The following is a 144,179-nucleotide window of genomic DNA, read 5'->3' on the forward strand; positions in this document are numbered from 1 at the left end:
GAATTGACGTGGCCTTTGGCTCAAAGTCGCTGTCCTGGGAAAGAAACTCATTCGTCTAGTTCCCTTTCAACTGGTGCTGCTAAAATCTGGCACCCCCAATTCAAGGCCCGAGATCGTGAAGTAAACATTCGCGATTCAGCTCTGGACAACCCAGTGGTCGCGGCGTCCTTGTTCTTCAGCTCTCACCTTCCACGAGACCAAGCTTACGGCAATTCTGGCTCGTTCGCATCTCACAGAGCAGCCATTTATACTGGCTGGGAAAAGGTGTGTTACTTTCTGTTTTTCTTCTTTCCCTTATAATCTATTGCTTAACAAGTATTTGACTTCAGCTGAGCCTGGACATCGGCTATGTGGTGCGCGGCCTGACTAATACCTTGGAATCTCTAGACGTCGTGAAGAAGGAGATTAATGGTCCTGATGGTTGGAAAGCCAGATTTGCCAAGCTGGAGAAGGATCGGGATGATCTTCGAATCATTGCTGTGAAAGCACAAAAAGCTCTGCAGCAAGCAGAAGATTAGCACCGCGACTATGTTGTCGGGGTCGCCTCTAAACTGGAGAGCCAGAAGGAGATGGATAAACTCGCGGCTCAGGGTGCTGTGGATAAGGCTATGAAGGAAGCTGCTGACAGATTCCGAATCCTGGCTGAGAAGAAGATAGCCCGCGAACTTAAATAACAACTTGAAGAGCTAACTGCGGCTGGGCGTCTACTCCCCATCGGGCCCTCAGTTCCTTCTACTCAAATTGCCTCACCATCCCTTGTTGTTCCAGAGGCCGCGATGCCAAAGTCACCCCAAGCTACTCCCAGCGCGGTCACCTCCCCAATTGAGGTGGATGACGATCTTACAACCGCTGTGGAAGTTGCTGAGGTTTCCTCCCAGAAGGACGCGGCCGAAGTCCAAGAATGAAGCACAAAAAATTGTATTTTTGTTCATCTGAAATTCACATACTCTAAGTATTTGCACTTTTTGGGTCTGTATATACTTTAGCCTGTGTTTCTGGGTATGCCCGGCAGGTCATTAAGCAAACTTCATCGATGGTCCAAGAGCCATTTCATTTTAAATTGCCTCTCAGTTGTTGCTCAAACTCTCTCTTTTTCATAATGTTAGACTCAACTTCCTTATGTTGTTAGAATTAACGCAATTTTATTTGTCAACTGTGAAGCCTAGTGGGGCAACTCAGATTGCCCGCAAGTTGATTTGGACCTGTAATTAACCAAAGGCTCAGCCCCCCTCCGCTGTCTTTGGGCGGCCGTGAAGCATGGTGGGGGGCAGCTCAGTTTGCCCCCAGTTTGATTCTGACATATAGTCCGCGAAAGGCTCTTCCCCCCCCCCGCTGTCTTTGGATGGTCAGGAAGCCCAATTAGAGCAGCTCGGTTTTGCCTCGGTTTGATTCGGACATATAGTCCGCCGGGGGCTCTCCCCTCTCTCTCGAACGGCTGTGAAGCCTTCTTGGGGGCAGCTCAATTTGCCCCCAGTTTGATCCGGACGTATAGTCCGCGGCGGCTCTTCCCCACTATTTTTGGATGGTTGTGAAGCCTTGTGGGAGCAGCTCAGTTTGCCCCCAATTTGATTCGGACGTATAGTCCGGGCGGCTCATCCCCCTTTCTTTGGACGATCAGGAGCCCCTGGTAGGGGCAGCCTTCGGTTTGCCCCCCGCTTTGATTCGGACGATAGTGCAGCGGGCTCTTCCCCGCTATCTTTGGGCGGTTGTAAAGCCTGGTGAGAGCAACTCAGTTTGCCCCCAGTTTGATTCGGACATATAGTCCACGAAGGGGCTCATTCCCCCCCCCCCCCCCCGTTGTCTTCGGACGGCTGTGAAGCCTTTTGGGAGCAGCTCGGTTGCCCCAGATATTGTTTATCACATGCTAATGCTTATATGACTATTGGAAGGAATGCACTCTTTATTTACATAACATGTAACATAAGACAATTTCTCGGCTCATATAACTCTTAATTAAAATCACTTTTCTTTCTCTCGACTGCATAATTAAACAAAGACTCATACATTGAATTTTTTCAACATTCTAATGTTCCATGGCTTCTCGATTTTTTCCCCAGCTGAAGTATGCAACCGATAAGTTCCAGAAGTGCCTTTTTCCATCACCACGTACGGTCCCGCCCAGTTGGGCCCCAGTTTCCCTTCATTTTCCTTCTTGGTGGCTGGGGTAACTCACCGCAGTACCCACTCCCCAACTTTGAAGGATCTCGGCTTTACTCGTTTGTCATATTGCCGCTGTAACTTTCGATGATATTCCTCCAACCGTATGCGGGCTATTTCTGGTTTTTCTTCTATCAGATTCAACTCTCTGGCTAAAATATTCTCATTCAACCCCAACTCCACTGCTCTTGTTCTGGTTGTTAACACTATCATTTCCACTGGTATGACTGCCTCCACCCCGTAGGCCATTGCGAACGGTGATTCATTAGTGGATGTTCGCGGTGTTGTGCGGTAAGCCCATAACACATGATTCAGTTCATCGGCTCATGCACCTTTACGCTCTTCTAGCTTTCTTTTTATATTATCCATTATAATTTTGTTTGATGCCTCTGCTTGCCCATTTCCTTCTGGATTGTAGGGGGCTGAGAACCCTTGCTTCGCCTTGAACGCCTTAAGGAACTTTTGTACTTCCCCGTAAATTGGGTTCCATTATCCGCGATGATCGTATGTGGCAACCCAAACCTACATATGATATTCTCCCACATAAACTTTTTCACATTTTCCTCTTTGACTTGTTGTAATGCCACTCCCTCCACCCACTTGGTAAAATAATCTGTAGCGGCCAACATAAACCTCATTTTGCTGCTCGCCATGAGCAGTGGTCCAACTATATCCAGTGCCCACATGACGAATGGCCAAGGGCTGAAAACATTATGTAACGGCTCTGCTGGTGAATATATGAGCGGTGCAAATCTCTGGCACTTTTCATATCTCTTGGCATACTCTGTGGCGTCCCTCTTCATATGAGACCAAAAGTACCCCTGTGATATCAATTTGTGTGTTGTTGTATGCCCCATCAAGTGACTTCCGCAGTCATCTTCGTGTACCTCAGCCAACACTTCTTGAATCTGTTGCGGCCCTACGCACTTTAACATTGGTCCGCTGAAGTTTCTCCTGTACAAATTCCCATTTAGTAATGTGTACCTTTGACTCACCTGTTCCATCTTTCATCTTTCCTGTTTGTTTTCTATCTCTACCCCCATCAGGAAAGTCTTTATGGGTGTCATCCATCCTAGATCATGCTCGGTGGTGAGCCAAATGCTTTCCTCCTCTGTGGTACTTGGTTTGCTCACCACTCTCACTTCAATAGACCGTCCCTCTGTTCCAGGAAGCATTGCCGCCACATAAGCCAGTGCGTCGGCATGCCTGTTCTCTCCGCGGCCTAGGTGGGTAAACCTGATTTTATCAAATTTGCTTGCTTTTTTCTGCAGAATTTCCAGGTATTTTGCCATCCTTGGACATCGGGCTATAAATCCCCCATTCACCTGGCAAATTACCAAGTTAGAATCCGAATAAACAGACAATTCACGCACCCCCAGATCTGTTGCCAAATCCAATCCTGCTATCACTACTTCATACTCAGATTTATTATTATAAGCCGTAAACCCCAGTTTCATTGACAGCTCTAGCCGATTGTTCTCAGGTGTCACCAGAACGACACCAATTCCATTCCCGGTGTCTATAGCAGATCCATCCGTGAACACTCTCCACCCATTCCGCTGATCCTAAGGATCCAAAGGATTGCGATTCGGTTCCCCTTCCTATTCCATGACCATGTCTTCTCCCCAAGTTGGGTCCTCAGCTGGAAATTCTGCCAAAAACTCCGCCATGGCTTTTGCCTTTTCTGCCGTTCTGATCTAGTACTGAATTTCATAACAACTGAGCATCACCGCCCATTTTAGCATTTTGCCTGACTTTTCTGCCTTCAACGCTTATTTTAGTGGCAGATTCTTTATCACCACTACTGAATGGGCTTTGAAATAAGGCTTCAACTTTAAGGCAGAAAATATCAAAGCTAAAGCGTATTTTTCAATTCTGTTATACCGGGTTTCCACGTCTAACATGGTTTTGCTCTGTAAATATACTGGTCTCTCTACTTTTTCCACCACTCGTACAAGGACGGAGCTTATCGCGTACTCTGAGACACCCAAATATAAATATAACTTCTCCCCCTATTCCGGCTGTGACAATAAAGGTGCTTCTCCCAAATAACCCTTCAACAACTGAAAAACTTCCTCGCACTCCACCGTCCATTGGAAATCCGGAGTCTTCCTCAATAAATGATACAGTGGCCGGCATTTGTCTGATGATTTGCAAATAAATCTATTCAATGTCGCGACTTTTCCCGCCAGTCGTTGCACCTCTTTCACATTCTGGGGGGACGGCATTTCTATCAGTGATCTAATCTGGTAGGGATTCGCCTCAATTCCGCAATGCATGACTATGTACCCCAAGTATTTCCCTGAAGATACTCCAAACGTACATTTCTCGAGGTTGAGTTTGAGCTTATGCTTCCGCAGTATAAGGAAAGTTTCTTGAAAACCCTCTAAATGTTCTTCTTCTAACGTACTTTTTTCCACCATGTCATCAATATATATCTCCATGCTCTTTCGAATTTTGCCCTCTAACATCTTTTCTCCTAACTGCTGAAAGGTGGCCCCAGCATTCTTTAAACCAAATGGCATTCTCGTATAGCAGTAGGTACCCCCTTCCACCACGAAGGTTGTCTTTTCTTGATCTGGGCCAAACATCGCGACTTGATTGTATCCCATTGATGCGTCCATGAATGAGAATATTTTGAACCCTGCTGTGCTATCTACTAGCTCATCCACTCGAGGCATAGGATAGCAATCCTTAGGGCATTCTTTGTTTACCTCTGTAAAGTCAACACACATCCTAACTTTTCCATTCTTCTTGGGAACCGTGACTACATTGGATAACCATTCTGTAAACTCTACGTCCCTAATTATTCCGGCCCCTTTTAACCTTATAACTTATTCGTGGATCCCCTCAGCGTATTTAGGTCTCATGCTTCTCATTTTCTGCCTTACTGGCTTCGCATCTTCATTCATATACGGCGATGACAGTCAAACTCTAGGTCTAACCCTGTTATATCCTCTATCACCCATGCAAATATATCCTTATTCTCTGTCAAAAACTGTATCAGCTTCCCTTTCCACTCATCTGGCAGTTCAGACCCCACCGATGTAAATTTCTCCTCATTCCCGACCCCCAGGTTCACTATCTCAATCTCATCTAAAGTTTTAGGACCGGGCAGAGGCTCATACACTGCTTTCCTGGCCGCATCATGTAATTGTTATGCCGCTCCTTCTTCACTAGTCGCCCCCTCCTCTTTCGTTCCTTGGACCATATTTTTCACAGTCACCTGATGGATATTTTGCGAGGCCACCTGATCCCCTTTAATTTCATACATCCCCCCATTGGTGGGGAAGCGAACCACCTGGTAATATGTCGATGGAATTGCCTTCATTTTATGGATCTATCGTCTCCCTAGGATTGCATTATACTGGGAATTGGTGTCTACCACCATGAATCTTGTGAACACAGTCGCCGGACCCGCTGTCACAGGTAATACCAATTCCCCCATGGGCTCTGTCATATTGCCATTGAAACCAAACAAATTTGTTTGAGGGACTTCCAACTGGTCTCTGTCGATGTTCATTTCCTCCATGGCCCCTTTGAATAACAAGTCCACTGAATTTCCGCAGTCTATCAACACCCTCTTGACCAGATAGTTTCCCATTGTTATAATGATTACCAATGCATCCTCATGTGGTGATATAACTGACTCTAGATCCTTGGGAGAGAACACTATGACTTCCTCTCCCGTCGCGGTTCCACTGACTAACCGCGGTATGCTCACCACCTTGTTGACCTGCTGCAAACTTGCCGTCTTTCTAATCTTGTCTCGGTGTGCATTTCTCCCTAAAGTTTCCCCACTAAAAATGACATTGATAGTCCCTAAGATTCTAGCTGGTGCCAACACTTTCTCGGTGTGACGAACCTCAGTGACAAATTCCCTCAGCATCCCCTTCTCAATCATCCTTTCCACCAACCACTTCAAGGCATAGCACTCATTAGTAGCGTGGTTCCTAATCTAATGATATGCGCAAAATAGTTTCCCTTCTATCTCACCGGGAGTATTCCGTGGACCCTCATAGTATTGCCGCCCCTTAATTAGCGACAAGATCTCCTCTAACGATCTGTTAAGCGGGGTTGGCTCTATCTCGCGATATGGCTTCCTTTCTCGGATATCCCTCCTACCACGATCCCCAGTCCTCTCTAGTCCTCTATTCTCTCCTCTGTATGATACCTTTTCTTTGTCCTCTCTTTTGTTCTTATCCTTTGGGTCATCTCGGTCCACGGCCTGCACTGCTTTCCCCGATCTCTTCTATTCCTTTACAGTCCTCTGCTTTATGTCCTCATATCGTATGTATTTTTCTACCTTTGGGTACAGAGCGTGCAGAGTGGTGATTTCTATCTTGGACACCGACTCATGAACTCTAGTTCCCTGCCTCAAGCCGTGCTGAAAGGCTATAACCGCGGTATGCTCATCTAAATTTTCCACCATCAGCGTCTCTTCCTTGAATCTACACAAAAACTCCCTTAATGACTCCGCTGACCTCTGCTTGATATTGAATAGGGCCGCGATATCTACCACTCTCCTTTTCTAATGTATGAAGTGATCGACAAAGGCGCGCTTTAGCTCTTCAAATCCATTGATGCTCCTCGAGGCTAACTTGTAATACCAGTCTGAGGCTCCACCCTTAAGACTGGCTGGGAACATCATGCATCGGAGTCCATCGTACTTACTTTCCTGCCATAATGGCATCTGTTGTCGGAAGTGATGTAGATGATCTGTCGGGTCTCCTTTTCCATCATACCTTTCAAACCTTGGTTGGTTGAACCTCTTAGGCACTTTTGAATTCCATATCGAATCCGCCAGCGGATTCTTATTGAGACTTGCAACCTCTTTCTGCGCGGCACTTTGGTTAGCTCTCTCTGCTACGCAATTCACTTCCCTATCTTTCTCAATCATCGCCTGTACTACCTCCAGCGTGATGCCCACCGTTGGTTCTGCTCCCATGGGCGGATATCCCTCATTCTCCCCTTCCACTTCACTACCTTATTGATCCCCCCACTCAGTTTCCCCCTGTGTGGTCTCTCTTTCTTTTCTTAACTCATCGTTCTCGTTCCTCAGCCTCACTATTTCCTCTTGAAGAAGTCTGGTGGCGTCTGCCACCACGTCCGATATCTCTTCTTCCCCTACTCCCTCCACCTCTACACTCACTGCTTCCTCTATCGCCTCTCGCACTGCTTCTTTCCTAGGTCTTCCTACTCCTTTTTTTACTATGGTGGCCATTTTGCTAACTCAAGTCCCCACAGATGGCGCCAAATATATACTCAAAAATTACAACCTATGAACTCACTTGTATTAGGGTATTCTTTTTCCCTCTCTCTCAATCTTTTTTCATCCCTTCTTTCTCCTCTTCTTTTTCTTTATATACTCTCTTTTTTCTCTAACCTCTCTCTCGATCTTGTTCGTTCATCTTTTCCCATCTCGCCCTCTACCTCTCCACTTGTCGCTAACCGTATATGGCAGTTCTCGGCAGTTAGGTTACCGCGGACCTGATCCGCTGCATCATGTCTCCTCTTCCCTATTCAGCATACATCCCCCTTGCCACATATAACATCTTATGTCATGAATACGTCCACTACATTAGACTAACCTTTGGAGATGCTCTTATAAACTTCATACGACCTTTGGGATAGATGTGTATGTTTAAGAGCCACCTGGTTCTATGTTTTGTCATTTCGGGGCAAAGTTCACTGCAATTTCTGGCACGGTCTAAAAGTTTTGGCCAAGTTAATTTCAAGTTGCCTTGAAGAAACGTTCATTTGTTGGTGGTGGGTAAATAACCACAACGTGTAGAAATAGGATGAAGCCTAAAGAAATGAAAGTTCAATGGTCACAAACAAGTAAGCGTCTCAACCTTTAAATCAGGTTACAAGCAAGTGAAGCAACTCAACCTTTAAGTCATGTTACAAGTAACTCAACCTTTAAATCAGACCATGTTGTTTCAACACTCAGGAAGTCACGAGTAACAGATTTGTTGGCAGGTACAACGGCAAAAACAATGGCCCCATTGACAGCTACCTTGCCCCAGCCTACCATGTTCTATCCATAGTACAAAATATCAGGATATGGGTATTTATCGATATTCAATTTCTGGATATGTATCGTGGATATATCCCTCTTTTTGGGGATATTTGACATTGTTTCACATGTAAATATCGTATATATATCTAAAATATCGACAAATATCGTAGATATTGTGGATATTTCTTGATATATCATGATACATTATTTATATTTATTTAAAATATAATAGTAAATATTAAATAAAATTGTTATATGTACAAAATATCGCTAAATATCTCAAAATATTGTAAAATATCTCCAAATATCACAAATATCGCAAATATCGTCAAAATATCACCGATATTTGCAGTTGTATATATCTCTTAACATATCGTGATATTTATATATCTTTTTCTGAAATCTAGATAAATATCCCCAAATATCGCAATATATCGGGATATTTTGTACTATGGTTCTACCAGTACAGACGCAACCTGCAACTCAAAGTGCACATAATTCATTTTATCAGTCCAGAACTCGATATTACCCCCTTGCTTACAAACCACATAATAAGCCCAAGAGAAAATTAAACATAAAAATCCATGTTTCTTCGGCACTTCCAGGGCCTCACCATCCAGTAAGATGGAGTGGTACTCACCTACACATTCACCATCCAACGCTGCCCCAAACCTCCAACTTTTAAGTAACAGTTCCAGGAAGTAGTCTATCAACATCAAATAGAAGCTGACACAAAGTACCAACTCCTAAAATGGTGGCAAAACAGCAATCAATCCCTACAACAGCCGGGATACCACATTGTAGACACTTCTTAATGTTGATTTGGACTACAAAAATGCGTACCAATTGGTAAAATAACCAAAGCACGGAACAACGTGGAGAAAAAAAAAGAAAGATAATTTACAGAGATGACATGCGCATCCAGACATCCAGTAGACCAGGAAAAATGAGTATCATTTAACACTAGTGTGGAACAGGCATACCAAATGTGAATGCCACTAAGTCAGTCAGTTACTAAAGCTCAAACAACAATAAGTACAAAAGGGTAAATAGCTCTATACGAATAATCAAGTGACAGTCGATGTATCAAAACGAAACAAGCTTCCCTGTACAAAGAAATCTGTGAGAATTCTCGAGTATCCTCAGAACAATTCTTCTGAGCAACCCAAGTGTATTAAACACATAACAGAATAATGTAGGGCCATTCAAGGAACAACTAAATTGAATTCTTAAAAACCATCTCAAAAAATAAATAAATAATAATAACAACGACGACAAGAAGAAGAGAAATGCAAGATATATAAAGGCTTAAGTTTCATTCTGGTTCACAAACTTAAACAACATCTGTGCAAATGATAGATTAGTATAAAAAGAACATATACACAATCATTCTTCTGGTATAACTCTCTTAAAAGTAAGAAGATAAATCTTGGCACTATAACTTGGATATTTTAGTCAAAAAACAAAGGCAAGGTAAGAATAAGAAGGTATTATAACTTTTAAAATAGTCGTGGACATTGTTGTAGCCAAAATAGGTATCAAATGTTTTCCCAAAAGATAGATACCAAATACAGTGGGCCTAACTACATACTTCCTACAAATTGTTGTGTAAAAACTGTCTTCTGCATATTCATAAATTACAAAATAGTTTGGGCCCATTTTCTGTGAGATAACCTAATGTCTGCAGTCTGCACAGCTTGCATACTATAACTTACCTGCATAACTAACATGCTGAGAGACAATTGACAAACATCGGAGATAAAATAGCTTCCAGTTTACATATTTACACTGAGCTCTTATGTAGAAGCAAAAAACATGCCGATAATCCGAAGTCATTCACAGGCTGGTTTGGTATCAAAGCTGCTCAAGCAAATTGCAAAGGCTTGGAAGGCTGAGAGTGGGTAACAATAATCCATAGTGAAGATATCTTTCCCTATTTTTCCGAACTGTAGTATTACTTTCTCCTGTTCTTCCTGTGAAACATTGTGGGAAGGCTCGACAGCTGCCACTAGCTGGAAATTCTTAACAGAAGCAACTGTAACACGTCCTCGGAAATTTAAGCACCAACATTGTAGCTGCTCATGCCATCGAGGTGCTTTGTTCTTCAAGATAAGTGGTTCATTTGCACCTCGTACTGGTAGTAGTGGTTCTGATAGCTTTTTAGAGCTGAAATCAACATGTTGATCCTTGGAGATCGGTGTTGGCAAGAGACAAAATTGTTCTTCAAGAGACTGAGGGAACAGAGTTGGTGTGGGTGCAGTGCCCCCTTCCAGAATAGAAGAAATGGGTATGGAATACATGGTGCATTGCATTCTCCTAGGTCCTCTGGCACGCAAAACATTTAGTTCATATCCTATGGTGCCTATATTGTAATTACCAGCTGGGACTCTCGGAGAAACTTGCTTGGAGTGAATTCTTCGATGTGTACGGCTACTTGAAGGGACATCAACCTCATATGGAGGTTGGTTGTCATACACAGTAAACTTGGTCCCCAGAAAATTAGACCTGGAAGAAGTGAACAAATTCATTTCAGTTTAGGAAAACATTTACAAGTAGAGAACTCCAGTATTAGGACAAGGTAACCAAAATGAGAAGAAACTAAAACTTGCCTCAGTTTCCCAAGATATGTATTACTAACTCGAGAGAAATCATCAGCAACCAATGATATCACAAATTCTGTGCGTGTTGTTTTTCTAATCTTTTTAGCTGCTAACAACAATTTCCCATTCTCCCCCAACAGTGCTGTAATTTTATTAACAAGACAAAAAAAAATTAATATTACTCTATGAATATATCGGCCAAAGTTAATTATACGCTTATGCCCCTACAAAGCAGATAAACTACTACAAAGGTGGAGAGATACTCTAGTCAGATATTTTTTTCTTATTTATTTTTCGATAAGTATTCTAGTCAGATCTTGAGCCTAACAAATAAACATAAACCAGGTCGCACACAGTTCTACTTGTGAGTGTATTGCAAGGAAAGAAGAACAATTTAATGTTGTTCATAGTGAATCCATTTTAAATTGCTAAGTATTTTATTCCATACTAATTGATTGATCAGCATTTCAACAAACACTACGAAAGATAAATTAGTGAAACTTTAAAAAAGAAAAAACAATTAGAAAAGAAGAAATTTACCAGGGGTCAGACCAAGATACAGTCGATATGTATTAGTCCCTCTTTCCCTTCTGATAAAACAGTGTATAGGGGAATCGCGCGGTCCAGGCTGTTTAACAGGAAACAAAACCATTGTATTAAACAAAAGAAATTCACAAACCTCGAATGAACTAAAAACTGAAAAAATAAAAACAAACGCCATTACCTGCTTCAACGAAATAGGGAATGTAAGCCTTCCACATTCCTCAGGAGTCTTCACAACCTCCTTAGTAATATCCCTCCATGATTTACAAACAGAAGCACAAGCAACAACATGACGCCTCGCAGGCCAACATGTCTGGCTGGCTTCCAGTCTCTTAATCACATCAAGTAATAACTCCGGTGGTAAATTAGCCCATCGACTTTGTTGAACCGATCCATTTCTAAATCGCGGCCCAACCGGCGTGATTTCTGACCTACTCCTACCATGCTTATTCCCATTTCCATCTTTCTTCTCTCTAAACTCCCTAAAAATATTCTTCAACGACATTTCTAAATCACCTTAAATAACACCCTTCCAAACCAGAAACTCATATATATTATACAATACAAAATGAAAATGCTTGGAAATGCAGAAGATAAACCGGTTTTACATACTAGATCTGGTAACAAGACCCAACAAGCGAAATGATACAAATGCTGGGATTATATACAAATGGTGGGGTAAGCATGAAAAGCAAGAGATTATATATCAAAAAAACAAATGTGAAAAAACTCAGAAAAAAAGGGGGAAACAAGGCCAATGTAAGACCATGCCCCTCCACTTTACTTTCTTGTTATTCTGATTTTTTTTTTTTTTTAAATCTTTCTATAAACCCATTACTAGCAAATCCCCACCACCCATAACCATTGTTGTTCACTTGTTGGATTTTATAAACACACTTTTGTTTATGTTTTTTTTCTCTCTCTCTCTTCACGTTGTTTTGAATATTAAGGCCTCTTTTATTCTTGTTTTTAAGACCATCTGTTAGACTTTTAGAAAGTGATTAAATTTAGTTTTAGTTATGCTTTTTATCCATTTCTAGGCAAGATTTTAGTAATAGACTAGATTTTGGACCCCGGCATACGACCGGGATCTATTAAATATTTTGTGTGTTGAAAAGGTTTTCACAAAATGTTTTACACAAATTTTTGAATCAGAATATATTTTTATTGAAAAGAAATAAGTTAATGGCAAATGATTATGGTGCATGAATACTTGGAAACTAAGGGATCAAATTGAGATAGCCTTTGCCATGGTTTATGATATTAATCCATAATTTTCAAATATAATTATCTTAAACTCGATCTAAATTTTGTATAATAGTTTTTTAGATTTATGGTGATTTAGCGGCAAATTTTCGAATCGAGAATATATTTTTATTGAAAATAAACCCGAAATACATTAATGAGCAGCGATAATGGTGCATAAGTACTTGGAAACTAAGAGATCAAATTGATATAGCCTCTTCACTTTGTGGTTTAGAATATTAATTCGTAATTTTCAAATATAATTATCTTAAACTCGATCTAGCTTGTATAATAGTTTTTTAAGATTTATGGTGATTTAGCGGCAAATTTTCGAATCACAATATATTTTTATTAAAAATAAACCGAAATACGTTAATAGGCAGTGATTATGGTGCATAAGTATTTGGAAACTAAGGGATCAAATTGAGATAGCCTCTTCACTTTGTGATTTAGGATATTAATCCGTAATTTTCAAATGGAATTATCTTAAACTCGATCTAGCTTGTATAATAGTTTTATTAGATTTATTGTGATTTAGCAGTAAATCATCACCGCTCAGCTTACGTACTAATGTGTACAAATCACTAAAACAGATTGATTGTTTCCATATCCTCAAATAATACACTACTCCCACTTGAACAGATTTGTCATATGAACGTGTTCTACGAACGGGTGCCGTTATATTAAATTATTCTAAAAAATATTAGCAACTATGCATAGCTATGAGATATAAAAATTATATTAATTACTCATTTAAATTTCTTGCACCACTATGCATAGCTCTATAAAAAGGAAGCATCAAACCTTGATAAAATTTACCGACTTCTTTTTATTGTTAGGTTTAACAATTGAAGTTTGATTGAAGTTTTGTAAGAATGTTAAATGTGGCGAAGATAATATTGAAGTTACTTAAATAGCAAAACATTCCCAATCACAATAAAAAAAATTATGATAAACACTACTTAAAATGTAAAACTATATTTGTCGAGACATTTATTGTCACACCCCGAATTTCGACAGAATTCGAAAAAACATTATTTGTTCCCGACTATTCGATCTCCGAGGTGTGACGCACTCTCAACTTCCAAAAACCCCTAAACAGTTTAAAATATGCGGATAATTAAAAACCAATAAAAATTTCTATTATACAAATGTCATCTTCATTACAAAACTTCACAAATAAGATTAAGTTACAAATCTCTTTCCAATAACTCTTTATTTAAAATTACAAATGAAATATACAAAAAACATTGTCTAGACCGAAAAATCTATATCACCTCGAGGAAAACAAAACAGATCCTCGAGATCTGTGGCGCTAAACGCAAAACCACAAGCAACAACTTCTTCTTCATCACTAAACCTCATCAAGACTTATCAACTATGTTCATTTAATGAACACACCCGATAAGCAAACATGCAAATCGGTCAAGATTATAAACAATCTTTGGTGTGAGTAGCCCTAAAATACAACATATAATATATATATATATATATATATACACAAACCATATCTGCAGCTTAGTTCCCATCATCGAGTAACTTTAACTTTCAACGACTAATATAACATCCTTAAGAATAATAATTAAGGCGGTAGTTCCTCCAATCGAGGCTTTTTAACTTCACACTAACCACACAACAAACTATACACATAATGAATAAGGCATGTAGTTCCTCCATCGAGGCTCCTTAGATTCTAACTAAACAAATAACCAAACAAACGTGATTATATCGTGCATTCTCATTTCATGCTCAATCACAGAGTGGGTTGTCTGTCGCCAAGTAATTAGTTTGACCCACCCTTCGCAAAACCATATATGATCATCTATCTACGATACATCATTAACAAACATATTACCATAATTATATTAATTAAGGTTTTCTTTGCGTGTCCCTAAAATCACGTCGTATCTATGTCTTACCTAGTTTCCCTAGCTACCACAATCGCCCACCCAACGAACATGTACATCCACATGCCTCCCTTACATAATGAACCACTCCGCGTAACCACCACCGAAAAGGGATGCCGCGACACCGTAAAATCTCACACGGAAGCAATTATGTAAGTCGCCACTATTCGCATAAAAATATTATGCGATCATCGCTCTATTTTTGCGAACGGAATAATCAAGCCACTATTCGGGTCGCCAGGGGAGGGCCATTCAAATTTTAATCTGAAACGCCGGAAGGTCCCGAAGGCCATTCAGATTAACTGAAACGCCAGAAGGGCTAATCACATGAGTTGTGGTAGTCAGGTTCTAGGATTTTCGTTACGTAATTTATTCAGGTGTCATACCTTAATGACTCATAAACATTTCTACTATATCACGCGTGTCAATTACCTTATTGCACTAAGCCATAATATCTAGAAACATCTCAATTATATCTCATAGTCACTTTCATTCTTTCACGCGTCAATATATTATTGCACTACACCACACTCCCGTGGCAAAAGATTCACCAATACTATATTAGCATCTCACATATAAAATAATGGAGTGTATATACATTTCTCCAAGATATTGCATTAATATAAATATCCCAAAGATATTATATCATGTCACAATGCTTCAACGTGATCACATACATTTTATTATAACGTATTAGGAATATAATATCTCCTAATATCTCAATATCGCCACGCGTCAAAATACACAACATCATCACAAATCTTTCTTAGATAATGACCACCAAATTATACAAGCTTCCACAGCATTTTATTACTATATGTGTCCATATAATATACAACATAAAACGTAGCACAATTAAACAGTCCACAGTCCACAATCAAAGCCCAATATGTATATGCTTTACACACTACTCACGTCAAATCTAAATTTGGTAATGACCAACCAAGTTATACCATATCGACAATATTTTATTACTATAAATATCCATATAAACAAACATATGAAAAACTGGAAAAAATCTAAATTTGGTAATGACCAACCAAGTTATACCATATCGACAATATTTTATTACTATATATATCCATATAAACAAACATATGAAAAACTGGAAAAATCAACATTCACAGTCAACAGTCAAAGTCAACGGTCAACGGTCAACGGTCAAAGGTCACCACATCATGGTCAAGGTCAAACTCAACATGTCATGGTCAAAGTCAAAGTCAACATGCCATGGTCAAAGGTCAAAGTCAACCGTCAAAGTCAACGGTCGATGGTCAAAGTCAAACTGTCCTGGTCAAAGTCAACATGTCATGGTCAAAGTCAAACTGTCCTAGTCAAAGTCAAAGTATCGTTTCCATGTTCGACAGGTTCATGGTCACAGCCATGGTTCATGGCTAAGGGCAAAGGTGCATGGCTCATGGGCTCATGGCCAAGGTCATGGTCAAAGTCAAAGGTCGATGGTCAAAGGTCAACAGTGCATGGCTCATGGGCTCATGGCTAAGGTCATGGTTCGGACCCAACTGGCCAAGCCCAAACCTTAGAACCCGAAGGTCTAAAACCAATTATTTATTCCACCTGACCCAATTGGGATCAATGTTAAGTCCTATGGACTGGCCCCAAACAATATTAGAAACTGGCCCAAAAACGTTAAGTGGTTCGGTCCAAAAATACAAATGAAACGGGCCCATAGACTAATATTAGAACTGGTCCCAAAACTTAAGTTAAACTGGGCCCGAACTAAACAACCAAAATTGGGCCCAAACTAAAACAAAAGAAATACAAAATGGCCCAAAGGACTTAAACCAAATTGGTCCAACTTAGTTGAACTGGTCCGGCCCAAGCCCCAGGCCCAAATCGGTGAACAGTGTCATCTCCTTCCTCAAGTTTCTCTCCTCCACCACCAGCACCAAACCGACCACCCCACCTTCTACACGACCCCCCAATTAACCTAAGCGGTTTTACTCCAAATGAAAAACCCAATCACATTAACAAAAGCAAAACCCCCATTCACTAACTCGATAACCCATCCCCAAAACTAGATCTAAAACCTTACCGCCGCCATTAATGGCTTCCATCACCATTCAATAGCCCCCATCCACATTCCAACATCAACCAAACATCAACCACCCATCAAATCAAACAAACACAGTTCAAACGATTTTCAAAACGCAAAAAAACTAATCCCAGTAATGGCAGTAACGCCATTAACGCCTCCCTCAAGGCTTCACTGCCCCCACTCGACCTTCCACCGCCACCAAATCATCCCCAATCATCAATCACTCCCATAACCACATACAACAGTTTAACATAAAAAAAAACATAGTTTATACAATATGAACAGGACGATTCCGTTCCCTTGGGCTGGGCGACGCCATTGACGCCCATTCCGAAGCTTGAATAACTTTTAAGCTCGAGTTTCCAAAACCGAGTTTACACGAAACACAAACCGACATCTTGCTGTGGGGCTTGCGCCGCCATTAACAGCTCTGTCGAGCTTTCGACAGTTTTAAGTTCAGAGTTCAACAGTTTAACAGTTAAATTCAAATCCGGAATTTAATAAAATTTAATAACACAAATAGCACGAATTCCAATACCGCAGGATAATGAACAGTATAAAAACGAAACAGTATACGCCGATGTATGTAAACTACAAATCCGGTGAAATAGCCAAATAGCTACTCACCTGTATGAACAGCTCGACGAATCCTCCTAGCCCGATTCGTCGCGCTCCACCCTCCAGCAAACAAACTTCTCTCTCTGCCTCCATTTTTATTATTTTTATTATCTCTGAACCCTATTTTCTAGAACAATGTGTTTATATACTTGGGTCCGAAACCCAAGCCCAACACCGACTCGGGCCCAAAAACCAGGCCCACGTATCCCGAGTCCAATCCGACGAATTTTGGAAATAAATAATTTAATTGAATTAATAAATAGAAAAAAATACGTATTTAAAAATACGGGCGTTACATTTATTCCCCTTACATATAATACAAACATGTTTTAGGGTTATTAGTTCAATGCATTTGCATCAAGTTTTCGATTTTCCATTAATTATTCTTTGAGGTTAGTTTAATGTAGTACGTTGCATCTAGTTTCCAAATTCTCATTAATTATTCTTTGAGGTTAGCTCAATGCAGTTGCATCAAGTTTTCGAATTCCCGTTAATTATTATATTTGAGGTTAGTTCAGGTCTGATTGCATCCACTTTATGATTTCCGTTAGTTATTCATTAAGGTTAATTCAGTAAAGTTGCATCCAATTTTCGATGTTTCGTTAATTAGTATTTGAGATTAGTTCATTGCATTTGCATCCAGGTTCCAATCTCCCATTAATTACTCTTTGAGATTAGTTCAATACATCTGCATCCAGTTTCTGATTTCCCGTTAATTGTTTTTCTAAGTTAGTTCGATAGTTTACAATTTCTATATAGTTTGTATACATGTAAGAGTCTGTTTTTATAAACTCACTTTCGTTTTGGGTTCCTAATTACTCATGTGAGAAGGCTAAAAAAGCAGACATTTATGCTTTGAGGTCAGCGCGATGTAGTTACATCCGACTCCTGATTTCCAGTTAACTATTTTTTAGGCTATTTCAATGCATTTGCATCCAATTTCTGATTTCCTATTAATTAATCTCTGATTTTAGTTTAATGTAGTTGCATCCAGTTTTTAGTTTTCCGTTAATTATTCTTTGAGGTTAGTTCAATGCAGTTGCATCCAATTTTCGATTTTATGTTAATTGTTCTTTGAAGTTAGTTCAATGCATTTGCATCAAGTTTTCGATTTCCCATTAATTATTTTTTAAGGTTAGTTCAATACAGTTACATCAAATTTATAATTTCCCATTAATTATTCATTTAGATTAGTTCAATGCAGTTTCATCCATTTTTCAATGTTTAATTAATTAGTCTTTGATATTAGTTCATTACATTTGGATTCAGTTTTCGATTTTCCGTTAATAACTCTTTAAGGTTAGTTCAATGCATCTGCATTTAGTTTCTGATTATTTATGTTTTGAGGTTAGTTCGATGCAATTATATCCGGTTTCTGATTTCCCGTTAATTATTCTTTGAGATTATTTCAATGTATTTGCATTTTGTTTCCGATTTCCCACTAATTATTCTATGAGGTTAGTTCAATACAGTTGCATTCGGTTTTTGATTTTCTGTTAATTATTTTTTGAGTTTAGTTCAATGCATTTGTATCCAGTTTCCGATTTTCCATTAATTATTATATGAGGTTTGTTTGATGTATTTGCATACCGTTTTTTATTTCCCGTTAATTATTTTTCAGGGATTTTCATCCAACTTCTAATTTCTCGTTAATTATTATCTGACGTCAGTTTAATGCAATTGCACCCAGTTTCCGATTTTTAGTTAATTACTTTTTAAGTTTAGTTTATTGCATTTGCATAAAGTTTCTGATTTTCCGTTAATTACTCTTTGAGCTCTATTATGTATTTAAATCCAGTTTCCGATTTCCTTTTAATTATCCAATTTGGTGTGTAATACCAACTTCTACTGATTCATCTGTAGTGTCCTTACAAACATGACATAAAAAGTAAATTATGCTTGATTTACTATGTGGGATCATCGAAGATTATCCAATTCCTGATTTTATATTAATTATTATTTAAATTATGCATGACTCACTATGTGGAATATTCAAAGATTATCTATGAACGGGTGTTGTTATATTAATTATTCTGAAAAATATTTGCAAATATGCATAACTATTATATATTAATATTATATTAATCACTCAACCAAATTTCTTATAACGTGAAAACCTCACTCTCCATTAAAAAAAAATAACTCGCATTTGATAAAATCCTTCAACTTCATTTTGTTGTTTAATAATAGAAGTTTGATTGAAGTTTTGTGAGATTGCCTAATAAGGTGAAGTTTATATATATTGAAGCTACTTGAGTAGCAAGGAGTTCCCAATTATACGGAAAGAGATAAGATAAACATCATTTTAAATGCAAAACTATACTTATCGAGATATTACCACAATATAACCCAACTATGTTTTGAGGTTAGTTCAATGTATTTGCATATAGTTTCTGATTTTTCATTATTTATATTTTGAAGTTAGTTCAATACAGTTGCATCCAATTTCCAATTCCCGTTATTTATTTTTTGAGATCAGTTCAATGTAGTTGTATCCAGTTTCTGATTTCTCGTTAATTATTCTTTTCGATTAGTTCAATACATTTGCATCTAATTTCCAATTTCCTGTTAATTGTTCTTTGAGGTCGAGCTCAATGCATTTGCATCCAGTTTCTGATTTTCCATTAATTATTTTGTGAGATTAGTTTAATACATTTTCATCCAGTTTATGATTTCTCGTTTATTATTTGATAAAATTGCATTTGCATCTAGTTTCCGATTTTCGATTTCCCGTTAATTAATTTTTAAGATTAGTTCCACGCATTTGCATCATGTTTCTAATTTATAATTAATTTTTCTTCGAGGTTAGTTCAATGCAGTTGCATCCAGTTTCCGATTTTCCGTAATTTAATCTTTGAGGGTTAGCTCAATACATTTGCATCCAGTTTTCGATTTTCTGACAATTATTTTTTTATGTTAGTTTGATGTATTTGTATCAAAGTTTTGATTTTATGTTAATTATTATTTGAGGTTAGTTTAATGCAGTTGTATTCATATTCCAATTTTCTATTAATTACTTTTTAAGATTAATTTAATATTTGCATTTGCATCTAGTTTCTGATTTTCTATTAAATATTATTTGAGGTTATAGTTTGATGCATTTGCATCCAGCTTTCGGTTCCCCATTAATTGTTTTTTTACGTTAGTTTCATTCAGTATTATATATTTTTTAAAATATTTGTCATTATTGCTTTACTGTTATTTTTTTGAAAAATTTTCTATTATATATTTTGTGATGTTATTTTTTGTATAATTATTTTTAACTATGTTTTGAGGCCGTGTTAAGGATATATTCGAAATAAGTCGGTGCTTTATTAAAATTGTATGATTTGTAATAGGGAATTAGTTTCTACAAATCACATATTTTTAGCAATTTTTTTTATTTGATAAAATATATAAGAATTGGAACACTAAAAATATTTGATTCGTAATAGGAAATTACCTTTTATAAATCACCGATTTTTTAGCAATTTTGTTTATCTGTTCAAATATATAAGAAGTAGAAATACACTAACTCTCCAAATATAAGAATTAGAAATACACTTAAACTCTCCAAAGAGGTTTTATGTACGTGGGATTGTAGGCTAGAAAAGATTATCTTTCATATTAGAGTTTCACATAAGAAAAGAAAAAAAAAAAAAAACTCTCATATTAGAGTGCCACATAGGAGAGAGAAAATAATCTATTAGAGGTCTCTGTTTTAGTTTATAGATAGTAGATTACTATTCAGAAATTGTTGGGTATCAATCGGGTATTGTGGTTTGTGGGTACCCATTACCTAAACCCTTAACCGTATCATATTTAAGGTTGTAGAGTGTGGAGAAAACAAAGCCTTCGTGAAATATATTGATATCTATGGAAATCTTAGAGTTAGAGATGAGTTGTCCAAAGTCCGAACATGAAGTCGAGTTGGATACTTAGGGAACGTATGGTTTTTGTGCCCTGGGAAAGTTTTCTAATTTTATTTTTTGGACATCCAAGAAGATTGTTGATAGGTATAGGTTTTTTTTGTTATAGGAATAAGGAAGTTAAAAACAACTGAATGTGTTGATTTAACTCCTGCGTTTAGGTTGTGTAATGAATATTTATTATGTAAATTATCAAAAACTATGCCCATATTTAAAAGTGTAGACAGAAAACATATAAATAATATAATACTGTTTTCAATGCCTTCAAAAATCAAGTTTAAGTTGCCCTTACTTATTTACGGCTTCCATATACATTCTTTTTTCTTTTGTATTAAAATCAAACTAATATCAATTCGAAGCATTATTATTGAACGTCTAAATTGAACAAAAGCTAGTGTTGTTAGTTGATGATAAAAAATCACCAAATCATTTGTGTTAGAAAACGCACGACTTGTTGTTGTCTCAAGCTCAACTTGAGAAAAGTCGAGAAGTTTATATTTGGAATACAAACTTTTAGTTTTCTCCAATATTTGAACTTTTGAAGCGATGAAAAAGAACGAGGAGTTGTTGATGCTATTTTCTCCAATATTTAAAGCTTTTTTGACACAAACCTAGTAATTAATCATACTATGCAAATTATGACTGTAAAATAAATCCCTTTTTTGTTATGGGCGTTGATCAAGCAAATTAAACATGGATACTAGTTGTCGTTTGAACTCTATCTAAATTTTGAACATATTAATTAGAACATTGGGTCATATATTATTAGCGGCAATCTCAAGGTTGAACTCTCATGCTTAATATGTTTCTACTCGTGAAATATGTGTTTCTTCTCATGCTTGATATACTTCTTAATTATATTTCTACTCATCAAATAATTACATCTGTTGAAAATCACATTAAAATGTCATCCTATAAAACTTGTCATTAATTCTAGAGGCTCGTGTCTAAGGTTGTCAATAAATCAGTTTGGGTCAGATTTTGGAAAATTCATTACCGAACCGATAAGATAATATGGTATTTGAGAGACTGAAACCGACCCGATCTAATAAAATATTTTACAAACCGAAACTAAACCGTCTTGAACTGAAAATTATGAAATCAATCCTATCAAACCCTAAATTACATCAATTATAAAGCCTATAGAAAATTAATCATGAATATTACTAAAATGACATCTTAATGGTTTTAGTTCATATCGGTTCAGTAGATGGCAAACTCAAAACCAAATCAATATCTTATCGAAACTCAAAACCAAATCAATATCTTATCGAAACTCAAAATCAGGACGGTTATCGGGTTTTCAAATACCATTAACAACCCTAGTAGTGTCTAGGGTAGGGAATCTGGTCAGGTTGACCCGAATTCGACTTGAACCAGATACTATATCCTATATATACACAAGTTTTTGTATTCGGGGTCAGATACGGTTACATCCTATCGGGTGGGAAATAATAAAGTATCCGGTCGGGTTTAGATCGGAATCAATTGATATATTTTAAGAAATTTGGATTCAAATTCTGTGAAAAAATTCAGGTATGACCATATCAGACCGAACCCGACCCATTCGCTTCCCTCGTGTCACTTCCTTGAAGTTTGAAATATACAGTATTACGATATCTGGCGGCACTAGCACTGCGTGCACGAAACTAGTGAAAACAATACTGCAATGTATGTATTCTTTTTTTTCGATAATCCCACAATGTATGTATTCATATTTCGAGCAAAAAAAAATGTATGTATTCAGATTGATTAAGAAGTTAAAGATTAAGTAATGTTTAAAACTTTAGATGTTTAAAATTTGAAACCCAAATATCGAGGATCATAGAAAACCTCTTGAAGTTGTACTACACTACTTTTCACTAAGAGCATTTGCAATGCAGGTGATAGAGGGGGGTTTGTGAAAACTATCACCTAGTTGGGTCCAAAAGCGCTGTGCAATGCAGGGTGATAAACTCGGTGATAGTTTTTCCCAGTTCAAAACAAGGTGAAACCTTCCACCGATGTTTTTCAGACGACTTATTAACGTCGGACGGGATGTTGGATTCCGCCTCGTGTGTTTTTTTTTTTAAAATGGGTTTTTTTTTTCGGACGGATGTTAGATTCCGCCTCGCATGATTTTTCCGACTTTTTTTTTTTTTTTTAATTTTCGGACGGGATGTTTCATTCCGTCCGGAGTGTTTTTTCAATTTTTACGTCCAGACGGAATCCAACATCCCGTCCGAGATATTTTTTATCACCTTTGCATTGCACAGCTTCACCTTGTTTTTCACCGGGTTAGTGAAAAAAGGGTGAATAAGTGATGAGGTGGCGGTGATAGAGGGGGGGGAAATTATCACCTGCATTGCAAATGCTATAACGAACAGTTTGTGTCCTCTATAACTGTTCATGCTGTGACTGAGTTATGAGCTCATCCCAAAGACCAAAGTCATCAATGGGGAATGTTTCAAAGTGATGGATTCAAAATTCAAAGCATATTTCATATTTTAAATCGAAATTATCGAAAAAAATATTTTAAATCACACCAAAATCTATCTCATATCTCGTTGCTCGAAGCAAATTCACGTGAGGAATGAGGGGACCATAAGCAACCACGTATGGATGGTAATTTTGTCCATGTGAAACAGATTTTTTGAGTGCAAAGCTACCTTGATTTGAGAATTAGTTTTGTGGTCCAAAACTAAGCCCAATAATTTACACTACCTGTGGGCCGAGCAAAGCTGCATGATTTCTGCTTATATGGATTGAAACCCTGGGGAGTGGGGACCCATGCGTAAACCCAAAAGAAGTTGTTCTCTCAGGAAAGTAAGGCCGTTTACAATTCAGGTGCCTCTGGTCACTGTTCTAAAAATCGGTCTAGCGGTCTGTAGGCACTAAGCGGTGCTCAACCGACTCGCCTAGGTCCAAATCATTTAAGAAATTGGTTGGCCGATTAGGCGGGTCTAGGCGGATCGATTAGGTGGCCTCTAGGCGGTCTAGTTAAGTTTGTTTGTTTGTTTTTTTTGTTTTTTTTTTGAATAATTAAATATCGAAAATTAAAGACCCGTATAGTCTTAAGATTTGAATGAGTTTAAAAAACTAAAGTATAATGTAAATTATATGCCACTATAAGAAATAGTATGTTTTTATATGAAGTCAACGTCATCGAGCTAGACGTAAGAAGAGTATTCTGCGTGGGTCGGAGAGTTCAAATTCTCGGGAAAACGAAGGTGAACTTGTACCGGAAAATAATTTCAATTTTCCACAAAGATTGAGTATTGTTGATTATCTGGCATTGACTCCCGATCCAAACAAGCATGTTTCATGTTTTTATAACACTGACGGAGTAAGTATGAGTTTATGAACGTTGTTCAATTGATTTTTATTTAAAATCGTGTTTATATTTTCTTGTATACTAACTGTTTGATTAAATTCCTCAACATGTAGAAAATGAGTTCGACGAAATGGAAATGCGCAATGCCGAGCATTAAAGACTTCTGGAGTCACCTAGTGGAAAGAGGGGACGATATGGCGCATGTAATAGCTCAAATTTTGGGAACACCTTTTGGTCCACTGATATCATGTTCAAGCTTTCGGACTGATCGTTCACTGATATTTGCATTGGTGGAACGATGGTGGCACACTACACACACTTTTCAGCTTCCATGTGGTGAGATTGTGATTGGTATCACACCACTTGACTTTACAATGCTGACGAGATTAAGTGTGGGCGAGAAAAAGCCAGTTTTGTTTTATTCAAGTATCGAAGATGATTTTGAAAGGTTGAGGACTCTACTACCTTCGTTGTTTGATTTTGAAGGTAGACTTGTTCTAGAGAATAGGCAGATATATTTTGAACATGCCTATCAGAGAAATATTCATGCATCGATTAGATTATGAATATTGTATAAAACATGAAGTTGACGCCCTATATATACTTCGACCCAAACTCTGCGGAGGGGGATGAGTTTATCAGGATTTTTTTGTTATATTTTTTGGGTCAAGTGGGTTTTACAACAGGAAAATATGGGATTCGGGCTGGTTGGTTAGCATATTTGGTAGACCTTGATAACTTGGATGATTTTGACTGGGGAGGTGGTTTCATGGCACATCTATATATAGGGCTTGATTTGTTTGTACAAACAAATGAAATGGGGAAGCAATGCAACATAATTACTTGGATACTACAGGTAATTCAATAGGATTTAACTTTTAAGATATAAGATTTTATTTTGTTAGTTAAATATTATATAATTTAAATTAGATACACTTTCATTTGATTATTTCAGTACTGGTGGTATGAGTATTTGGCTTGCTTAAATCCTATACTGAAAACTGATTGGGATAAGGACTTATGACCTCGCCCACAGGGATGGGCTGTATTCGGTCATGCTAGATTAAGGGATGAGGTCCATAATGATCTTCAAGCTGCTAGGATCCAAATAGAGACGAAAAGTGTGAGACCTATTGTTTGGAGTCCGTGGCAAGGTTCTCAATTTGAGAATATGCATATCTATCAGCATAATACTCTAATGTAGTTAAAAAGAATCATATTGCAAGCCTCTGATATACGTGATTGGTTCTTTAGAGATAGGGTGACTATGCAGACCATTGGATATAGATATATTCTTGCTCCCCCACCCACATATATGCGCGCTATGGATGTACCAGGGAATTTGATTGAACGGTATCGCGTTGAGAGTGCATGGGCTAGTTTTACAGATTATGTTGATGTGAACTCCACTATTGATTATGACACTTATTGGCGGAAAGTTTCTAGGGGAAGCCTATATGCGGGTCCACTTTATAGAGGTGCAAACATAGATATCGCAACTAGTCAGAGTTTTAGACTAGACGTCGAATTCCTAGAATCTGCAAGTTCCACAAGAACATCTGGAGTCTATCATGGTTATCATACACCTCCACCTAGTGATCCATATGACCCATGTTCATACCGCGTTGTTAGTTCTCAGGGAATGGAGAGCACATTTCACTTGGAGCGTTTGGAGCTTGTACCTGACTTACAACAATTTAAACACACTATGTATATTTAACTTAGATACAATATTAACACAATGCAGGAAACAGTACGTGCTCGCTTATCAGATGAAATGCAAGTCAATCAGGGGTTTTGAGCTAATTTAATTGAGCACACTCAACAGTATTATGACTATTTAGATGAATAACGAACTCAAAGAGCAAACGCTAAGCATAGGATGGCTGAGATGACAAATGAATTGGCAGCCTTGGTAATTTTATTATATGTTTTACATTTTCAATTATTTTTTTATATATCAAATTTTAGATTTTAATTGCATTGTGTTGATGTTTCAGAGAATAGCTACCGATATCATGTATCAAAACAGTGCTCCTAAGAGAGGGCGAAATCGGAGAGGGAGTGGCCAAAGCAGTCAGGGCAGTGCTCTATAGTGCTATATTGCACTATTTTGTAATAATTTAGTGATGTCATTGTTGTTGTTGTTGTTGGTTGTTGTTTTTTAGGGTTTGAACAAGTTTTTGAGAATATTAATAGGTTTAGGTATATGAATTATGTTGATTAAACAAAAGAGGCTATGTCCAATTTTTTTATGCATTAAATTAATTATTACATTGCGTTAATTTAAAGTCAAGACATTTGGGGCCTAGTGAATCTATACATTGCGTTAATTATTGCATTGCTTTAATTATTACAGCAAGTTTGGAATCTATACATGCTTTTTGTTATGTAGACAAAGAAATTCTCATGTGAACAATCAAACCCATGTGAACGTGACTAATATGCCCATGAGCCTCAAAGCCAAAACTGCATTGCATAATAAAATAAAAATACACCAAAATAAAGGGATCAATTTATACGTTATACGTTGACATTATTCCCAATGGATCAATTTATATCCGTTGGCATTATTCTCAGATGATCAATTTATATCCGTTGACATTATTCCCAAGGGGGGATCAATTTATATCCGTTGACATTATTTCCAATGGGGATCAATTTATATCTGTTGGCATTTATTCCCAATGGATATATTTCTATCCGTTGGTATTTATTCATAACAGATATATTTCTATCCGTTGGGTCTTTGCCTATATATTCAAAGTCATTTTCATTCCTTACTTCAGCTTCTCATTTTCATTATCTAATCTTTCTCGACTTCAATTTCTATCTCAACTTCAACTACCAATATGGGCGGATCAAATATTGTCTACATTTCTACACCTAAGATTTGTCAGTGGTGTAAGGAAGTTGCTCATTACGTTACTTCATGTCCATACATTAACATCAAATGTCCAAAACCTGAATGCAACGGCATGTGATAGTGGTCATAGCTAGCAATGATGATGGAACATTGTAAGACAAACTGCTAAAGTGTGATATTGATGATTGTCCCTCAAATATCAATATCTATCATTTAAAAAAGGTTGACATACCTATATGTCATTTTTGCAAGGAAGCAATAGATTTATGCCCTAGGTGTGGCTTGTGCGATCAATGCAATCCTTCAATGTGTGGTGGATAAACAAGTCATACCTCTTAGAATTTAAGTGTAGGACATGTAATATTTGTACGTTGTTTAATTCTATAGTGTATTGTTTTTAATTGTTTTGTGTTTTTAATTCCGTAGAATTTTATAAGATGTTTTGTGTTTTTATTCAAATTAAGTTGTAATGTTTTGTAATGTTTTTCATTTCTAGTTGAGTTGATTTGTTTTGTTTTTAATTTCAACTTATAAACAAATACATTTTTTTCAAGAAAATATACTTTCATTAAAACAAAATACAAATTTATTTAAAGAAAAACATATACGTAAACGATAAAAATAGATTACAACAATTATAAAACTTAAATAAATTAATACACTAAAACATAATCTAATACCACTCAAGTAATGTCCAAAAATATCCAAACAATGTTCATGAACAAATTCAACTCCTTTAATTTATAGAAACATATCGTTTTGCCGCAGTTTTTCGCTCTTCATCGCTATTGAAAACACCAACAATCCTAAGTGCACGCTGCAAGGTAAGATATTTCTTACAATTTTTGCAAATCTTCTCAAATCGTTCTAATAAGACTTTATTGGTTCTACCTCCACGATTGTCGTTCTGTCTGAATATTTCATAAGTTCTATCCCAAATAACTCGCCTAGGTCCATAATTTGACAACGCAATATTATGTTCTATTCCTTCAAGTGCAACATATGTGCTCGACATAATAATTTATCTTCAGCAGGGATGAATTCCAAATTACGTCTTGGACGATGATGGTGCTCCATATTCTGTGAATTGGCGAGAGAAAGATTAGTGAATTGGTGATCCATTTAATGAAATAAGAAAGATGAGAGAAAGATGAGTGAATTGGTGAAAAAGAAGTGAGGTAGTGAAACAATAGTTATAGGCTACAAGGCCAACGGACCTAAACATATCCGTTTAGGCCCAACGGTAGAAAAACCCAACGGTACAAAATCAAGCCGTTTTTATTTTTTATTAAAAAAAAAAGAAAAAAATTCTAGACGACAAAACTTGTCCCATGCGGCTCATTTATATTTTTTTCACGAATTTGGTTTGGAATTTGACAATTATTAGAATACAAATCGTGTTTTGGCAGCACGTTGGGGGTCGAAATTGCCAAAATCATTTCCATCTGTCACATTAGAAATAGGATATAACAACGCTTTGATGATGCTCTGAGGACTGAGATAACCATGATAAGTTCATATAGTTAACAATACATGAACAAGAAAACAACAATATATAGTTTCATGTAAAAAGCTAAGGACTTCAAATTGTTGTCCAAGCTATTATTCAGTTCCTTTGGTAGTTTCATGGACTGAAATCGCCATGAAGTTTAAGGTGCGTTTGTTTACTCATTTAGCTAAGGAAAGGAAAGGAAAGCTATAGAATAGTCACTTTGGAATAGAATGAAATGAAAACTAAATTTTGGTATTGTATGTTTGGTAAAATGGAGAAAAGAAAAAAAAACCAATGGATGGAATAAACCATATTTGTTATGCAAATATTAAAGAAAGGAAATGAAAATGGAAATGAAATGTGTTTATTCATGTCTTTCTTTTTCTCTTTCTTATTTTCTTTTCCATTTCATGTTTGTTATCCAAAAACTAAATAAAGGAAAAGAAAACGATTTTCTTTTCCATAGCAAACAAAAACACCAAACTCTAAAACAAACGCAGCCTTAAAATATTGGGGGATTTAGTGCACTAAATTTGTAGTGAAACGAAAGATAATGTCACAAATACACAAACTCTTTACCCTTTGCTAGTTACTAAACCAATGTTTTGAGAACCGATTTTTCGTTCAAAATGGTCTAGGGACTCAGGCCATGGCTTGTCTTAAAAAAGATTGGCGGTTTGAGATATGTTGTTCGTCAAAACTCAAAATGGTCCAGCCATTTTTACTTCGAGTTTTAGTCAATCTTTGTCTGATATTCTATGTTCTTTCTGCTTTGATATAATTCATACGACTTATATTCCCCCTATAGAAAACTACTCAGTACTTAGTAATCACTAATCAATAAATTTACGTCGTGCATATTCCAAACTCCCGTTTTTGTTGATGAAAAAAAATATTCCATATACTATTCCGTTATTCCCTTCCCACAACAAAGAAACAAAGACAAAATTCATTATTCTCAAAGAATATTTCACATGAGATGCCTTAATACAACTCCTTAAACCTAAGCTGTATATGAGCAACCCTCAGCAACACTTTCCACTTGGGGTAGTTAGTTTGTTAGTCCGTGAGCGTAGCGAACTTTTGAGGTCGCTTTTCTTAAATCACCCAAAAAACCACTTGCTACGTGTCACTCTCTCCTGTGTCTGTCCGTACCCCCAAATAATCCTTCGTTTGTGTCTGACCGTACCCCCCCTATTTTCTCATTTTCTTTTGTCTTCGCCTCCAATCTCCCAATCTCTCCTCCATCATGACTGTTCTCACAATCTATCTTGAAAAAACGCCCATAATTCAAGTGGGTTTTCCTTCAAACCGAACCAATTGAAATCTTTTAAATCACACATACTATATTTTGTTAAGATATTTCTTGCTCTCAGATTATTATATTTCTCTCTCTCGGATTCGCCACTTCAAAGTACAAATACAATAGATTCATTTCATCGAAATGAAGCATTGGAAGATTTCAAAAACATTGGTTCTGATTGATTATGATAGAAGAGTGATTATTTCATGTCGTAGGTCATCACTTGCGTTTTTAGGTGAAACTTTACTTTGGGGTTTTGTAATTGTTATTGTTTTAGAGCTTTAGTGAAATTAGGGTATTGGGTTTTGGTCTTGGTGGTGGTGGTTATGGAAGTGGGGTTTTGTTTTTGGAGGGATGTGAGTCTTCTTTGGAAGAGAAGTGGTGGTTGAGAAAAGGAGGTTTAAGGAGAGGGAAGGGAAGAAGACCCGACCTTTGTATCTGTTTGTTTTGCAGGCAGCTTCTTAAATCTTGGTGAACACAGGTAAGTCGGCACACTTGATATACAGCTATCCTTTATTCCGCTTGAGTAGTTATAACTTTAATTTGTGGTCAGATTATATATCCATGGTTTTTCCGGATCAAAAAACGAATGTGGCTTTTATGCACCGAAAGTGCTACACATTTCTCTCTCTCTCTACAAGTGAAGTCGTCTTCAAAAGTTTGAAACTTAAGGGGTTGGATACCCCAAACTGAATCACAATTTCACCTTGGTTTAGCTAAAATCGGACATTAAGATTGAGGCATTGATCGTATGTTTAATAAAAAAATCTTAAAATAGGGATTGGTTGTGTCACCTTTGCTTGCTTAGTCAATGATGTCTAGTGGATTTTGATGACATTGGGCTAGTTTTAAGAGGAGTTTACCATCATTCAAACACATTGGTCTTGTTGGTTGGTTCGATTCGATCAATATTGGTCTCGAACTCAAGTTTCTTAAAGAAACCGGATTTGGCTCAAAATAGTTTGGAGATTTTATTTTATTTTGTTGTTGATTGAGGTGGTATAATCTCGGATAAAGATCAAATTGCATGGGAACAAAGCTCCCTATTACTTCTCTTCTTTTTAGGGCATAAAATTGTCGTTACTCACTTTTGTGTTCACCGCAAATCTGATAATGCCTATTATGTAGTTTGAAAATTCCTCTTTTATTACGCTAATAGTCACTAGGGTATATGGAAATACTTTCCTTTAATCTCTGTGTGTTACTTCCCACTATTACTTTTCAAAATATTATATGGATAAAAATTACAAAGTGTATATCTTCACGGAATCGATGGTCTTTGCGTCGGGATCCTCATAAAACGATTTCAGTTCACCAACAATAGTTTCATTGTTGCTACACCTACGAGGATATTTGTTTTTGATAATATGTCTCAATTCGTTGGAGTTGATTTGCAGAAAAGGGGTAACACCGGTTGGCTACAAAATTGTCGGTTTCACAGGGGTGATCAAGGATTTTATGATCTGACCGGTGACTTTTTAAAGGTTGGTATCTCTTATCAATCTTCAAACGTTGTGGACTTCTGGTTTATCATCTAGGACAACATTAAGGTTTCAGACCTACTTTCTACATCATCTTCCTCACACGAGAGACGGTTAGATGATGTAGGAGGTAGGAGTGCCTAAAATTGGATGATGTTTTTGTTTGAGAATCTTCGATCACGAAACCTTTCAAGGTTATATTTGCCACAATTTTTATAACGTCACTCTCATATTTGTTCTTGACTCTATTTGACAATGTTGTTAATGTTTGAGCGATGGTAGTGGGTGTGTATCCATATATGGAAGTAAGTTCGATGATGAAAATTTCATTCACGAAGCATCTTGGTCTGGCTTGTTATCGATGGTAAGAGTTGTTGCTCAAATTAAACTTCAAGTATCTCGGTGTATATTTTTTTTTTTTCGTCGGTCTATTGTAAACTATTTTAGTTTCTGTTCAAGTTAGTCTAACTTATACTTCCAAACTTAATGCATCCTTTTGTTGTTCATTTGTTTGGTTGCGGGCAAATAGCGGACCGAACACCAATGGATGCCGTACTATTTCGTTATTGTTATTTGTTACTTTGATCTAATCTAAGTCTACATGTTCAATTTGAGACTTGTTTTTTCCCCTCAAGTCCGGTCCAAATTATCCCTTAGTATTTAAGGTGTAAAACTGGATTTCGCACATTAAGAGGCTAATATTCTACATTATGTGAAAAAGCAAGAGTTGTGAAACTTTGATTGCAAATATCGGTGAGTAAATCCATAGCCCAGTTCTTGAGTACTACTGAGTTTTCAGATTGCACATGGCTTTAAAGTAGAGAATTGTTTAAGTGAGTTTCTTGAGATATTGCATATGCTCAAGCATTTGAACTTGAGCCTTCAACTTAAACCAAGCCTTTATTCTAGGTGAAAATACGTTAGGCAAGCGGTAGTTGCTTGAATTTGGTCTTTGCTTGGACAAATACCCTCGATCCCCAAAAAGAGAAGAAGGAAAACGAACTGATAACCTATTTAAGGCCAAAATGCAATATTCACAATGTTCCAATGTTTGAGTACAAAGTCATACCAGTTTTTGTAAACTGCACATGACTTTTGAACATAGACACAGATTGGCTATTTATTACAACAGAGGTTTCCTCAAATTTTTCTTTGTTTTACTTGGGATGTTTCTAATCTTTTAGATGAAATAGTTCAAGAGTCTCTTATTCAGTCTACGATCTCTTTTGCACTGCAGTTCTTCATAACGTGCTCAAAATTTGATTGGCTCGACAATAAGCATGTCGTCTTTGGGGTAAGTTCATTTTTTTTAGTGGAAACCACCTTTTGATTTATCAGTCCTTGTTGTGAAAACTGTTGATAACGTTTCCTCCTAACTGTGTTTGTTTCTTCTCTTATTTTATCAGAGGGTGCTTGGAGATGGTCTTTTGGTTGTGAGGAAGATTGAGAATGTAGCTACCGGACCTAACAACCGTCCTAAACTTTCCTCGTTTATTCTTTGAATCGCGGGAAATGTAGAAACTTCGTATTTTTGAGCTAGAAGTGTACAACTTTGAGGATGATATCTGAGGGCATTTTTTTTTCCGTGTCATTTGTATTGGATCGTTATTAACCCTAACGTTATCGATTACTGAGTTTTATTATTTGGCAATGATGACCTTGAATCCTCCATTACCTTCTGCCAGAGCATTTTGTCTGTCACATTAAACAAGAAAACAACATATTAAACTATTAAAGTCTTGTAGATATTTACTTCTGCCAAACAAATGTATCAGTGTAACAAATCTTAACCGTCCTATAAAGAAAAACGATATAAAGATGAAGTTGTTATGGAAATAATCAAGTGAGCTGTAGCGATCGTTTTTGAGTTGGGTTTGGAAAGTTGGGCAAAATGTTGTTTATCTTCTGTGTGTACCTACCCCCTCTCTCTCTCTTCTTCTCTTCACAACTCCACACTCTCTCTCTCCCAACTTTTCCCCAGCCGACCTCTCCTCCACCCACTATTTCCCGTTCATGCTTTGCTCCCCCTCACTTGCTGATTTGATTATTTTCTTCTCTCAAATTGCCGGCAAAACCCATCTCTCCCTCTCTCTCCTTTCTCACCAATACCTATCTCTTCTCCACTCCTACGCCGCTCACGCTCCACTGCAATGAATGGGTGTGAACATACAGACGCTTATCATACAACGTCATTATCCTACAGTGCTGTAATACTAGTGGTGTAACCAGAAGCATAGATAGATAGATTGTTTGTTAATAATACATGGCTCAACATATGCTAGATGGAGATATACGGTGCTATGTAGGGCAGGATCAGATCATTCCCCACTTTGTGTATACACAGTAATGGTCCCTATACACACAAATAGTCTCTTCCATTTAACAAATTTTGGTTGCCACATACAACTTCCACTAAAGTGTTTTAGACTTTGAGATAATGGTCTACTTTTTCACATTTACCGCATACGTAGTTATTGATAGATAGAAGAATCATATTATATATTTCTGTGTACGTGCAAAAGTGTTACACATGTTAATACACGACTAATGGTTCAAGTACGCAATAAAATAACCGTAGCAAAAAGATTCAATTAATATTGTTACACAATATAGTTACACTTGATAAACTAGACAATGATATAGTCTATTTTCCTTAGTTTATCTGTCTAATTATCAAAAAATTAATTAAGTCGTGAAAATTAAAAAAAAAAAAAAAAAAAAAACAATAATAAAATAGTCAAATAAATAATATGCTACTACGCTCACGCCCCACTGCAATGCAGTATACTAGTTTAAGTGGTCGTTAGAAAGAGTTGGCAGAAATCCACAGAAACAAATGGCGATAGTTTCGATACCTTCCTCATTTCCAACCATTACCCATTCTTCCTTCCATCTACCAAAACGCAAACGGTAACTATTTCTCTTCTTTATATTCCATTTCTCTTCTTGGGGCACCAATCAAATTATATTTATTATTATTTTTTTGGTGTACAGATTTAGTGGAATGGCATTTGCAAACTTAAGTTCAGAAACTAGCTTAGGCGTTAAAGTCACGGAAGGAAATGGGAAATTACCCAAGGTGGTTTTGAGCTCTGTTGATGGAAGGTAATTATTAACTTATTGATCTTTGGGTATTTTCATGCTTATATATGTGGGGAGGCTGATTATATATGGCTATTTTTTTATTTATTTAAAAAAAAAAAAAAAAAGATCTTTGGTGTTGAGTTTTGACATTTGTCCTTATATTGCATTGAACTAAGTGTTTGGGAATTGTATATGGGGAAAAGTGGAAAACAGTTGTTTTGCGCTATACTTATCGTCCATTAAATCCCAAATTGAAGAAATGCAATTAACCCAACTAAAGTCTTGGACTGAGGGATGGGTCAATGTATTTTGTGTCACAAACTCACAATGCAGTGAAATGAATCTCACCTAAGGTGGTGAGGGTTTGTATCAAGTCACACCTTTTTCAATAAATATCTAATACTACCCTGCTTGCCTAGCAAATACAGTGAGTGCTCTGAGTTGACATACGAAAACTTACTCACATTATTTTCCTTTTTATGTTGAATGATCAGGGATATCTAAAATGAACTATGCAAGTGCAGATATAGCGTAGAACTTGAAATCTATCATCTTTAAAGATCAAAATGGTTCAAATTTCAGTGAGGCGGAGATCTACCTGTTTGGCGGCTGTGTTACATTGTGGAAAGTTGCAAATGGAAAGGACCTGCTTTTTGTTCGTCCAGATGCAGTATTTGACGGGAAGAAACCCATCAGGTTAACCACTTCCATTAGTTCACACTGTTCTTCTCCTTGTCCTGTCTTTTCTGAGTTTGTTTTATTTACATGGTTTTGTTTCGGGGACACTTGTAGCTGTATGATGTTAAATCTAACCTCAGTAGGCTTTTCATTTATTTGTTATTTGTCTCACTTGTCACTTGTGAAACTAAATGACTTTGAAAATTTGTTAATATTGGACGGTGTAGATATTTTCCTCATCCTACTTAAGTATCATGATTGTTTTGAATCTTGGCTCTATGTTTATTATATATCTTTTTATGTTTTAATCAGATGATCTTCTTGTCAAAAATTTCTATAAGCTCCACTTATCATACTAACTATATCTGAATGATAATTAGCGGTGGCATCCCACATTGTTTCCCACAGTTTGGACCTGGTGCAATACAGCAGGTACAGTTTATTTTCTTGTTTTACCCATCTCCATATCTTCTTTTAATGTGTCACCCACTGGTTACAAAACGAAGCAAGGGTCTTCAAAGATTTATTTCTGGATTAGGAAAGAATTTCCAATAACTAATATAGGGTTAGATGAATAAGGGTCTCTACATCAGTTGACCTCAGGGGCGGAACCAGGATTTGGGTGAGGGGAGGCTGCTACTTTAGGTAATGTTTTTGGAAGGAAGAAATCAATCTCACATAGCAAAAATAGCATAAAATAGTATTATGTATTTATGTTAACTGTAGTAGTATATACAATATTTTTTATTATTATAGAAAGTCAGGGGGGGACTATAGCCCCTGTTAGCCCTGCCCTAGGTCCGCCCTGTTTGCCGCACCCCCCCCCCCCCGGTCCTTATTCTAATGAGGCTTACAAAATTTCCATTTGTATAAAAGCTCTGTTGCTATTAATTTGTGTTGTGTATGTGCGTAAGCAATATTAGCAACAGAAGTCTATTTCCAATTTCATTTCCCATTTTTTTATCGATTCCTTAGAGATGCATATTTCTTTTGCCAGCACGGATTTGCAAGAAATATGAACTGGTCCATTGCAGATTCTGAAAGTGTAGAAGGAAATCCTATTATAACTCTCGAGCTGAAGGATGATCCCTACAGTCGTTCTATGTGGGACTTCAGCTTCAAAGCTTTATACAAGGTCAATACCTTTCTACTACTTCAATTTATTATCCAATGTGGCTTTTAAACTTATATTCACACCTGACCCAAAACTGTGTTCTCACTTCTTTATACGCTTTTCAGGTTATACTGAATGCTAACAGCCTTTCAACAGTGCTGACAGTAACAAATACTGATAACCGGTCCTTCTCTTTTAGTTCGGCCTTGCATACTTACTTTTAGTGTAAGGATCCAATTCTCTTATTTGCATTTCCAAATTGTTTTATTCTAGATGGCCCAATCGGGATTAAACATGTACTCATTTAATGTAGGATGAGCAATTTTCATCTAGCTGACTCAAACTTCTGGAAAAATGCTTTGTTATTGTGGGTTAGGTGTGTGCATAAGAACCAAGAGAAATGAGGATGTTATCTTCTGAATCATTTTTATTCTATTGTACGTCTTATTTATATACAATGCAGAGATTTCTGTATCACGTGCAGCATATGTGCGTCATGGTTTACCCATGTTGTACTGTCAAACCATGTCTCAAGGAGTCGAGGTCATACCCTGGTATTTTATCCAGATGCCATAACAACTGGAGTGTCGTGTGGCATATCGTTTTTGGATAACTATAGTGTCATATGGAGCCCATTTTTGCTACAAAGTTTACTTCCGTCGCGATCAGTCTCCAAGATATGTGCTACCAAACAAAAGTGTTAAATGAAATTGTACTTCAAAATTCTATCTCGATGCTTCCTAGAGTTAATCATCCCCAAATTAGTTCCTATTATTTTTATTGTTTTTTTGGGATTTTTAGGAATTGAGTTTAATTAGCGTTTTAGAGTGTTTTAGGCTATTTATATTTTTGGGGTTATTTTAATTACGAGTTTTATATTTCTACTTTGATTAGAATTGTTTTTAGAATATGTTTCTATTATCAAAATAGTAGAAAGTTATATTGTAGGCATTTGGCGATAATTAGAGTGGAAGATTAATAAAATTTTATGAGTTTAGAAAAAGGTTTTCTCAGTTGAATTCTTGTGTGTGAGAGTTCGTGTTCTTCTCGAGGAACAAGGTTGTCGAACCCAAAAATCGAATTAGGCTTTGGAATTCGGTTTCAAAGTCATACCTTGGTCATACGTGATCATCACATCTTTTGTTTGCTTGTACATGTGTTTGCACTTGATTAGGACGGAAGCAAACATTGTAGCGAAAATGGACTCGTGTCATATGCAGTTAGGTTCTCCCCATGGATTTACAAAATTACTTCTTTCTACCATGCAGGCATCTATTACAGGGGTATCAGTGAAAGGTTTGAACGGTTGCAAAACTCTGAACAAGGATCCTGACCCAAAGAATCCATTGGAGAGTATTGAGAACAGGTCTGTTCTGATCTTTGTATCAAGATTGGTCAATGTAATTACGTTTTCCCAGTCTCAGATTAAGCGTCATGCTTAACAGGTCTATTTCTCTGCTTTCCAACAAAAAATTTGGTGTGATAGAAAATTCTAACTGTACTGGTTTATAATATCCACATCTATCTGTTATCTGAATTTTATATTGCGTGGCTGTTTCAACCAAGTGTTCAACTCCTTTTTTCTTAATGTAGACGCCGCGTACACACACAAGCACACTACAGGTGCTGCAGATAAAGCTGTGTCATAAGTCGTAACATCTCTAATCTGTATTTGGGTTCAGGGATGCGATCTCTTTTCCTGGATTTGTGGATTGTGTTTACCTGGATGCCCCCAATGATATACAACTTGAAAATGGGTTGGGTGACGTGATATCCATCAGGAATCAGAAGTATGTAATCGAAGCCCACCAATAGTTATAATTACTTTCTCCTGTGACAAACATCTTCTGTATCAGTGATGCTCAAGAGTAATCTTCTTGCCTCTGCAGTTGGTCTGATGCTGTCTTGTGGAACCCTAATAAGACAATGGAACAATGCTGTAGAGACTTTGTCTGTGTCGAAAACGCACAGGTACTAACTAATATCTCTTTTACTTTATAACTCAATTAGCACAATTCTTTGGTCTCTCTTTCATCAGTCAGATTATTCATGTGGACATGGCGGTTGACAATCTTTTCACAATTTCACTGACCATATCTAAGTTTTATATATACCTATCTGTCTTGACTATTATTTAATATTTATTGGCAATATCTACATTAGTTTCCTGAAAAAGAGCTTGCACACATGATGAGATCATAATTGCTGTTCTGACCAATTGCTCTTAATAATGACAGATATGAAAGGGACGAACATTTTGATCTTCACAAAATCACTCAAACTAAACTAAATGCTTCATATATTCATAATACAGTTTTCCGGGAACTTATAAAGCTCTTATTTTTATTTTTTATTTTTTTTTCGGTCATACCTCAGATTCGAGAAGTTCAGCTAGAACCTAAGCAAACATGGACAGCTGAGCAGCATCTCAGCATTAGTTGAAGTTGAGTAAACATGAACCTTCTTGACTTTGTAGAATTTGCATCTCCTTTCATTCTTTTCCTTTTCTTTCCCAAAATTTTGTAATTAGAAATAGCTACTACTTTGCCTTGAGACCGAGGAAGGGATAACAAGAGTTGGAAATATATTATTCCTTGTTTGTGTATGTAATGAATTTATTGATGTCATTAGTATTTAACAGTGCTAGATGCCTAGATGTGACGATTAAGGCGGTGGGATGGATCTTTAATCGTTTCACCAATAATCTCCACATGAACATTTTCCATCTTTAAAAAGATGGAACCTAGTCCTATCACGAACAACAATTTCACAAGAATAAATCTCGGAGATGAGCTTTGTTGCGGTGTGGCAGTCTTCACATACTCGAAGATTCTTAACAACTCGGATTTTTGTCCCAGGTTCAGAATTAATAAGCCCAAATGCAATAGCCAGCTTCTCACTGTGCCGATGAATTGCAGTTTCTTTCTCTTCTTCTTCTAGATCAAGTAACAAGTTTCCAGTCATGGGGATATATCCTACTTGTCTCAGTCTCACCATAATCCTATCCCACATGAGATTAATCTCTTTCATCTGTTGGTGAGACCAGTCACAAACATAAAATTCATGCACAACTCCACTTAATTCTATTGAACTGCATCCTGGAAATTTTGTGACGCCCCTGTCCTTCATCATCTTCCTTACTTTGACAGCTTGGTCCCATTCCCCGGTTGCAGCAAAAGTGGTTGCCAACTGAATGTACCTGCCCGCATGATTGGGGTCTGCTTCAATCAGAGTTTTTCCAAGTCGCTTTCCCAGGTCAAAGTTTCGATGGATGGAGCAGGCACTGAGCAGTGCCCCCAAAATGGTAGCATTTGGATTCATGGGCATGGTCTTAATTAGCTCTTCTGCTTCAGTGAGACACCCAGCTCGGCCCAGAATATTAACCATGCAACCATAATGCTCTATTGATGAAGTTAAACTGTAACTTCTCTGCATGCTCTCGAAGAGGAATTTTCCCTCCTCGAGCAGTCCTGCATGACTACATGCTGTCAGAGCACTAGTGAAAGTGATCTGATTCGGTTTGACTCCAGCCTTCTGCATGTCTCTGAATAACTCAAGGGCTTCTCTTCCACACCCATGAATTGCAAAACCAGTTATCATGGCTGTCCATGTATGAACACCTTTGTTTTTGATAGTCCTAAAAACTTTCAAAGCATCTACAATGTCACCGCATTTAGCATACATATCGACAAGATTGCAACCAAGAGCTTCATCAATCTGCATTTGGTTTTTATCTATATAAGCATGAATCCATTTGCCTTGGTCCAATGCCCCGAGGTTTGCACAAGCTGAAAGAATGCTCGCCAGTACAGTGCTGTCAGGTATGACACCTGCAATCTGCATTTTCTGAAATATGTGAATGGCATCTTTGAATGAACCACTTGTAACACAGCCAGCAATGACAGAGGTCCAGGAGATGACGTTCTTGACTGGCGTCTGATTAAAAAGTCTGCAGGCTGCCTCTATCTCCTTATTTTTCACATATGCATCGACCATTGAATTCCAAGAGACAATGTCTCGTTCCGCGATTCTGTCGAATAGGCAACGAGCAGAGACAAGCTTACCAGATTTAGCATATGCATGAAGCAAAGAATTGGCAGAATAAACATCTGAGCTGAAGCCAGTCTTTACAATGTGGGAATGAATTTGTTCGGTTTCCTCCAACCTTGCTAATTTAGCACAGGCCTTGAGCAAGAACGGGAAAGTGTATTCAGTATGTTGAATTGAATTATGGAGCATTTGGTTGTAGAGAAGAATGGCTCCTTCAGGATTCTTGTCATTGGAGTAGCCTTTTATCATGATGTTCCACATGAAGGTGTTGGGTGACTGGATTGTGTGGAAAACACGCCGAGCATAGAGTAAGTCGCCTGAAGTGGATAATGCGCATAAATTAACAGTCTGCTGGCTGAGATGGTATCTAGAACTAGTCCTGTTTTGATCATATGGGTGTGAATTTGCTTCAGTTCTTTCATGTTTGAGCATCTCTCTAGTAAAGAGAGGGTGTGCTTTAGTTCGAATAGGATTTGGGTTACAGGAGTATGTGAACAGTGTTCCATTGAGCTATTGGAGTGATGCGCAGCTTGAAAGATGGTACAAACCATTTGAAGTGTGAACTGAAAATTCCACACTTGAAAATATCTTTTCCCCCTTTCAATTTGGATAAGGCTTTTGGTTGTTTATTCACAGAAACACCCTTAGTGAACCAAGCTCTCTTCAAACTTTTCTTCGCACTTGAACCTGTTTTATCAACAAAAGCTGTTGAACGTGGCTTACCTTCTCTGTGTTGCTTTAGTAGCACCATCTCTTTGGACCTACTCACTTACAGTTACGGATTTAAAGAAAATATTCCAGGCCAGTTTAATGAACTGCCTTTCAGTTTCCCTGTTTAGGTTTCTTGTATGTGCTGGTTCCTTTCATGGCTGTCTGAGAATTTCAACTTTGGGACTGCAGAAAAAACTGCATGTGTGTACAAGCAATGATTGTGAGAGATTACCTGGAAATAAAAGAGCCTGAACCCGTGAATCCAGTAGAACATGCTCATATGAATAAAGGGACAGGGTTGATCAACTAATTAAGAATCCAGTAATGGGAAGCTCAAGTGTGGTTTCAGCGCAGCTAAAATGATTAAACATACATGCTCTCAAATACTCTAATCAGATTGGATAATTCACTTCAACATGCAATTAGACATTTTTCTGATGTAGAACTCACAAAACAGTGCTGGTGGTGGTTGGATGCAAGGCAATTTTAATTGCAATAGTATGTCTTTTTTTGACCATTTCTTGATTTGTGCGTGTCATCCTTGCGCAGGGACAAAAGATAAATTGTAAAAACGTTTTGTTGGGTGAAGGAGTTCAGATGTGAATTGTCTTCAGAAATCAGGCTGTGGTGGACAACCCTGTTCCTCTACCTATTACAGAATCGTCACAGCTCTAAACTCGAACCCAGGTCTCTACGGTGAGAGCTGAGTTCCTAATCCAACTAGGCTAGCTGTTTTTTGTGCAATAGTATGTCCTTGATAATGCAGACTTTACAAAGCATTGCATGAATGCGCAAAAAGTGTATTGAAAAATTTAGCAAAATATAACAATGTTTGAGTTGGAGAACTCGGTCAATATTCATATTTCATGCAGATTCAAATCAATAGGAAGAGTTTTACTGTGTAAACACATAGGTAAAAAAATCATACTACTCTTTCTACAATGTAATTTTTCACGTATATAAATTAATCACGACAGAATAAAAGAGAAAACTTCATTTGCTGTGTAAATCTCTTCATCGCATGTACTCAATCCTGACGCCATCAACTGTAGTGTTGATGCAAGTCCCACCTCTTGGCACCAATGTCACCCATATTCTTTCATCTTCATCTGCCTCAAGGTCTTCCAACAACTCAGAGATTCCCAACTTGAGATTAGTCTTCCTTTTTGTTACTACATTTTTGTTCATTACAATTCTCACCCCACGACGCACGTTCACAAATGTCCCAGCAAACTCCCTAGACTCAGGGCCAATTGTAGTCTCATCGACAGCATTCACAAAGACGTCGAACTTAACATACATGTCCTTCTTTATCTCAATCCCATAAACAACCAGTATTTCTTCTTCTTCAGCCTTCTCTTTCTTTGTTCTATCACTTCTATGTGTCTTAGGCCTAGGGACCTGGCCCTGATAGTAGTATCAAGGGTAACACCCTCAGGCCCAAAATTTGGCGATAAATTTTTTTTAGACAGCTGCAGCTCATTTTGACTGTCTCTCATTTTCAATATATGACGCGCGATCTTGGGTGGAACTGAAGGCATAGGCCGTGCATTGAGCCAGGGGTTATCGATGGGCTCGTAGGTATATCTAAGCTTGGTCATGTCAAGAACATCCTTAATTTTGATTCTAACATTTTGCGACTTTTCATCATAGAAATAGAAATATGAGTCTAGCCAATCTGGGTCATTGATCTCAGCCTTGTTTCCTCTGAGTCCCGTCCAAACATCCCAAAGGCGGTCAATATTCGCATGATGAGCGTAGAACACAGGATCTTTGGCAGCTGAATAGAATGCACCAAGGTTCTCTCTTTTGGGATTTTGAGTGTTACCAACCCAAGTATGCAGCGCATTATGGGGTGCTAACTCTATTGTTCCTGGCCCATCACAAAAGCCCTCCTCACCAGCCTTATATGGACAACCCATAAAGAGTTCAGTCTTCTTTGCTCCTGATACCATTTGGTGATACATGAACGCAATATTGGCTTCAATCTGATCCTCCGGACCCAATCCTCTTTCGACATAATCAAAATTTATGTCAGCCACTTGAGGTGGAAGGTGAGCACTTTCCCGTTGGCTATCATAAAATGATCCATTTAAATACATATCCGGGATAAGCATGCCCTTAGGATCATCGTAGGGGAGGTACTTCATAATCGATAAGGCCCTACTGTACTTGGCAATGTACTCCTTGTCCACTTTTTGAGCTGGCCTACGAATGCAAACCAGTGATGTATTATCTGGGAACTGGAAATCGATAAATGGCTCATCTGACTCACGTTTTGGTGGGCAACAGTAGATAGGCCTGCCCTCATCGGTAAGAGACCCATGACATGTACTTAGATTTGGACTCAACAGAACATGGCCAGGCTTGTTATTCGGTTCTGTGGTTACCTCATTACTGCTAGAAGGCCAGCTACTAGTTACAATGCTTATGATCATGTTGTTAACCTCCCTGTACACATTGAAAATGAAAAGTTGAATAACTAGTTATTAGTTGGAACTTGAAACTTGGAAGGCGTCAACAACATACATACGATGGTTCACAAATATTTGTGGTCAAAACTTGGGGCCGTCCAGGAACCTAGAAGTTTGGTTTTTATTTAAACTGAATTTCATATAATACGAGTGATTGATCAGCTAGTAAAAACATCACTAGCTGGGCAACCAATCTGCGTAGTGCAGAATGCATGCAGACTTCTTATAATCAACACTTAGGCACATTCGATCATAGAACACGCAAAATTGCAAATAAATAAAAAAGAAAAGAAAACAATGACAATGATAATTAATAATAATAATAATAGTAATATTAATAATGGTAATAATGTTAATAATAATAAAAATATAACTACAACAATGAGAGATAGTGATAGATAATAAAATATATATATTAATTATAATAACCATGCATCTTGTTTCACTTAATTAACTAAAACATCTGATTTTATGTTCTCCCCATCTGTGAGAGACCCATGGCATGTACTTAGATTTGGACTCAACTGAACATGGCCAGGCTTGTTATTCTGTTCTGTGGTTACCTCATTACTGCTAGAGGGCCAGCTACTAGTTGCAATGTTTATGATCATGCTGCTCACCTCCCTATACATATTGACAATGAAAAGTTGAATAAGTGTTACCGATTAATTAGATTTATATCTACAATTAGTTATTATTTGGTAGGTGCAAAAAAACATATATAAATAATTATATATTCCCGAAGGTTCACAAATATTAGTAGTCAAAAGTCAAAACTTCGGACCAGGAACATAAAAGTTTGGTTTCTTAATGTTCCACTGAATTGAATTTCATAATACGAGTGATGAGCTAGTAAAAACATCACTAGCTTAGGTAGGCAGCCAATCAATCTGCAGAGTGCAGACTTCTTATATTCAAATAACAACAGTGATAATAATAATAATAATAATAATAATAATAATAACTATGCATCTTGTTTCACACTTAACTAAAACATCTGATTTTATGTTCTCCCCAAGTCCCTCGCTTTAGCTAATTAAGGACATAATGTATTTAAGTATTTTCGAGATGATCTTGCTTTTCTTTTTCTTCCTGTCGGCTGTCATGGTATAAGCCTACAAGGCTTTGAGTAATGCCACTTTGTAATAATAATTAATACTTTAGCTATATGTAAGAAATAAAGTTAAAAAAAGAAAAAAGAAAATAAAATCATTTATAAAATTTGCTTCGATCAACTAGCTAATTAGCTAAGCATTAGGTGTAATGTGTACTTGTGCGGTTGTGCCATACATATATAGTTCTCTAACATGAATGGTGCAAACATATGTGGGTATATACAAGTGGTCGGCATAAGGGAGGCGGAAAGGATATTTTTTTTATGGACTGGGAATCCTTTCTCCAAGAAGTTGGTGACCGTTTCATGGAGTGGTGTATGTAAACCACATGAATGAGGGTTGTGTCTGAGAAGGATGAGAGATATAAATGTTAGAAAAATGGATTTGCACAAATCTATTGAGATATGAATGTGTAATTTGTCTTCCAAGTTACTCCACTCGAGATGAAATGGGTTTATCTTGAAACAGTACGTAAAGTGAGAAAAATCTTTTCGAAAAGGTGCACTGGTTTGAAACATTGCATTATGCCGAAAATGTGTAACCTTTCGAAATGTGCACTGGTTTGAAACAGTGCATCATGCCGAAAAGGTGTGACCTTTCCAAAATAGACACTGGTTCGAAATAGTACTTTATGCCGAAATGATGTGTCTTTTCGAAATATGTGACTTTTCAAAGAGTTGTTTACTTTTTTCCAAGAGTCACTATGTTGTTTCGAAAAGGCACCACTCACCTATAAATAGTTGATGAATTTGGAGAGAGGCACACTAGATCACACAGAGTTCTGATTTTTCTCTTCTCCCTTTGTTCTTAGTCAAATACTGCATTGTGTTCGCTGATTCTATAGAATTAAAGTGCTAGCTTTCTATAGAAGGAAATCCGTTCTATCTTGGGAGACAGTTTTCCGTCAACCTTCAAGCACCTTGAGGGAGAAAATCTGTCTTAAGGACATAGTGATCATCACTAGGCTTGGATTTAATCATTGGTAAATTAAGTTCATTCATTGAACTAAAAAGTTTGTTTGTTTGTTGAAATTAAAAGTTTGTTCATGATATATTTGTTATATTAATTTGATTTCTTGTTTACTTAACAATAAGTATATTTTTAGAATAAAATAAATTTTATACAAATTTAAGACAAATTTCTTTAATTTTGAATTAATTTTGGTTATGTGTATTGTTAATGCTCTAACAATCTTAAAGCAGGTTTCGTTCACGTTTCATTGATAAGCGGTTGTCAAAAGAGATTGATACGTGGGAGAAATGTTTATTGCAGACTGGCTTTTGCGAAGGTTGATGGTAAAGTACTTGATACAAACTAAATAAACCAACAGAAAATATATGAAGAGGTGCAACGGTTCACATATAGATAAAGGTGCACCTTTAAGAAGAAGATGAAGAATAGACGCCTGGACATGCCTTTGTTAAGTAATTTTATTGCTTGGACAGTTGTACATGACAAATGTCTTGGTATTAGATATCCACCCAAAAGGTTCAATATTTTTTAAAAAGAAAGGAACGTATGGGTCAGGTGCATACAGGTCACTCTAAATGTCAAAAACATGTTTCCAATGGGGTGTAAATCCCAGGTGATAAACTAATTAATAGAGGGGATAGGCAATTCCCCATCCGACTATTAGTTAATAAACATCTCGGGCGTCACTTGAAGTAACGTCCCAACTAAAAAGAAATTCGGATGACACTTAAACTCACGTCTGTTTTATTTTTATTTTGAGAATTGTAATGTTTGCGACGGGCAAAGACCGTCATTTATTGGTTGGGTTAGTTTTAAGTAAACTATGTACGTTACTCAAAGTGACGTGCCCGTTTTATTTCTTTTTTAGTTAAACCACATACGACGGACTTTGACCGTCGTTTTTTCTCAGTTTTTTAATTTTACAAACTCTTAAGTTTTGTTGTATTGGATACCATTTTGGGTGTGAAAATTATTAGTGTGTAAGAGGGGTCATAAAATCCTAGTGGCACCTATGTGACACTTATATGGAGGTGTATATATACACTCTCTATTGGAGATGCCCTAACTAAGATTGATGTACAAAATTATTTTCTTTAACAAACATGTGTTGGTTATTTGAACAGTCGCAATCGTTCATTGGTAAAAAGAGATGTGAAACCACCGTTTCACTAACATTATATTTGCATGCACTTAGCCAACATGTACAGATGCAAGTTTATGTGAGTTATATATGTCCGTCCGGCCGGCCTGTATGTAATGTGTGTCTTTGTGGCAACATTAAAGAGACATCTAGTGAAGGGCGATTAAAACTCTTTGTCCAAGCCAAGAGACAAGTGGCGGGTTTGGATGTGCAACTGAGACTTGGGTTGACATCTGCTTAGTGTGGGTTTTATCCACTTGGACTTGAAGTTTGACTGAAACAAGCATTGAAATCAATTTGAAACAGAGTGGGCTGCCGCTATTCTTCAAGTGTATTAAGTATACAACACGTGAATGGTTTTCAAGTTATGAAGTGCTAACTATTTTGGTGGCGAAACCAGTAAATTGGTTCGTATAGGAAACAAAACATTCATTAGAGGCTACATTTCAAGAATATTGTTTCAAATGGTCTTTGTCTCTTACTGAGAACGGTAAATTCGTTTCATCTCATGGTTTGATAACCACTAAAGGACATCAGAAAGGTACTTTCGACGCCCACTCAGGTACTCATTATACCGGAGGTGTTCCATTCTTTCTCTCTCAAACGGAAGCAACTTCACATAATAGTTTGTGAGTGTATCTTCTTTACTGAACATAATTTGTTTTTGTTTTCTTTTTTCATTTTAAGGAATAACAAAGTGTGTTTCTATTTCAGAATAGAAATGACAACACCACCAGGTTCTCCTATTCATGATGTTCCTATTTCATTTGCTAGATCTACTAGTTTGTTGAATGGTATGAACATTTTGGTCCCCGATGACGATCTTATGTTCGTAGAGGTGGAACTCAACAACTACGGGTGTCTACTAGTAATGGTGGATACTAGTTCAATTCATACATTAATCTTGTTGGCGTTATCCCTCACATGAGGAGAAAAGGTGTTATGCTTGCGTGCATAAGCCAGAGCACGACCCGCGCTTAGAATAGGCTTGCCCAAGGCGCGACCCGCGCTCATACCTTGGTCGACCTCTGGTACCTTTAGTGTGACCCGCGCTCGACTTGGTCTTGCCCGAGGTGCGCCCCGTGCCCATGCCTATTTTTCGGAGAATTCTATTTTTGTGGACCGCGAGTTTGCAATAAGGGTTGGGGTTTTTGGCAAAACCTAACACTCAGAAGAGACACGAGAAGCAGCACAAAAGTCAGAGAAAACCCAATCTTGAAAGCTATCAAGATTGAGAGATAGCATTTACAGAGATACAACCCTGTAAAGAGATAAGAGTGATCTAGTAAGGTGAGAGACTGAAAGGAGAGATTGTAATCTTCCTTCCCACTTTATAAAAGGACTAGCTCTTGTAGAAGTAGACACCATTGGCCGAACCATAGTATATCTTTATGTTGTGGTTTGCTTTTACTGCTTTACATTATTATCTGTTGTTAATAGTTGTTTAGCGAGTTGGGCATGTTAGTATTGGTTGTAGTTGATATTTAGAATTTGTCTGGAGTTGAATTATGTTCAAATACAAGTTATATGTGTAGTGGGGGAATCGATTGGTATTGGTATAAACCCCAACAAGTGGTATCAGAGCCTTGGTTAGATTAGCCTAGGGTGTTATCCAAATTTTGGTGGGAAGGTGTTTGACAAAACTCCTGAGAGGAGATTTAAGTTTAAATAACTTGTAGAGATGGACCATTCCATGAACACTCGCATGACGAGTCTAAATAGGAAGAACTATACCATTTGGAAAGCCAAGATGGAAGACTTGCTTTATTGCAATGACTTGGCACAACCCATTGAGAATGGAGGAGAAAAACCGGAAGCGGTTGCTGCGGCTGAGTGGAGCAAACTTGACAGAAAAACAATTGGGTACATTCGAAAGTGGATTGAGGACAATGTCTTTCACCATGTATCCCAAGAGACTACAACTTTTAGCTTGTGAAAGAAACTCGAAGACCTTTATGAGAGGAAGTTGGGAGGAAACAAAGTGCTGGTCGTTAAGAAGTTTGCCTACATGAAGTACCAAGAAGGTTCTTCAATGTCTGAGCATCTTAACAAATTATAGAATACCATCAATCAGATGCATTTGATGAAGATTAATTTGGGAGACGAAGTTGAGGCTTTGTTTCTATTAGGCTCTTTACCCGAAAGTTGGGAGACATTAGCAGTCTCTCTACATGGAGCAGCCAAGGATGGAATCGTTACCATGGAGATGGCTACCGCGTCTTTGTTGAATGAGGAGACTAGAAGGAGTTCAAAAGGTAGCTCCTCTCGTTCAGAGATCCTTATTACAGATAAACGGGGGAGAGGTAGATACATAAAACCATCTCGTTCTAGAGGTGATGACAGAAGTAAATCTAGGTGAAGCTAGAACTTTTAAGGCAGAGAGACAATGTTACTATTGTGCCACCAAGGGCCACTTTAGATATAAGTGCAGAACACTGAAGAGGGATAAGAAGAATAACTGTGTACATGAAGACATGGTGCAGAGGAACGGAAACACAGGCAGAGATACTACCGCACTAGTCGACGACCTAGTGGGAATTGTGTCAGATTGTGGTGTGTGCAGTCTTAGTACCTCATGTCAGGATACAGAATGGGTGATGGATACAGGAGCATCCTATCACGTCACACCGCACAGGGAATTCTTCACTACCTACAGCTATGGTGAATATGGTGAAGTGAAGATGGGTAACAGTGGCGTTTCAAAGATTATAGGCATTGGTGATGTTCATGTAGAAACCAATGTCGGTTACACCTTGACACTCAAGGATCTCAGACATGTCCCTGACATTTGGCTAAGTCTAATTTCGGCTGGGAAGTTAGATGACGATGACTTTGTAAACTCGTTCGGTAACGGGGTATGAAAACTGAGTAGAGGTTCCATTATAGCAGCCAGAGGGAAGAAAACTTGCTCTCTTTACAAAACACAAGCTAGTTTGTGTAAAGTAGAAGTGAATGTGGCAGAAGAAGAAACTTCTCCGAACTGTGGCACAAGAGACTGTGTCATATGGGCATAAAAGGGATGGAAGTTCTTGCTGATAGGGTTATATACTAAAAGCATTACTTTTGTATTAACTATAATTCTTCATTTTCTGAATAAGAATCATATAGGCAGATGTTATGCATATTATATATGTTATTAGTTATATGCATGTATTTAATACTTTATGTTGTAGATGATATGGTGTGAACACATAGAAGATCATATCATCAGTACCTTATAAAATATAAGTAATCGTTCACAACCTAGATGGATTTGGACAAACCATTAGGACGGTTGTAGTATAATCTGGTATTAGTCTATCTTGACTATAGAATTACACTAGACACTTTATGTGTATTGAACAGGACTAAGTGAGATTGTTTCTCTTTATACTGACTGTATAAGAGAACAAATGCCTCTGTTATTACGGATGCTTGTCCTCTTAATCCAAATATAATAAAGGGCACTTACATGCATTGTGCATTACTTTAAATCATCAATGAGTGAGATTCATTTATGAATCAACAAACTCGATGAATTGGATAATGACATTGTATGTAAGGTGTGCTGTTGATAATAGAAGGAATCCGTGACCCGCAGGAAGTCGGGTTGATGATGTCCCCTTGAGGAGCTCAAAAAGATTGTCATGTAAATCCTGCAGGTGGATTTATTCCGACATAACAATGAGGTTGAGTGGTACTACTTAAGGACATAAAAAGTTGATTAATGTAGTTGTCAGTAACTTGACTTAATCAACGGACATTCGATATCTTAAACACGGGGAGATCAACGAGCATATAATATGGAGCCCATAAACGGCCCGACCGTAATTTGGGATTAGAGGCGGTAGTCTGCAACAATGGCCTTTAGTGGAATAAGCCATTTGTTGACGGACTTGGTCATTTGTTGTTACGGCTAACATGGGAAGCCCAAGCCCGTCAGGAGGCCCAACCCTAATTTCTCCTCATGGTCCCTGTTGTAGCCAATAAAGAGAATACTCTCTCTCTGGTCGAAATTCACTATTCACTGTATTAGAAAAAGAGGCAAGGAAAGATAGATCCAAAATTGGATCTAGCTTTGTCAGAAAGAAGGGGATTAGTAGATCGTTGTCCACACAACGTCCAATCTATTCTAAAGAAATACAATAGAAGATCAAGGGGTTGATTTCGAATTTGATAAAGCTTTGATTCTCAGAGATTATATTTTAGCCGATTCTAAAAGGTATGTTTTCTATCCAAAATCGTGAGAACCCCATTGATTCCGCTGTGCGTGGGTTCTCGCGGTTTGTAGAAATATTCGTTCTGAAAATAACGGTTCCTACACTTGCTAAGCAAAAGGCCTTGCCAGACATCAAAGGTATACATTTAAATATATGTACTCACTATTTGGTAGGAAAGCAATACAGGGTGTCTTTCCAAAGATTCATGTCTCACAGAAAGGACAATGTCCTTGAACTAGTGCACACAGACTTATGTGGTCCTATAAAAGTGAAGTCCCATGGGGGAGCTTCATACTTCGTGACCTTCATTGATGATGTGTCAAGAAAGATATGGGCTTATAGTCTGAAGACCAAGGATGAAGTACTTGACATGTTTGAGAAATTCCACAGCATGGTGGAAAGAGAGACTGGGAAGTTGTTGAAGTGTATTCGCTCAGGTAATGGGGGTGAGGACATTGGGCCATTTGAAGAGTATTGCCAGAGTCATGGGATTTGTCATGAGCAGACCATTCCCAAGACACCACAACAGAATGGAATAGCAGAGAGAATGAATCGTACCATTGTAGAGAGGATGAGATGCATGCTATCTCACTCTAAGCTACCTAGAACCTACTGGGTAGAAGCAATGCGTACAGCCGTGCATGTGAGCAACCTATCATCATCAAAGCCTCTGAATAGTGATTATCCAGAGAGAGTATGGTCAGGCAGAGATGTTGATTATGGATACTTGAGGGTATTTAGGTGCAGGGCATTTGTGCATATTCCGAAGGATGAGAGATGCAAGCTTGATGACAAAGCCAAGTAGTGCATTTTTCTGGGTTATGGAGATGAAAAGTTTGGTTACAAACTCTATGATCCGATTAACAAGAAGGTAATCCGAAGTCGAGATGTTGTGTTCCTGGAAGACTAAACCATAGCAGACTTTTGAGGAGGGTGAGAGTTACGGCTTTCACCAATGATCTTGTTGATTCGAACCGAAGTTCCTAATGTGGAACGTGCATAAGGCATTGAGAATGCTGAGAACCATGAGTTTGAAGCTCATAATGAGAATCCTATTGCTCATGATGGGATAGAACCTATTAGTATAGAAGATACAGATGAAGTGCATGAACCACCACCAGAGCAAGTAGAAGTGCATCCTCCTGAGGCACCAACAAATGGGGCAAAGAGGTCAAACAGAGAGAGACTATCTTCAACTAGGTATCCACCACATACGTATGTTCTACTATCAGATGGTGGAGAACTTATGTACTATCAAGAGGCACTTGAAGGTACAGACAAAGAAAAGTGGTTGAAGGCCATGCATGACGAGATGGATTCTTTGCATAAGAATCACACTTATGAGTTAGTTGAGAAACCGCAAGGATGAAAAATTCTCAAGAATAAGTGGATATACAAAGTCAAGCATGAGGAGAACAATCCTCACCCAAGGCACAAAGCTTGCCTTGTTGTAAAGGGATTCGGTCAAAGGAAAGGGATTGACTTTGATGAGATTTTCTCTCCTGTAGTGAAGATGACTTCTATCCGAGTGGTATTGGATATGACCACAAGTATGAACCTAGAGGTTGAGCAGCTAGATATTAAGATAGCCTTTCTTCATGGAGACCTTGAAGAAGATGTCTACATGGACCAGCCAGAGGGGTTTGAGGTCAAAGGCAAGGATCATCTAGTATGCAAGCTGATTAAAAGCTTGTATGGGTTGAAGCAAGCACCGAGATAGTGGTACATAAATTTTGATTCCTCTATGGCGAAGCAAGGATACAAGAAGTCTGCTTCCGATCATTGTGTGTTTGTTCAGAGATTTCTAGATAGGGATTTCATAGTGCTCTTGCTGTATGTGGATGATATGTTGAAAGTTGGCCCAAACATCAACAAGATATCCAAGCTGAAGAAAGACTTGAGTAAGTCCTTTGATATGAAGGATTTGGGTCAAGCAAAGCAGATACTTAGGATGCGGATCACTTATGACAGAAAGAGTGGGAAGTTATGGCTTTCCCAAGAAAGGTACATTGAGAAGGTGTTGAAGAGATTCAACATGGATAAAGTGAAGCTAGTCAATTGTCCACTTGGTGGCCAGTTCCGCATGACCAAAGAGATGTGTCAAAAGGGTGAGCATGAGCAGAGTCAGATGGAAAAGATTCATTATGCATCCGCAGTGGGCAGCTTGATGTATGTAATGGTGTGCACAAGACTGGATATTGCTTTCACTATTGGTGTTGTAAGCCGATTTCTGTCAAATCCGGGGAAGGATCATTGGGAAGGTGTTAAGTGGATATTGAGATATCTCAAGGGCACTTCCAAATCGTGTTTGTGTTTTGGTAGAAGTAAGTCCTTACTTGAAGGTTACACTGATGCAGACATGGCAGGTGATGTTGACTCGATGAAGTCCACCTTCGGTTATCTGGTTACTTTTGCAGGGGGAACAGTTTCTTGACAATCAAAGTTGCAAAAGCATGTTGCCCTCTCCACTACAGAAGCCGAGTATATTGCAGCCATTGAGTGTTGCAAAGAGATGCTATGGATGAAGAGGTTCTTCGACGAACTAGGGCTAAAGTAGAAAACAGGTTTGTAGTTACATGTGATAGTCGAAATATTATCCATTTGAGCAAGAATCCGAGTTTTCATTCTAGATCCAAGCACATACACGTGCGTTATCATTGGATTAGAGAAGTACTCAAAGACAAACATTTGTGTATCGAGAAAATCCATACCTACAAGAATGTGTCGGATATGATGACCAAAGTTTTAGCGAAAGGTAAGTTTGATGTTTGCTATGCTACCGCCAGAATAGTAGCAGACTCCTCCTGTTGATTTCGAAAATTGCATGGAGATATCCCGCCCTCACTGTTCGGGAGGGGGAGATTGTTGGCGTTATCCCTCACATGAGGAGAAAAGGTATTATGCTTGCGTGCATAAGCCAGAGCACGACCCGCGCTCAGAATAGGCTTGCCCAAGGCGAAACCCACACTCATGCCTTGGTCGACCTCCAGTACCTTCAGCGCGACCTGCATTCTACTTGGTCTTGCCCGAGGCGCGCCCGGCACACATTACAGGCCTATTTTTCAGAGAATTCTATTTTTGTGGACTGCGAGTTTGCAATAAAGGTTGGGGTTTTTGGCAAAACCTAACACTCAGAAGAGACACGAGAAGCAGCACAAAGTCAAAGAAAACCCAATCTTGAAAGCTATCAAGATTGAGAGATAACCTTTATAGAGATACAACCCTGTAAAGAGATAAGAGTGATCTAGTAAGGTGAGAGACTGAAAGGAGAGATTGTAATCTTTCTTTCCACTTTATAAAAGGACTAGCTCTTGTGGAAGTAGGCACCATTGGCCGAACCACGGTATATCTTTGTGTTGTGGTTTGCTTTTACTGCTTTACATTATTATCTGTTGTTAATAGTTGTTTAGTGAGTTGGGCATGTTAGTATTGGTTGTAGTTGATATTTAGAATTTGTCTGGAGTTGAATTGTGTTCAAATACAAGTTATCTGTGTAGTGGGGGAATCAATTGGTATTGGTATAAACCCCAACAAATCTCTGAGTATGTATCCGAGGTTATTGGATTGAAACTCGTAGAATGTAAAGGCTCTATGAGAGGCTTGAACCAAGAAGCCGAACAGGTGAGAGGACTCGCTTCGGAAGTTGACATTAATATGAACAACTGGCAATGAAAAGTGGACATGATGGTAGCTCGCTTAGACCATTTTCAAGTCATTCTTGGAATAGACTTCTTGAAAGCAAACAAGGTGGTGGTAATGCCACACTTGGTGGGGGGGATTATGATCCAAGATTCCGAGAATCCTTGTTTCATTCCGGATGTTAGGAATGGCGGGTGCTAAAAGGGTTCTAAAAGTATTTTATTATTTGTAAGATATATGTATTTTACTATTACGCCAAAGAGTGCCAATAAAGAAAATTGTTTAAGATATTATTTTGTAAGCATACTTGTAAGCAAAATTGAGGTCTTAGAAGTGTTTTCAACACTATATGAATGATATGTGACATTCTTTAACAAGACGCCTAACTTGAAAAATATATATATCTAAATGGTTTTCCAATTTATTGTCTTTGTCATGAGAAATTGGAAAAATGTGGGGGATTATGTATCTCCTTGAATTAATCAATTAAAAAAATTGAAAATTTGATGAAACATTACTCAAAAGACATCAAATGTGGTGTTTTACTCTAGGAGAGGTGCATAAATTTCAAGGATAATCCTCAAACGTTCAAGGAGGCAATGTCATCTCTAGAAGCTACTTATTGGAAAGAAGCAATGAATAGTGAGATTGAATTCATAATGCAAAATCATACATGGAAATTGGTGAATTTACCACCAGGTTCCAAGACTTTGGGATATAAGTGGATATTCACAAAGAAATTTAAGACTGATAGACCAATCGACAAGTGTAAAGCTAGACTTCTGGTAAAAGGCTTTAGACAAAAGGAATGATTGGATTATTTGACACTTACTTTCCAGTTACAAGAATAACTTCCATAAGGATGATAATATCAATAGCATCAATACATGGATTTGAGATATATCAAATGGATGTAAATACGACATTTTTGAATGGTGAGTTAGATGAAGAAATATACATGGAACAACCCGAAGGGTTTATTGCTCCTGGACAAGAAAGGAAAGTTTGCAAGCTTGTTAAATCCTTATATGGATTAAAGCAAGCACCTAAGCAATGGCATGAGAAATTTGACAATACAATGTTGTCAAACGGTTTCAAAATAAATAAGTGTGACAAGTTTGTCTATGTCAAAAGCACTTAAAAGGGATGTGTCATTGTTTGTCTCTATGTAGACGATATGCTAATTTTGGGTAATAATATGGATGCCATAAAATCTACCAAATAAATGCTGTCTAGTAAGTTTGACATGAAAGATTTAGGTGTCGCTGATGTTATCCTAGAAATTAAGATTCTAGGACAAAGGATGGACTTGTTCTATCACAATCTCATTACATTGAGACGATTCTTGAAAAGTTCAAGAAATATAACATCACACCAAAAAGGTCACCAATTGACGTAAATCTTCATTTAGCCAAAAATACTAGAGATATCATATCTCAACTAGAGTACTCTCGTATACTTGGTAGTTTAATGTATGTTATGAACTGTACAAGGCCTGACATAACATACTCTATGAGCAAGCTAAGTTAATATACGAGTAATCTTGGTAGAGATCATTGGACTGCCATACTAAGAGTTTTGGGATACTTAAAGTATACTTAGAATTTTGGTCTGCATTATACAAGATATCTAGCCATTCCAGAAGGGTACTGTGATGCTAATTGGATATCTGACACTAAAGACTCAAAGTCCACAAGTGGATATGTCTTTACACTTGGAGGTGTAGCTGTTTCTTGGAAATTCTCAAAACAAACGTGCATAACGAGGTCCACTATGGAATCAGAATTCATAGCATTGGATAAGGCTGAAGAAGAAGTAGAGTGGCTTCGAAATTTCTTAGAGGATATTCCAAACTGGGCTAAACCTGTGCCAGCAGTGTGTATACATTGTGACAGCCAATCTGCTATTGGTAGAGCACAGAGTATCATATATAATGGGAAGTCTCGACACATACGTCGTAGACATAACACCGTTAGACAATTGCTCTCAAATAGAGTTATCTCAATCGACTATATAAGGTCAAAAGATAACATTGCGGCTCCGCTTACAAAAGGTTTAATAAGAGAGCAAGTGGAAAGATTATCAAGGGGAATGGGCTTAAAGCCTTTGAGATAATCAACCAAGAGTCCTCATAATGGAAAAACCAACCTAGTTGATTGGATATCCCAAGATCTAGGTTCAAAGGGCCAACTGAATTATGTTTGTGACTCAGTTAGCACTGGAGAGTAATAATATACTATAACCCATTCCTAAATAAGATAGTGCATATCTGCAGCGAGACCCAGGATAAGTCAAGCTTTTAATGATTTACTATATCTTCGAAAATTATGTTATCAAAGTGGAGTATTGTAAGATACTCTTTATAGAAATCACCTATGTGAGTGTGAAGTGGGGCCGCTTCTATGAGTATTTTAAAACAAATGTCTCAAAATCACTCTTTGAAACAAAGAAGTGTTCAAGGCCGAAACGAACACAAGCGTGAGAACCAACAGTATTCGAGAAGGTATTGTGTGAAGATGATTATCTAGGTTTATACAAACGGCTGATAGTTTGAGGACATCAATTGAAGTCTACTGATCGTCCAATTAAATTCGATCGTCTTTCACTAAGGCAAGTTTAAGGCCTCCCATGCTACTTGACATGATACGGTATCTTTTTATTTGTAAAAGAACATAAATCCAATGTTTATGATGAAAGAAACCAAATTTTCATTCATGTGGGGGATTGTTAGAAAAATAGATTTGCACAAATCTATTGAGATATGAATGAGTAATTTGTCTCCCAAATTACCCCACTTGAGATGAAATGGGTTTCTCTTTAAACAGTATATAAAGTGAGAATTAAAACCTTTTCGAAAGGGTGCACTGGTTCGAAACAGTGCATTATGCCGAAAAAGTGTGACCTTTCGAAATATGCACTGGTTTGAAACAGTGCATCATGCCAAAAAAGTGTGACCTTTCAAAATAGGCATTGGTTCGAAACAGTGTTTTATGCCGAAATGGTGTGTCATTTCGAAACATGTGATTTTTTAAAGAGTTGCTTATTTTTTCCCAAGAGTCACTACATTGTTTCGAAGAGGCACCACTCACCTATAAATAGTGGATGAATTTGGAGAGAAAGACACACCATATCACACAGAGTTCTGATATTTCTCTTCTTCTTCTGTTCTTAGTCAAATACTATCCCTATATATGTTGTGTTCGCTGATTCTATAGAATTGAAGTGCTAGCTTTCTATAGAAGGAAATCCCTTCTATTTTGGGAGACAATTTTCTATTAACCTTCAAGCACTTTGAGGGGAAAAATCTGTCTTAAGGACATAGTGATCATCACTAGGCTGGGATTTAATCATTGGTAAATTAAGTTAATTCGTTGAACTAAAAAGTTTGTTTGTTTGTTGAAATTAAAGGTTTGTTCATGATATATTTGTTATATCAATTTGATTTCTTTTTACTTAACAATAAGTATATTTTTGGAATAAGTTTCATACAGTAAATGTTTACTGTGGCGCTCTCAATGAAGTTGGCTTGGCATATACTTACCATAAAGGATGACTTTGCACTCTTGAATAAGTACCTCACAAGAGAAGGTGATCCTATCTCTTACTATTCTAAGTCTTCCATCTGGCCAGGGCTCAAGAAAGCTTTAAAGGAAGTAAGAGCGAGAACCTGATGGATTACTAGGGATTACAATTTACAAAGACATAGATCTGTACTTGTGGAGAGAAAATTGGATTGGTACTCACTCAATCCAGCTGGAAGGACTACAGTTGAAGGCAAAGCAGCTAAAAGGATGTCGGGCAAAACTGAGTTTCATAATCAGTACGTATTCAGTAATGGCACTTGGCTGATTGTTACAAGATGTGATAGAAGAAGCAGGGGTATCCCAACTACCCAGATGCTATGCTGGTAGAGATCGAAGACAACAGAGTGTGGAAGCCGGATTCGAAAAGAAAGTTCTCAGTAAGATCTCCGCATGAGGAGCTGAGGGATAAATGACAGTCTGGTGGCACAAGGTGATTTGGAATAGCTAATATATTAATCCTAAGGTGGCTGCTATTGCCTGGAAAATATGCCTTCACTGTGTTGCCACTGACAAAGGACTGAAAGGAGAGTCTTCAAGATTGCTTTCAACTGTTACTTGGGCTGTGAGACAGTGGAGACATTAATCACATCCTCTGGGGGTGCAAACACATACACATGCATGGTGTTTAACCAGTTAGCTTTGCATCAGATCATTTGTAAGTGTTTCATATGGTGTTTAACTGCTGGCCGGTACACTTTCGAAAAATGTTAAATCAAATTTTATAACGAATAAATAGGTAACCTCAAACAAAATTAATTTGGTAATGCATGCAAAGTACTAAAGAATTCAGATGAAATAAAAACTTACTTCATGAGTGAATATTGAGATTCATTTTCATTTCTGTCCCTAGGATGAAGATTTGCAGACATCCCAACCAAGATGAAGATCCATATACCAGAAAAGGCCCATTTCTTTGGATCCATAGTTAAACTCTCCACAACCTCTGATATCAACTCCACACACAGAGGCACAATTTATAAACTTCCAAATGCTTGAATGCCACGGGTGTCTTTAAGTTGGGTGAACTAGTGTTACTCCTACTAGATGAGTCAATTAGGATTCCCCCGACTAGATGGGAAATTAGGTCTCTTCCTAAATACACACAAAAAAAAATTCGGTCAACCTAATTTGACTTTTTTTGTGTGTGTATTTAGGAGGGAGACCTTAATTTCCCATCTAGTGGGGGAAAATCCTAATTGGCTCATCTAGCGGGGGGTAATATTGGCTAACCCTTTTAAGTTTTGAGGAAACGCTGTTCTTTATTATTTATTGGGGCAGTACACTCCACAGCATAGTATAAAATATCATAATATGGGTGTTTATCTATACTCAATTTTTTGATATGCATTGTGGATATATTTCTATCTTTGGAGATATTTTACATTGTTTGATATGTAAATATTGTAGATATATCTAAAATATCAATAAATATCGTGGATATTGTGAATATTTTTTGATATATTATGATATATCATTTATATTTATTTGAAATATAATGATAAATATTAAATAAAATTATTATTTAAACAAAATATTGTCAAATATCTCCAAATATTGCAATATATCCTAAAATATAAAAAATATAAAAAATATTGTTAACATATCGCCAATATTTATAGTTGTATATATTTCTAAACTTTTTGTGATATTTATATATTTTTTATTGAAATTTCGATATTTATCATGATATTTTGTACTATACTTCGCATGACAAAACTCTTCTGTTCAATTATAACCAACTTTTTACGTACACTTATAAAAGTCAAGCATTTTAATGGCGCCTCTTCACTCCAAACACAAAAGTTTGGTAGTAGGTCGACATTCCCACGTTTTTTCCCATTTGCCCTTTTCTCAAAATTATGAAGCCTCCCTATCTTATGTTATAGAATTTGACTATTCTGTAATGTTGATGGTCTGATGGATGCTTGAATTTCATAGCACGTGGGATTGATTAAGACTCACGAGCATATTACATATTACTGGTGTGTCCATCTTTTCGAAGATGTTACATTTATTGCCTACGTAGCGAAGCCTAAGAGCTCATCTGGATTTATACAAAAATATGCTTAGGCTTATAAATTTGATCAAGCGAGACAGGATTGTTTGAGAAACCATAATTGGGTGCAATAATTCTATACTGACACAGAGAATTTAACACAGTGACGTGGCACTGTAATATCAATGTTGGAGTAATACTACACTGACATAGGAAAAATGACACAGTCAAGACACAGTGACGTGGCATGTTGCAACGTCAATGTTGCAGTGGTGAAAATAATAGCCAAAAATCTTTGTTCTCTCACTCAATATACTTATTCTCTTTACATTATCATCTTTCCATTTTTATTTTGTCATTCTCATCTTTTTTTCATAACAAACTATCTATTCGATTGATTTTTCATAGTGCGATATTGATGTTACAGTGATTTTCATGGTATAACATTGACGTTGCAGTAGTTTTCATGGTGCAGCATTGATATTACAGTGATATTTCTCGATGCAACATTGATATTGTAGTGATAGTTTTTATATTGCAACATTGACAATAATTCTATACTGACACAGAGAATTTGACACAGTTAACCGACACAGTGATGTGGCACTGCAACATCAATGTTGCAATATAAAAAACTACCACTACAACATCAATGTTACATCGAGAAATATCACTGCAACATCAATATTGCACTATGAAAACCACTGCAATGTCAATGTTGCATCATGAAAATCACTGCAACATCAATGTTGGACTATGAAAAATCAATAGAATTGATGGTTTGCTATGAAAAAAAGATGAGAATGACAAAATAAGAATGGAAAGATGATAATGGAAAGAGAATAAGTGTTTTGAGTGAGAGAAAAAAGATTTTCGGCTATTATTTTCACCACTGTAACATTGACGTTGCAACATCCTACATCACTGTGTCTTGACTGTGTCATTTTTCTTGTGTCAGTGTAGTATTACTTAATTGGGTATTTAGATCTCATTTTTCCAACAAATTATTTTTTCTTAAAAAATATATTTTTTGAAAAACTATTTATTCTAAAAACAGTCTTTGAATAAACATGTTTGGTTGTGATTTTTTTTAAAAACTGTTTTTAACAAACCAACAGATTTCACATGATATTTCTCGAAATATTTTGACATATTGTGGGCATTTAGTACTAATACATCCAGATAGTGAATTTGTCTTGAGCGCCCAAAGTGACCCCCCCCCCCCCCCAAATAGTTTTTTGGTCTAAAAAACAAGTTTTACCTCATTATTATAAAACCCGTTTTTTTGGACCAATAAATGCCTTTTTTGGGAAAAAACTATTTTTTAGAAAAATAGAGACCAAACGCATTTGTTTTTTTTAAAAACGATTTTTCACTAATAAACATTTATTAACAATAAATAAATATTATCCAAACACCTAAGTGATTATTTGCGTTGGCAATTTAGCATATACACACAAGTGTGTATCTCTAGAGAAATCTACAATAATCACCGAAGTAGTGTTACTGTTTTATAATGTCATCAAAATTTTCCATTCATTCAAATTGAAATACATTCCATTTGCGTGAAACAATTGCTGCCACCAAATTGTGGATTTTAGAAGCTGTGATAAAATTGCGCAAGATTCAAATGAACTTTCTCCGTGGTGTATTGTGTACGTACGTGTCATAATTTCTTATCGCTCATTCGATTAGTACAGGTTTACGTGGTTAACTATATGTACGTAAACAGGCCAGTACGACAATTTGTGTGGGTGAGCCAACGGCTGTTCCATTCACGGACCTCCTCATTTTACTCGTGTTGAAGTGCTGTTCTTTTCATTATTTATCTTATATGCGACAAGATATCACAGAGTATAACGTTTATGGTCCAGATCAACTCTAAAGGGGTATTATATATATATATATATATATATATATATATATATATATATATATATATATATATTTTTTTTTTTTCATGCAAGTATAGATATATTATAAATAAATAAAAGAATATTACAACAAAGGTGATAGTTTTTCATCTAAAAGCCAAGTCATATAAAAAATGCTAAACTAAAAAATACACTGGCCCATGCCAGGTCTTGTAGATCGCCAGAGTGAGGCTCCTGGGATTAAACTTAGACTCCTTTTGTTGCTGTCTGATCCATCTCAGAGATCTCGAATGCATCAAAGAAGGGAGCTCAATGCAGTTCCCTATGTCAGGACCAGCCTCCAAAGTTCACATTGCCCGCCCACCTGTTTTATCCGCCCACCTGTTATATAAAACATAACAACCAAACTAGCAAAATCGGTAGTATGTCCTATAAGGGCCCTCTAAATTTTTGATATAACAGGGTCTGGACGAGCTCCACCGTCCCTCACCTTGGTTAAGAGATGAATCCATCTTGGCAGTTGCATCGGCCCCAAAGTTCGCTTCTTAGAAGGTAGCGTCATTCTCCAGCTGGTAAGTTGCTACGTCGCTCTCTGAGAACCCAAGGTGCTTTGTCCGTGCTCAGGGCCAGGATCGCTGCTAGAGAATCGCTTTCTAACCATAGTTGTTGCCATCCATTTACCATTGCCGTTTCCACTGCCATGACAAGCGCATAACATTCGGCGTGGAAATTAGTGGTAATCCCAAGCCCGAAGGCCCTGACCCCGACTACTTGATTTATATGGTCTCTGTAGATGACCCCAACTCCTCCAATCCCTGAGTTTCCAAAAGAGAAGCCATTCGTATTTGCTTTGACAACGCCATCGTCGGGTGGAATCCATTTGACTTCTTGTATCATACTCCTCCTTGCTCTTCCGTGGAGATTAAAAGAGTGCATCACTTCCAAGTCATCAACAATATTATACATGTACCCAGTGGCTATCTTACCCGAGGCTTTGGCACCTTTAGTAACTTCGTTCTTTATGTGGGCACTGTTCAATCTTACTTCCTCAAAGTAAATTATATTCCTCGTCTTCTAGATTTGGGCCAAAAGGTGGACATCAGCTGCATTCTAGAGTTCTTGTCTGATAGGACTGAGCATCTTGGGGGCAGCCATGACGCCTTGATGACTAAGGCTTGGGCGTAGCTTGTGCACTCCATAGAGCCATGACCATAGCTCTTTTGTGACTTCGCATTCCCAAAGCATATGGCCAACCGATTCTTCTTCCTTTTTGCAGAGCCTGCATTGGGAAACCATGTGAACTCCTCGTTTCCTTACCCAGTCATCAGTTGGCACCGCATTTTGAATAAGCTTCCAGGCGAAACAAGCAGTTCTAGGGTGCACATACTTATTCCAAACCCATCTGTGCCAGCCCACCACTTGCCTTTTTTTTTCTAATGGAGTCAAATGCAGTTTTGACAGTGAAATGGCCATCTGTAGCAGTTTTCCAGATTCTAACGTCATCGGCATCTCCAGTAGGCGGTGACAAGTTGTTAAGATCTGTTCCCTCTCAAGCGAAGACTTGGTGCACTTGGTTTGGAATGTTCCACTGCCCCTCGGTAATAATGTCAGAGACCTTAGCTTTGAGGACCCTCCAGTGAACCCCCTAGACTTTATTTGCTAAAACAACTCCAGCCCAGTCATCTTGCCACAGTCTAAGATCTTTGCCTTGGCCCACTAACCAGCCCAGGTTAGGAGCCAACTCCTCCAGAGCCCATCTGATACTTGGCCATATAGAAGATTTTTTGTAGTAAGTAATCAGTTCACCTGAGGCCGTGGTGAGCTTTGCGCGCATATACAAGCTCCATTCAGTAGGTCCTACAAGGAAAGCCCAAGCAAGCTTCATGAGTAGGGCCAAGTTCATCTCTCTAAAGTTTTGAAGGCCAACCCTCCTTCCTCCAGAGGCTTACACACCTTATCCCATTTAAGGGTATTACCTTTCCACATAGTAGGATTCCCCGACCACACAAAGTTTCGTATGGCAGCTTCACAGTCCTTGATACACTTTGACGACCACTTGTACACATACATGTTATACACTGGCAAACTGTTAAGAATTGATTGGGCAATGACCACCCTTCCTTGAAAAGAGAGCATTTTACTTGCCCAGCCACTTGCTCTTCTCTTCACTTTATCCACCAAAAGCTGAATACTTTTTCGTGTAACTCTTCCTTTAAAAAGCGGGGTGCCCAGATATTTCTCAGGGAGAGACCCTTCAGAGATACAAAAAAGATCTATCACTTTGGCTTTCTTATCACTATCCATTGCACCTAGGAACAACTTGCTGTTAGAAGAGTTGAATATCTGACCCGCAGACTGCTCGTAGACTTGTCGCAGAAGTTTAAGTAGCCTAAAACCCCGTATACCTCCATTTGCAAAGATGAAGACATCATCCGCAAACAAAATGTGAGTGGGGCTAGGGCACTTTCTCGCTGCCGTCATATGCTTTATCTTGCCCGAGAGAAATAGCCAATTCAATCCTCTGCTAAGCATATCTTCTGCTATGTCGAACAGAATAGGGGATAGAGGATCCCCTTGCCTGAGCCCTCTGCCAGCCCCAAAGAATCCACATGGACCACCATTGATCATAACAGAGATGCTTGCGCTTTTGAGAAGAGTAGAAATCCAGGAGCACCATTGGTTGTAGAAGCCAAATCGTCTAAGCACTTCAAGCAAAAACTCCCAACTGATGGTATCAAAAGCTTGAGTGATGTCAAGTTTGATGCCCACATTCCCACCTTTAGTCTTCTTGTCCAATTCATTCACCATTTCTGATGCCAGAGCAATGCCCACTGTTCCTGATCTGCCTTGAATAAAAGCCAGCTGCTTTCCGCTAATGATCTTGCTCACAATGGATTTAATTCTCAAAGAAAGAATCTTGGTGATAATATTGAACAAGAAATTACTAAGGCATATCGGTCTAAAATGGTTCACCTCTACCCCATTTGTATTTTTTGGCACAAAGATGAGAAAACTAAAGTTCATGCCTCTGGGAAGGACATTATCCCTAAAGAAGGATATAACCGCTGAGCTAACATTTTGTCTAATCATACTCTAGAAGGTGTGATAGAAAATGCCTTGGAAGCCGTCGGGCCCCGTGGCACTATTTGCATCCATAGAGAACACCGCCTCTCTGACCTCATCTCTGGGTGGCATAGCTGACAGCCTAGCATTATCCTCCATAGTAACCAGGTTCGGGATCAGATTCATCATAGTTATGTCCATCTCCACTGGCTGCTTCTTGTATTTCTCTTGATATTCCTCAACAATAAAACCCTTTATTTGATCCTATTGCTTGAGCAAGACACCTTCTCTGTTCTTTATCTCAATGATTTGTGTTCTTAACTGTCGTATTCTGATAGTGGCATGGAAGTAGGCGGAATTTCTTTCACCATGTAGAGCATTTGATACTCTAGACTTTTCCTTGGCCATGGTAGTCATTACATTTGTGACATCGTCAATCTCAGCTTCCTTATCAAATTCTATTTGTTGTAAGGTGGAATCTGACGGGTCAGCCTCCTGGTCCAGTAGAATCTGATCCATCTCTTCTTCTAGGCACTTTAGATGCTGTGCTTGATTGCCAAAAACTTTAAAACTCCAACTTTTCAGCTTTTGCTTGAGCCTTTTAAGTTTTTTGACGACTTTCTTGATAGGGACATCAAAAAGTGGCTCCTCCCAACTTGCAACCACTACCTCCCTAAGAGTGTCATTAGAAATCTAGGCCTTTCTGAATCAGAAAGGGATGTTATGAGGCTTAGGGATGCGTGTGTTCCAGCCCACTATTGGGCTATGGTCCTAGGACTTACGTTTAAGAATTTTGCTCCTCCATCCCACACTACCTTGCATCCAAGCCTGGTTAACCAACATTCTATCTATCTTCTGAAGTATCCGTTTGCTACCCCATCTCTTATTACACCAAGAGAATCTGAACCCTGAGGTGGTGGAATCAATGAGAGCATTCAAGTGGATAAAAAGGTTGAAGTTATCCATTGCCGAGATACACGGAGTGCCACCCCCTTTCCTTTCTGCAAAAGATGTAACTATATTGAAGTCCCCTATAACTGCCCAAGCTTGTCCACTTTGACCCAACATGGTTAGTTCCTGCCATAGCTGACGACGAACACCATAAAAACAGTTTGCATGCACAAAACTCATTAGATAGTTCTCCACTTGAATTGTAATCTGCTGCTCCAATAAACTAACAAGGGTGGGGGACATGCCCTCCCTCCAAAATAACCAAATGTTGCCAACCCTGTTTGGGGTGTTATTATGTAGAAAAGTCGCACTGAAGCTATGTTTACTCAAAACTGGCGGAAGCATGTTCGGCGGCTTGATAAGAGGTTCTGCTATACAAAGAAATCCAGGGTTGTGAGTTAGGACAAGCTCCTCAACATGAGTCCAAGGTTCCTGTCGCTTGACTCCCCTCGCATTTCAGTACAGTGTATTCATTTGTGATTGGCAGAAGAGGCCTTCGCTCTGGTACTCGGTGCAGGCAGGTTCTGCGCTTTCCACTTAGGCTTATATCCCTTCTTGGAACTGGCTTGGGCCTCATCTCGCTCCACCTGATCTGCCCAATTGCCTTGTAGCAATGATCCAGCCTCCTCAAGGACTCTGACCCTATTTGGAGAGGCCGAAACATAAGCTTCTTTACCTGGAGTCGATCTGTCATGTGAAGCTAGAGCAGTAGTTGCCTTGGCCTTTGCTCCTTCTAGGTCCGCCAACACCAAAGGAGCTGACCCACCCACTGTCACTGCCCGTGTTTCTCCAACCAAGAGAGGCTCATCTCAGGCATGTGATTGAAGCTCTTCCCTCCCTTTCCCTATCTCTATTTCCTTCTCGTGCCGGTCTATACCTTCATTGGCCATGAAGGAGGTCTGAGCATCATGCATTTCAGGTTCCACCACAACCTCAGCAAGCTCTATCACAGGTTCCACAACAGCCTCAACAGGCTCTACCACAACACCCCCACCTAGCCCTATTGATAAGAGCCCAAAACTGTAGTTTTAACCCTGTAACAGTCATACTTTTAGACCAATTATGTGAGTAATAATTAAGAGTTAACACTGATTACGTGTTTTTCTCAGATTTCGGGTTTTCAAAGTCCATTATGTGCGAAAATGTGCCACTTTAGCGAGATAAAGGAGCAAAAGTCGGTTACTAAGTAGTTCCGTGATTAAAGGCCAAGATTCAAGAAGACAAAGCCTTCCTAAAGCCCGGTCAAAAGCTGAAAAAGTCGATCGGGCCGAAATAAGACACAAGTCGTGAGAACTTCCGAGAGGTCAGATCTTTGGACTCAGACCTCGGAATGGGGCCTACCTTATGTCAAAACGACCGGCTCGGAAAGAGATTTCCAATGGTCCAAGCCTTGACCCAATCAGAGGAGCAAAAGTGGACGAAAAGTCTGTGGAAGCCAACTACAGCTGAAGAGGCCTTTTTGGACTGAAAGAATTGGGTTTTGGGCCAGAGAATCAGGCCCAAAACATGGCTCCAAGCCCATGCACGATTTTTGGATCTGAAAGTATAAAAACCAAAGTTTAGCTCTTTGTTAATGGTAGCTAGTTAGACCTAAAATAATATAGATAATTCTATATCTATTTTCATTAATTAAATTAAGCTTTAGTTCCATTTTCAATTCTTGTTTTAGATTAAGTCTTTGAATCATTGTTCTTGATTGATTAGATAAATAAAATAGTTGTTTTAGCAATTTCGAATTGTGTTATTTCAATCTATTAGATCTAGTTTTAATTATTGTTGGTTACCATCTCTTAGTTGTTAATTAGAATTTAATCATTGTTTAGTTTAGATTAGTAAATTTGAATCTTGATAATATGTGTAGTTTAGATTCATATGGGAATGATTGAATGATTCAAGGCTAAAACCTCCATTAGAGGGTTGATGAAGCCTTGATGAAAACTTGGTGGGTATAGTGTAGAAGCATTGTAGAATCTATTCCAATCTAGAAGGTCGTGATTAAGCCATGAGAATGGGTGGGCGACCTCACATGCTAGTTAGTTACTTTCGGTAGAAATGCCATGAACACTAGGGATTAGAACTTCGAATTTCTTGCCATAAGAACGTAAGAATCGAGATACAAGAATCTATACTAGGTTATTAAGTTGGATTCGAGGTGGATTCAATTCCCTAATCCTTTATCTAGATTCAAAACAATCATATTTCCATAGCATTAAGTAGTTAAATTCAAGTAATCAAATTCAATAAGTATCGTAGTATATCACTTTCGTAAAAGCTCTCATTGACTTAAGACCGAGTAATTAGATTAGAAAACAATTCCATGCTAGAGCACTAGGAGTGGAACAATTAGTTACTCCACTCTATTTCGATAGACTTGAGAGTAGGAAACTTTGATAATTAACATAGCATCATAAATAGTTTAGTTTACTTACGTTTTGATTTCATCGTTCATTTAAGTAGGTAAGCTATTCATTTTATGTTTATCAAATGGCGCGCCATCTTAGTTGCACTTTAGCATTGTTTTATAGTAGAATTAGTCATTTTAAGTCCCATTAAACCCACCCACCCTTGTTTGATTCATCTTTGTGGTTATTAGTTTCAGCGTTGAAAAATTTCGAATGAGAATTACACGCGGGCGATCGGCGCTGCCTATAGTCACGGACTTCGAAAGCGTGACCATACCTCATACAGAGCGACCAGCCCTCATACCAAAGCGACCACCAGCTCACTTACTGGACAAGGAGGCGGACCACGCCACTATGCAAAAGCGACCGCCTATCTATGCAAAAATTTGCGGATTTCTACGGTTTGTTTGAACTTTGATTTTTAAGTTTTTTTTTTTTTTTGGTGTTCTAACTTGTTATTTACACTGAACACGCACAGAAAACAAGGCGCTATTCATAAAGCGAAGTAAGGACGCTATCGGGTATTCCTTTCTTCCATACCTCGCATCTCGGTTAGAGGTTCATACTAATATATCAAGATTGTTTGGATTGTTTTCGTGTTTAGACTTAGACTTTCATGAGATTAAGGTCTGGTCAGAGAAAAACACCGAACGTAATTAACCATCAACAAACAAACATATCGAGTATACCAATCACTACACCTCTAACTACTATCCCACCAACCATACCCGACATAATGGTGAAGAAAGAGAGACTCCTCTCCCGACTTCTACAAAAGCTTGGCGATAGCCCTAAATCTTGCATCGTTCTAGCGGACCCGATGGGGGATTTTCGAATTCCCCCAAACATATTTAATTTGTTACCCGTTTTCCATGGTTTAGGCCATGAAAAACCTTACCAACACATGCATAGGATTGAACAAGTCCTTACAACATTCCATCATCCTACGGTTGGTGCGGAACAAATTAAACTCGGGGTATTTCCCTTCACCTTAGCCCGATAAAGGCGTCTTGGTTAAGCGCCCAAAAAACGCTTAACTTTCTGTGGACTCGTGGGCTAAACTTGTTCAGCTATTTATGGAACATTTTTACCCACCCCTAAAAGACGGATGAAATGCTTTCCAAGATTCATTTCTTCCGCGAAACCTTCATGAATTATTTTACGAGGCTAGGAATCGTTTCACCGATCCGCTTATAGAGTGTCCACACCATAACCTAGCAAAAGACCGTTAGTTCGTGCCTTTTTCAAAAGGACTTCAACATCACCATAAAGAAGTCCTTGACATAATGAATGGGGGTAGTTTCCTAAGTAAAGGAGCCTCGGCGCTTATAAATTTTAGAAGAACAAACTAAACGCGCTTAATAACAATTGGAAGTGATGATATCCCCGCTCTGCTAGTTCTTCTTCAACAGTTAAAAGGCGCCCGGTATGTTTGAGATGAAACCCGACCCGAACTTAAAAATTTAATCGAATCTCTAACTAAAAAGTAGAGGCTATTTCTATTCAACAAAAGCCTATTCCCCGTCATGAATGTCAACTCCAACCCATGTAATTTCTGTTTGAGTCCCGAGCACCCTGACTCTATTGTCCTCTAAGCCTATGAACAACAACAATTAGAGCAAGATAATGTTTGCTCCATTAATAACTATCCTATTCCTAATGCCCCATGGAGACAACATCCCAACTTTAGTTGGCGAAACAATCAACAAGTTACAACTCCAGGCTTTAATAACCAAAATGCTAGGCAAACAAACAACTATAATCAAACTCCACCTAGGCAAGGGCGGGCACAAGGTCAAGGAAATTATAATAATTATAACAACCAAAGCAACCACCGACAAGGTGTAGCACAAGGTCAGAATAATTATAATAGTTATAATACAAATAGAGGTATCGTTCGGTTAACAATAGTAACTATCAAAACCCACCCATAAATAATCAACGTGAGATAGTTCGGTCGCCACCACCGTGACTACTACACCTACACAACCGGACCGTATCGGCGCTTTATACAAGTTACCCAACAACTTTTCCAATCAATGACTCAATCAAACCAACGGATATTACAATCCATAAATCGGGGCATATCTGACGGTTAGCCCAAGAGAAAACCCAACCAAAGGCGTGTTTCGGGACAAAGCGATACCAAACCCTAAAACAACAAACACAGCCTTTGAGGTAAACGGTAATACTAGTGCGGAAACGACAATAGTAGGTGACCTAAATGCCATCACCACTCTCCGCTATGGAAAAGTGGTTGATAACAAAGTAACTATGCCTATAGTTACCCCATGATACTCTCCACCACCGGATATCAACCTACATACCGAAATAGAAACTGAAGAACCTACCCGCGTAGAGGTACTAGTTAAACCACAACCTAAGAAACGAAAAGCCAAGGTTACACATCAAGTCGAGCCATACGCTAAATATAGAAACCGAAACCACCGTTCCCTAAAAATTAGCCATGCTAACGGGGATACCAACCGAGGAGATTAGGAGCGTTTTCAAAAATCTAACGATAAACCTTCCTTTTCTCCGAAGCTATTAAAAAGCTACCTAATCACGCTAAGTTTCTAAAAGAGTTGTGCACTACTAGGCGTAAGACCAACATACCTAAAAGGCGCTTTTAAGCCGAACAATTCCCAACTTTATCCGAAAATAATGGAATTGTTAAGTACAAGGACCACAATTCGATCCTCTTGTAAAATGCACCTTAGGAGATTCCCACACGGCGACGGCTTTATTAGACACGGGCGGTGTTAACTTACTCCCGTATTACTTGTATAAACAAATAGGTCTACAAGAAATGCAACCTACAAAAATAACGTTGCAATTAGCGGACATGTCTATTAAGTATCCTAAGGGTGTAGTGGAAAACGTGCTTGTTAAGGTTCAGGATTTCTACTATCCTGCGGATTTTGTTATCCTCGATACAGAAGTCGCTAATGACTCTGTACCGATCATCTTAGGGAGCCCCTTTTTAGCAACTGCCAACGCACTTATTAATTGTCGCGATGGTAAGATGTCCTTATCTTTTGGCCATCTCACAGTTGAGGCAAATGTTTTTAAAATGATGAAACAGTTACTAGATTCGTCTATAGATGGGGAGGTTAGCATGATCGAGAGCTTAGCTCAAGATTATTTTAACAACACGTTTCCTGAAAACAATATGTACAAATTCCTTTCTTTTGGAAAGTCAGATTTTGTAAATGACTCCTACTTGGAGGAAGTCAACACCATCCTTGAGTCCACACCAATTGTAGACACTTCGGTTGCTCCACATATTGAGTATAAAGACTTGCTACCTAAGCAAGTATTCATTATTCAAAATGAGGACCCCGACGAAACATCTATTGATTTTCCTTCCACCCCAGTGCTTAAACCCCTTCCCCCAGAGTTAAAATATATTCAACTCGATCCGGATGGTAGTCATCCGGTAATTATATCTTCTCTGTTACCTAAGGATGAAGAGACATGTTTAATCCGGGTGATTAGAGAACATCGGTCTGCGATTGGTTGGTCCCTAGCTGACATTAAGGGAATTGACCCTAATGTTTGCACTCATCGTATCCATTTGGAGGATAACGCGAAGACTTCTCGCGAACCTCAGCGTCGCTTGAACCCTACCATGAAAGAGGTGGTTAGGGAAGAAGTCTTACGATTACTCGATGCGGGTATCATATACCCAATCTCTGATAGCAAATGGGTCAGCCCCATTCATGTAGTTCCTAAGAAATCAGGAGTTACCATGGTTCGTAACGGAAAGGGTGACTATGTTGTCACACAAGGTTCTATGAAATGGAGGATCCGTATTGATTATAGACGTTTAAATGCTATGACACGAAAGGATCACTTTCCTTTACCTTTTATAGATCAAATGCTCGAACGCCTAGCTGGTCATGCTTTTATTGTTTTACGGATGGCTACTCGGGCTATTTTCAGATTATTATTGATATTGATGACCAAGAAAAGACTACCTTCACATGTCCCTTTGGAACGTATGCCTATAAACGAATGCCTTTTGGCCTTTGTAATGCTCCCGGAACCTTCCAAATGATTGTATGCTTCATATATTTAGTAACATGGTAGAAGCTTTATGGAAGTTTTCATGGATGATTTTTCTATCTATGGAGACTCCTTCACAGACTGTTTGTCTAACCTGTCTAAGGTTTTGACAAGGTGTGAAGAAAAGAGCCTCGTTTTAAACTGGGAAAAGTGTCATTTCATGGTGAAAAAGGGCATAGTACTAGGTCACATTGTATCTAGTGATGGCATCGAAGTAGATAAGGCCAAACTAGATAAGATAGCGACTCTGCCTAAACCACGGACTGTTCGTGATATTAGAGCCTTTCTAGGCCATCTGCGCGGGTTTTATAGGCGATTTATTAAAGACTTCTCGAAAATAGCTAGGCCTTTAACTAATCTGCTATTGAAAGATGCAATCTTTGATTTTAATTTTAATTGTAAGCGGGCTTTTGAAACTTTAAAAGCATGCAAACCTCTGCACCAATTATCTGACCTCGATTGGTCTAAACCTTTTCGAACTCATGTGTGATGCTAGTGACTATGCGGTTAGTGCGATCTTGGGACAAAAAACTAGATAATAAGTCCACTGTCATTTATTATGCTAGTAAAACATTAAACGATGCTCAACGAAATTATTCAACTACTGAAAAAAGAATTCTTAGCCGTCATTTTACGCTTTAGATAAGTTTAAGTCCTTATTTGGTTGGTTCTAAAACTTTAGTTTACACGGACCATGCAGCCATAAGTACCTTCTTGCAAAGAAGGATGCTAAGCAGATTAATCCGATGGATCCTTCTCCTGCAAGAGTTCACATTAGAAATAAAGGACAAAGAGGGTCGAAAACGTAGTTGCCGACCACTTATCTAGACTCACAAACGGCGATCGGTGATTACGAGTCCATACCGGACTCTTTTCCGATGAGCATCGTATGCCATTTTTCAGCACCATGGTATCTTTGACATTGTAAATTATCTAGCGGCTGATGTTATGCCTTATAATTGGTAAAGGAATGAGCGTAAAAGTTTTTTGGCGAGTTAAGTTATACTACTTTGGGATGAGCCCTACCTTTTTAAGTATTGTCGCGGATCAGTTATTCGTCATTGTATTCCCGGTGGGAATATAATGAAGTTCTATCGTTCTGCCATGACAAAAGTGTGGTGGACATTTTAGTGGGATGAAAACAGCCGCTAAAGTTCTGCAATGTGGATTTTATTGGCCTACCCTTTTTAAGGATGCCCAAGTGCATTGCAAGACGTGTATATGTTGCCAACAACTTGGGTGAATTACGAAACGTAATATGATGCCATTAAATCCAATCTTGATCGTAGAAATTTTCGACGTTTGGGGCATTGATTTCATGGGTCCTTTCCGGTTTCCCACGGTTTCATTTATTTTCTAGTTTCTTGTGTGGACTACGTGTCTAAATGGATAGAGGCCCTAGCTTGCCATAGCAATGACCATAAGACCGTTGTATTTTTATTAAAGAATATATTTTCTCTGGGTTTGGCATTCCTAAAGCCATCATTAGTGATGGTGGAACACATTTTACAAATGAGTTGTTGCATCCCTAGTGAAAAAGTATGGAGTTACACACAAAGTAGCAACTCCTTATCATCCACAAACTAGCGGACAAGTAGAAGTTTCTAATAGGGAAATCAAAAAGATTTTAGAAACAATCAGAACCTTGATAGGAAAGACTGGTCAAAGCGTCTATCGGATGCCTTATGGGCGATAGAACTGCTTTCACAACTCCTATAGGTATGTCTCCCTTTAGACTTGTTTTGGGAAACCATGTCATTTGCGGTTGAATTAGAGCACACGTGCTCATGTAGGCTATAAAAGCCTTAACTTCAATATTGATGAGGCGGTGTCAAACGCAAGTTGCAATTGAATGAGCTTGAAGAAATCCGTGGCGATTAAATGCGATCTCATGAAAGGATTATAAAGCTAACATGAAACGTGTTCATGATAAGCATATCTTCGCGCAAAGAGTTTGTGGTCGGTCAAAAGGTTTTGCTTTACAACTCCGCCTACATGTTTTCCCGGGCAAACTAAAACCCGTTAGTCCGCCCTTTTCTAGTTATTGAAGTCACCCCTTACGGGGCAATCACCTTAGTAAATCCAAATGACAACGATTACCTTTCAAGTTAATGGTCAACGGTTAAAACATTTTCCGCGAACTTCGTCCCTCGATGTAGAGAAAGTCCTTTTACGGGACCACATCTATGAGGAGTGACCCTTGTTATTTGGTGTACTTACTTTCATTTCCATATCTTGATAAGTACACCATTAAAGGTAACCGCCCCTCCCTATGGAGTGTGTGGTGTAAGTACGGGATCCTAAGTCCACAGTTCACATAATTCACGTTTTCCACTTTTGCATGTTTTCTCGGTTTTTGAGTCATGTTTCTCTATGGAGTGAATTATGAATTTATTGTTTTTCGTGTTTCTTATAATAAACAAATAAAAATAAAAATAAAATTCTTAAAATCATAGAAATAGCAATCCAACAAGTCTTGGGAATCTGACTTTAAACGACCCACGTTGTAAACAAATTTTGTGTTTACAAATTTGTTTGGGGGTGGGCAGTCGATCTTTCCATCGGGATTGTTCGAACTTTCCATTGGTTTTGTTTAGGCCCATTAGTTCAATTGGGTTGACGTAATCTAAACTTAGATTTCCTTCGTTTGCATAACTTACGTCACACACGCGCGCGCCGGCGTTCTTCCACCCTCTTATACGTCACCCATGGTTGGAATTGAGTGTTTTATGGATCATTGGATCGGAAATTCTCTATTGATCATTTCCATAACTCATTCGCCAAAATCGGGCCAGTAACGAAGCGGCAAATTGAGTTTAAATTTGCGCGAAAAATCGAAAAATTTCGAAATTCAAACTGGGCTTGGGCCCAACCCGCACGCACAGTGTTTCCACTTCAATCCCAAACCGCCGGTTACAAGTTAAATTAAATTTTGGAAACCAAAATAAAAAATAAATATAGAGAGAGGGAAGAAAACCTAACTACACCTACACCAAGGAAATCAATTCCACCTAAATCTTCTCTAAACAATCATCACCACCAACCCAACTTCGAAAAACAGCCAACAATTATAGTTTCCACCACCACCACCACCGCCACCAACGCCGTTTTAGTAGTTTTCTTCAAAACTTCCTCCCCCAGTCTACAAACCATTAGTAGTCTAAGAAATTTCAATGGCGCTTCGACGTAGAATTTTGCGGAACACGCATTTGCTTCCACGGTTTAGCCCATTTTATGGCGGGAGATGTTCAAGAGACATTGGACGGATTGTGGTACTCAACCGAGGAGTTCTATCACTATGATTTGGTAGAACAATTTTATAAAAACGAGATTGGAAGGGATAGGATTTTCATAAAGTTAGGAGGAACGGAGAGAAATAACGCGGCGGTTTTGTTAAAATTTAATCTGTTAGGAATTACGGCTTGAAAGCAACCTAGTAATGCGACAATTCAGGAATCGGTATCTTTGGAGTTCCTGCTTTGATGAAGGATACTGTCATGGAGGGTGAATACAATCCGACATCCCATTGCGTCCGCCAGACCACCCTGAGAACCAATCAACTGGCTGTAGCCCAGTGGATTGGTAGGAACGTCATCGGGAAAGACAAAGTCAGTGATATCGGCTTGCAATGTCTGCACGTTCTCTGGATTTTGCAAACAAAGAAGTATAATGTCTGCATCCTTGATTTAATGTTTCATGTGATTCGAGGAGTGGGGAAGAGTTTAGCGCCTCTTCCCGTATTGATCACTAAGATCATGCTCTCTTTTAGAGCATGCATAAAGATCTGCTCCTATTAAGATCAAATTGCATTCTAATGCAAGTATCTATATGGATTGCATCCAAGAGACTTGGCTGTTGTCTGAAGAAAAAATGGATGAGTGAGTCGGAGGATGAAAGGGAAGATATGACATGGCTGGATGAAGATGCATTAGAAAGTGTAATTCTAATGTAGAAACGCGTGCAAGTGTTGCAAAGCGCCTTGCGGTGCGTTTATGGTATTTGTGGAGATATCCCAAATAGGCGGATAGTAGTTCAAAAGAAGCAAGGGAACCTTCGAGAGGAGATTTGAAATGCTCGAAGGGTTCACGGGCGATATCTTGTCTAACATGGAGACTATCCACCAGCAACAACAAACCCGATTATCGCGATTTTCGATGCGAGATGGAAATGACGCTTGCTCGAATAGAGATGCTACGACGCATGCCACCCGTGGAGGACTCTGTTTCAGCCGAGTCCGACAGGCATGAGCGTCGTCGCCGAAGGACAGATGGTTCAAGTCATTCTCCATCCCAGAGCCAATCTCCATCTCAGGGTCCATCATCATCACAAAACTAGGTGTTCACCCCAGTTGGAGTTAGCTGTTATTTCATAATTTCGTTTTATTAGAAGGATTTTAATTCAGTAGTTAAATTTAAATAGTAATGTGTTTATTTAATGTTGTTTGGATTTATATTTTATTTTATTTTTAATATAATTGGTTATTTTTTAAAGAATCTTGCTTGTTTTATCATTTATCCCACATTCCCGACTTGTTTGGGGGTGGAAATATTTAGACCGAGCATAAGTCGTTATATGATCATATATATGTTAAGTTGTCTTGGAGGAAAGGTTGATAATTTGGCCGATATCGGCATATCTATGACTTGTGTGGTGGTAGCATGAAATCTAGGAGAGTTTAGAAGTTCCTATTCTAAATCCAGTATGAAAGATACCAGGATTTTTAGGAAATCATGAAAATGGCTTGTTTCCGTTTACGGTTTTGGGAATTTTTCTATTCCCGGAAATTGCCTTCAAACAAATAGGGAACTTCCCGATTCGTTTTGGAAGCTCCTAACCTATTTAAACTCCATCCTTTCTACACTAACAAACCACAATACATCCCACCATCATCCCGCACCTTCCACTCCAAGTTTTCTTTCTTTTTGCTCTAAACTCCGGTTTCAGCCCTTCTTCAGAAAGCACGCCAAGCGCTGTCGAGGCCGCTGCCCTTTACATTTTCGAAAAATTTTGTCAGAGCGCAACCCGCGCCCTCCTTGAGCGCGACCCGCGCCCAAAACACTGTAAAATCATTAACACACGAGCGCGACCGCGCTTCCTACCCAGCAGCGCAGCATCACCGCCTTTCCGAGCAACGCGAAAAATTCAATTTTCGGGGACGGTCATTCCAGGATTTTTGTGGAGCTATTCAAAGAGTTATTGTGATGATATCTCCTATAGTCATACCTGAACAGTCCTTCAAAGATGTGTTGGGCACGAGACATATGGACATTGGTTCCGACAAAGAATCCTGCGGATAGGATGGCGTCATCTATCGTAAGTGATGGCGATTCATATTCACCACGACTTCGCTTATTTCTACGACCATGTTAAATTCTATTGTAATCAGGATGGAGAACAAGAATTCTCTGTCGTAGTCGAGGACACGACACATCAATTTGGATAAAAATGTGGTCGCTTTAGTTAATGGGTTACCAATACTGATCCTGTTCACACATGGGCATATATGACCGATAATGCATACTGTATGATTATACATATTTCCATGAGTATTATGGGGAGGGTATTTCGAGTAATGGACCGAGGGCGATATAGCATTGCCGCTTGGTAGCCTTTCCCTAAACGTAGGCACCACCATGTTATTCATCCCGATGAATATTTTTGGGGGAATGGCGGTTCATTTACGCAAACAAGCTCTTGGTGACATTTTCCTCGCTTTAGGCGAGGGGCGTCGCCGAGATATGACATCCCCCGAAGTTTTAGTCGCTAGTCTTAAGAGAGCCCAAAAGCATGAGGCATAAGTATCTTCTTATGCCTGTTTTGGTCGGCCGCATCATCGTAGTTGTTTACCCGAATTATGTGCACAATTCATTTGATTGGAAAAGGGTTGAAGTCATGACCCCACTAATTGGAGGTGGTTAAGCTCATTCGCGAATAATGACTTGGCGGGATGGCGGTGCGACCTCATTTGGTTGCCCGTACATCCCATCGGACATGATAACACTTAACGGGTTAGCATTAGTCGATGATAAATGGCGGCAAGCTTGGCAAATTATAATGGACCGGGGATCGCGAAGGAACCTCGTCCTCGCTTAGCGAGGAGGAGGATGCATAAAGCGGGAGATATGGTAAGTTTTTAGTTTCAGTTAATGTGCGCTTATGTCCTAAGTAATTTAATTACATTAACCCCATAATGGGTGGAACTCTTATAGAGTTATTCGTCGGTTTTTATTTTCTATATTAGTATGTTCTAACCTTGTTTTGCGATGTTTGAAATTTCACGCGTTTCCATGGTATTTTTCCTACCCTCTTTATTTACAATACTTTGAGGACAAAACATGATTCTTGTTTGGGGGCATAGAAACACGTGTAATTAAGGCATCTGTTAGGATATAGATATGTATAATATGCATTTGTTTTCTAGTTAAAATTTTTAAAATTCAAAAATATAAATAAATAAGTTATGCTATACACTTAGGAATATTGGTATTGTTTTCTTTCTCTATGCTCTTAACAATCTAGAAGTGTCAATAGCTTTTGCATCAGAATAATTGTTAGAAACTTAGGTTAATATGTAGGTAATAATCTCTGCATCTATCTATAAATATATTACATGAGTATCTATGATTGTTAGCAGTAAGTTTCTGAAATCTAGACTAGAGTACTTATTCTACAAATCCTGTGAGAATATAGCCGAAAGCCGTATATGAGCGAAACATTTGAGAAATGACACAAGGGAGAAGTAAAATCCGGATAGAGATATCACACGTCCACTTGCTTGATCACTATGCCATATCCTAAGAGAGAATTTAGGCCCTCTTTGGATCGATTTAGCCAGAAATTCAAACCTATGAATTATTTTCCGCTAGTTGCCCCTCTGAGCCTTTCTTTAGCCTTCCATAAACCACAAATCCTTTACCCTGTTACAAAAACAAAACAAAATAAAAAATAAATCAACCTACCCAATTTAGAATAAGTCCGAGAAATAGAATCGTGAAGAAAGAAGAAGAGAAAAAACACATTAAAACAAAAATTAGTTAGTTGCTTGAGGAAAAGAAAAGAAGTTTCCATCCAAGGAAAAGAAAAAAAAAATAGAAATAAATAAATACTCCAAAATAGAATAAAAGGGAGAGTCAAAAGCCAAAGAAAAGAAAAAAAAAAATATGGCTAAGGATGGAAACAAAGTATAGAAGCAAAAAAAATAACAAGGTTTTCTCTAGTTACATAATATGAAGACTCTATTATCTCGGACTTGTCCTTTTGAATATCCATTTCCTTCCTTCTTAAACCATCTCCTAATCCCATGACACCTAATAAAGACCTCTAGCTTAATTAGGAATAGGTTAGTGTGATAGTAAGTGGCGGATGTGTTTGATCGACTCGAACTTCCTTGTGTGTCATTGAGATTGTAAGGTAAAGTGTGCCCCATTTAATGCTTGGAGATGCTGAAAACTTGAGTGGAAAAATCAGTGGTTTTGTCTTGACATTTATGTGAGGACCTACTTAAGGACGCTATTCGAAGTTTTCAAAACGAACCTGCTAGGCATTTCATAGTATTACTCATAGTATATATATTTGTATCATAGATGATTGATTATTTTGCATATATTAGTTTAGGTTTTTGACTTAGTTATTCTTATTCAATTGCTAGTGAGATGTATAGATAGTTGGGACATGAATGAGGAAAAACAATAGTTTTATTTCTTAGTCGTTGTAGTATAGTTGAAGTTTGTGAGTACCTTCAACGGAAAACTCTCACGAGGCTATAACTTCGTCCACTAGGGAATTCCTAGTGGTTTAAGGCCTTGTTGCATATGGTCAATGCAATCGCTCAAATAAAAGCGAGAGTAGATAAAACTCCATTTTGGTCACTTATTCTAATTTCTCATCTTTGCTTGAGGACAAGCAAAATGCTGTTTTTGGGGTGGTTTTGATAAGAGCCCAAAACTGTAGTTTTAACCCCGTAATGATCATACTTTTAGACCAATTATGTGAGTAATAATTAAGAGTTAACACGATTCACGTGTTTTATGTATTTTCGTGTTTCAAAGTCCATTATGTGCGAAAATGTGCCACTTTAGCGAGATAAAGGAGAAAAGGTCGGTTACTAAGTAGTTCCGTGATTAAAGTCCAAGATTCAAGAAGACAAAAAGCCTTCCTAAAGCCCGGGTCCAAAAGCTGAAAAGTCGATCTGGTGAAACAAAGACACAAGTCAGCAGAACTTCCGAAGGCCGTATCTTTGGACTCAGACCTCAGAATGGGGCCTACCTTATGTCAAAACGGCCGGCTCGGAAAGAGATTTCTAATGGTCCAAGCCTTGACCCAATCAGAGGAGCAGAAGTGGATGAAAAGTCTATGGAAGCCAACTGCAGCTGAAGAGGCCTTTTTGGACTGAAAGACTTGGGTTTTGGGCCTGATTCTCTGGCCCAAAACATGGCTCCAAGCCCATGCACGATTTTTGGATCTGAAAGTATAAAAACCAAAGTTTAGCTCTTTGTTAATGGTAGCTAGTTAGACTTAAAATAATATAGATAATTCTAGATCTGTTTTCATTAATTAAATTAAGCTTTAGTTCCATTTTCAATTCTTGTTTTAGATTAAGTCTTTGAATCATTGTTCTTGATTGATTAGATAAATAAAATAATTATTTTAGCAATTTCGAATTGTGTTATTTCAATCTATTAGATCTAGTTTTAATTATTGTTGGTTACCATCTCTTAGTTGTTAATTAGAATTTAATCATTGTTTAGTTTAGATTAGTAAATTTCGAATCTTGATAATATGTGTAGTTTAGATTCATATGGGAATGATTACGGAATGATTCAAGGCTAAAACCTCCATTAGAGGGGTTGATGAAGCCTTGATGAAAACTTGGTGGTATAGTGTAGAAGCATTGTAGAATCTATTCCAATCTAGAAGGTCGTGATTCACCATGAGAATGGGTAGACGACCTCACATGCTAGTTAGTACTCGGTAGAAATGCTATGAACACTAGGGATTAGAATTCGAATTTCTTGCCGTAAGAACGTAAGAATCGAGATACAAGAATCTATACTAGGTTATTAAGTTGGATTCGAGGTGGATTCATTCCCCCTCAATCCCTTTATCTAGATTCAAAACAATCATATTTCCCATAGCATTAAGTAGTTAAATTCAAGTAATCAAATTCAGTAAGTATCGTAGTATATCACCTTCAGTAAAGCTCTCATTGACTTAAGACTGAGTAATTAGATTAGAAAACAATTCCATGCTAGAGCACTAGGAGTGGAACGAATTCGTTACTCCACTCTATTTCGATAGACTTGAGAGTAGGAAACTTTGATAATTAACATAGCATCATAAATAGTTTAGTTTACTTACATTTTGATTTCATCGTTCATTTCGTAGGTAAGCTATTCATTTTATGTTTATCACCTATCCCAGATTCCACAACAACCTCAGGAAGCTCACTAGCAACCACTCCCGCCGAGATAACATGTTGCGCATCTTGTCTTCCTTGGTACCCATGGTTCTCTTTGCTCCCTGAGTTCAGCTCAGGCATTGGGTCTATGACTGCCGGTACCTCAGTACCATGCGTTTCTATTGGCTTCTCTCGTTCAGTGCTTGTGTACCCCTCGGTCTCCACACTGAGAGTTGTAGTTGGCTGCTCTTGCGATGGGCTCACAATGTGGGTATCGTCTTCCTCCAACCCTTCAAACCTGTTCTGAACTGACACAGTTTTTTCTTGTTTTGTGTTCTTCTTCTGCCAGATATTCGCACCTTGTCAACTGGTCTTGCCAGCTTTTTTTTTCCTCCCCCGCCCTCGAGCAGTTTTCGCACCCATAGCTTCAGAGGGGGTAGTGGTATCCACTACGACGTCCTTATCCTTGTTACCTTGCCCAGAGTTATGTTGCATATCGCTACGGAGCTTTCGACATTCCGTAACCAAGTGTCCCACAATCTTACAATGGTTACACATTTTAGGTAGCTTCCCTACCTCCATCGTCTGCCAGAATTGAACATTCTTAATCCTTACATATATTTGATCGGGGATTGGTTCCGAAAGGTCTACATCCACCAAAATCTTTGCATAATATCCATATTCCCTGTTCAAAGTCTTCTCATCGATCTCCATAGGGTAGCCCACTCCTCGGGCAATAGACCGAAGAGATTCTGGTTCCCAATACTTCTGCCCCAGCCCGGGCAATCTAATCCATACCAACGTGTGTGATTGGCGCTGGCTATCCGAATTGAAGTTTGGTGACCACTGACTGATTCTCATAGGAATTTTATCAAACTCCCAGGCTCCCTTTTGCCCAGACCCTATTCATGTCCTCAGATCTCGCAAATCGCAGGAACAGATAGTCCTTCCCTATTGGGGTAATAAGACATGCACTGGTCGTTTACCAGAGTTGCTTGGCGAGTATGTACACCCGGTCCAGAGACACCTTTTGCAGGTCAATCTTTCCTACCAGGCAATGTTTGCAATAAAGGAGCCCTTTCTCATAGATAGATTCAGATATAGTAATGGCAGGGTACTCACCCATCCTCTCTGGAGTGGGGAGTTCCGGCATCTCCAGTTGTTGTCTAACGTGTTGTGAGGCCGCCTGAGCATATGAGAGCCTGGTTGGTTCCCGCAAAGGGACCACCGGATTTCGCTCAGGTAAAGAGATTTGTGGCGCTGTCTGGGCATTACCAACAGCCACTTGCAAAGGCCTACTGTGTTTTTCGAGCTCATACAGGTCCATTGTTACTCCTTCACAAACACTCACTCTCAAGAATGAGGGATTTTACCGTTCAGGAGGACAAGGAAGTTAGCTACCTTGTGCGAACTTACTCTGTTGGGCAGAGGAGGATTTTACCAGCAAATGATGCTATTAAGGTGGGAACTTTCCCGAACTTTCACGCTGATGCAGTGGAGGATTTCACTAGGTTAAGTTCAAGAGAAGCGCAAACTAAGAAAGAATTACTTGGAATCCTTGGCAATCTCAGACAGCTCGCAATAGAGTATTGCCAGAAAAGGAAGGAAACCAAGTTGTTTTAGGATAAGAGCAGTTTACCTACTAAAAGTTTCTAAAGGCGGTAAACATTTGGAGCACAGGATCCCCAAATTAGATTAAGTTATCTCACTCCCGTTTCCCCTAAATTGGTCCCCATTACTGTAAACATTTACTAGATACTGAAATACAAACTATATGATAGCCGGGTTTTCAGGAACCTACTCTCCACTATCGAGTAGGCAAATTGAAATCACCCTATTTTCTCAATTTATAAACACCTCCCTCACAAAAATTAGAAACCCCCCTTTTATTAGTAATTTAGATGAAACCCTCTAACGTCACTTAAATTATTTAATTATTCTCTATTTCCTTCCCTGAATTTACCATATGATAGCCGGGTCTTTAGGAACCTACTCTCCACTATTGAGTAGGCAAATTGAAATCTCCCTATTTGCTCAATTTATAAACACCTCCCTCACAAAAATTAGAATATTAATAATTTAGAATAACCCCCCTAATGTCACTTAAATTATTTAATTATTCTCCATTTCCCTCCCTGAATTTAGAACAAGCCCTCTTTTATTCAGAATTTAGAAAAAACCTTCCTAATATCACTTAGGAAAAAAAAACCTTGGTGAGTAGCACGGTTTGCATACTTCTATATATTCAATGGCAGAGCCAGGGGGGCCCAGGGTACGCCCTGGCTCACCCTTAACTTTCAGCAAAAAAATAATAATAATAATTACTGTTCGCAGAAACTAAAAAGCATAACCGAAAAAAACTCAACTACTCAACAATGTAAGGTACTATGACGTAAGGACATCTTTTTAGGAGTCAGGACATCTTTTCAGGAGTCAGAATACCATGACGTCCATGAGTCTATGACTCAAGTCAACAATATTCACCTCGAACTAAAATTCTAAAAACTCATAACCGGCAAAAGACAAAATAAAAACACAACACACACCCACCAAACCAAACAAAAAACGAAACAAAAACCCCATACCTTACTCCAGTTTGACTCTTTGCCTCTTTATCAAAAAGTTAAACAAAACCCACGCCCCACGTACCCACTTTTCCACAATTCCACCTTTCTCTCTATTATTCTAATTAGCTATCCATAATTTCTAAAGTTTTCTAGGTAAGCCTAATATTATTAAATTTCTTGTCTTATTTTTTTATTTTTTCATGTTAAGTTGATTCCTAAACCATGTTTTTTAATTTTTTTTGTATTTTTTTTTGTGAATTCATTAAACCACATAATTTTATTTTGTGAATATCATAATAATATTGGTGGTTTATTTTAATTAGTACAATTTCAATTCAGTTGATTAATAGTTTATTTTAATTATTTAAACATATATGTTAAAGTAGTTGATCAAAGGAAAGTCGTTGCCCGCTCAACCTACTCAACCACCTAATAACACAAATAATGTTGTCAGTGTTGAAATAGGATCCTCCTCAAAGCGAAGTCACAAAGAAACTAAGGATGGTGGTGTTGAACAACCCACGTCAAAGCGGGTTCAACGTGAAAATCGTGAAGAACTTGACTTGTTTAGTCTTCAGGGAGACATTGCACTGAGGAAAAAGATTTCAGATTATCATCCTAATGATCAAGACTCGGTGAGAAGAACATATTTGCTTACTTGCTAGCCTTATCATGCTTTTCCTCCAAGAACAAGAGGCAAGAGAATCCGATGCTTTCAGAAAGAGTGGTATGAGGAGTTTAGTTGGTTGGAATATAGTATTCAGGAGGATATCGCGTTTTGTCTATATTGTTATCTCTTTAAACCTAATAAGGGGGCACAAGGAGGTGGGGATGTTTTTTTTTCTCACAGGGGTTTACTCTTTGGGAAAGAAAAACCAAATTAAAAGAGCACGTTGGAGGACCAAATAGTGCTCATAATATTGCTTACAGGGCAGCACAGGCTTTGTTAAATTAAGAGCAGCATATCGAGACATTTCTTCACAGATAGGGAAGGGAATCGGGTCGGGTAGACTCGAATCTGACCCGACCCGATTACAGAATATATTGGGTTCGGGTTGATTTTTGTATCCGTTTATGTATTCGGGTCAAATTCGGATTCGAGTATGTCGGGTTCGGGTTCGGATTTGGATATAATTTTTGGGATTTTTTTGAATTTTTAGTGTTATCCGATCGGGTTAGTCAGATTCGGTCGGGTTCAGATTGGATTCGGATACTGTGAAATTATTCAGATTTGGATTCGGATATAGCCATATCCGACCCAAACCCGACCCAATCCCTGCCCTATTCACAGACAATCTGACCAAGTTCAAAGGGATTATCGAATACACCTAACTGCAATAACTGATTGCATTAGGTTTCTTTTGAGACAAGGTTTAACTTAATTTCCATGGTCATGATGAATCAGATGAGTCAATCAATAAAGGTAATTTTCTTGAACTTATACGGTTTATAAAAGATCATAACGAAGTCATTAAGAAAGTTCTTGATAATGCTTCTAAAAATTGGAAATTGACCTCGCCTGATATCCAAAAAGATATTGTGAATTCGGCTACTGTGGAAACTATAAATGCTATTCTAAAAGATTATGGAAATTCATTGTTTGCTATTTAGTTGATGAATCATGTGATATATCCATTAAAGAGCAAATGGCAGTTGTTTTGCGTTATATCGACAAGAAAGGTTGCATGATTGAGAGATTTTTTGGAGTTGTGCATGTTACAGAAACTAGTGCAATAACACTTAAAAAGGCAATCAATGAGTTGTTCTCTAAGCATGGGTTGAGCATATCTAGACTGCGTGGACAAGGGTATGATGGGGCCATCAATATGCAAGGTGATTTGAATGGCCTAAAAGCACTTGTAATGAAGGAGAATGAGTCTGCATTTTATGTTTATTTTTTTGCCCATCAACTTCAGTTAGCCCTTGTAGCAGTTGCAAAGAACCATGAGTCAATTGCTAATCTTTTTAGTATTCTCTCTAATGTGGTAAATACTGTTGGAGCATCATGTAAGCGACGAGATACGTTGCGCGATGCAATGAAGGCTAAAGTTGTTGCAGCGTTACAAAGCGGAGAAATTTCATGGCAAAGGGTTGAATCAAGAGACTAGTCTTAAACGATTTGGTGATACTCGATGGGGCTCACCCTATTATACACTTCTTGGCATGATAATCACTTATGGTTCGGTAGTTGATGTGCTTGATAATGTAACGAAAAATGGTTCAAGCTCGGAACAAAGAGGTGAGGCTTACGGATTATTGGATTCAATGCAGTCTTCTGAATTTAGCTTCAATTTGCATTTGATGAAAGCGATACTAGGAATTAGCAATGATTTGTCAAAGGCTTTGCAGCGTGAGGACCAAGACATTGTCAATGCCATGGCTCTTGTTAAAATAACAAAGGTACGCTTATAGGCGATGAGAGATGATGGGTGGGATAGTCTTCTGACTGAAGTTTCTTCACTATGTGTCAAACATGATGTGGTTGTTCCAAATATAGAAGAGAGGTATATGGATCGAGGGAGGTCTCGACGAAGAGCAGAAGGAAACACCAATTTACATTACTATTGTGTTGGATTATTCTATTAGTGTATTGATTTGCAAATTCAAGAGTTAAACGACCGGTTTAATGAAGAAAACACAGAATTACTTCTTTGTATGGTATGTCTTGATCCTAGTGAATCGTTTGTTGCTTTCGATAAGCAAAAGTTGATCCGTTTTGCTCAACTTTATCCCGATAATATTTTAGAGATAAATCAAATGGAATTAGTGGATCAGCTTGAGAATTATATCATTAATGTACATTCCAATACTAAGTTTGGTGAAGTAAATGGAATTAGCGGCCTAGCCAAAAAAATGGTTGAGACGAAGAAAGACATTGTGTATCCACTTGTTTATTTGTTGATTAAGTTGGCGATGATTTTACCTATTGCTACTGCTACTGTGGAAAAGGCATTTTCTGCTATGAATATCATAAAGAATCGTCTGCGCAATCGGATGGCGGATGAATGGTTGAATGATTGTTTAATAACATACATTGAAAAAGAAGTTTTTGATAGCATTGATACCGAGTTGATCTTAAAACGCTTCCAGAAGATGAAAAATGATGACGAAAAAGAAGGCCGCCGAGGAGAACTATGAACAAGTATTTGTTTAGATTTGATTCTTTTTTTTTTTCTAATACATTAATATATATGTAATATACATATTTTTATTATTATTTTTTGTATGCTTGGTTTTTGTCTGAGTGGCTCACCCTCACTTACTTTCCTGGCTCCGCCACTGTATATATTAGCAAGTCTGTTTTAAATGAGGTCAGTAACTCTTTGATGCTGGCAGGATTCGAACCCCAGACTTCTGGTATCATCACCCAAAGATTTTACCGACCCAAAAAACCAAAATGTTATTTCAATGTGGTGCTGTTAAAGACCATATAGCACCCCAAAAACCAAAATGTTATTTCAATGGGGTGCTGTTAAAGACCATATAGCACCCCAAAAACCAAAATGTTATTTCAATGGGGCTGCTAGAAGACTCTTAAATTTGTCGTGATATCTAGCAGCTGTCATAATAAGTTTCGAGAGACAGACGACATAATTTTTGCTACCCGTGTGTTAAATTTCGATGGATGGCAGAAACTGTGTCGTCTGTCCAAAAAAATTTCAACCTAAGTTTGCAATTAATGGAAGGACGGCAGAAATTGTGTCATCCGTATCCCTTTAGCACCTCCATCTTCAACGCCTCCATTGGAACTGATTTTGAGTTTTTTACCTCTCAAATTTAGTTGGGCAACCAAAAATACTAAAAATCCGACATGGCGGTACTATAGCAGATTTCCATTAGACTTGCTCTCATTGGGAAACAACACAAAGCAAACAAAGAAGGGTTAGCAAATCCTCCCACGAGAATGGCGTGGGACGAAATGGAATCACGTACTAAACAGTGCTAAGATGTGATTTATTTTATTTTATTTTTATTATTTTATTTTTTTAAGTGGAAATTTTATTCATAATGATAACGAATTTTACAAATAATTAGGACAAGCGTGCAATAAGCTGTGCCGCAAGTCCTTTCTGAATAGCAAATCATATCCTTCTAAAAACAAACTCGTTTGAACCAGCTGTCATAACGTTACTGTCCATAACTTTTTGAAGTCACTTGAGAAGCTCAACAGACTGTTGTTCCAAGAAACCGAAAGTGTCGAAACTAAACGGAATGAAACAATGCTGGTTAGCCCTGCAAGCTTCCTCATGCTTCTCCATCTTCCCTATCGCTGCCTTCTTAGCTGCTTCTCCCACCTCAAAACCACCATTCCCCAACCCTACCAACGGAGAGACTCCAGTTACATCAACACATGCATGTTTTCCCACAGACCAATTGTAGATCAAGACATTCGTAGGCCGAAGTGTCAATCTGGCCTCATTCAGATCAGTGAGAAAGTTAACAGGAGCTTCTTTCTTCACTTGTACTCCAACCCTACAAAATGCATCACACAAAATGTCTCTAACATGATCATGTTAGTATTTAAAACCTGGAAAATGTCTACAATGTGTTGCATGGTCCCCATAAGCATCTAATCTACTCTTTTTGCATATAGGGCAAAGACCACCATCATAGTACAGAGGAATCATAAGACGGTATCGAAGAATGGCACGATACTCCACCTGTGACATACGTTGTCCAAGTCCCTCCATCGGAATAGCAAGTAGAAAATCTTTTGCATGTTCCGACTGCAAGCATCCAATGATTGTTTTCTGACGAGCATATAACTCAAACTCCCTCTCAAGACTAACAACCATCTTACCGTAGAAAGCTTTCGCCAAAACTTTTTGTGGTTTTGAGGGGACGGTAGCATTCATAGCCAGAGAATCAAGGTCAAAATTGGAAAGACAGAGACGCAATACACTAGTAGCATCATCAAAGATCTCACCCATAGGCACTAGACCACAACTCCTAAAAATGTGGTTCTGAAGCTCTAAAGTCTGAAAATGGGAGGCCACAAAAGCAAAAGCAGATACATTAAATGCACAATGGATACCTAACCCACCAAGACATAATGGAAGCGTTGCTAAATGCCACTACAAATCCCCGAAGCCAAGACCATCAGAAACTATAATACCCTGTAGAACCATGCGAAGGTGCAGATCAAAAGTCTTAGCTGCATGATAAGAGCCCAAAACTGTAGTTTTAACCCCTTAACAATAATACCTTTAGAATAATTATGCGAGTAATAAATAAGAGTTAATGCTGATTACGTGCTTTTATATATTTTAGGCAATGGAGTCAATTATGTATAGAAATGTGTCACTTTGGCGAGATAAAGGAGCAAGGGTTGGTTGTTAAGGAGTTCTATAATTAAAGGCCAAGATTCAAGGAGAAAAATCCTGGTCAAAGCTGAAAAGTCAAAGTCAACGGGGGCAAAAACAATGCACAAAAGTCAGCAAAACTTTCGAAGACCGTATCTTTGGACTCAGACTTCAGAATTGGGCGTACCTTATGTCAAAATGACCGGCTCGGAAAGAGCTTTCCAATGGTCTAAACCTTGACCCAATCAGAGGAGTATAAGTAGATGAAAAGTCTATTAAAGCAAAATACAGCTGAAAAGGCCTCTATGGATTGAAGAAATTGGGTTTTGGGCTCGATTTTCTGGCCCAAAATATGGCTCCTCAGCCCATGTACGAAAATGTGGATCTTGTCTCCTCCATTTGAATGCATAAGACTTAGCTCTTAAGATATACTTAGGTTAGGTAGAAAGTAGCCATTAGAGCATATTTGTAGATCTTTTACATTAAATTAATTAGTTTTTATTATCTTGTTTGAACTTAGTTAATTGAATCATTGTTTTATTATTCATTAGATCATAAAATAGTTAGTTCTTCATAATTTTGGTTTTGATTTATTTAAGTACTTAGATCTAATTTCAATTCTTAGTTGTTAATTTAGATTTGAATTATTATTTAGTTCAATTTATTAAAATTAGAACCTTTATATGATGTCTTGTTTGAATTCCATGAGAAATGATAGTTTTATGAATCTAGGCTAAACCTCAATTAGAGGGGTTTGATGAAGTCTTGATGAAAACTTGATTGTGTAGTGTAGAATCGTTGTAAGAGTCTATTCCACTCTAGAAGGTAGTTGATTCGCCATGAGAATGGGTAGAACTTCCTCACATGCTAGTCATTAGTTGGTAGAGATTGCCATGAATGATTAGGGATTAGAACAACCAATTCTTATCGTAAGAACGTAAGAATTTGATTACAACAATCTATGCTAATTTATTAAGTTGGATTCAAGATAGATTCAATCCCCCCTAATTTTTTTATCTAGATTCAAACCTTAGTATTTTCCGTCATTTAGTTATTCATATCTTGTTAGTTAAAATTCACATCGTAGTATAAATGCCCACCATTACTCTCACTAACTTTGGCTAGGACTGATAATATTAGAAAACATTGAATGCTAAAGAACTAGGAGTGGAACGAATCTTTTACTCCATTCTATTTCGATAGATTGGAGAGTAGAATAATCTTTGATAAATACAGTATTCGTACAATTTTAGTTTTACTTCCGTTGAATTTTATCATTTTTTCGTGAGTAGAATTATCATTTTACGTTTATCAAATGGCGTCGCTGCCATCTTAGTTCCCTTTAGTATTATTTTCTTCAGAATTGTTAGTCTTCCAAAGTCCCATAACCCACCCACCCTTGTTTGATTCTAACTGTGGTTATCCATTTCAAAGACTTGAATTTTCCTCATGAGAATTACCGCAGTGCGACCAGCGCCTTAAGGCAAAGCTAAATTGAGCGCCACCCGCTTCAAACGCCTGGAACTCCGGTTTTTAGTCGAAGCGCCACCAGCGCTGGCTAAGGCAAAACTTCGAAATACCGCGTTGAACCGAACTGGAACTACCGTTTTAACTGGCGCAACAACCAAGGCAAAGTTCGAGCGCCTCACCTAGCGCTTAGGCCTATTCTGAGCGCGACCCGTGCCCTCTGCTTTGAACCGCCGATTTCCACAGTTTGTTTCAAACTTCCATTTCTTCAAGGTTTTTAGTGTTCTAACTTGTTATATACACTGAGCACGCGTATACAAGACGCTATTCATAAGCGAAGCAAGGAGACATTCAGGTACTTCTTTCTTCAACACCTCGCATCTCATGTTAGAGGTTCATACTAACATATCAGGATTGTTTGGAGTGTTGTCGTGTTTAGTTAAGATTGGTCTTAGCCTTGCATGAGATTAATGTCAGGTCGAAGAAAAACACCTAACGTAATCAACCGACAACGTCAACAAACACGCCTTTCTAGTATACCACTCAATACACCTCTAGCTAATATACCACACACACCACCTGAAATAATGGCTGAAGAAAGAGAGTCTCCTCTCTCTGACTTTTACAAAGCCTTGAATGATACCCCTAAATCTTGCATCATTCTATCAGACCCAGTGGGGGATTTCCGAATTCCCTTAAATATATTTAATTTGTTACCAGTTTTTCATAGGTTAGACCATGAAAAACCTTATCAGCACATGCGTAAGATTGACCAAGTCCTTACTACATTCCACCATCCTACGGTTGGTGCTGAACAAATTAAACTGAGGGTGTTTCCTTTCACTTTAGCTGATAAGGCGGCGTCTGGGTTAACTGCCCAAGCGCCTAATTCTATAGACTCGTGGGCCAAACTTGTTCAACTATTTATAGAACATTTTTACCCACCACTGAAGACCGATGAAATGCTTTCCAAGATTCATTTCTTTCAACAGAATCCTCATGAATCATTTTTAGAGGTTTGGAATCATTTCACCGATCTTCTTATAGAGTTTCCACACCATAACCTCGCGAAAGACACGTTAGTTCATGCCTTTTTCAAAGGACTTCTACATCACCATAAAGAAGTCCTTGGCATAATGAATGGGAGTAGTTTCCTAAGTAAGGGAGCCTCAGAGGCTTATAAATTTTTAGAAGATCAAACTAAGCGTAATAATAACTGGGGGGGGGGGGGTAGTGACGATATCTCTCGTTCTGCTAGTTCTTCTACAACAGTTAAAGCCGCCGGTATGTTTGAGATGAAACCTGATCCTGAACTTAAAAATTTAATCGGATCTCTCACTAAAAAGGTAGATGATATTTCTGTTCAACAAAAGCCTATTCCCATCATGAATGTCAACTCCAATCCATGTAATTTCTGTTTGAGTCCAGAACATCCCGACTCCTATTGTCCTCTCACTTATGAACAACAACAATCACAACAAGATAATATTTGTTCCATTAATAGCGAACCTAACGCAGCTTGGCGAAAAAATCTCAACTTCGGTTGGCAAAATAATCAACAACCTCCAAGGTTGTTTAACCCAAATGTTAGGCAAGCAAATAATTATAACCAAGCTCAACCGAGGCAAGGACAAGGACAAGGAAATTATAATAATTATACCAATAATAATTATAATGCTAATAGAGGAATCGTGTTGGTAAATAATAACTATCAAAATCCACCCATTAATAATCAACGTGACATAGTTCATGTCATACAACCTATAGCTAACACTCCTCCACAACCGGATCGTTTTGACGCCTTTATGCAAATCCAACAATAGATTTTACAAGCTATCCAACTTTCCTTACAGCAGTTAGCACAAGAGAAAGTACAACCTAAAGGTGTGTTTCCAAGACAAGCAATAACAAATCCTAAAATAACAAACACAGCCTTTGAGGTGAACGGTAAAACTAGTAAGGATAATGAAAATGTTGGTGAGCTAAATTCCATCACCACTCTCCGTTTAGGCAGAGTGGTTGATAACAAAGTAACTATGTCTACAGTTATCCCACCAGTAGTCCCTACACCAGATATTACACTAGATACCGAAACAGAAATTAAAGATCCTACTCCTGTATAGGTACCAGTTAAACCACAGCCTAATAAATAGAAAAGCAAGGTTAACCATCCTGTTGATCCATATGCTAAATATAGAAAGAAACCACCATTTCCTTAGAAATTAGCTATGTTAAACATGGATACAAATTTTGATGAGATTAGAGAAGTTTTTAAAAATCTAACGATAAACTTACCTTTTCTTGAAGCGATTCAAAAGTTACCTCACCATGCTAAGTTTCTTAAAGAGTTGTGCACTACTAGGCATAAGACAAAGATTCTTAAAGACGCCTTTTTAACTGAACAATTTCCAACTTTAACAGAACACAATGGAATCGTTAAGTACAAGGACCCTAGTCGTCCTACTATACAATGCACCTTAGGGGATACTCACATGACCACTACTTTATTAGACCTGGGGGCGAGTGTTAAGTTACTCTCTTATTATTTATATAAACAAATATGTTTACAGGAAATGCAACCTACAACAATGACGTTGCAATTAGCTGATAGGTCTATTAAGTATCTTAAGGGTGTAGTGGAAAATGTGCTGGTTAAGATTTAGGATTTCTACTATCCTATGGATTTTGTTATTCTTGATACAGAAGTCGTTAACGACTCTGTTCCGATCATTTTAGGGTGCCATTTCTTGGCAACTGCCAACACACTTCTAAACTGCTGCGATGGTTCGATGTCCTTGTCCTTTTGCCATCTTTTCGTTGAGGTCAATGTTTTTAAAACGATCAAACAGTTTTCTGATATGAATATCGATGGAGAGGTTAGTATGATCGAGAGCTTAGCTCATGATTATTTCAAAACCACATTTTCGGATGACCAGATGCACAAATTCCTTTCCTTTGGAAGTTCCAACTTCGACAAGGACTCCTTGGATGTAGATTAAATTGAGGAAGATTTCCTTCAACTCTTTTGCAACGCTTCCTTGCCACCTCGCGAGTCCCACCCTGCTAACATCCATTTATCCCTTGACGCTATGACAGAAGATGAATTTTTCACCTTATATCCCAGTGATTCTTTTGACCCACCTATTGAGGAATGTTTGGCATATCTCAAGGCTTCTAATGATCTAGACCTGAGAACTCTAGCTGACACTCATTCATCTTCCATCACCAATTTTTCCCACCTTCCACCTTTTCAATGGAACTTGGAGTTTGCGCTTGACCCTCTTGTTTCTTCTGTGCTTAATGATTTTCTAAATTCTCTTAATACAGAAATAATTCCCAAGAAAAAGGCACTTGACACCTTCATTTTTAGAATTGAGACAGTACCCACATTCTCATTTTTTCCATTCATTCCTTCTAAAACTTATCCATATCCAACATATCTTCCATAAACAACCATTTTCTCACGATCATTCACTTGGACACCCTCTCGTTCAAAGATGAAGAAGAAGTGGACACCCTCTCGTTCAAAGATGAAGAAGAAGGTGCATGCTCGATTACGTTCTAGATCTATCAGACTTCGTGTTCATTTCAATAAGTTGCATCGTAGAAAATCTTGATGCTTGATTCTGTTTGGGGGTGCATTCCATGTTATTTATTTATGGAAAGACCCACAACTCTTTAGGTTGTTGATATATGGAAAACTGTAGGGTATATATATATATATATATATATATATATATATATATATATATATATATATATCCAGTTATTTGTTAAAGTCTCGAGTATGTGACTATAAACGGCTCATTTTGTTGGTTGGTGTACTTCTTTACAATTCCATATATTGGTAAGTACACTATTCAGGTAACCGGGCCCTCCCTATGGAGTGTGTAGCTGTAAGTACCGGATCCTAAGTCCACGTTAAACATAATTCACGTTTTCCACTCTTGCATGTTTTCTCGATTTTTTAGTCATGTTCCTCTATGGTGTGACTTATGCAATTATTGTTTTCTTGTTTTTTTTTATATTAAATATTTTTCATAAAAAATAAAAATTGTTAAAATCATAAACATAGTAATTTAGGAAGTGTCGGGAATCTAACTTTAAAAGACCCACTTTTAAAACAAATTTTCTAAACTCTGTTGTCTAAAATTTGTTTGGGTGGGGTGTTCGTTTTTCCGTACTGCATTGTTCAACTTTTCATTTGTGTTGCTTAGGCCATTTAATCGTATTTTGATTCGAGTTGACATTATCTATGTATTTAGATTTTATTCGTTTGCATAACTTACGTCATGCAGGCACTTTGAGGCATTTTACATCTTCTCATATGTCATCCACGGTCGGAATAGAGTGTTTTATGGATCATTAGATTGGAAATTCCCTCCTGATCATTTCCATAACTCATTCGCAAAAATCAGACTGGTAACGAAGTTGCAATTTTAGTTTGAAGTTGCGTGGGAAAATCGACAAATTTTGAAAAATTGAATTGGGCTTGGGCCCAATCTCGCACGCACGTGCGTCTCCTTCCTCCAAACAAAACAGAATCGAGAATTTCTTCCCCTTTCCACCATTAAAAACTTTCAAACCCTAACATAAAAAAAAAAAGAAAAAGAAAAAGAAAACCTAACTACACCCACGCCCACAATACAAGCCCACCCCAAATTTTCTCCAAACCATTCCCACCACCATCTCCACCAATTTCCAGCACCGAAAATTATAAAAATTCAAAAAAATTTGAACTGCCGCGCAACCACCACGCTACCACCATTGTTTTTTAAGTAAGGTTGGTTCACATTGCTTCCTACACCTTCTAAAAACCCTCAAATAAGTTCAAACTTCCAATGGCTCAAAGACAGAGGATTTTGCCAGAGCAAACATTTACGGCCAACCAATTCGCGCTGTTTTACGGTGACGAGATGGTTAGGAGAGATTGGAGTAGGTTGTGGTACTCGACAGACGATTTTTACTACGAAGATTTGGTCTGACAATTTCATAGAACGAGGGAGTTGGATGGGAATAGAATTTTTGTTAAGGTGACTGGGACTAGGAGAGAATTATCGAGAGAGAAATTGGCTGAGATTCTAGGCATTACGCCTGAATGCCACCTCGAAGCCATCATGCAGGAATCCCAGTATACTGGAGTTCCAGCATTGATGAACGACACTCTCATGGAGGCTCAATACAATCCGAATTTTCATTGTGCTCGACAGTCATCTTTGCGAACCAACCAACTGGCTGTAGCTCAGTGGATTGGTAAGAACGTCATTGGGAAGGAGAAAGTCAGCGACATCGGTTTGACATGTCTGCACGTTATCTGGATATTGCAAGAGAAGAGGTATGAATTCTGTATCCTCAAGTTTTTGATAAATATGATTAGAGGAGTTGGGAAGAGTATTGCACCATTTTCTGCTTTAATTACGAAGATAATGTTGTCTTGGGGGGGAAACCAAGAACTGAGCGGACTATGTTGAAATTGCATTAAAATAAAATTATTTATACGGAGTGCATCCAAAAGACTTGGATGTTGCCGAAGGATAGGGTGGTTGATTTGGATGAGGAAATGCAGGACATGACATGTTTGGATGGAGATGCTTTGGAGAGGTGTACGTCTGATTTAGAACGCATATTAGTGTTGCATAGTGGCTTGCGTTGCATGTATGGTATTTGTGAAGATATACGAGATAGGCAGATTAAAATTCGATAGAAACAAAAGACCCTTCAGACGAATTTTGAAGTGCTCGACAAGAGCTAGGCAGATCTCCATTATAACATAGACACAGTCTTCCAGCGTTAGGTTGTGCATTATGCAGAGATGAAGGCAGAGATGGAAGCACAGCGCCTGTTCCGAGTAGAGATTCTATGACGCATGCCACCCTTGGAGGGTTCTGTTTCAGATGAGTCTGAGAGGCATGAGCGTCGTCGCCAAAGGACGGATGGCTCTAGCCCTTCTTCATCTCAGGCCCTATCTTCATCACGTGGCTAGGTGTTTCGAAAAATTTGTTGTTTCGATGTCATTTAGTTATTTTTATTGTTTTTATTAGTTCGGATATTAAGATTTTTGAATTCCGTAGTTAAATTTGAATTTGGTTGTTAAATGTTGTTTGAATTTCAATTTTAATATAATATGGTTCTTTTCAAATTGTGCATTGTTTTTATTGTTAATCCTACCTTCCCAAATTGTTTGGGGGTGGTATTATTTACTCTAGCATGATTTGTTATATGATCCTCCATTTTAGAAGTTGTTTTGGAGTGATGGTTCAGAATATTGCCGATATGGGCATGGCTATAAGTAGATATTGTGGTAGGATGAAATCTCAATGAGTTAAGGCAGTTACTATCCTAAATTCAACCTAAAAGATATTGTGTTTGTTTTGGAATAGAGAATATGGGTTGTTTCCGTTTTCGGTTTCGGAAATATTTTGTTTCCGACAATTGCCTTAAAACTTTTTGCAACTTGCCGATTCGTTTTGGAAGTTCACAACCTATATAAACTTCCTTCATTTTACACTCACAACCCACACTACACCTCACATTCATCTCTCACCTTTCACTCCCAACTTTTCCTTCTTTTTCCTTCTCATTTCCGCATTTCAGCACCTTGGAGCACGCCTGCGCCTCAGTGGAGCGCCACCTGGGCCCTGGGCACTGTCAGTCAAAATTTCTTCAGAGCGCAACTCGCGCCCAAAACACTGGAATTCTAGTTTTCATCCTGAACGCGACCCGCACCCATCTCAGGCAAAAAGTGAGCGCGCCCTGCGCCTAAGTGCCTGGAACTCAAAATTCACCAAGGTGCATCCCGCGCCCTACCCAGGCATAGGTTGAGTGCACCCCGCGCCCTGACCCCCGTGGGCACGAAAAATTCTGATTTTTTGTGGGTTGTTCTAGGATCGTTTGCAACTGTTCCAGCGAGTAGATTGGTGATGACGGAACAGTCTTTTGAAGACTTGTCCCAAAGTGACACCTATGGTGCGTGGTTTCGAGAAGTGATCATTCTAGCAGGTTGGGAGCCACTATTGGTAAGTCCTGATGAACTTTATTCTCCCGCACTTACTATTTTTATGATAATTGTAAGTTCTTTGATAGACCAGATAGAGAACAAGTGTTCTCCATTACCATCGGGGATGAACTGATGGAAATTTCCAAGTTCTTGCTAGCCTTTGTGCTTCGACTTGCTATGCCCGCCGAAATACAAGACTCATGGGCCTATTTGGTAGATAATATGTACATGTATAACTATAAGGATTTGCATGAGCATTACAGGGCAGGAATATTTAGGATAGAAGACCAAAGGGATTATAACATCGCCCTTGGTAGCCTGTCCATGAACGTGGGCAATATTATGTTTTGGATCATGCTAAACATTAGAGGGGAATGGCATTATTCTTCTGTGAATGATGAAACTTGTGATATTTTCCTTGCTTTAGCTGGGGGACGTACACTCTATGATATTCCCCATACCCTAATGTCTAGTTTAGCCCGAGCCCATAGCAAGAGGCATAAGTACCTTCTTATGCCTGTTTTATTTTGCCGTATTATGCTATGTTTCTTCCCTATTTTTTGTGCCCGTTTCACGGATTGGGTTGGGGTCGACATTGTGAGACCCACCAATTATATTATTCGATCATTCCGTGCAATGACTTGGCAATGGTGGAGGATACAACCTCATTAGGTTGCACCTTACACCCCATCCGACCAAGTGGCGCTTGACAGGTTTGCTATAGTAGACGATAAGTGGCGTGAAGCCTGGCAAATTACCATGGCGTGGCAGGATGAGAAGGAACCTCATTTCTTTATTGAGGATGAGGCTTAAACGGGAGTTAAGGTTAGTTTTTAGTTTCAGTTAGTGTCTGCTTATGTCCCAATAAGCAATTTATTTCTTATTAACCCCATACGGGTGGAATTCTTATAGAGTTGTGTCAGTTTTATTTGCTATATTAGTATGTTATAACCTTGTTTTGCAGATGTTCCAGAATTTCACGTGTTTCCATAGTATTTCTCTACCCTATTTATTTAAATACTTTGAAGACAAAGCATGCTTCTTGTTTGGGGGCATAGAAACACGTGTAATTAAGGCATCTGTTAGGATATAGATATGTATAATATGCACTTGTTTTCTAGTTAAAAATTCAAATTTTTTAAAAATATTGATAAAAAATTTATGCTGTACACTTAGGAATATTGGTATTGTTTTCCTTCTCTAGGCCCTTGATAATCTAGAAATCTCTCGTAGCTTTTGCATTAGAATAATTTTTAGAAACTTAGGTTAATATGTAGATAATAATCTTTACACCTATCTATAAGTATATTACATGAGTATCTATGATTGTTTGGCAGTAAGTTTCTGAAATCTAGGATAGAGTACTTATTTTACAAATCCTGTGAGAATATAGCCTAAAGCCTTATATGAGTGAAATATTAGAGAAATGACACAAGAGAGAAGTAAAATCCGGATAGAGAAATTACACGTCCACTTGCTTGATCACTATACCATATCCTAAGCGAGAATTTAGGCCCTCTTTGGATCGATATAGCCATAAATTCAAACTTATGAATTATTTTCCGCTAGTCGCCCCTCTGAGCTTTTCTTTAGTGTTTCATAAACCACAAATCATTTACCTTGTTACAATATATATATATATATATATATATCAGCCTACCCATTCTTTGAATGAGTTTGAGAATAGAGATGAAGAATAGAAAAGAGAAAGACCTTTGAAATCAAGAATTTGTTAGTCGCTTCAAATAAGAAAAGAAAGTTTCCATCCAAATAAATAAATAAATAAATAAATAAAAGAAAACAAAGAGTTAGAACTCCAAAAATAGAATCAAAGGAGTCAAAAGCCAAAGGAAATTAAAAGAAAAATATGGCTAAGGATGGAAACAAAGTATAGAAGCAAAAGTAAAGAACAAAGTTTTCTCTAGTTACATAATATGAAGACTATATTATCTCAGACTTGTCCTTTTTGAATATCCATTTCCTTCCTTCTTAAACCATCTCCTAATCCCCGCAACACCTAATAAAGACCTCTAGCTCAATTAGGAATAGGTTATTGTGATAGTAAGTGGCAGATGTGTTTGATCGACTCCGGCTTCCTTGTGTGTCATTAAGATTGTAAGGTAAAGTGTGCTCACTGCACACTGGAGTAGCGAAACTTGATCGGAAAAATCAGAGTGGTTTTTGTCTTGACATTTATGTGAGGACCTACTTAAGGACGATATTCCGAGTTTTCAGAAACAGACCTGCTAGTGCATTTCATAGTATTACTCATTGTATAGATGTTTATTCGTAGATGATTGATTATTATGCATATAATAGTTTAGGTTTCGACTTGATTATTTTGTATTCATTGCTAGTGAGATGTATAGATAATTGAGACATAGTTAAGAAAACAATAGTTTTATTTCTTAGTCGTTGTAGTATAGATGAAGTTTGTGAGTACCTTAACTGGAAAATTCTCATGAGGCTATAACTTGTCCACTAGGGAATTCCTAGTGGTTTAAGGCCTTGTTGCATATGGTCAATGCAATCGCACTTGGCGAAATGGGATTAGTTAGAACTCCATTTTTTGGTCACTTATGTTAATTTATCCTATTTGCTTGAGGACAAGCAAAATGCTATTTGGGGGTGGTTTGATAAGAGCCCAAAATTGTAGTTTTAACCCCTTAACAATAATACCTTTAGACTAATTATGCGAGTAATAAATAAGAGTTAATGTTGATTACGTGCTTTTATGTATTTCAGGCAATAGAGTCAATTATGTGCAGAAATGTGTCACTTTGGCGAGATAAAGGAGCAAGGGTTGGTTGCTAAGGAGTTCTGTGATTAAAGGCCAAGATTCAAGGAGAAAAAGCTTTTAAAAAGCCCGGTCAAAACTGAAAAGTCAAAGTCAACGCAGGCAGAAACAGCGCACAAAAGTCAGCAAAACTTTCGAAGACCGTATATTTGGACTCAGACCTCGGAATTGGGCGTACATTATGTCAAAACGACCAGCTCGGAAAGAGATTTCCAATGGTCTAAACTTTGACCCAATCAGAGGAGCAGAAGTGGATAAAAAGTCTGTTGAAGAAAAATCCAGCTGAAAAGGCCTCTATGGACTGAAGAAATTGGGTTTTGGGCTTGATTTTCTGGCCCAAAACATGGCTCCTCAGCCCATGCCCGAAAATATGGATCTTGTCTCCTCCATTTGAATACATAAGACTGAGCTCTTAAGATATACTTAGGTTAGGTAGAAAGTAGCCATTAGAGCATATTTGTAGATCTAGATTTTACGTTAAATTAATTAGTTTTTATTATCTTGTTTGAACTTAGTTAATTGAATCATTGTTTTATTATTCATTAGATCAATAAAATAGTTAGTTCTTTATAATTTTGATTTTGATTTATTTAAGTACTTAGATCTAATTTCGATTCTTAGTTGTTAATCATTTCTTAGTTGTTAATTTTGATTTGAATTATTGTTTATCTCAATTTAGTAAAGTTAGAACCTTTATATGATGTCTGTTTGAATTCCATGAGAAATGATAGTTTTACGAATCTAAGCTAAACCTCCATTAGAGGGGTTTGATGAAACCTTGATGAAAACTTGATTGTGTAGTGTAGAATCGTTGTAAAAGTCTATTCCACTCTAGAAAGTAGTTGATTTGCCATGAGAATGGGTAGAACTTCCTCACATGCTAGTCATTAGTTGGTAGAGATTGCCATGAATGATTAGGGATTAGAACAACCAATTCTTATCGTAAGAACGTAAGAATTTGATTACAACAATCTATGCTAGTTTATTAAGTTGGATTCAAGGTGGATTCAATCCCCCCTAATTCTTTATCTAGATTCAAACCTTAGTATTTTCTGTCATTTCATTATTCATATCTTGTTAGTTAAAATTCACATCGTAGTATAAATTCCTACCATTACTCTCACTAACTTTGGCTAGGACTGATAATATTAGAAAACATTGAATGCTAAAGAATTAGGAGTGGAACGAATCTTTTACTCCACTCTATTTCGATAGATTCGAGAGTTGAATAATCTTTGATAAACACAGTATTCGTACAGTTCTAATTTTACTTCCATTGAATTTTATCATTTATTCGTGAGTAGAATTATCATTTTACTTGCATTTAGTTTCATCGCTTATTCGTGAGTTGAATTATATTCATTTTTCATTTATCACTGCATCCCTAAAAAAAGATGTTGGACAAGTATGAATCGCAAAGACCAACTTGGAGTGCTAACTCACACTGTGGATCCTTCAATACAGCTAAACGGTCCATTGAAGTCATAGCCTTTTCAACACGCTTGCGAGCAAGACTCATGACAAAAGAAGAATTAGTGATGACTGCCCCTCCAGGCAACCTGACCCCCATTTGAGGTCTGGATAAATCTGAAGGAAAGAGACCGGGACTGAAGTGACGTGGATCCGGTGATGGCCAAAATATCTCAGTCTTAGCCACATTAATAACCAACGCATACGAAGGTCCTTCTTCCTGAATCATACGCAGAGCTGCCGGTACCTGTTATGTATCCCCAATCAGAGTCCCATCATCTAAGTACCAAGCCTGGAGTAATAACTAACAACTACACTATATCTGTAGGATCAGAGGGTGCAACACAAGTGCAAAAAGAAGGGAACCCAAAGGATCACCTTGCTGAACCCCCGAAGTAGACCAAATATAATCATCCCCCAAGTATAATCTCCCAGGCTGACAATACAAATACTCGACCCAAGGAGCAATAGCGGGGCAACGAATGCGAACCTCTCTCAACATAGTAGTTCAATCAACCATGTTAAAGGTATTCTTAAAATCTACTAGCAACATGGAAAGAGATGTGTTGTCAATGTTAGCATATACCATGCGATTGACAGCATGCAAAATCACTTCTGCTCCACTAGGGACACCAAGCCCATACTGAAAATCCTGCAAGTACCCCACCACATCTTTGGAAACACCTTTCATTGCAATCTTGTAAACAAGGCGTCACCAAACCATACCCATGGCTATCAGACGAATGCTATTATCCAGCTTAAGGAGTAGGGTAAGCGGATCACTCGCTACAAATTTCGCTAACGGCTATGGACATCGTCCCTGTAACCAAAGATTCACCACATGAGCCAAGGCATCTAACAGATCAGACAATATAGCTACTGTAGCACCACTAATGGTATCTAACAAGTGCTGAGCATGGAGACCATCCCGGCTACAAGAAGTGCCTTTCAGGAATGACTTAATGCATGACAATAATGTGTCTCTCTCAACTAATAAAGGGGGCTCAACAAGAGGAACAGTTGGTCTCACAGGTGGTTGTTGCATTGGGTGTTTCTCCTTTAATGCATTTATAGTCTCCGCAGTATTGGAGGCAACCTCTGATGATGACAACACTTTTACCGCTACACCAAAATGTCTGTTAGCAACTTTCTGTAAGCATTGATGCACATTCTGAGTGGGGACAGATTTCCTGGTTGACTGGATTGAAGGAGGCTCTATTATAGATTCTAACAAACGAAACACCCACCAGGCTCATTCCATGTCGTTAAAGCATGGAGGATTTGTTTTTGTTGAAGGTTTTTTCGAGTACCAGAACGACGTTCCTGACGATTCTGTGGTTGAAAAACTTGTAGAGTGCAGCTTGGCAGAAGAAGGAGACAAACCCAAGGCATAACTGAACCAGGGTTAGCCGTAATATCCCAGAGAGCAGATTTTAGTGCACCAGAAAAAGCCATACGACAAGCACGTGGTATACTTTTCACAGTACGAAAAGGTATACGAAATGCGCTATCAAGTAACGTCTCATCAAGATGCGAAGTAACACCAAGCAGATTGACCCCTGTGTGTCATGAGTGTAAGATCCATAGTGTTGGGCTTAGCGGCGGCTGTGGTATGCCAAAAATGACACATGTGAGTTCTCCACTCTCCAATAAAGCAGGTGGTTCTATGGTATCATCTATATGACGACATGGTATAACAAGTGCGTGGATGTAAAGACAAATGTCACATATCCATTTGTCTAATGATCTTAAGGAGTTCTCTAGTGATAAATACAGATCACGGTCATCCTTAATTTCATCTCGTACCCTTTCGATACTCAACTGGCAATCCAAGTGTTGTTTATCGAAATGTGTGAAATGGTAGGGAACAATAAACCTATTACCGTTCACCCCATTGGTGCATCCATGACGATCCCAGAAAGGACAATGAATACATTTCTTAAATTGAAATCCAAGAAATACACAAGTGCATCAAACAAAAAAATTACAAGGATGAAAACAAAATTGATCTACCCATCCAAGTAATGCTGATGAACACCAACTTTCAGATCCACCAAATCTAAGAAAAAACCAGCTACGTTATGCACTGCCACCTGAATCCAAACCGAATTTCCATGCACTCCACCGCAACATGATATCGACACCTTCTGTTAGGAATACTTTAATCATAGGTCGTAAACATGCTAATCTATTTTTAATCAAAAACAAATTAAAAGAAAAATACCTTTCAAAGCCGAAATTGGATATTGACAGTAAAGAAAAGCTTTCCAAAACTGAATCCAAAAAGTAAGTCTTCAGCCATCTAGTAGTACTCACCACACAACACACCACCAAACACTTTTGCTTTTCTCATACTTTTAGTTGTATTTTTTCCTGGAAAGTCTAATGGTCTCTTTCACCAAAAAACCATTATCTTATATAGAGAAACTTTGAGAATACATATGTGTGTGTAGTGGAATCCACATATAATTCCAAGTCTTATCCCAAAGAGGTCAAGTCCTTGTCATACAAGTACTTGTACTTGATATACTAAACTATTTTTAATATATATCTCTTTAATATGGAAAGTGCCCATTAACAAATCCATATTCACAATAAGGCTCATGAATTGAAATTATCAAGAAAGTCATTTCCTACCATTATTTAAATCTAAGTCCCTCTACTTCACTTGTATTCACAATTAGACCATTGGGAATTTGTTCTTCACTGTCACACCCATGTCTAATTGACCAAATGTGACTTTCAACATCAATTGAGCACTAAGAAGCTATTTTTTATACGGGCCTGTTTTGAGCTCAATTAATTATGTCACAATTTCCTAATACATAAATCCGTAGAGTGGTGGACCTTTATTGGAATTTGTGATTCAAGACATCATACATTCATATCCAAAACGTCAAGTCTAGCCTATAAATAGACATTAATTTTTAACGTTTCAAAGTAATAAATTTGAGACACAATGAATTTTAACAATTTCTCAAGTCTAGGAAATAATTGGTAGAGTGAGATATGCACAGTAACCTTAACAGTGAGTTTTCAGTATGTTCTCACTTCAATCCCCTCAGTGTCAGTCATGTGACTACACCAATATACAAACTTAGAGTCATACTCAAATGATTGAGATACCATCATCATATCATATAGCAGTTATGTATATTACAAACTTAGAGTCATACTCAGTGTTAGTCATGTGACTACACCAATATACAAACTTAGAGTGATACTCAAATAATTGAGATATCATCATCATATCATATAGCAGTTATGTATATTACTGTCGTTAAGTGAAGTGTCCGATTTCACCCTTAACTGTGAGCATTCTAGGTAAATAGATACAATCAAATCTCCCGGATATGACTCTTCATATATGTTTGATTGTTCTAATTCTATTACCTATGGAACCTATGGTTTTATCATATGATATTAATTTACCCATATGCATACCCTCTCTTTTGAACAAATCATTGAAATGTAGCTCTGGGTGTATCTCTTGTAGTTGTGATATATTGATCAAGTGACACAAACAAACGACGAAAATAGAAACTAAAAAAATTGCACTATCCGAAACAATGCGTCTGGACGCATGGTACATCACACATAAATGTGTCCCAGACGTACAAGTTAGACTCAAGAAATTTGCTTTTTGGTGGGTTCGAAAATGTGATGGTTTTTTTTTATGAAAATGGTGATGGTGGCGAGGTTGTTGATAAGTGCTCAAAAAATGTATTTTAACCCTGTGTTATATATCTTGTTTAGCCATCTTATTGGACTAATAGTACTTGTAAGTTATGTTTTATGACTTTACAGGTGAAAAGTGAGTTTTATTAAATATAAGAGTTAAAAGGGCAAAACGGAGCAATTCGGAGCATTAATAATCACATGGGAGCTTATAGATAATTATGAAGAAGGCCCAAGGTTTTGAAGCTATGAGAAGATAGGACATGGACCTGTTTTAGAGCTCACTTGGAAGCTCAAGGAAAAATGACCTGTTACTTGGACCAAAGCCCGCAAAAGAGAAATGAAGGATGGAACAAAAGTGGAAAACATACTCATGTGTCTGGGACACATGGATTCATTCTATCCCGTGCGTCCAAACACATGGACCCAATATAGTAGAGTTAGGAAAATAGACTCATGCATTTGGGACACATGGATTTATACTACCCCGTGCGTCCAAACGCATGGAATCGGATCATCAATTCCACCTCTTGACTCATTTCGAAATGAAGATGGAAGCAAAAAGAGGTCGATATGTAATAGGAAACTAGGTCCAAAAGCCCATGCTTTGAGATGTTTTTAGAATTCATTGTAACCCATATAAATATAGCACTTCAGTGCCAGTTGTAATTGCCAATTCACATTCATTCATTCTTATCTCCAGAACTTGAGGCAGAAAGAGGTTAATAATAAGAGATTTGGTTTTCACTAGCCAAGTCTTAATAAATTAATCTTCATAGTCCTATGTTTTTCTTTTTTTCTTCTTCGTGTCCTTCCTTCTTGATGGAAGGCTAATCTTCTCCATCAAGGGAGAAGATGAAGCCGGTGCTTAGGGTTCGGTGATTCTTCTGGTTCATGGTGTTATCCAATTTTTTTTTTTTTTTTTTTTATATTCTTAGTTATTAGCCCCATTGCCCACACCAGGGGATGGAAGTATAGAATAGGGTTTATATTTTACAATATTAATATCATGCTAGTGTTTTTTACTTTTCTTCTAGTAGTGTAGCTATTTAGAGTTAGGGAAGTATTCTTTGTGTTGCCCTAGAAGGGGTAGCATAGGAAGTGGCTGCCTAGGGGAAATATTCTTTGTGTTTGTCTGAAGTGGTGATTCATTGAATGACTGCCTAACTAGGAAACACTCCTTGACGTTGCTTTCGATAATATATTGAATGGCTGCCCGAGCTTACATAAAAGGAAAAAAGTTATTAATAGCATAAACATAAGAACAACATTATGTAAAAATAAGTTCCAATGATGTTTCGTCTAAGAGGGCATCAACACTTGCTTGATTCCCTAATTGTAGTCTACTTGTGAAAACAACCATGAAGTAGAAGGTCGCGAATCAAAGATATTGGTGGATTCAAATCTCTCAAATTCCCTCTAATATAATCAATCACTAGTTTAGTTTAGTTTAGTTTAGTTTAGCATTAGTAATTCACAATCTTTATAACCATTGTTTTTAATCCCTCAACACCCTTTCCACTTTCGTCCTTCATAAGTGATATAAGTCAGAAGCGGATTGATACCCTACTTATCCTTTACTTTAGAGGGATATTGATGTAGTCTAGTTATGACTATTTCAAAGTTGTTGATGTGGTTTACCATAAATTGTTTGGAACTTGAATGAGTTGGGAGTTTAGAAGAAAGGAAGGTAGAATCTTAGTTTAGGACTTGTATTGGTTAACTAGTTTATGAAGAATATTCAAAAGCTTAAGTTGTTTTAATGATTGAAATAACACAAACTTAAAAGAAAATGATTGAAATGATTGATTTAAAGAAAGAACAACAAGAAAGAAAATTGATTGATTGAATAACAAAAGCGCATAACAAGATTGAAATGAAGAACAATAAAGTAAATGACTTGAATGAAAAAAAAACTAGAAAATTAATCCTACATGACACTAGAATAAGTCTAGGTGCATTCTCTCTCCCAAATTTTTAGTTCTTATACCCCTACTTTATGCAAATGACTGATTTACCCTTCTCTATTACATTTGAGACACCTCACCTTTTACTTTATGTTTTTGTTTTTTTCTTTTACTTTTTGATTTCTTCTTGATCAAGATAGGTTTTAGACAAAACCTTCTTTTGTGTTAATGACATCAATCTCTGGTCTTCTGAGTTGAGGACTTTCACTTTCAACTATTTAGTTCTGAGTCTTTGATCTTTGACTTTGACTTTTGACTTTTTCAGCACTTTTTCATAGTAGCTTCTAGTCTTCATAATAAGCGTAGTTGAGGCTCCTTTTGGTTCTAAGACACAGCTTATGATAAGTGGTTTGAATTTCTCTATAACCTAAAAAAGACAATAAAAGCTATGAGTTGTCTTTTCATTAAGCGTAAGAATGGTTGTAATGTAGTAATGTAAGGGTAATAAAATGCACATTTGGGAGCTGATCATCACTCCTAAATAGCATTTTGCTTGTCCACAAGCAAGGATGAGAGAAAAAACTAAGATCACAAATGAGTGATTTATTATAAGTTATACTAATCTCTTTTCGCAAAGTGCGATTGCATTAACCATATGCAACATGGCCTTAAACAACAAGGAATTCCCTAGTGGATGAGCTTTAAGCCTCGTGAGGGTTTTCCAGTGAAGGTACTCACAAACTTCTTCTATTTAGTACAAATGGCATTGTTTCTTATTTATTCTCAGAAGTCCATACATCTTATTAGCGGGGAATAAGGACAAGCTCCTTTGAACTTAGAATAACATAAGTTCGGTAATTTAATCATCTAAAGATAAATGTGCAAAACATGAGCATTGAAATGCAAAAGCAGAGTCGTTTTTGAGACTTTTGGAGAGCGTCCTTAAGGTGGGTTCTCACAGGGGTGTGTTGCAATCACAACTCTCTATTAGATTCACTCAAGTTTCATTCTCTCAAGTGCAGCGAACACTTATATTCCTCACATACTCAAATGACGTCCAAAGAAACCAGGGTCGATTGATCACGCTTGCCACTTACCATCACACCATCTTATTCCTAATTGAGCTAGATGTTTTTTATTAGAGTTACGGGGATAGGGTGATGGTTTAGAAAGAAAAAGGAAGGGAAAAACAAAATCTGATATGTTGAGAAATTGGGTCTTCAAGATACTTGTAACTAGAGAAGAACCTCGTTTTGTTCTTTGCTTTCGATTTGTGATTCATTCTTTTAGCCTTTTGGCTTTGTGACTCTATATGATTTTGAATTTTGGGAGTTCTAACTTTGCTTTTGTTTCTAATATCGTCTCCTTTTGATTTTGAACTTTTGGGAGATTCGATTTTTGACTCCTTTGATTTTTTTGGAGTTTTGGTTTTTGGTGGGTCTTTCTTTTCTTTTCGAAGCAACTAACTGACCTGTTTTTGTACAAGGTCTCCTCCTCCTCTTTTGATTTTTTTTTTATCACCTCGATGTTTTTTTTTCCTGATATACATCCAATTCTCAACTCGTCAGCTGGGTAAGCTTTTTATTATGTGTTGTAATGAGTTAGGAATTTATGGCGAAGAATAAAAAGGCTTTTAGAAAATGGTGAAGGCTCAAGAGGGGTAAAATGTGTACCTTGGCTAAACAGTTGATTTTAGAGTCATCACTAACTTTATTAAGGAAAAGTTAAGTAAAACCTATGTGAAGGACTAGTCCCTCGAACTCGATTATTATTGGCTTCGAGAGTCAAAATACGATGTAGGAAGGTGTTAGGCACACACACTTGTCTGGTAAAACCAGCCTTACTTCTCTTTAGGTGTGCGGTTGTGAAGATAGGTGAATGAAGAAAGCTTGAACTTTAACTACGAAGTTGGATGATCTTCGCTAAATTATTTAAAAGCTAATAATTATATGTTATGATAAAACTAATAAATAATCCTAATATGCAATACTAAATGAAGAAAAAATAAATATGTCACCTTGTTTAGAATATTGCCTCATACTTGATTGTAGATTGATTGATTGATTGTTGATGAATGATGATGATGAACTTGATCTTGAATTGACAACTTTGATTTTTGGATTGAAACAGGTGATTTGGGAGAAGAAACAACTTTTGGTGAAATGGAGCTTCTACTTAGAATTAAACTAGAAGAAAAGATGGCTAAAATGAAGAACTAGAAAGAAAAATAAAGAACACTCAAGAAAAGAAGTTAAGACTACTAGGCTATTAGCTCTAATAACTAGCTGAAGATCATTAGCTCTGAATAACTAGCTGAAGATGTTTTTTTTGTGGGTGAATGAGACCCTTATTTATAGTGTTTAGGCGTGGATTCCAATATGGTAATGAGTTTGATATAATGGGTGAGTATTGATTAAGAAAAATCCAATGGCTTGATATCATTCAAGATGCACCTCCTAAATTTGGCCCTTGATTCAAGAGGTGGGATAAGGGGTACGATCTTGGCCTTTTACTTTTAGGTTTTGGTAGATAGATTAGGGCAAAAAAAATCAAACCCTAAATATCCTCAATATGCCTACAATCTAAGGTTTCCAAACATGGCTCTAAAATGACATATTCTCTAGAATATTCTTGATTTTAAGGATTAAATCAAATAAAACAATTAAGGAAGGTTATTGATAAGAATTAAATTAGACGTTAGTCCAACTCACACTTATATCAATTACCTTACTCTTAATTCATGTTGAAATATAGTTCGAGTAAATGAATCGCCTCATGTTTAAGAACTAGAGCACTTGTTCACAACTTAGCTAGACTACTTAAGAGAAACCTTAAATGAGAGAAGGCTCTAGGTGGAAGTTTTTACACTACACTATTCTTTTTTTAATTATAAGTTACAAAAGTTACTAATAACAAATTAATTCTAAAATTACTAAAGAAGATAGAAGAGAGAGAATTGTGGATGATTGATTTACTATGTGATTCAAACTACTATTAATGAAAGACATATTTCAATTGTTAGTTTTTATATTCACTTTGATTCATAGACAAATCAGTGAGACATTAAACTTTGATCCCTAGTAGAATTTCTAAATCTCTAAAGAGATTCTACTAGCATTAGAGATTAAATTAGCACCCTATCACTAGAGCACTTCTTCAACCTCTAGTTAGTTTTCCACTTCTAACTATTTTGTAATTGAAATAAAAATTAAACTTGTTAAATTTTAAGCAATTGAATTACATCTTCATTAGCAAAGTTATCCTCACATGGGGTTATCTAACCCTCCACAAGGGATGAGTTAGCTCATGGTGAGATAAATACAACTAATGAAAATGAAGAAGAAGAAGAAGTTTCTTATTTTCTAAACTATAGAATTATTTTCCTAAACATGAAAGTAAAAGATAGAGAAGAAGAGAGTGAAGGGCTACAAAACCACAAATCATAAGTAAATTGAAAAATTTATTTAGAGCACCACCCCTCCTATTTATAGTTTCAAAGGAGTGAAATGGGTGGCCAAGATTACATCTTACATTTTCAATCCAAAGGTTACAATTAATCTACTTTTGTAATAGAATTTATTTAATCTAAGTGGAGAAAGTGGGTGAATAGTAATTTCTATTACAAAATAAATAATTAGGAGTGGTTTGTGCATTTATTAAGTGGAGAAAGTGGGTGATTACATAAGTTTCCACTTGATGATATCATAATGAATAGTAATTGGATTTTTCCTTTGTCTTGGTTCGGACCTATTTTAATTCTCATTCCAATCACTTGATAGAACCTATATGCCATTGCATAGAGCTTTTTGCACTGATCGTTTTGATAGGTCACACGTCCAAAATGGAGTTCGGAGTCAAAATATATGATTTTAAGAAGTTACGTTCATTTTTATGCAAGATTTGACTAGAGTTGACCCAGAATTGACTATTTTGACCAGGCTTCATGGCCTTGATTTAAGTTTCTAATGGGCTTCTTTTGGACTTGATAAAAAGGCTTTGTTTCCAATTAGCATATTCACCTTGTTTCTATGCCAAAATGCCCGTTTTGTTGAAATTTCATCGTTTACGTGTCGAAACCTGCAAAAGTATGAAAATACAATTAATTTGTATTTATTACACACATAATTAACCAATATGTAATGTCTCTACAGGGTTTATATTATAGTTTGGGTGCTTGTCACACCACCCCCAAACAGCATTTTGCTTGTCCTCAAGCAAAGAAGAGACACTAAACAGATAAGTGGCAAAAAATGTGTAGTCTAAGCTAATTCTCATTTCGCAGAGTGCAATTGTATTGATCGTATGCAACAAGGCCTTAAACCACTAGGAATTCCTTAGTGGATGAGTTATAGCCTCGTGAGAGTTTTCCAGAGAAGATACTCACAAACTTCACATATACTACAATGGCTCAGTAACAATGGCTTGTTCCCTTAGTTGATCTCAAATATCTATACATCTCATTAGCGGGGAACAATAACTTATTCCTTTGAAACTTAAGTTAATAAATTCACAATAATTAAAACATCTACATATGATCATCCATGCAATGAATTTTTACAATGAACTGTACAAGCAGGGACGTTTCTGGATCCTTTAGAAAGCGTCCTTAAGTGGGTTCTCACAGGTATGTGTCGAAACACAATTTCTCTCATAATTTTCACTCAGGGTTTGCTTACTCTAGTGTGAAGTGGGCACACGTTTCCTCATATACTCAATGACATTCAGAAGAGTCGAGGTCAATATATCACAACTACTACTTATTATTACACCACCTTACTCCTAGTTGAGCTAGATGTCTTTATTAGGTATTATAGGGCTTAGGTGGTAGTGTAGAAGAAATGGAATGGAAACTCAAAAATATGATAAGTATAAGAGAATAGGATTTTCAAAATTTCACACTAGAAAAATCCTTTGGTCTTTTTGCTTCTAACTTATGTTTCTATACTCAACCCTTTTTGGCTTTGTGACTCATTTTGATTTGATTTTGAGAGTTCTAATTTTTTTTTTTTTTCTTTTTGGAAAATTATTTCTATTTTTCTTTTCTTTTCCTTTCTGAAGCAAGTAACTGATTTTTGTTTGGACAAGTCTTTCTCTTCACTTTTCTGCATTCATCCTATTTCTCATACTCATCAAATAGGTGGGTTTATTTTATTTCGGGGTTAATATATGGGTAAGGAAATGTTGGTGAAAAATGAAAATGGCTAAATGAAAGGTTCAATGGGGCGACTAGTGGTAAAATTTGTATAGGTATGTATTTATGGCTATATCTATCCAAAGAAAGCCTAAATTCTCTTCTAGGATTCGGATGGTGATCAAGTAAGTAGACATGTGATTTCTCTACTCGAAATAACTACTCTTCTATGTCATTACTCATAAATCACTCTTGTCGAGGCTTTTATGCTAGATTCTCACTGGATTTAATTTGAAATTAAGTAGTCTAACCGTGGGTCTCAGAAATTTACTGCTAAGTATAGTCAATGATACTCATTGCATGAATGTTCATGAAAAGATGTAAAAACTATTGCCTACATATTAACTTAAGTTTCTAAGAACAAATTCTTATCCAAGTGCTTAGGTGAAATTTCTAGACAATTTTCATCATAGAAGAGGAAACAAGACTTTGTCACTAAATATGCTTTCTTAGAAAGAAAATATATACAACCTAAAAATGCCAAATTTTTGCAAAAAGGTTCTAACCACCCCCAAACAGAAGGACGCTTTGTCCCCAAAGTGTAAAAGATAAGAAAGAAGATACCTTTGAAACTTGAGCAAAAATTCAGCGAACAAACTTCAACAAAAAGTTATTCGAACACAATATACACTATGTAAAAAAGAAAACTGAAAATTTCACATTAAGCGGAAAAAAAAAACAACAACAACAACAACAATATACAAAGAAACAAACAAATATCACAGAACAAAAAGGGAAGAGCACGCCAAATACATATATATACAACCCAACATGTAAATTCAGGGTGCATCCAATCTAGGATCATCATGTGTGAAGTGCCATTCTTTAGCATCACGCCAGTTAATAATGGCTTGCCATAGTTCGCTCCATTTTGTAGCTTCGGACCGGTCCAAGTGCCACATCATTTTATTGGCGTTTGGGTAGCAAGGACCTTTCTTCAGGTACCTTGAACAACGTTCACGCCAGACCTGAAACCGTAAAGAACGAATTATTTTATTTGTAGGACACATGGAATCTACAGTAATCCAGTCAGTAAAACCTATTGAAAACTGTGGGAAGAAGACCCTCATTAAGTGGCTGGCAGTGACGGGTAAAAGTAAATAATGGTGTCGAAAGTCCCGAGCTCATTTCAAATTCTGAACTAGACAATGTGTGATGTTGAAAACTGTATGCCATTGAGTAAGAGCATTGAAGACCGTGCAAGAAGACTCATTGGCAGTAGAAAAATGTGAATCACCCATGATGTTCAAAATGATAAATAACATTGCATTCCATACGTTCATCATCATGCTTGCAAGGGGAATGTTTTCATCAGGCCAGTGTTCAGGTGCAGCTTTATTCTTCCTACATAGACCAGCACCATAGGAGTAGCGAAAGGTAGGCCAAGAGAAGAAATTGTAAGTGTTCTGAGAGATGTAGGGCAGAGTGGCGGTAAGCTCGTGATAAGGGAGGTCCAAAGCCATATCTATCATAGGTTCAGGAAAAACATGGTACGTATTGCCAAGTCGGACTGTGAAGCCATCAACGAAGAAATAATGTGCACGGTTGAAAGCAGTTGTGTCTTCTATATGAGCATAAAAGTATGCAGCCAAACTTGGAGAATAAGTTTCCTCGGGTTGAAGAATGAGGGAAGACCAACTAATGTCGGCAATGAAGTCCATAAGAGGGAGAGTCCAGCATAGCTTGAAAAGATTGTTCAGGAATTAATTTTGGAGTCGCCATCCTGAAAGAAAAGATGGTAAGTGTAAGGGAGGGAGTTTAAGAACAAAACAAAAACTCAGTTAAGAAAGATATGGAAGGTGAGGGCTAAGAGGTGTAACTTATAGAAATTAAGCTCGACTGACTAGTAATCATGTGATTAAAAGTCAAAAAGGTAGTTACGTTGGCCTAAGCACCGAATAATCCACTCCTTAAAACACGGGATTATGTTCTCCATTTAAGAGTAAACATGTATTATCATTAAGGCACATAGTGGCTGGAATAGGGAAAGCAAGAAAACTTGGAATCCAAAAATTGCATTAATGATGAAAGAAGATGGACGAAAGTGATAGCTTACTCCCAAGTAGAATTATAAACAAGGGAAGTAAAATGATCTGTAGGTAGGAAATATTATTATAAAATTAATATAATTCATTACAACCTGAAAAGCACACCAACTGATTTAGTACTCAAAAACACGCCAAATAACACATAAAAGCAAAATAGGTGGACCTAGGAAGAAAAATCAATGAAACAACCCAGAACAAAGTCTAGTGCTGAACATCGTGAGAAAAGGGAGGCCCGTGTTGAGGAGAAGGTGGAAGGAAACTTGCCACAAGATGGTGAAGTTCATTAACTTTCGCGAGAACGTGATGTTGAAGATTGTTCTGGTTCTCAAAAATCTCAGTCTGATGCTCCAAGTTGAGGGTATGATTTCCAAAGAATTGGGTGTGAGCTTCCATGAACTCTGTTTGCTCCTTGTCGTTCGCCGTTAGACGTGCTTGTATTTCTAGCAATTTCCCGATGAGGGTGTTGTGACGGTTATGGAGGGCCCTAAGGCCTTGGTGAAGAAATCGAATACCCTCCATAGGATTAACTATGTTGGCAAGGGCAACCTCAGCAAAGAAATTCCCAGAAGAGAGAGTGTTGTTAACTTGCTTATTGTCCTGGTTCATTGCAACAGATGGTGTCCAATAATCGTCCACGCAATTGGAGTGAATTGTTATATTGCCAGCCATTTTAAGAGGGAACAGAGGATATTCAACGTGTAAATCCCACTTCAGCATGATTCGTGTGACTATGGTAGGCAAAGGGGTTGACCTACTTCTGGCATGTGTAATTGAATGCAAGAGATATCGGATTATACAAAAATCCTCCCGTTTAGCCTGTACCACCCATAGTAGGTGGAGAAGAGATTTCGTTACTTCAGATGTTTTGGAGTTGCCAATGACATTGTGTGTCAACCAGTGGACCACAGGTAGTTGCTTTTTTTGTAAAGACCTTTGACGAACATTATGAAGTTTGTCGTGGAATTCATCATATCGAATTGTTGTAAGCATGAGTTGTCGCACGGTGTCGAAAGGGGTTTCTTGAAGATGTACTTCAAGATCTGTCATGGGAATTGAACGACCTCGAAAATGAGTTCCCGAGTCAATTCATGATGCCTTCCATTCTTTAGAAAAAAGAATTTACCGTTATGGAAGTTGCTATGTTCGCAGAAAATCATAACCAACTCTGGTTCCCGAATGATGCAAAAGAGGTAACCAACCTTGATGTATGATTTCAATGTCGAAAAATGGACGAAATAGGCCATCATGAAAATTTTGTTCAAAATCTTGCTTGGGCACAATTTCTCGCCTATTAGCCATGGAAAGTAAAAAAAAAAAATAGAAGGATGGATATGATAAAATGAAAGGGAGGTGGCTGTAAGAAAAAGTCTTGCAGTCAAGATATAAGTAGATGTGGATGGGAATGGGAGTGAGTGGTGAGATCCGGATTATGTGGGGAAGGTCAAGACTAAACGCAAAGGATACATGTGCTTTTGTCTGAATACTCTATCGTGGCATGCACGTGAAAGTAAGTATTTTTCAAAGTGGGCCTTTTAACTTCAGATTCCCAAGATGAAGAACAAGTCGTGCAAAAAAAATTAGAAAATATGGAGGAAGGTGTCACAATAAAGTTTAACCAACACGTATCTTCTACCTTGGATCTCAGAAAATAGGTCGTTTAACGTCAGATCCCTAAGACGGTGATTGAGGCTTTCATAATGAGGTAGAACATATGGAGGAAGGTTTCACAGGGTAGTTAGAACAATACATATATTCGAAAAACATGTAGCAAACCTCAAAAGAAGAAGCTATGTTGAGCTGAAATGGTAGCGCGCGCGACTATAGTAGATGCATGCGCGACGTGAGTTTAGGAATATCATAGAATTTTTTTATAGGTTTTTGAGTTTTTGATTTTTAAGATTTTTAAGGATGTTATTTGATTTTTTTTTTTTTTTTTTTGAAAAAAATACAACTAATACACACAAGAATATATACATTGATAACGTCTCAAAATAATTCGTACCCCATACAAATTATTGAGGAATTATTACACACATATGTACAACAAGAGAAAAAGAAAGAAAATTACATGGATCTAGAGGTCATTAACTAGAACGTGATGTAAGAGCAACAACATGACACAAATGAAAAGAGTGAACCAGAAAACCATTTTTGCATCTTCAATGTCTTGTTTATACATCCGCTCCAATGGATCCATACAATCTAACTGGGAATGTGAATGGAGATGAGGAGGAAGAATTTATGGTGAAAATCCTAAATTTATAGGAGGGAAGAGAGAGACGTTGGGGTGTCCGTTTTCAGACTGTTGAGATACGACCGTTAGCAGACGGATGTTAACTAACGATCGTTAATGTTTTTTTTTTTAAGTGGAAATTTTATTGATACTGACGAGGAATTTTACAAATAATTAGGACAAGCGTGCAACAAGCTGCGCCGCAAGTCCTGCGCCGCAAGTCCTTTATGAATAGCAAATCATATTCTTCTAAAAACAAACTCGTTAGAACCAACTGTCATAACGTTACTGTCCATAACTTTCTGAAGTCTCTTGAGAAGCTCAACAGACTGTTGTTCCAAGAAACCGAAAGTGTCGATAAATGGAATGAAACAATGTTGGTTAGCCATACAAACTTCCTCATGTTTCTCCATTTTCCCTGTCGCTGCTCTCTATGATGCTTCTCCCACCTCAAAGACTCAATTCCCAAGCCCTACCAATGGAGAGGCACCAGTTACATCAACACATGCATGTCTCCCCTCAGACCAACTGTATATCAATACATCCCACAGGCCGAAATGTAGTTTTTTTTTAAAGGAAAAAGGATGTACAACGTGAAGGGGGGTAAGTCTCACTGAAGCAAGACTCAACCCCTTTATTTTATTTTTTTATTTGTAAAAAAAAATTATGCATAGGAGGATTAACGTGTTACCATCACTATTATGGCTATTGAACTTTTTTTCAATTACCATCACTATTACATTGCGAGAGAAGTTCTGAAGGGGATCAAGGTTTCGGGCTGGCTGTCACAAGGCAAAAAACGCAATGACATGAAAGAATTTCGCATTCTTGATAGGCTTGATGTACATGTGAAAAGTGCATTAGCGCAGTTGATCCAAGAAGTGCACTGGGTCGCTCCAGTGGGCAATGTCATCAAATGCAATACCGATGGATCAGTCCAAGGAGTTCCTAGCAATGGCGGAGCTGGTATGGTATGCCGGAATAAGAATTTAGCTGTGGTTGGGGTTCTGGCTGTGGGTCTGGGTCGGGTAGATAGTTATCATGCCGAATGCACAGCCATAGTCATGGCAGCCGAGAAAGCGGTGGAGATGAATTGGGGCTACATATGGATTGAAGCCGACTCAGAAGCTGTTGTGAAGGCCTTCAATGGTGATGCAATTCCATGGCGGTTTAGAGCGAGATGGAAGCGAGCAATTGCACTATTACAACACTGGAAGCTCTCACATGTTTAGAGAGAAGGCAACTTCAGTGCGGATGTAGCAGCAAGAAAGGGATCCACCTTATTGCCTGACACTTCAATATGGTGCACTAGAAGACCAGACTTTGTGTCTAAGATAGAAAGCCCTTTTAGGACCTATTATCGATTTGGATGATAAAGCATGTAACTTGTATTGTCTTCGACAACTCCTTTCATTAATAAATTTCCTTACTTGCGTGCAAAAAAAAAAAAAAACTTTTTTTCAATCGAGATGATCCTAGACAACTTTCATGTCGGCTTATAACGAACCCAATCCATCCAGACAGTGGCTTCACCTTTTTGTTTTAAGGATCTAGTGGCAGGATGGCTATACATCACCATCCTGGTCCTTGCGAGGAGTGTGTTAGACTAATATTACTCTTATTACATATGGATATATCCTCAAACTGCCCTATAAGGGGTTAGTCTGGGTGGAATCCATTGCACATGTCCCTAGTAGGTAAACATATGATGGTTGATAAGAGCCCAAAACTATAGTTTTAACCCCTTAACAATATTACTTTTAGACTAATTATGTGATTAATAAGTAAGAGTTAGTATTGTTATCGTGTTTTTGTGTATTTCAGATATTGGAGTCGAATATGTGAAGCAATGTGTCCCCTTTGCGAGATAAAGGAATAAAGGTTGGTTGCTAAGAAGTTCTATAATTAAAAGCTAAGATTCAAGGAGAAAAAGCCTTTTTGAAGCCCGGTCAAAGCTGAAAAGTCAAAGTCAACGCGGGTATAAATAGCGTACAAAAGTCAACATAACTTCTGCAGGCCGTAGGTTTGCCCTCAGACCTTGGAATTGGGCCTACCATATGTCAAAACGACCGACTCGGAACGAGATTTCTAATAATTTAGGCCTTGATCTAATCGGAGGAGTAGAAGTGAACAAAAATACTATTGAAGCCATTTACAACAGAAAACCCCTTTGTGGACTGAAGTAACGAGGTTTTGGGCTCGATTTTATGGCCCAAAACATGGCTCCAAAGCCCATGCACGATTTTGTAGACCTAGCCCATCTTCTATATAAAAAGGACTAAGGCATAACTCCAAGAGTTAGTTAGTTATTCATAAATTTAGTTTTAAGTTAGTTTTAATTCAGTTTTAATACAGTTTGAATTCTTAGACTCTTTCAATTAGATTAATAAAAGTAATTTATTATTCTTTCAATAATGTCTTATTCTTATTGTTCTCATTCTATGAATGATAGTTTGATGAATCAAAGCTAAACCTCCATTAGAGGGGTTTGAGGAAGCTTTGATGAAGACTTGATTGTGTTAGTGTAGATGTAGTTGTGATAATCTATTCCACTCTAGAAAGTGATTAGTTCACCATGAGAATGGGTTTGATTGCTTCACATGTTAATTATTAGTTGGTAGAGATTACCATGAATAATTAGGGATTAGAAATACCTAACTTTTATGTGAAAACGTAAAGATTAGGATTACAACAAATTCTATGCTAGTTTATAAAGTCGAATCAAGGTGGAATCAAATTCCCCTAATTTCTTCCCATATTCACATCGTAGTATTGAATTGCCATAGTTTAAATCATAACATCTAAATTAGTTAAATCACCATCTTAGCATAATTTCATTTCATTACTCTCATCAATTTTGTTAGAATTACATAAACTATGAAACGTTATATCTAAACGAGCTAGGAGTGGAACGAATTCTTTACTCCACATATTGAACGATAACGAGAGTAGAACTTTGGTACATTAGAGTAAAATTCATTTAGTTTTAGTTATTCTTGAGTTTAATTAGTTAAGTCTAGGTAAAACTAAAGTTTTTACTTATATCAAATGGCGTCACTGCCATCTTAGTTCTATTTAGCTTTATTTCCTTTAGTAGTGTCAATCCTACCCAAATCCCATTAAACCCACCCACCCTTGTTTTGATCTAACTGTGTTTGTTTAGTTCAGAAACTAAATTTTTCGCGAGAAAAGCAAGAAGAGCGACACACCCTCTATATAGCAATGGAGTGCGACCAGCCTCTATTGCCTGAACATCGAAGTCGGGCAAAGAGCGCGACCAGCCCACTTCCGCACAGTAAATTTTGAGCGACCCCCACTTTTAAGCGCTGGACTTTAAATAAAAGCAAAGAGCGCCCCCCACTCCTCTTCTGAATAAGCCTAATTTCACAGGTTAGTTCAAACTTTCATTTGTTCAAGTTATTCAGTGTTGCTATCTTCTTGAATACACTGAAATCGTGTATACAAGACGCTATTCAAATGCGTAGCAAGGAGACATTTAGGTACTCCTTCTTCCACTCCTCGCCTCTCCTGTTAGAGGATTTATTCTAGCATATCAGGGTTGTTTTGATTGTTGTCATGTTTCTTTAACATTGGACTTAGCCTTGCATGAGATTAAGGTCAGGTAAGGAAAAAACGTCTAACGTGATTTATCGTGAACGTCAACGCACACACCTATCTAGTATACCACACACTACACCTAAATCAATGGTTGAAGAAAGAGAGACTCCTCTCTCTGACTTTTACAAAGCCCTTAACGATAGCCCTAAGTCTTGCATCGTTCTTGCAGACTTAGTAGGGGATTTCCGAATCCCCCATAATATATTTAATTTGTTACCAGTTTTTCATGGGTTAGACCATGAGAAGCATTATCAGCATATGCGTAGGATTGAACAAGTTCTTACCATATTCCATCATCCTACGGTAGGCGCAGAACAAATTAAACTGAGGGTGTTTCCTTTCACCTTAGCCGATAAGACAGCGTCTTGGTTAACTGCCCAAGCGCCTAATTCTGTGGACTCATGGGCCAAACTTGTCCAATTATTTATGGAACAGTTTTACCCACCACTGAAGACAGATGTAAATGCTTTACAAAATTCATTTTTTCCGCCAGAATTCATGAATCCATTTTAGAGGCCTGGAATCGTTTCACTGATCTTCTTATAGAGTGTTCACATCATAACCTTGCGAAAGACACGTTAGTTCGTGCCTTTTTCAAGGGACTTTTACACCATCATAAAGAGGTTCTTAATATAATGAATGGGGGTAGTTTCCTCAATAAAGGAGCCTCAGAGGCTTATATGTTTTTAGAAGATCAAACAAAGCATAATAATAACTTAGGGGTAGTGACGATATCCCCCGCTCCGCTAGTTTTTATTCAACAGTTAAGGCTGCTAGTATGTTTGAGGTTAAATCTGATCCTGAGCTTAAAACTCTAATTAAATCCTTCACTAAAAAGGTATAAGCTATTTCTGTTCAACAAAAGCCTACACTTGTCATGAATGTCAACTTTATTCCATGTAATTTATGTTTGAATCCTGAGCATCCCGACTCCTATTGTCCTCTCGCCTATGAACAATAACCATCACAACCAGATAATGTTTGCTCCATTAATAGCTATCCTATTCCTAATGCCCCTTGGAGATAAAATCCTAACTTCAGTTGGAGAAATAATCAACAAGTTACACCTCCAGGGTATAATAATCAAAATGTTAGGCCAACAAACAATTACAACCAAGCTCCACCACGACAAAGACAAGGACAAGGTAATTATAATAATTATAACAATAATAATTATAATTCTAATAGAGGTATCGTTCTGGGTTAATAATAACTATCACAACCCACCCATAAATAATCAACGTGAGATAGTCCCTGTCACACCACCTGTAACAACCACACCACCACAACCGGATCGTTTTCGACGCTTTCATGCAAACCCAACAACAAATTTTACAGTCCATCCAACTTTCCTTACAGCAGTTAACCCAAGAGAAAGTACAACCAAAAGGTGTGTTTCCAGGTCAAGCTATACCTAATCCTAAAACACCTAACACAGCCTTTGAGGTAAACGGTAATACTAGTAATGAAAATAGAAACGTAGGTGAGTTAAATGCTATCACCACTCTCTGTTCTAGCAAAGTGGTTGATAACGCCATAACTATGACCATTGTTACACCACCAGTAGTCATAACAAATGAAAATTTACTAGATACCAAACTAGAAACTGAAGATCCTACCCTTGTAGAGGTACCAGTTAAACCATAACCTAAGAAACAAAAGGCCAAGGTTAAATATCCTGTTGATCCATATGCTAAATATAGAGAGAAATCACCGTTTCCCCAGAGATTAGCCATGTTAACCAAGGATATAAATTTTGATGAGATTAGGGAAGTTTTCAAAAATCTAACGATAAACCTACCTTTTCTTAAAGCGATTAAAAAGTTACCACACCATGCTAAGTTTCTCAAAGAGTTGTGCACTACTAGGCGTAAATCAAATATTTCTAAAGACGCCTTTTTAATTGAAAAATTTCCAACTTTATCCGAATATAATGGAATCGTTAAGTACAAGAACCCTGGTCATCCTACTGTACAATGCACCATAGGGGATACCCATACGACGACTGCGCTATTAAACCTGGGAGTGAGTGTTAACTTACTCCTTTATTATTTATATAAACAAATAGGTCTACAGGAGATGCAACCTACTAAAATGACGTTGCAATTAGATGATCGGTCTATTAAGTATCCTAAGGGTGTTGTTAAAAACGTGTTTGTTAAGGTTCAAGATTTCTACTATCCTGCTGATTTTGTTATCCTCGATACAGAAGTCACTAACAACTCTGTTCCTATCATCTTAGGGTGTCCTTTCTTAGCAACTGCCAACGCGCTTATAAACTACCACGATGGTTCGATGTCCATGTCTTTTGGCTATCTTTCTGTTGAGGTAAATGTTTTTAAAATGATGAAATAGTTACCAGATTCGTCTATAGATGGGGAGGTTAGCATGATCGAGAGCTTAGCTCAAGATTATTTCAATAACACATTTCTAGAAAATCAGATGCATAATTTCCTTTCTTTCGGATATTCAGATTTTGACGATGACTCCTATGTAGAGGAAGTCAACGCCCTTTTCAAGTCTACACCTATCTTAGATCCTTCTGTAGTTTCATCTACCGAGTTTGAAGACCTTCTGCCTAAACAAGTCTTCACTATTCAAGATGAGGAACCTCTAGAAGCCTTTATCGACATTCCAACCACCTTGGGCTTAAACCTCTTCCTTCTGAGTTGAAGTATATTCAGCTTGATCCGGATGGTAGTCATTCGGTGATTATATCTTCTCTATTGTTTGCTGATGAAGAGGCACAGTTGATTAGGGTGATTAGGGAACATCGTTCCGCGATTTGCTGGTCCCTAGACGACATTAAGGGGATTGATCCTAATGTATGCACACATCGTATCCATTTGGAGGATAATGCAAAGACTTCATGAAAATCTCAGCGTCGCTTGAACCCTACCATGAAAGAGGTGGTCAGGGAAGAAGTCTTATGGTTACTCGATGCAGGTATCATATACCCCATCTCCGATAGTGAATGGGTAAGTCCCATACATGTAGTTTCTAAAAAATCGGGGGTTACCATTGTGCGTAATGCTTGTTTCCACGTGTGTCCCTATGAAATGGAGGATCTATATTGACTATAGACGTCTAAATGCTATGACAAGAAATGATCATTTTCCTTTATCCTTTATAGATCAGATGCTCGAACGTCTAGCTGGTCGTGCTTCTTATTGTTTTTTAGATGACTACTCTGTCTATTTTTAGATTATTATCAATATTGATGACCAAGAAAAGACTACCTTCACATGTCCTTTTGGAACATATGCCTATAAACGAATGCCTTTTAGCCTTTGTAATGCTCCTGGTACCTTCCAGCAGTGTATGCTTCATATCTTTAGTGACATGGTAGAGCACTTCATGGAAGTTTTCATGGATGATTTTTCTATCTATGGAGACTCTTTTAGTGACTGCCTATCTAACCTGTCTAAGGTTTTGACATGGTGTGAGGGGAAGAGTCTGGTTCTAAATTGGGAAAAATATTATTTTATGGTTAAAAAAGGAATAGTGTTAGGGCATATTATATCTAGTGATGGCATCGAAGTAGATAAGGCCAAATTAGATAAGATAGCGTCTCTACCTATACCACGGACTGTCCGTGACATTAGAGCAGGTTTTTATAGGCATTTTATCAAGGATTTTTCAAAATAGCTAGGCCTTTAACAAATATGCTTTTAAAAGATGTCATCTTTGATTTCAATTATAACTGCAAACAGGCTTTTGAAACTTTAAAAGCCGCTTTAACATCTGCACCGATTATACAGCCTCCCGATTGGTCTAAACCTTTCGAACTTTTTTGTGATGCTAGTGATTATGCTATTGGTGCTGTATTAGAAGAGAAACTAGATGAGAAGTCCATTGTTATTTATTATGCTAGTAAAACTTTAAACGATGCTCAAAGAAATTATACAACTATAGAAAAAACATTTTTAGCTATGGTTTATGCTTTAGATAAGTTTCGTCCTTATTTGGTTGGTATTAGGACTTTAGTTTACACGGACCATGCAGCCCTTAGGTACATTCTCCCAAAGAATGATGCTAAACAGAGATTGATCCGATGGATTATTCTCCTGCAAGAGTTCACCTTAGAAATTAAGGATAAAAGAGGGGTCGAAAATGTAGTTGCCAACCACTTATCTAGACTAACAAATGACAGTGATAGTGATTCTGAGTCCATACCTGACTCTTTTCCAGATGAGCATCTCTATGCTATTTTTTCTGCACCATGGTATGCTGACATTGTAAATTATTTAGCTTCTAATATTATTCCTGATGTTTGGTTAAGAAATGAATGTAAGAATTTCTTAGTCAGAGTTAAGCTATACTACTGGGATGAGCCTTACCTTTTTAAGTATTGTGTGGATCAGATTATTCGTCGTTGTATTCCCCAGTGGGAGTATAATGATCGAGGTTCTATCGTTCTACCATGACAAAGAGTGTGGTGGTCATTTTAGTGGTATGAAAATAGTAACTAAAGTTCTGCAATGTGGGTTTTATTGGCCTACCCTTTTTAAAGATGCCCAAGTGTATTGCAGGACGTGTGTTCATTGCCAACAACTGGGGCGAAGCACCAAACGTAATATGATGCCCTTAAATCCCATTATGGTAGTAGAAATTTTTGATGTATGGGGCATTGATTTCATGGGTCCTTTTCCTGTTTCCCACTGTTTTATTTATATTCTTGTTGCAGTGGACTACGTGTCTAAATGGATAGAGGCCATGGCTTGCTGTAGCAATGACCAAAAGACAGTTGTGTTTTTTGTTAAGGAATACATATTCTGTCGGTTTGGCATTCCTAAAGCCATCATTAGTGATGGCAGAACGCAACAAAGTTATTACTTCTCTAGTTAAAAAGTATGGAGTTACCCATAAGGTGGCAACTCCTTATCATCCACAAACTAACGGCCAAGTAGAAGTCTTTAATAGGGAAATAAAAAAATATATTAGAAACAATAGTAAATCCTGATAGAAAAGATTGGTTTAAGCGTCTAACTGATGCCTTATGGGCGTATAGGAGTACTTTTAAAACTCCTATAGGTATGTCTCCTTTTAGACTTGTATTTGGAAAACCTTGTCACTTGCTCGTTGAATTGGAGCACCGTGCTATGTGGGCTATAAAAAGCCTTAACTTCAATTTTGATGAGGCGGGTGTCAAGCGCAAATTGCAATTAACCGAGCTTGAAGAAATCTGTAGTGATTCTTATGATCTCGCAAAGGATTATAAAGCTAACGTGAAATGTGTTCATGATAAACAAATTTTTCATAAAGAGTTTGTAGTTGGTCAAAAGGTCTTGCTTTACAACTCCCGTTTGCATATTTTCCCAGGGAACTTAAAAACTCGTTGGTCTGGTCCTTTTCTGGTTACTGAAGTCACCCCTTACGGGGCAATCACCTTGGTAAATCCCAATGACAACAATACATTTCAAGTCATTGGCCAACGGTTAAAACATTTTCATGAATTAATGTCCCTTGATGTGGAGGATGTTCTTTTACAGGACCCTGCCTATGACGACTAACCTTTGTTGTTAGTGTACTTCATTTCATTTCCATATATTGGTAAGTGTACCATTCAGGTAACTGGGCCCTCTCTCTGGAGTGTGTGGCTGTAAGTACCGGATCCTAAGTCCACGTTTAACATAATTCACATTTTCCACTCTTGCATGTTTTCTCGGTTTTTGAGTCATGTTTCTCTATGGTGTGAATTATGTCTTTACTGCTTTATTGTTTTCCCTTATATTAATTCGTATTCATAAAAAGTAAAAAATAAAGAAAACCAGAAAAATAGTAATCTAGCAAGTCTCGCGAATCTGACTTTAAAAGACCCACGTTTTTAAACAAATTTTCTAAAATATGTTGTCTAAAATTTGTTTGGGGGTGGGGTGTGTGGTATTTCTTTTCTTGATCTCTCAACTTCCTATTATTGTTGTTTATGCCGTTTAGTCGTATTTCGATTCGGGTTGACAATATCTATAAATTTTAGATTTCATTTGATCACATAACTTATGTCATGCACGCGCTTTGAGGCGTTTTCCATTTTCTTATATGTCAACTATGGTTAGATTTGAGTTTTTTTATGGATCATTGGATTGTACTATCTTTGCTGATCGCTTTAATAGCTCATTCGCAAAAATCGGACCGTTAACGAATCAAGATTTTCAGTTTTAAGTTTGCACGCATAAAGACAGAATGGGCATTTTTTGAATTTGTTTGGGCTTGGGCCCAAAACCTTGTATGCACGTGTTTCGCACGTGTTTCTCTATCACCCTCAAGGAGAAACCTTTCACGAGTTCTCCTCCATCTTCACGTCTCCATCAGCTTCCATTAACGAAATACCCAAAAACAAAACCACCGATTCTTATAACTCCAATTTAACAACCCCATTCAAATTTCGCTATTCCAAATCATATTTTCCATCTCCACCTCCATTAAACCACCAAAAACCCAACATCCATCGCGCACCCATGCCATTCAAATGACAATTCGATTCCTTGTTTCAATACCTCTCCTCCACCTTACCCTAACCCCATTTTCAAAATCAAAAACAAAAAATGGCCCAAAAACGAAAAATTCTCCCGGAACAAGTTTTTACATCGAACCATTTTGCCCCATTTTATAATGATGAGATGAATAGTAGGAAGTGGCAGAACTTATGGTATTCACTGAAGGATTTTTACCACACTGATTTGGTGTTGAGTTTTTATAAAAAGAAGGAGATTGAGGGTCGGAAGATTTTTGTAAAGGTGGGTGGTACGAGGAAGGAAGTGTGTACAACCATGTTGTCTAGGATTCTGAACATTGAGGCAAGACAAAACCTCGTAGCCACAGTGCAGGAATCCCAGTTTGGTGGGATAGAGGCATTGATGAGAGAGACTGTACTGGAGGGACAATACAATCCAAAATCGCATTGTGTCTGACAGTCGTCTCTGAGAACCAACCAGCTGGCTGTAGCTTAGTGGATTTGTGAGAATGTCACTGGGATGACGAAACTCAGTGACATCAGTTTGAACTGTCTGCACTTACTCAGGGTATTACAACAGAAGAGGTATAATTTTTGCATCCTCGACTTTATTTTAAAAATGATTAGAGGAGTTGGAGTGAATACTGCACCCTTCCGTGTTTTGATTAAGGCGATCATGATGCATTTTGGAGAGAAATCGAAGTTTAAAAAGATTTTGTTAAGGTCGCATTCAAATGCAAAGATTTATTCGGAATGTATTCAGAAGACGTGGCGGTTGCCTGAGGATAGGGTTGTTGATTCGGACGAGAATAAGGAAGATATGACATGTTTTGAGGTCGATGCCTTGGTGAAAGCTACTTCTGATATAGAACGCATGGCATTGCTTCATCGTGGAATGCGTTCTCTTAATACCATTTGTGTGGATCTGTGGACTAGGCAGGTGAACATCCATCAAAATTTTGAGGAGCTCAGTGCTAGTAACCGAGAGCTCCAGGCTACCATGGAGACCCTAGTCCAGTGTGATAAGGAGCGTGAGGAATCCATGAATGCATATCTAGAGAGTCAGCGGAAGTTCCAAGTGGAAGTTCTACGACGCTTGCCACCCTATTAGAGTTTTACTTCTAACGAGTCTGAGAGGCATGAGCGTCATCGACGCATGACTGATGACTCGGAACCATCCTCATCTCGTGGCTCGTAGTTTAGTTGTATTGTGTTTAGGAATTTTTCCTTGTTTTTAGTAGAATTTTATTTTTTGTTGTTTAGTTAAGTAGTTCATTTTGAATTATGTAATTGTTGTAGAATATTTGGTTGTTAGTATAATTTTAAGTTTAATTAAATTTTTGTCCAAGGATGCTGTTGTTTTTCATGAATCCCACTTTTTCGATTTGTTTAGGGGTGGGATTAATTGTTCAACATTGTTTTTACTCTATCCACCATTTTGGAAGTTATTGTTGAAAAATTGTGAAAATATGATTATGAGAGAATGTTGCTAATTTGGTGTGGCTAGGATCATATACTGTTGTAGTGGTGAAATTTCAATGAGTGGAATTAGGAAGTTGCTATTTTAATTTCAAGCCAAAAAGCTATTGGCTTATTTTTAGAATATGCACCTGGTCTGTTTTTATTTTGGTTTTAGAAATATTCTGTTTCCGTCAATTGCCTTAACAATTTGGGAAACTTGTAGAATTAGATTAAGAAACTAAAACCTCTATAAATCCTTGATTCACTCTACACTAAAAACCACAACTCTCACTTTGCATCTCTCACCGTGAACCTCTCAATTTTTTTTTCCTTTTGTTTTTCACTTCAGAGCACTCAAGATACACGGAGGGCGCCTCGTCCTCTGGTCTGCTTACTCTCGAGAGCCCCCCGCCCTCAAGTACCTGGAAGTCGACCAAGACAAGAGCGTGACCCACGCCCATCTTAGGTAAATTCCAAGTGCGCCCCACGCTAAAGCGCCTGGAAGTCAAGCAAGACAGGAGCGCGACTCGTGCCCTTCCACAACCATTCAAGAGCGCGACTCGCGCCTTGGCCTTTGCAGTCAGTTTCACTTCTGATTTTTTGTGGATTTTTTCGAGGTTGTTTCCAATAGTCATAGAGTGTATTTATTGAAATGAACTTTCCTACACTCATACCGGAGCAGTCTTTTGAAGATTTGTTCCAAAGCGACACCTATGGAGGATGGTTCCGCGATAGATTTGTACAGTCAAGATGGCAGCATCTACTGGTAAGTCTTGATGAATCGTATTCACCTCAACTTACTGAATATTTCTATAATAATTCAAAGTTCTTTTGTCAACCAGATGGAGAACAAGTGTTCTCTGTTGTAGTTAATGAGACAATAATGGATTTCAGCAAGTTTTTGGTTGCTTTTGTTGTGGTAATGCCTATGCCTGTTCCTACGAACTCATGGGGATATCTGACTAATAATGTATATATTTATAACTATGAGTACTTTCACGAGACTTATGGGGGAGGGGTTTTTCGTGTAATGGACCGAGGGCAGTATAACATAGCCCTTAGTAGCCTGTCCCTGAACATAGGCCTTACCATGTTCTTTATTATGATGAATATTTTAGGGGATTGGCAGTTTACTTCTGTGAATAATATCGCTTCCTTGCTTTAGCTGAGGGACGTTTCCTATATGACATTTCCAAGGTTTTAGTGGCTAGTCTAGCTAGAGGCCATAGTATAAGGCATAAGTACCTTCTTATGCCTGTTTTGGTTTGTTGTATCATGTGCTATTTTTGCCCTAATTTCTGTGCCCGCTACATGGATTGGGTTGGGGTTGAAATTATGGGACCCACTAATTGCGTTGTTCATTCGTTTCGTATTATGACTTGGCTGGGATGGAGGGTATAACCTCAATGGGTTGCTCCTTACACCCGATCAGACTGAGTAACACTTAACAGGTTAGCACGGGTTGATGATACATGGAGAAATACTTGGCAAGTTATTGATAAGAGCCCAAAACTGTAGTTTTAACCCCTTAACAATAATACTTTTAGACTAATTATGCGAGTAATAAATAAGAGTTAATGCTGATTACGTGTTTTTATGTATTTCAGGCATTAAAGTCAATTATGTGCAGAAATGTGCCACTTTGGCGAGATAAAGGAGCAAGGGTTGGTTGCTAAGAAGTTTTGTGATTAAAGGCCAAGATTCAAGGAGAAAAAGCCTTTGTAAGGCCCGATCAAAAGATGAAAAGTCAAAGTCAACGCGGGCAGAAACAACACACAAAAGTCAATAGAACTTCCGAAGACCGTTTCTTTAGACTCATGCCTCGGAATTGGACCTACCTTATGCCAGAACGATCGACTTGGAAAGAGCTTTCCAATGGTCGAAACCTTGACCCAATCAGAGGAGTAAAAATAGACCAAAAGCCTGCTGAAGTCAAATCCAGCTGAAAAGGGCCATGTGGACTGAAGAGATTGGGTTTTGGGCTCGATCTTCCTGCCCAAAATATGGCTCCTCAGCCCATGCACGAAAATGTGGATTTGGTCTTCTCCATTTCAACACACAAGACTTAGCTCTTAAGAAATACTTAGCTTAGGGTACAAAGTAGCCATTAGAGCATATTTCTAGATCTAGTTTTTTTCAATTAAATTAATTAGTTTTTTCATATCTTGTTTTAACTTAGTTATTTGAATCATTGTTTTATTATTCATTAGATCAATAAAATAGTTAGTTCTTTATAATTTTGGGTTTGATTTATTTAAGTAGTTAGATCTAATTTCGATTCTTAGTTGTTAATCATTTTTTAGTTGTTAATTTAGATTTGAATTATTGTTTAGTTCAATTTAGTAAAGTTAGAACCTTTATATGATGTCTTGTTTGAATTCCATGAGAAATGATAGTTTTATGAATCAAGGCTAAACCTCCATTAGAGGGGTTTGATGAAGCCTTGATGAAAACTTGATTGTGTAGTGTAGAACTAGTTGTAAGATTCTATTCCACTCTAGAAGGTTGTTGATTCGCCATGAGAATGGGTTGGACTTTCTCACATGCTAGTCATTATTTGGTAGAGATTGCCATGATTGATTAGGGACTAGAACGACCAATTCTTATCATAAGAACGTAAGAATTGGATTACAACAATCTATATTAGTTTATTAAGTTGGATTCAAGGTGGAATCAAATTCCCCTAATTCTTTATCTAGATTCAACCCTTAGCATTCCATCATTTCGTTAATCATATCTTGTTAGTTAAATTTGCATCGTAGTATAAATTCCCTTCGTAATACTCTCATTAACTTTGGCTAGGACTGATAATATTAGAAAACATTGAATGCTAAAGAACTAGGAGTGGAATGAATCTTTTACTCCACTCTATTTCAATAGATTCGAGAGTAGAATTAACTTTGATAAACACAGTATTTGTAAAGTTTTAGTTTTACTTGCATTTAGTTTCATCGCTTATTTGTGAGTAGAACTATCAATTTATACGTTTATCAAATGGCGTCACTGACATCTTAGTTCCCTTTAGTATTATTTTCTTTAGAATTGTTAGTCTTCCAAAGTCCCCTAACCCACCCACCCTTGTTTGATTTTAACTGTGGTTGTCCATTTCAGCACTGAAATTTTCCTCGCGGAATTACACGGAGGGCGACCTGCACCCTAGGCAGGCTAAATTGGAGCACCACCTGCGCCCAAACGCCTGGAACTCTAGTTTTTAGCTGAGTGCGACCTGCACCCTCCCAAGGCAAAACTCGAGCGCCCCCCATGTTGAAGCGACTGGAACTTGTGTTTTTACCTGAGCGCGACCCACGCCCAAGGTAGGCATAAACTGAGAGCGCCATGCTCCCAAACACCTGGAGCTTCAGTTTGACCTGAGCGCGACCCACGCCCTACCTAGGCCTATTCTGAGCGCGACCTGCGCCTCTGCTGAAACTACCCGATTTCCACAGGTTTGTTTCAAACTTCCATTTCTTCAAGGTTTTTAGTGTTCTAACTTGTTATATACACTGAGCACGCATATACAAGACGCTAGTCATAAGCGAAGCAAGGAGGCATTCAGGTACTTCTTTCTTCAACACCTCGAATCTCCTGTTAGAGGTTCATACTAGCATATTAGGATTGTTTGGAGTGTTGTCGTGTTTAGTTAAGATTGGTCTTAGCCTTGCATGAGATTAAGGTCAGGTCGAAGAAAAACACCTAACGTAATCAATCGACAACGTTAACAAACACACCTTTCTAGTATACCACTCTCTACACCTCTAGCTAATATACCACACACACCACCTGAAATAATGGCTGAAGAAAGAGAGTCTCCTCTCTCTGACTTTTACAAAGCCTTGAACGATAGCCCTAAATCTTGCATCGTTCTATCAGACCCAGTGGGGGATTTCCGAATCCCCCCAAATATATTTAATTTGTTACCCATTTTTCATGGGTTAGATCATGAAAAACCTTATCAGCACATGCGTAGGATTGACCAAGTCCTTACTACATTCCACCATCCTACGGTTGGTGCTGAACAAATTAAATTGAGGGTATTTCCTTTCACTTTAGCCGATAAAGCGCGTTTGGTTAACTGCCTTGGCCCTAATTACGTGGACTCGTGGGCCAAACTTGTTCAACTATTTATGGAACATTTTTACCCACCACTAAAGACAGATGAAATGCTTTCCAAGATTCATTTCTTTCGACAGAATCCTCATGAATCATTTTCAGAGGCTTGGAATCGTTTCACCGATCTTCTTATAGAGTGTCCACACCATAACCTCGCGAAAGACACGTTAGTTCGTGCATTTTTCAAGGGACTGTTACACCACCACAAAGAGGTGCTTGACATAATGAATAGGGGTAGTTTCCTAAGTAAAGGAGTCTCAGAGGCTTATAAATTTTTAGAAGATCAAACAAAGTGTAATAATAACTGGGGGGAGGGGGGTAGTGAAGATATCTCTCGTTCCGCTATTTCTTCTACAACAGTTAAGGCCGCCGGTATGTTTGAGATGAAACCTGATCCTGAGCTAAAAACTTTAATCGAATCTCTCACTAAAAAGGTAGAGGTTATTTCTGTTCAACAAAAGCCTATCCCCATCATGAATGTCAACTCAAATCCGTGTAATTTCTGTTTGAGTCCTGAGCATCCCGACTCCTATTGTCCTCTAGCCTATGAACAACAACAATCAGAACAAGATAATGTTTGTTCCATTAATAGCGAACCTAACACAGCTTGGCGACAAAACCCCAACTTCGGTTGGCGAAGTAATCAACAACCTCCAAAGTTGTTTAACCCAAATGTTAGGCAAACAAACAATTACAACCAAGCTTCACCGAGGCAAGGACAAGGTCAGGGCAATTATAATTATAGCAACCAAGCTCAACCACGACAAGGATAAGATCATGCACAAGGTCAGGGTAATTATAATAATTATAACAATAATAATTATAATTCTAAAAGAGGTATCGTTCCGATAAATAATAACTATCAAAATCAACCCATTAATAATCAACGTGACATGGTTCCTGTCACACAACCTATAGCTAACACTCCTCCACAACCCGGATCGTTTTGATGTCTTTATGCAAACCCAACAACAAATTTTACAAGCTATCCAACTTTCCTTACAGCAGATAGCACAAGAGAAGGTACAAACAAAAGGTGTGTTTCCAGGACAAGCGATACCTAATTCTAAAACAACAAACATAGCCTTTGAGGTAAATGGTAGTACTAGTAAGGACAATGAAAACGTAGGTGAGCTAAATTCCATCACCACTATCCATTCAGGCAGAGTGGTTGATAACAAAGTAACTATGCCTATAGTTACCCCACCAGTAGTCCCTACACCAGATATTGAACTAGATACCGAAATAGAAACTGAAGATCCTACCCCTGTAGAGGTACCAGTTAAACCATAACCTAAGAAACAGAACGCCAAGGTTAAACATCCTGTTGATCCATATGCTAAATATAGAGAGAAACCACCATTTCCCTAGAGATTAGCTATGTTAAACAAGGACACAAACTATGAAGGTTTTAGGTAAGTTTTCAAAAATCTAATGATAAACCTACCTTTTCTCGAAGCAATTAAAAAATTACCTCACCACGCTAAGTTTCTCAAAGAGTTGTGCACTACTAGGCGTAAGACAAAGATTCCTAAAGATGCCTTTTTAACTGAACAGTTTCCAACTTTAATGGAACACAATGGAATCGTTAAGTACAAGGACCCTGGTCGTCCGACTGTACAATGCACTTTAGGGGATACTCACACGACCATTACTTTATTAGACCTGGGGGCGAGTGTTAACTTACTCCCTTATTATTTATATAAACAAATAGGTCTACAAAAAATGCAACCTACAACAATGACGTTGCAATTAGCTGATAGGTCTATCAAGTATCCTAAGGGTGTAGTGGAAAACGTGCTTGTTAAGGTTCAGGATTTCTACTATCCTGCTGATTTTGTTATCCTCGATACAGAAGTCGCTAACGACTTTGTTCCGATTATTTTAGGGTGCCCTTTCTTGGCAACTGCCAACGCGCTTATAAACTGCCGGGATGGTTCGATGTCCTTGTCCTTTGGCCATATTTTTCTTAAGGTCAATATTTTTAAAATGATGAAACAATTACCTGATACGACTATCGATGGAGAGGTTAGCATGATAGAAAGCTTAGCTAAAGAGTATTTTAACAACACATTTCCTAAAAATCATTTGCACCAATTGATTTCCTTTAGAAGTTCTAATTTCAACAAGGACTCCTTGGACGTAGATGAAATTGGGGAAGATTTCCTTCAACTCTTTTGCAACTCTTCTTTGCCACCTCGCAAGTCCCCACTTATCAACATCCATTCCTCCCTTGAGGCTATGACGGAAGATGAATTTTTTTCCCTCTATCCTAGTGATTCTTTTGACCCAACTATTGAGGAATGTCTTGCATATCTCAAGGTTTATGATGATCTAGACCTGATAGCTCTAGCTGACACTCATTCATCTTCCCTCACCAATTTTTCTCACCTTCCACCTTTTCAAAGGAACTTAGAGTTTGCGCTTGACCCTCGTGCTTCTTCTGTGCTGAATGAATTTCTAAATCCTCCTAATACAGAAATAATTCCCAAGGAAAAGGCACTTGACACCTTTCTTTTTCGAAATGAGACAGTTCCTACTTACACCATGAATGAGTTTTGTGCTAAACCCACATTCTCATTTCTTCCATTCCTTACGTCTAAATTCATCCATATCCACCATATCTTCCACAAACATCCATTTTCTCAAGATCATTCACTTGGACACCCTCTCATTCAAAGATGAAGAAGACGGTGTATGCTCGGTTACATTCTAAATCTATCAGACCTCGCTTCCATTTCACTAAGTTGCGTCATAGAAAATCTTGGTGCTTGATTCTGTTTGGGGGTGCATTCCATGGTAATTATTTATGGAACGATCCACAATTATTTCGGTTGTTGATATATGGTAAACTGCATGTCAAGTATATACATATGTTTTAAATATAGTATTGAGTATCTGACTATAAAAGACTCATTTTGTTGTTTGGTGTACTTCCTTTCACTTCCATAGATTGGCAAGTGCACCATTCAGGTAACCGGGCCCTCCCCATGAAGTGTGTGGCTGTAAGTACCGGAGCCTAAGTCCACATTTAACATAATTCACGTTTTCCACTTTTGCATGTTTTCTTGATTTTTGAGTCATGTTCCTCTATGGTATGAATTATGCATTTATTGCTTTCTTGTTTTTCTCTATTATACCATTTTCAAAAAATAAAAAATAATAAAAAATAATGTAGGAAGTCTCGGAAATCTGACTTTAAAAGACCCATTTTTAAAACAAATTTTCTAAACTTCGTTACCAAAAATTTGTTTCGAGGTGGGGTGTTCATTTTTTCGTCCTTGATTGTTCAACTTTCCATTTGTATTGCTTAGGTGTTTAATTGTATTCCGATTTGGGTTGACATTATCTATGAATTTAGATTTCATTTGTTCGCATAACTTACGTCATGCACGCACTTTGAGGCATTTTCCATCTTCTTAATTGTCACCCACGGTTGGAATAGAGTGTTTTATGGATCATTGGATTGGAAATTCTCTCCTGATCATTTCCATATCTCATTGGCATAAATCGGACTGGTAACGAAGTGGCAATTTTAGTTTAAAGTTGTGCGAAAAATCGACAAATTTCGAAAAATTGAATTGGGATTGGGCCCAATCTCGCACGCACGTGCGTCCGCTTCATCTAAAATCAAAACAATGGTGAGTTAAGCTTCACTTCTGCCATTACCAAGCTTCAAAACCCTAACCAAAAATTAAAAAAAGAAAAGAAAAAGAAAACCTAACTATACCCACGCCCAACAATTTAAAACAACCCCGAATCTTCTCCAAACCTCTCCCACACCATTTTCATACCTTTCCCACCACCGAAAACATTAAAAAATTCACAAATTTCGAACTGCCACTCCCACCACCGCGCCTCCTCCCATTACTTTGAGTGAGTTTGTTTCAAAACTCGTCTCCCTACCTTATTCAAACCCACACATCCTTTCAAAACTTCCAATGGCTCAAAGACGCAGAATTTTGCCGGAACAAGCTTTTACGGCCGACCGTTTCGTGCCGTTTTACGGTGACGAGATGATTAGGAGGGATTGGAATAGGTTGTGGTATTCGACTGATGATTTCTACCACTTCGATTTGGTCGAACAATTCTATAAGAAGAGGGAGTTGGATGTGAATAGAATTTTTGTTACGGTGGGTGGGACGAGGAGAGAAGTTTCGAGAGGGTTGTTGGTCGAGATTTTAGGCATTACACCGGAATGCCACCTCAACACCACTTTGCAGGAATCCCAGTATACTGGAGTTCCTGCATTGATGAAAGACACTGTCGTGGAGGATCAGTACAATCCGAATTCTCATTACATTCGACAGTCGTCTCTGCGAACCTATCAACTGGTTGTAGCTCAGTGGAATGGTAAGAACGTCCTCGGGAAGGACAAAGTCAGCGACATCGGTCTGACATGCCTGCACATTCTCTGGATATTGCAGACGAAGAGGTATAATTTTTGCATCCTCGAGTTTATATTAAATGTGATTAGAGGAGTTGGAAAGAGCTTTGCGCCCCTTCCGTCAGTTGATTCCTTTGCGTCCTCAAGAATCCAATTATGATTCCTTTGTGTCACGCCAGTTTATCATAGTCTGCCAGACTTCTCTCCACTTCCTCTTTCTAGAAGTGTCCAGATGGGGTATCATATCTTCGTCACTAGGGAAGCAATGAACGTTCCTCGGATACCTTGAAGGGCGCTGACGTCTTATAAACACGCATTTATTCGAATGTTTATTGTTTTCAGTTACTTATTTTCTTAAGTCCGAGGTCCACAGTCCACAGTCCAAAGTCCAAAGTCCAAAGTTCGTATAGTCGTACGTTTTAGTCAAGTTACCTTACTCACGTGGGTTTGGTAGGATAGGTCGAGTAAGGGATCGTCCAAACCTTAGGTTTCGGAAAAGGTTCACAACTGGAATTACAACTTTTGGTGCGTAGGATTTTAGGTTTTTTAGTTGGTTTTAATTAAATTAACGGTAATGTAAATAATATAAATTACTACGGTGATTATATGTAGATAAACCAAAATAGAGAAAAAGGGAGAGAGTTAATCATACTCATGCAAGAATCATTTTTAACAGTTTATATTACCACATCACTACATCTCTAATTCGTCTCGTGTTCGGAGACGACGTCGAGTATTGATCCCTAGCGCATGCCCACATCTCTGAGCCGTATCACACTAGCATAAGGAGTTGAACTAATATTTCATCTCTGGAATATCATTTCAACTCCTGGCTCGATTCCACATCAGCTTGACAAATTGGAGAGCTGTCTGACACCATAGAGTCGTGCACGAGACATTTTGGGTCGCGCCCGAGACTGTTCTGGAGCATTAGCACTCCAAATTTGTACAGTCTCAGTCATTTTGGGACCGGAATGTCTAATCTATGCCTAATTCCTAAGTAGTGATTCTAGAATATTAACGAGTCAATCCGATTTCTCCACGATCGATAATCCTCCCCGGCGGGATTAGCTCATGGTCATTGAAGGAATAATAAAACTTGTTGTATACATTAAGTAAATAAATGCGACGGGAATTACACTAGAAAAGAAATGGTCATTATTAAGGGTAAAATGACTTACGATTTTTAAAAGGCATTTGGAAAGTAAATGATGGAATGTAAGTGCTGAATTAAAATTAACTACTGCTAAGCGGAAGCTAGAGCATAAAATGTTGAAGGAAAATATATGAAGGCCACCCCCTCATATATATAGGCTGATATATGAAGGCTACCCGTGAATGATTTAATTGAGTTTTGGCCTTATGCTAATTGAAACGTTCAAAACTTTGAAAACTTTGAGAATCAAAGTTTTGTTTTTATCCGTTTTAATTTTGTCTTTTACCTTATTAAGGTTTCGTCCTTTAGCTAATTTCAATTCAAACCACCTAGTTTGAATTGGTATGTGTCTTCTATATTGCGAGGTGGCACCAAATTAAAACCATCACTTGCCACTTGCCTATGCTGACTCGTCATGCCTTCTGGGCCCGTAGAGTGGGTCCACTTAGTATGTCCAATGGTAGTAAAACTTTATTTTGGCGCTTTTTACAACTTTCGTCTTTCGTAGAGTTTGTCACCTGCGTCGCCTCGGTAGTTCACTAGCCAACGCCGGCACCCGATTTATCGATTTGAGCTTGGAAGTTTGTCGCTTCTTTATATGTGGACCCGCTACGACCGGTTACGTTCTTTTGGAAACTTCGGCTCTAGTCAGGCTTTATTGGGCTTCACTAGGGTTGAGTGGGAAACTTCAAATATTCCAAATTCCGTTTCGATGCACGCTTTTATCATTATATTTATTTTAAATGCGAAAACCTGCAAAAGTACAAAAAATATAATTATTACATGATTATTAAACACATAATCGACCAAAATGCTATGTCTCTCGGGGTTTAATATTACGGTTTGGGTGCTTATCACACCACCCTCACACAACATTTTGCTTGTCCTCGCAAAGAAAGAAGAGACATCAAAATGATAAGTGGTCAAAAAAATGTTGTCCTAAGCTAAATCTCATTTCTCATAGAGAGTCGCGGTTGCATTGACCGTATGCAACAAGGCCTTGGACCACTAGGAATTCTCTAGTGGACGAGTTATAGCCTCGTGAGAGTTTTCCAGAGAAGATACTCACAAACTTCATTTATACTATAACGACTCAGTAACAAAGGCTTGTTTCCTTAATTAATCTCAGGTATCTAGACATCTCACTAGTAGGGGAAACAAGGATTTTATTATTTCGAAATTCAAGTTAATATACATACAATAATCGAAACATCTACGTATGAGCATGCATGCAGTGATCTAATAATGAAATGTACGAGCAGGGCCGTTTCTGGATCCTTTGGATAGCGTCCTTAAGTAGGTTCTCACAGGTATGTGTCGAAACACAATTTCTCTCTTATTTTTCCACTCAAGCTTTGCTATTTCCAGTATGAGAGAATAAGGTCTTCGAGATATTTATACTAGAGAATCCTTATTTTCTTTCCTGCTTCTAACATGGGTTTCCATACTTGGATTTTTCAAGCTTTTGTATTCCCTTTTGATTTGATTTTTTGAGGGGAATTCTAACCTTGATATTTCTTTTGATTTTTGGAAACATATTTCTATTTTTTTCTTTTTCTTTTCTTCTGAAATAGGTAACTGATTTTGATCTGTGACAAGGTTTTTCTCTTCATTTTTCTGCACTTCATCCTATTTCTCATACTCATCATCTAGGTAGGCTTATTTATTTGTGGTTAATAGATGGGTAATGATTTTTTTGGTGAAGTAGAAAGGATTAATGAAAGGTTCAGTGGAGCGATTAGCGGTATATCGATCCAAAGAAGGCCTAAATTCTCGCCTAGGATTTGGGTAGTGATCAAGTAAGTAGACGTGTGAACTTCTCTATTCGGAAGAACTACTCCTCTGTGTCATTACTCATATATCACACATTTTGAGGCTTTTGGTTAGATTCTTACAGGATATGGAAACTAAGTTGTCCAACAGTGGGTCCCAGAAACTTACTGCTGTGTACATTTAATGATAGTCAGTGCATGAATGCTCATAAAAAGATGTAAAAACTATTGCATATGTATTAAATTAAGTTTCTAAGAACAAGTCTTAATTCTGATGCTAGGGTGAGATTTCTAAATATTTTTCATCATAGAAAGGGAAACGAGAATTTGTCACTAAATACGTTTATTTAGACATTAAGTAAACTATATACAACTATGCATGCCTAATTTTTGCAAAAGGTTCTCACCACCCCCAAACAGTCGGACACTATGTCCTCAAAGTGTTAAGAGGAAGAAAGAGTATACCTGAGAGGCTTTAAGCAAAAATATAACTGACATCTTCCACAGAAATTTATTGTAACACACTATATATTATACATCATAAAAGTAGAAACACACTGTTAGATTAGCACACTGTTAGGTTATTTATTTATTTCACATCACAATGTAAAACAAATATGTACATGCATCAACTCACATTGCCCCAACCTTGAACTGGGGGATAGTCCATCCTTGCCTCGTTGATAAGCACCCAAAACTGTAATATTAAACCCCGAGGGACATAGCATTTTGGTCGATTATGTGTTTAATAATCATATACTAATTATATTTTCGTACTTTTGCAGGTTTCCGCAATTAAAATGAAGATAGTGATAAAACATACATCAAAGTACAGGAATACGGGAACATTTGGAGTTTCCCACTCGACCCCGTGAAGCCGAAGTTTCCAAAGAAACGAGACCCGGTCGCGAACGGGCCCACATATAAAAAGCGGAAACTTCCAATGCTCAAATCGGATAAATCTAGGTGCCGGCGTTGGCTAGTGAAGCCGCCAAGTACAAGAATACGGAATATTGGAATTCCCGCTCGATCCAAGTAAAGCTCAACAAAGCCCCACTAGAGCCGAAGTTTCCAAAAGAACAGAACCAGTACAAGACGGGCCCACATACAAAGAGGCAGGAAACTTCCGAAGCTCAAATCAGATAAATCTAGGTACCGACGTTGGCTAGTGAAGCTGCCATAGCGACCGGCGAAACTTTAACTCAAGAAGGACAAAAAGTCGTAAAAGCGCCAATTTTTTAGGCCATACTGGACACACACTAAGTGGACACATTATGCGGGCCCAGACATGATGAGTCAGCATAGGCGGGTGGCAGAGAATGGTTTCAAATTGATGCCACCTTGCAATGAGAGAAGACACGTACCTGTTCAAGATGGAAATGAAATTAAGAAAAGGGACAAATATAAGGCACAAGCGGACGAAACTTTAAATAAGTTTTGTTTCATAAACAAAACTTAGTCACGTGAAAACAAAACCTCGACATTCAAAGTTTTGAATGTCTCAAATGAAGTAAACAGCCAAAAACCGAATTAAATGATCCTCCAGACATCCGCCTATATATATGAGGGGTTCGCCTTCATTATAAGGTCTTCAGCATATTAATGCTTTAGCTACGTTTAGTTTTTCTTCAGTACTTACCTTCCGCCATTTTATTTCAAAGCACTTAATACGATGGATTATTTTACCCTTAATAACAGATCATTTCTTTTCTTTAATAATTTACCCCGTGCATTTATTTACTTAATGTATCTGACAAGTTTTATTATTCCTTCTATGATGATGAGCTAATCCCCGTCGGGGGGTTATCTTTTACTTCGTGTGAAAATCGGATTGACTTCGTTAATATTCTAGAATCACTACTTAGGAATTAGGCATAGAATTAACATCCGGTCCCAAAATGATCGAGATCAGACAAAGTTAGATCTTGATGCTCCGAAACAGTCTTCTGCTAGCGTCTCTCTCGGCGTGTCGACAACTCTCTCTAATTCGCCAAATGATGTGAACTTGTGCGGGGAGCGGAGATAATATACCGAGAGATGTGGTATTATTAAAACTCCTTATGCTAGTGAAATCGACCTAGAGATGTGGGCATGCACTAGGGATCAATACTTTCGGCGTCGTCTCGAAGCGAGGCGAACTAGAGATGTAGTGATTTGGTAATAAAAGCTGTTGAAAAATGATTCTTGCATGAGCATGATTAACTCTCTCCCTGTTTTCTACTTTTGTTTACCTATATTTAATCACCGTAGTAATTTACATTACCGTTAATTTAATTAAAACCAACTAAAAAGAAACCTAAAATCCTACTCACTTAAAGTTGTAATTCCAGTTGTGAACCTATCCGAGCCCTAAGGTTTGGGCGATCCCTTACTTCGACCTATCCTACCAATCCCACGTGAGTAAGGTAACTTGACTAAAGCGTCTTTACTATCACGGACGTTGGACTTTGGACTTTGGACTTGGACTGTGGACCTCGGACTTTGGGTTGTGGACCTCGGACTTAAGAAATAAAAATGAAAAGCCGATAAACGTGTGTAAATTTGTGTTTTATCAAATGGCTACGCACCGCCGAAGGACTCTGGACTTAACGTAATAACCTGGAATACATCCATAAAACCCCTCCCTTTACCTCCTCATCTTTTTAATTTTCATTTTACATTTACAATACTAACTCTCTACCGTAATTTTTTTTACTAACAAATATCCGTGGAGCCAAGTTTTGTTTATTTTCATTAGCACATCTAAGTACTCCGTAGGAATTTGAAGTACTAAACAGACAAAAAGAGTCTCGGGGCGAGGCTGAATTAGTAAGCACGCGAAACTAACCTGGAGTATCAACACTCCGGTTTTCGTGTACATGCCACTTTCCTTTTCAGTATTTTTTGGGCTCTTTGGTCCTGTTTTTCTAGTAAGCATAAGCTTGGGAGTAGTCGATCGCTATCGAGGAATCATGGGGGCCTTGGGTTTCAAACTCTTAAACTCCTCAAACTTTGTCGAGGATATTATTTGCTATAACCTGTTTTACCTCGTATATTTGTATGTTGGCATGAGAACTATGTGCATGTAAAGGTGGTTCGTCATCACATATTCACGTAACACAATTAATATGATTCGTATATATTTTGATATATGCGTAGCACCAAACCACTTGCTTAGAATATTTTTGTATGTGTATGTTACATCAATTCACATCTGCGGTATTCAATTGCATGAGTTTGTTCTTGACATTCCCCTAACTTACGATATAACTTACACATAGTTGCATTATAGGTAATATAGATTTGCATGGGTAGACTTTCTCACAGCGTAAACTAGTATATGTTAGTTAGTTTCTATTTTGGCATCTATCGTTTTTAATTGCATATTTAAGTAATCAAGTCTCCATAATACACTAATCAATGAAATTAAAATAAAAAAAAAAAAAAAAAAAAAAAAAATAAAAAAATTAAAAATTAAAAAAATCATAGTAATTAAAAATTTCATCTAAATCATCTTAATAACACCCCGCATAATACACCATCATAAATCATCATCCTATT

General features: G+C 37.9%; 6 protein-coding genes and 1 pseudogene across 7 annotated transcripts; 3 read left to right on the top strand and 4 right to left on the bottom strand.

Annotated features, from left to right (window-relative positions):
- Positions 1–9,650: 9,650 nt before the first annotated feature.
- LOC147514861 (tubby-like F-box protein 5) lies at positions 9,651–12,266 on the bottom strand. The gene is made up of 4 exons (XM_086585345.1): positions 11,504–12,266; positions 11,320–11,407; positions 10,789–10,921; positions 9,651–10,684 (listed from the first exon to the last, which is right to left on the bottom strand). The coding sequence occupies exons 1-4, from the start codon at positions 11,825–11,827 to the stop codon at positions 10,012–10,014; spliced, it is 1,218 nt and encodes a 405-aa protein (XP_086441471.1). The 5' UTR covers positions 11,828–12,266; the 3' UTR covers positions 9,651–10,011.
- A 21,995-nt stretch (positions 12,267–34,261) lies between these two features.
- Positions 34,262–38,992, top strand: LOC147514862 (putative glucose-6-phosphate 1-epimerase). The gene is made up of 11 exons (XM_086592713.1): positions 34,262–34,421; positions 34,506–34,616; positions 35,178–35,291; positions 35,654–35,705; positions 36,271–36,408; positions 36,513–36,610; positions 36,872–36,941; positions 37,473–37,753; positions 38,070–38,177; positions 38,277–38,358; positions 38,764–38,992. Exons 1-11 carry the CDS (start codon positions 34,348–34,350, stop codon positions 38,827–38,829), a joined length of 1,194 nt encoding a protein of 397 aa, XP_086448839.1. The 5' UTR covers positions 34,262–34,347; the 3' UTR covers positions 38,830–38,992.
- Positions 38,906–41,691, bottom strand: LOC147514863 (pentatricopeptide repeat-containing protein At5g66520 pseudogene; annotated as a pseudogene). The gene has a single exon (XR_015209711.1). The product of XR_015209711.1 is annotated as a pentatricopeptide repeat-containing protein At5g66520 pseudogene (transcript).
- A 294-nt stretch (positions 41,692–41,985) lies between these two features.
- On the bottom strand, positions 41,986–59,212 carry LOC147514864 (aureusidin synthase-like). Its single transcript, XM_086585358.1, is given in 3 exon segments — positions 41,986–42,554; positions 42,557–43,599; positions 59,080–59,212. Coding segments are annotated over 3 exon segments (1,551 nt in total). The 5' UTR covers positions 59,196–59,212; the 3' UTR covers positions 41,986–42,162.
- Positions 59,213–62,700: 3,488 nt separating this feature from the next.
- LOC147514865 (uncharacterized) lies at positions 62,701–63,108 on the bottom strand. The gene has a single exon (XM_086592715.1). It carries the CDS (start codon positions 63,106–63,108, stop codon positions 62,701–62,703), a length of 408 nt encoding a protein of 135 aa, XP_086448841.1.
- Positions 63,109–86,236: 23,128 nt separating this feature from the next.
- On the top strand, positions 86,237–87,204 carry LOC147514866 (uncharacterized). The gene is made up of 3 exons (XM_086592716.1): positions 86,237–86,597; positions 86,680–86,990; positions 87,088–87,204. The coding sequence occupies exons 1-3, from the start codon at positions 86,237–86,239 to the stop codon at positions 87,202–87,204; spliced, it is 789 nt and encodes a 262-aa protein (XP_086448842.1).
- A 31,178-nt stretch (positions 87,205–118,382) lies between these two features.
- On the top strand, positions 118,383–118,913 carry LOC147514867 (uncharacterized). The gene has a single exon (XM_086592717.1). It carries the CDS (start codon positions 118,383–118,385, stop codon positions 118,911–118,913), a length of 531 nt encoding a protein of 176 aa, XP_086448843.1.
- The last annotated feature ends 25,266 nt before the right edge of the window (positions 118,914–144,179 follow it).

Source organism: Coptis chinensis, chromosome 2, assembly GCF_015680905.1.
Source record: "Coptis chinensis isolate HL-2020 chromosome 2, ASM1568090v1, whole genome shotgun sequence".
Classification (NCBI taxonomy): Eukaryota; Viridiplantae; Streptophyta; class Magnoliopsida; order Ranunculales; family Ranunculaceae; genus Coptis; species Coptis chinensis.

Bases quoted from the DNA above. Each gene is read 5' to 3' on its own strand.
- LOC147514865 (XM_086592715.1), bottom strand. From the start codon at position 63,108: ATGTATAATATTGTTGATGACTTGGAAGTGATGCACTCTTTTAATCTC.
- LOC147514867 (XM_086592717.1), top strand. From the start codon at position 118,383: ATGGCTATTGAACTTTTTTTCAATTACCATCACTATTACATTGCGAGA.
- LOC147514861 (XM_086585345.1), bottom strand. From the start codon at position 11,827: ATGTCGTTGAAGAATATTTTTAGGGAGTTTAGAGAGAAGAAAGATGGA. The intron at 10,922-11,319 runs GTAAATTTCTTC...ATAAAATTACAG, and splicing joins GTATCTTGGTCTGACCCCTG to CACTGTTGGGGGAGAATGGG. The intron at 10,685-10,788 runs GCAAGTTTTAGT...CACTTCTTCCAG, and splicing joins ACATATCTTGGGAAACTGAG to GTCTAATTTTCTGGGGACCA.
- LOC147514862 (XM_086592713.1), top strand. From the start codon at position 34,348: ATGGCGATAGTTTCGATACCTTCCTCATTTCCAACCATTACCCATTCT. The intron at 36,942-37,472 runs GTATTTTATCCA...AAATCGAATTAG, and splicing joins GGAGTCGAGGTCATACCCTG to GCTTTGGAATTCGGTTTCAA. The intron at 38,178-38,276 runs GTATGTAATCGA...TTGCCTCTGCAG, and splicing joins ATATCCATCAGGAATCAGAA to TTGGTCTGATGCTGTCTTGT.
- LOC147514866 (XM_086592716.1), top strand. From the start codon at position 86,237: ATGGCAGTTGTTTTGCGTTATATCGACAAGAAAGGTTGCATGATTGAG. The intron at 86,598-86,679 runs GTAAGCGACGAG...TTCATGGCAAAG, and splicing joins AAATACTGTTGGAGCATCAT to GGTTGAATCAAGAGACTAGT. The intron at 86,991-87,087 runs GTACGCTTATAG...TTCCAAATATAG, and splicing joins CTCTTGTTAAAATAACAAAG to AAGAGAGGTATATGGATCGA.